At 38.1% G+C, this 121,688-nt stretch overlaps 9 protein-coding genes across 21 annotated transcripts in view; 4 read left to right on the top strand and 5 right to left on the bottom strand.

Moving 5' to 3' along the window:
- Positions 1 to 1,574: 1,574 nt before the first annotated feature.
- On the bottom strand, positions 1,575 to 5,437 carry tuba5 (tubulin alpha 5). 2 transcript variants are annotated; one of them, XM_027166437.2, is made up of 5 exons: positions 5,281 to 5,437; positions 3,413 to 3,635; positions 3,092 to 3,240; positions 2,312 to 2,992; positions 1,575 to 2,133 (listed from the first exon to the last, which is right to left on the bottom strand). In XM_027166437.2, the coding sequence occupies exons 1-5, from the start codon at positions 5,281 to 5,283 to the stop codon at positions 1,840 to 1,842; spliced, it is 1,350 nt and encodes a 449-aa protein (XP_027022238.1). In that variant the 5' UTR covers positions 5,284 to 5,437; the 3' UTR covers positions 1,575 to 1,839. The 2 variants fall into 2 exon arrangements, with proteins under 2 accessions (XP_027022238.1, XP_047678880.1); XM_047822924.1 differs by lacking the exon at positions 3,413 to 3,635 and adding an exon at positions 3,689 to 3,914 and having other exon boundaries at positions 5,281 to 5,408.
- Positions 5,438 to 10,795: 5,358 nt separating this feature from the next.
- Positions 10,796 to 21,588, bottom strand: LOC113655753 (kelch-like protein 12). 5 transcript variants are annotated; one of them, XR_007144781.1, is made up of 5 exons: positions 16,962 to 17,639; positions 16,281 to 16,343; positions 14,153 to 14,370; positions 12,602 to 12,809; positions 10,796 to 11,203 (listed from the first exon to the last, which is right to left on the bottom strand). XR_007144781.1 is itself a non-coding variant. In XM_047822888.1 (5 exons), the coding sequence occupies exons 1-5, from the start codon at positions 21,586 to 21,588 to the stop codon at positions 12,043 to 12,045; spliced, it is 630 nt and encodes a 209-aa protein (XP_047678844.1). In that variant the 3' UTR covers positions 11,964 to 12,042. The 5 variants fall into 5 exon arrangements, 1 of the variants encoding a protein (XP_047678844.1); XR_007144780.1 differs by lacking the exon at positions 16,962 to 17,639 and adding an exon at positions 16,578 to 16,868; XM_047822888.1 differs by lacking the exons at positions 10,796 to 11,203; positions 12,602 to 12,809; positions 16,281 to 16,343 and adding exons at positions 11,964 to 12,138; positions 21,406 to 21,588 and having other exon boundaries at positions 16,962 to 17,087; positions 17,273 to 17,279.
- Positions 21,589 to 36,289: 14,701 nt separating this feature from the next.
- On the bottom strand, positions 36,290 to 49,304 carry klhl12 (kelch-like family member 12). 3 transcript variants are annotated; one of them, XM_047823143.1, is made up of 12 exons: positions 49,002 to 49,304; positions 47,425 to 47,674; positions 44,735 to 44,888; positions 43,015 to 43,232; positions 42,020 to 42,169; positions 41,306 to 41,420; positions 40,758 to 40,864; positions 39,701 to 39,896; positions 39,459 to 39,617; positions 38,570 to 38,668; positions 38,297 to 38,483; positions 36,290 to 37,575 (listed from the first exon to the last, which is right to left on the bottom strand). In XM_047823143.1, the coding sequence occupies exons 2-12, from the start codon at positions 47,605 to 47,607 to the stop codon at positions 37,449 to 37,451; spliced, it is 1,695 nt and encodes a 564-aa protein (XP_047679099.1). In that variant the 5' UTR covers positions 47,608 to 47,674; positions 49,002 to 49,304; the 3' UTR covers positions 36,290 to 37,448. The 3 variants fall into 3 exon arrangements, with proteins under 3 accessions (XP_047679099.1, XP_047679100.1, XP_047679101.1); XM_047823144.1 differs by lacking the exon at positions 49,002 to 49,304 and adding an exon at positions 48,737 to 48,898; XM_047823145.1 differs by lacking the exon at positions 47,425 to 47,674.
- Positions 49,305 to 50,184: 880 nt separating this feature from the next.
- adipor1b (adiponectin receptor 1b) lies at positions 50,185 to 58,920 on the bottom strand. Of its 2 annotated transcripts, none has more exons than XM_027166569.2 (8): positions 58,781 to 58,920; positions 57,020 to 57,245; positions 56,767 to 56,889; positions 56,189 to 56,360; positions 55,797 to 55,983; positions 54,929 to 55,116; positions 52,084 to 52,277; positions 50,185 to 51,797 (listed from the first exon to the last, which is right to left on the bottom strand). In XM_027166569.2, the coding sequence occupies exons 2-8, from the start codon at positions 57,161 to 57,163 to the stop codon at positions 51,669 to 51,671; spliced, it is 1,137 nt and encodes a 378-aa protein (XP_027022370.1). In that variant the 5' UTR covers positions 57,164 to 57,245; positions 58,781 to 58,920; the 3' UTR covers positions 50,185 to 51,668. The 2 variants fall into 2 exon arrangements, with proteins under 2 accessions (XP_027022370.1, XP_027022369.1); XM_027166568.2 differs by lacking the exon at positions 58,781 to 58,920 and adding an exon at positions 58,475 to 58,774.
- A 908-nt stretch (positions 58,921 to 59,828) lies between these two features.
- Positions 59,829 to 72,779, top strand: ptpn1 (protein tyrosine phosphatase non-receptor type 1). 2 transcript variants are annotated; one of them, XM_027166481.2, is made up of 10 exons: positions 59,829 to 59,981; positions 60,080 to 60,204; positions 61,512 to 61,602; positions 62,842 to 62,942; positions 65,880 to 65,978; positions 67,268 to 67,405; positions 67,547 to 67,756; positions 68,066 to 68,227; positions 68,395 to 68,558; positions 69,652 to 72,779. In XM_027166481.2, the coding sequence occupies exons 1-10, from the start codon at positions 59,924 to 59,926 to the stop codon at positions 69,932 to 69,934; spliced, it is 1,431 nt and encodes a 476-aa protein (XP_027022282.1). In that variant the 5' UTR covers positions 59,829 to 59,923; the 3' UTR covers positions 69,935 to 72,779. The 2 variants fall into 2 exon arrangements, with proteins under 2 accessions (XP_027022282.1, XP_027022284.1); XM_027166483.2 differs by having other exon boundaries at positions 59,832 to 59,981; positions 60,098 to 60,204.
- An 18,472-nt stretch (positions 72,780 to 91,251) lies between these two features.
- cebpb (CCAAT enhancer binding protein beta) lies at positions 91,252 to 95,060 on the bottom strand. Its single transcript, XM_027166565.2, has 3 exons — positions 94,954 to 95,060; positions 94,722 to 94,760; positions 91,252 to 92,545 (listed from the first exon to the last, which is right to left on the bottom strand). Exons 2-3 carry the CDS (start codon positions 94,748 to 94,750, stop codon positions 91,753 to 91,755), a joined length of 822 nt encoding a protein of 273 aa, XP_027022366.1. The 5' UTR covers positions 94,751 to 94,760; positions 94,954 to 95,060; the 3' UTR covers positions 91,252 to 91,752.
- A 722-nt stretch (positions 95,061 to 95,782) lies between these two features.
- Positions 95,783 to 106,228, top strand: peds1 (plasmanylethanolamine desaturase 1). Its single transcript, XM_027166415.2, has 6 exons — positions 95,783 to 96,034; positions 100,667 to 100,786; positions 101,866 to 101,957; positions 102,450 to 102,594; positions 104,637 to 104,849; positions 105,097 to 106,228. Exons 1-6 carry the CDS (start codon positions 95,896 to 95,898, stop codon positions 105,216 to 105,218), a joined length of 831 nt encoding a protein of 276 aa, XP_027022216.1. The 5' UTR covers positions 95,783 to 95,895; the 3' UTR covers positions 105,219 to 106,228.
- Positions 106,229 to 109,657: 3,429 nt separating this feature from the next.
- On the top strand, positions 109,658 to 115,669 carry LOC113655712 (ubiquitin-conjugating enzyme E2 variant 1-like). The gene is made up of 4 exons (XM_027166416.2): positions 109,658 to 109,779; positions 111,643 to 111,791; positions 113,142 to 113,267; positions 115,005 to 115,669. Exons 1-4 carry the CDS (start codon positions 109,758 to 109,760, stop codon positions 115,149 to 115,151), a joined length of 444 nt encoding a protein of 147 aa, XP_027022217.1. The 5' UTR covers positions 109,658 to 109,757; the 3' UTR covers positions 115,152 to 115,669.
- Positions 115,670 to 116,872: 1,203 nt separating this feature from the next.
- The window catches only part of slc52a3 (solute carrier family 52 member 3), a 6,755-nt gene continuing 1,939 nt past the window's right edge, over positions 116,873 to 121,688 (top strand). Inside the window, exons 1-3 of one of the 4 annotated variants that reach the window (XM_027166413.2) lie at positions 116,873 to 117,086; positions 120,862 to 120,946; positions 121,050 to 121,688. The exon at positions 121,050 to 121,688 is cut by the window's right edge and continues 478 nt beyond it. In XM_027166413.2, the coding sequence (XP_027022214.1) occupies positions 121,151 to 121,688 (538 nt within the window). In that variant the 5' untranslated portion in view covers positions 116,873 to 117,086; positions 120,862 to 120,946; positions 121,050 to 121,150. Of the gene's footprint in view, positions 117,087 to 117,157; positions 117,647 to 120,861; positions 120,947 to 121,049 lie in introns of those variants that run through there. The other 3 variants (XM_027166412.2, XM_047800003.1, XM_027166409.2) reach the window with 3 other exon arrangements.

Here is a 121,688-nt window from a genome sequence, read left to right as displayed (position 1 = left end):
AAAATAAAATTACAGGCGTATAACGCTTTTAAGAGTCAGCTATATACACACTTAAATTGTGCATTTATCTCATTATTGTGACAAAATGAAACAATTCTTTTAGAAGTGATGCAATCCATGGAGTTGTATTCATTAATCCGAGCTAATTATCTCCACACACTATAATAGTTTTTACTCGCGCGGATGAATACGTCCAGGTGACAGCTCACGGTGACCGGGACTAGTTCTTTAAATATACCCTTCGAGGAAGCTGATTGGACGTTCTTACTATGAGTCTATGAGATGTACTGAACTGGGAGGGTCCTGTAGTTCAACAGCGAAAAAAGAGCAGATAGGAGTTTTAAAGTGACCTTACTAACGTCCACAGGAAACAAAAACGATTTAGTTAATCGTTTTCATTTTATGTAGCCCAATACCGGGTGAGCCAAGACATGACCGTTACCGTTCATTTCAGAAATTGTAATAAACACAAATAGTTTGATAGTGTTGTAGGATGTGAAGAACCGTTAATGTGATACATATACCGCAAACCCGGAAGTGGATGTCGTGAAACTCAGACCTTTTCAAGAAGCAAGTAATGATTTTTGTACGAAGCGTGAAAACAATGTAGACTGCACAGGATATAGACATTATGACCACTAATATGTACGTTTCGACTTACCTACTAAAAATTATAGGCCAAATTTTAGACCAAATATTGGTTAAAGTGAAAGTGTGTACTATTTTCCTGTTTTATTTTTTGTTGTCAATTAGAAATGACCCGGATGCTTAAAGGAATATTAATAGAAGCATTTTGTGAAATGATACACAACTCAGTGTGTCTTCCTCACCCTAAACAGAATAAACTGAATAAAATGACTTTACTTAAATCTGGTGTGACTCCTGGTACATTATAAAGCACATGGCAAATCATTTAGTTTTGGCCTATTTGCTTGCACAACTCATTCTTTATCACCAGATCCACCCATTAGTTGATACCTGCACCCTCCATTTTTAATATTAATTTGGCTTTTAGTAGATCACTACAGTGCTAAACGTTGAACTGCTTTAGGGGTTCACAACATTTGCTGTGAAATCACCTTACCTTGTGTATGCAAAGTGAACAGCTTAAATTTGAGATGACTGAACACACGTTCTGTATTGGAATAGAAAATGCATTTTTACACTGACTTGTTGAAATGCTTAATATGAATCAAGCTGAATTTCAATCTAGCTACCCTAACATCTTGATGGCAATGAATACCTTAGACATTGTGATACAGTCAAAGCTTTCACCCACTAGCTTAATATTTAGCTAATCTAACTTTCTAAAATTTCACAAGGGTATATCCATTCTTAATTTCAACATTAACTACCTTTAAATGAAAGGGTATGATTTGTTTGCACTTTTTGTAGCTACTTTCTGTATTTCCCTGTTATGATTTACATTTAAAAACATTTTGTACCATCCAGTGCTACATAAATGGTTGCCATGTCACTTGACATACTATAGCCAAAGACAGTATAGTAAAGCTAGATTTGCCCAATCGGGTCCTGAAGCTTCCAGATTCTTGGACAGAAGAGGAGAAAGGAAACTCATTCAAAGGGAATTTATTCATAAACATTAAACAGTTGGTAGAAACAATGTAGATCGGTAGCAGAGTTTAGGAAAATGCCAAATTAAACCAAAACATCTTTGCTGAATTACCAATTACTTGAACACCAGGAAAGAAATGTTGCAGACAGTAGGACAGAAAACAGGAACAAAACAAAAAGGAACAGACAGACATTAGTTCCCTTTCCCTACGGTTTTGGGACAAACTGTGGCAGTCTGTGCTTCTGCCACAAGCTTCCTGAAGATCAATACTCTTCTCCTTCCTCTTCATCTTCAACAGACTCTGTGCCAACCTCTTCATAATCTTTCTCGAGGGCAGCAAGATCCTCCCTGGCCTCGGAGAACTCACCTTCCTCCATACCCTCACCAACATACCAGTGCACAAACGCACGCTTGGCATACATAAGGTCAAACTTATGGTCCAGGCGTGCCCAGGCTTCAGCAATGGCTGTGGTGTTGCTCAACATGCAGACAGCTCTCTGCACCTTTGCCAGATCTCCTCCAGGAACCACTGTAGGTGGCTGGTAATTAATGCCAACCTGGTTGGTGAAATAAAAATTTGAACATCACATTTCAAAATCTTCCGATTAACCAGTTATTGGGCTTACAGTAAATGGTTGAACTAACAAAGTTAACTTCCATAAAAATAAACAGAAATAACTTTACCCAATAAAAATAAATAAATAGACCCTTAATACCATTTCATCATTCCCTCACCTTGAAACCAGTCGGGCACCAATCCACAAACTGGATAGAACGTTTGGTCTTGATGTTGGCAATGGCAGCATTTACATCTTTAGGCACCACATCTCCACGGTACAGCATACAGCAGGCCATGTATTTGCCATGGCGTGGGTCACATTTCACCATTTGATTGGAAGGCTCAAAACAGGCACTTGTGATCTCAGCAACAGAGAGCTGCTCATGGTAGGCCTTCTCTGCTGAGATGATTGGGGAATAGGTGACCAGGGGGAAGTGGATTCTAGGATATGGCACCAAGTTGGTCTGGAACTCAGTCAGGTCAACATTCAGAGCTCCATCAAAGCGCAGGGACGCTGTAATGGAGGACACAATCTGGCCGATGAGCCGGTTCAGGTTGGTGTATGTTGGCCTCTCGATGTCCAGATTGCGACGACAGATGTCATAGATTGCCTCATTGTCCACCATGAAGGCACAGTCTGAGTGCTCCAGTGTGGTGTGTGTAGTTAGAATGGAGTTGTATGGCTCTACAACAGCAGTGGAGACCTGAGGTGCTGGATATATGGCAAACTCCAGCTTGGACTTTTTGCCGTAGTCAACGGAGAGGCGCTCCATCAGCAAGGAGGTGAAACCGGAACCAGTGCCTCCACCAAAACTGTGGAAGATGAGGAATCCTTGAAGACCAGTACACTGGTCAGTCTATGAATAAAAATGGATAGAAAGAAGTCTTTACATCATTACAATAAGTGGAATCCAAGTAGTAACAAAATCCTAAAAACACAATTTCTTTAAACTTACCAGTTTACGGACACGCTCTAGAACCATGTCAATGATTTCCTTGCCAACAGTGTAGTGGCCACGGGCATAGTTATTAGCTGCATCTTCCTTACCAGAGATGAGCTGCTCTGGATGGAAAAGCTGCCTGTAGGTACCAGTCCTCACCTCATCTAAAACACAGATCACAAGTTTAGTCACAACTAATCACTCGGATTCATTTACTACAAGAAATTCTTAATTTTTAGGACAATACAGAAATATTTGACATTTAATCACTTAGTCATCATTTTTTAAAGAAAGAAGTTTATTCAATTTCCTGTGCCACTGCTCATACCAACTTACCAATGACAGCAGGCTCCAGATCCACAAACACAGCTCGTGGCACATGCTTTCCAGAGCCAGTCTCGCTGAAGAAAGTGTTAAAGGAGTCATCCCCGCCACCAACGGTCTTATCGCTTGGCATATTGCCATCAGGCTGGATACCATGCTCTAAGCAGTACAATTCCCAGCATGCATTGCCAATCTGCACACCAGCCTGGCCCACATGGATGGAGATGCACTCACGCTGCGCACACACAATGCAAGAGAAGATTAAAGAAGGTTAAAATGGCTGCTTACCCACTACAGTGGGTTCCAGGTCCACAAATATGGCCCTGGGTACATGGTGGCCTGAGCTGCCTGTATTGAAGAAGGTGTTGAAGGGGTCCTGACGGGAATGGGACATTGATGTGGCTTCCAGCAGCACACCATCAGGTCCCAGGCCATGCTCCAGGCAGAAGAGCTCCCAGCACGCATTACCTATCTGAATGCCAGCTTGGCCCACATGGATTGAGATGCACTCTCGCTGTAGGCCAATAACAGCAGCAATCACAAACTATACTGATATTCAAGCCTCCTCATTTGATGTCTAATTACTTTATTTAAGAACATTCACCCTACCCCATTTTTTTTTATTAAACAGATCCAGTTACACAACATAATGGCAAGGTTGGATTTTTTAAATTCCAAAGTCCTGACTCAAAAGGTATACTAGAAACAAAAATATCATGAGCCATAAAACCCTACATCGGTCTCATACATCAGCACTTAGTGAGATGATTTTCTGAGGATATTTGAGTACTTTTACAGCTCTGAACACTAAAGTATTTAAACAAATACCGCTGTCTACTCTGGCCTGAAATACAGGCTTGCTATTGAATCAAGTTTCTCAGTACTGGATTACTAAATCCACTAGTAATTTCCCACAGATGTACGTGATTTTCACTTTTTGGTTGAATGAACAGTTTTGACTAATTAACAAAAGACAAACTGTCTTATCTTCAGTGTAAACTAAATAGGGTCGACGTTTGCATCGTTTGTGTATACTTGAGATTTACAGGTTCAAATAAAAATTTGAATCACTGATGAGACAATAGAGACTGGAAGTCAATTTGGTGAACGGGACAGGAATGCGCAGTGCCCCTTGTAAAGAAAGCATGCGTGAGAGAGGCAGACAAAATGAAGGACGGAGGTGCGGAGCGCGTGGCGCACAACTCGTGCCTCAGAGCCTCACTTCCTGTTGGTGAAAAATAGGCGTTGTCAAACCATTACAACCTATAAATCTCTCTCTAATTCATGCATGTAGTTAAAAAGCTCTTCCTCGACGATGGATTGGCCTGGGGCAAAGTCTGTTTCGTTTCACAAGTAACTTCCTGAATAAGGAAGTTCAGTTTAAAATGGAGCAAAGGGAAGAGACAGCTGGCAAAAAAAAAACGGCACCATCCCAAACCTCTGTAACGCATGTAAAAGTTTAAATCTGCCTTCATCTTTTTCTTCCTCTTCCCATCCCCCACATCTCTTTACTGAAGGGCCTCAGACATTCCGCCAGTTCCTCCAGTTAACTTTTACAGCTCAGAGAAAGAACTGGTAAATAAATAAATAAAAACCCACCATCTTGTAGATACCCCAACATTTTACCCACCTGTGTGTGGATTGCGACCAGGTTTAAAACAACTCCTATAAATATGTAGAAGGTACTTAAACAACGTATGTCAAATGAAAGTCGCACAAAACCCGTAAGTTTTTATCACGTACTGAAACGTCACGTCCTTCGGACTTTTAGGCCTCGAGTAAAAAAAAAATCAGACAGTTTTGGCGCCTTTTTTTTTTACCTCAGGAAAACGACTACGAATTTCAACAAGAAATAATCATCAGAGAAATATCACACTTACCATTTTGGATCAGTTGTAAATAAGCGCTTTCGAATATGCAAAAAGAGCAAGTTTCCAACGCGAAAGGCGCGTAAAAAGACTTTGTGGCTCCGTCGACTACAGACGCGTTACGTGTCCCCGCCAACACAGCAGTATAAAGAGCAGCACGAGCGCGGTCAGCTTTTATGCTGTGCGCGTGGAGCGGCGCCTCCTGTGCAGCTTCGTCATTGGAGAATTACAACAGCGCCAGTCTGTCCGCCCTCCTATTGGCGCATTCAAATAATCATTTTTAAAAAGAAAGTTTTTGCAAATGTCCAATAAACATATTATGAAATACATTAATATACCGTATTAACCACGTCTAAGCAACTTTTTTAATGTTTATATTAGTGTTTTATTTAAATCGTTAGGCACGTTGTGCGGAAAAGGGGCGGTTCATATTGAATGTCAAATTTCCAGATAGGTGTTGGTTTTACCTGAGAGTTTTCAAACGAGCCTATCAGACGTTCCAACGGTGCAGGGGAAGAGTTGCATTTACAGACCCCTGACCTCAACCCCATGGAGCACCTTTTGGATGAACTGTAAACTTGACATCCGTGCCTTATTTCATTGATGCTCTTGTTGCATGAATAAGCACAAATCCCCACAGACGCCCAAAATGTAGTGGAAAGTCTTCCCTGAAAATTAGAGGTTATAAACAAGGATAGAAGGGACTACATCTGGAATGGTAGTTTTGGAGATATTATTTTTTAAATTATTCTTCCTGTACTTGTGTTTGTGCAATTAAAGGTTCTAGAGCATGTGTAGGTCCTGCCCAGAGGGGCAGATCTATAGTAGCAAATACATTTAAACTTTGTGTTTTTGGCTGGGCATCTTCACACATACTGTTTCATTATTCAACCATTCTATCCCATGGTTAAGAGAAAAATGATTGTTCATTCATTTAAATGTGGTTGGAACTCGTGCAGTCCGACAAAACAAACTTTTAACAAAATGGGGCTATTCAGTGCCAGGATGACTTGGTACCAGACAATACCATCTTTACAACAGGCTGGGTTCATCAGTAATACAGTAGTAAATAACATTTTATATATCAATCATTCAGGCTACCATTCAGGATACCGAGGCTAATCAACCTTTGCATAAATGCATACAGATTTAAAACAAACATTAAATTCATTTGGTAGTCAACAATTCTTTCACAGTAGAAAAATAACTCTTTAAACTTTTAGCTTTCTTCACTTTTAGTTAGTTTGCTTAGACAAGGACTTTAACACACAATCAATATAGAAACATACAAATTCATTGGGACTTTAATGAGACCAGTGATGTACTTATTTTATTACACTTGGTGGTAAACTATTCAACTTACAATTAGGTCAGTCCTGGCACCATACATATTGCAAAACATTACACAACAGCAAATGTCGTTGGCCACTCAAAAAAATGAGCATCTATGTTTATAATACAAATAATTAACAAATATTCAAGATCCGTTTAGCGAACATTTATGTAAATTCATACATTCATTCAGATTCACGTTTGAAAGCACTACTGAAAAAAGCTTAATAAACAGTACATACATGATCGTGATGTTCACGGTATCTCAATCCCAATGATGTACACCAAGTAACCCCCCCCCCAACATTTTCTTATTCATTGCTAGCATCTTAGCTAGCAACAAAGCTTGTTTAAAAAAAAAATCACACACCTAGTAGTGTTAATAATATTTCCTTCACATTTCTTTCTTTCTACTTACTGAACCTTTAAATGTGAGGCAAGGAGTGGGGTTATTACTTCTCTTTAAATAGGCTGGGAGAACAAATAAAGAAGGAAAGGACAGTGAAGACATTGGTGCCAACACAGAAACCTTGTACATTGTTCATTTCCAGACAGAAGCAGTGGTCTTCCTTTATATGTCCATTTTTTTTCAATCATACATCATATTCTTATGTAGAAGAGCCAGAAGACTTGTGGTGTGATGTGTTGAAATATTTGCCCACAAATAAGGGCATTAAGGTATAAAAGCAGCAGCCACTGAAGCACATGTTATTGTATTCCTCTGCATTTTTAGTCTTTAATCAGTAGTTTAAAATATTACACTTTCTTAAACTTCATCCATAACCTCAGACACCACAAAATCACAAGGTAATGGATGGATAGTACAGACATTTTGGCAGACAACAGTGTGCGCCCATCACAAACATGGCAACACAACCAAGGTTTGAAGTTAAAATTATGCAGTAATAACGAAACAGTTGTTAACGTTATCCGAGTTTCCAGTTTGCATCCTCTTCCATGCTAATTACACGTGGCACATAGTCATGGCAACTTATTAGACCAGTTATATGCATCAGCTGCCAATCGGTACTCCAAAAACCAATCCTATTGAGTCTTTGCCCATTTTGTTTCTGGCAGCCATATACTTATTTCTCTCTGAGCACACAAACACCTGCATCACAGCGTTGCGTAGCCATGGAGGTCACTTAAGAATGGGTGATATGGCTGAAAACTGTATCACGATATCAGTGTTTCATATATCAGTGTCGATATCGATAATTATTGATATTTTTTATGACCCATTTAAAATAAAGACCAAGAGAAAAATATATTACATTGAAACATTTCTATTTTAAACTTAACCTTCCTCTGATCATAAACCCCTCAGTTATTAAGACAGAAATGTCAATAACCATGGAAAAGTCAAATAATTAAAATGTAAACATAAGTCTAAAGTCACTATGAACACTTAACAATTATCTCTTAACATTTAAGGTGCAAAATGAAAGAAAATGTAAGAAATGCTTAATAAAGTGTAATAAAATAGTGCAAAGTGTTAAATATAAACATAGAGAAACCTGAGAATTTAGTGCAAGTTTAGAGCTAGGAAGCACTACTGTTCACCTTCTGGTGAATAAAGTGTTTTAAAATATGTGCAGTGTTTTGTAAACATAAATAAAAGTCAGGTAGACTGAGTCTGTAATATAAAAACAAACCTGATACAGTACAGTAACATTGTTTGAAATATACAACCTGCAGAAATATGAAAAAGTAACTTTTCAAGTTATTCTTACCCTAATTATACTTGAAGTTGAACTATTCAAGTATATATTCAGTCCGGTTTTTGTGCTAGGAACACCAGCTGGTTGACCTTCTCTATTGTCTAAAGCTGCCCTGGTACATGTAACAATAAAAATTCTTTCTGAGGGATGCTGGTGGCTAGGATGCACAAGTACTTTTTCACCAGCTGAGACAATCTAGGGAAGTTGTGTTCATGTAGCCTCCACCAGTCCAGAGGGTTAGACTCACTGTCTGCATCAGAGCACATCAGGTACCTTTCCAGCTCACTCTCCATTTTTTGTTTTTCAGTGAGAGGCAAAGCATCATCTTCTTGGCACTGTTTTTTTTAAAAAAGCTCCCCAATGAGTTGCGTTGCTTCTTCTGGCATAGGTGGTCCACTGACAGCTCCTCCTTCTGCACCTTGGTCTGCTGCTCCCTCAGAAGGCCCTGCCTGTGATTGGCCCTGGTTTTCATCCATGATCTCAGACACAGCTCTCATTTGAACGGCCCCTACCTTCTCTGGTCTGATGTATTGGCCTTTAAACCTAGGGTTCACGAAGGTAGCCATGTCAAGGAGATCATCTGTATCAGGGTCAGCATATTTCTCATCAAGATTATTTTTGTCTTCAGCTCTTTTGTGAGCTGAGTGTCCCCCTCATTAACTTTCAGCAAACTGGAGTGGAAAAGATGGAGCACGTACGAGACCATCACATATGACTCCCCAGAAAGGGAGTCTGTGAACTCCAGGAGAGGAGTTAAGGCTGCATGCATTAGGGCTTTTTACACCTGGTCACTTCATGCATTTTTTGTGATCGGATAGCGATCCGATCGTAAAAAGACCAGGTCTAAATGCCCTCCAAAACGTTATAAATCCGATCGTTCAAACCACTTCAGGAGGTGGTCTGGGACGCGTTTCAGATGAAGCTGGACAGGTGTAAATAAATGTGGTTGTTCAAGTCACATACATCAGCGCTATACTCCTCCCAAACAGAAGTACATCACTCACAAGTTATCTTTCACCCAGGTGTCTCATTGGGTCTTAAAATGCACTGCTGCCACCAGAGAAAACGCAACAAACAGTAAATACTGTTTTTTGTAGCATAACTGTCATAACAAGTTTGTTCGACTTCTTTTTGATTGCATCCTGAAAACCGCATACACCAAAGCGTGTTCCATTTCAATTACCCCGGAAATGAGGTAAAATATATTTGCATTTTGGGCGGGAGAAAAAAGATCTGATTCACCAAGACGCACTTATGTGGCCTAATGTAAATGGAACAGTTTTAACAAATCAGATAGCTATCGGAAAACACATGAAGTGACCAGGTGTAAAAAGGCCCATTGACTCAAGGACGTCAATATTATGCCACGTTGGGATCAGGTGCCTGTTGTTTTTGTCAGAAGACAGAACTTCAGTGATGGCCTTTTGTTGCTCTAGGACCCTTGCCCCTATCTTTTGTCTTGAGCCCCACCTGGTTAGTGATTCTGTGACCAGCTGGTGTGTGGGAAGATGGAGACGTTCCTGTGCTTTAGAGAGCGCACTCTTTGTCTTTCACGAGTAAGAAAAGGTAGATACCACTTTCTTGCACATACCTACAGCCCTCTCCACTCTTATCTTTTCCTGCAGCACCTGTAGAAAAACAACACCAGCTTTAATAACTGATTATCTGATAATAGATCACACACAAGAACATGCACACACACACACATAGTCATGTCAGTGTATAAAGCTGCTTCCATAGATCATAATATAATTATAACATATAATCTCAATTACTGGCTAATAAAATCACCATAGGAACCAACATTGATGACGAGCATTAAAATGACAAAGCTCCTCACCAATGGCAGAATGCAAACGATGGCCAAAACACTGCAGCCATGTACAGTTGTTCAGTGAAGTCGCCTTCACTGCATTTGCCCCGCTGTCTGTGGTGATGCACACCATTTTGTCTTCAATCAGACTCCAGGACAACAGTGCCTCCTTCAAGCCTTCTGCTATCACTTCTCCTGTGTGATCTTCGGGGAAATATGCAGTCTTAAGGCATCTGGTTTTCAAACCCCATTCATTGTTGATGAAGTGAATGGTCAAGCTAATGTATGGCTCAGAAGTACAGCTTGACCACAGGTCAGAGGTTGTTGCAAAGTACTTGGCTGATAATATTTCTTGCTACACAGATTCTTTGCACATTACATACAGCTTAGGAATGGCAGTCTTAGAAATGTACTTTTGGCCAGGAAAAACACAGCGCGGGTCAAGCACGTGTACAGTGCCTTGTGAAAGTATTCGGCCCCTTTGAACTTTGCGACCTTTTGCCACAGTTCAGGCTTCAAACATAATTTTTTGTGAAGAATCAACAACAAGTGGGACACAATCATGAAGTGGAACAAAATTTATTGGATATTTCAAACTTTTTTAACAAATCAAAAACTGAAAAATTGGGCGTGCAAAATTATTCGGCCCCCTTAAGTTAATACTTTGTAGCGCCACCTTTTGCTGCGATTACAGCTGTAAGTCGCTTGGGGTATGTCTCTATCAGTTTTGCACATGGAGAGACTGAAATTTTTGCCCATTCCTCCTTGCAGAACAGCTCGAGCTCAGTGAGGTTGGATGGAGAGCGTTTGTGATCAACAGTTTTCAGTTCTTTCCACAGATTCTCGATTGAATTTAGGTCTGGACTTTGACTTGGCCATTCTAACACCTGGATATGTTTATTTTTGAACCATTCCATTGTAGATTTTGCTTTATGTTTTGGATCATTGTCTTGTTGGAAGACCAATCTCCGTCCCAGTCTCAGGTCTTTTGCAGACTCCATCAGGTTTTCTTCCAGAATGGTCCTGTATTTGGCTCCATCCATCTTCCCATCAATTTTAACCATCTTCCCTGAAAGAAAATATAAAGAGATTATATAGAGCATGTCTATGTCAATTAGCTATGACTTATACAGATGATAACACTACAAAGAGTGCATTAATAAAAACCTGCAATTTAAACTGTAGTCAGCCTTATTGTTGGAGATGCATTACATGCTGTATTATTTGCAGTGTTTATCTACAAGAACGCTACTATGTATTAAATCCTACACATTCAGAAATTGAGCCTGGTGGGCATAAAGTTTAAATCTTATTGTCATTACACATGTACAAGTACAACATATGCAAGTATGCAGTTTAGGTCTAACCAGAGTGCAATAGCAGCAAGTGCAGGATATACATTGTTTACATGAGTTAAATAAATTAAATAAAATGGTAATATAGGAATAATTTACAGATATGTATGTACTATGAACATAAAACAGATGGCTATTACTATTAACTGAAATTTACAGAAGGATATGTGCTATAACAAAATATATGGCTAATACTATAAACAGTAATTTACAGATATGTGTGTATTATGAACATAATATACAGATGGCTATTACTACTGTATAAACAGAAATATACAGAAGAATATGTACAATGAACAATATATTGCTATTACTATAAACAGAAATCAGGTACACACACACACACACACACACACACACACACACATAAACACACACACACACACACACACACACACACACAGGTAAGTTAGGCAATGGTGAGCAGCAAAAAAGAGCAAGTGTGCAGTCCATTTGCACAATAACGAAGTGTGAGGTGGGTGGGTGGGGGTTAACAATGTAAAACAAACTATTCAACACAAAATACAAGTAATACAAAAATGAAAAACATTTTCTATAATGAAGCAAATAAAATGTCAGAACTAAAAGCTAAACTGAACGTTTGTTGGCCATGGGAGTCACACTGGTCCAGTGGCTCCTCAGAGTCCACCTAACACACACACACACACACACACATACACACACACACACACACACACACACACACACACACACACACACACACACACACACACACACACACAAAGTCTAATGTTTTCAGGATACCCAATATACATCATGTTAATGTTGATATGAAATAAAACATTTTTAGTAAGGTTAAAGACTATAAAGCTTATCTAATTATCATTTTATCAGAGAGGAGAACAGTATTTGAAGAAAGAAAGTATCAGTCAAATCTGAATACTAGACAAAGAAGAAAAACAGGTTGAGGAACACAGGGATGTACAAAGTATATTATTTACAACAGGTCCACACTTGAATTTCACGCCAGAATATATATATATATATATATAATTTTACACAGACAGATTCAAACTTGTGGACCACCTCACAGTGTTATACAGGCTACGTGTGTGTGTGTAAGTGTGGTTTGTAATGAAGCAAGAATTTACCAGCTCATATGATGTCTCAACCATCTTAAGTAACTGTTGTCAAATAGATGATGAACAACACCGACTACAGAAAAGAGCTTCTGGGAAAAAAAAGATCTGCTGCCTGCATCAGATCAACGCAGTTGTGTGTCTGCAAAATCTCGGATGCCCAGACAGTTGGATGGGTCTAGCTGACTGTTGAGAAAATCACAGCAAGCCCTCTTCTCACCTGAAGAAGGTGAAAGAAAAAATAATACGTTTTTTTAAAAAAGAACACAGAAGAAAAAAAAGAACAAGAAAAGCAAGGAAAGGTATACAAGTGTGTTTAAGTGTGGTTTGTAAAGAAGCAAAAATATACCAGCTCATATGATGAATCAACCATCTTAAGTAACTGTTGTCAAATAGATCATGAACATCACCGACTACAATGTAAATTTCATGCATCAAACACTTCATACATCAAACTATTTCTATAATTTGCCATCATCAGTCATGTCCAGACTTCTGATGTACAAACGATTCCACTATCCCCAAACACAGGTATTCACCATGATTCCATGACTGAAAGCTGAAGCCTCTTCTGCCTCTTTTCCACCGGAAAGAACCGGGTGCTGGTTCAGAGCTAGCGCAAGAACTGGTGCTGGTTCAAAGTTGGTTCCACTGGCGAACCTTCTAAGAACCGGTTTGCCTTTCCACCGGCTAGAGAGCCATCACAGCGCCGAGTGTGACGTCACTGTATATGTGTCACGTGTCCCAGCAACGTTAGCGCAGCAGCTGCAAACACAACAACAATGGCGGATGTTGCTTGCTGTTAATGCCCATGGCTTTGCGAACCTACATTGGCATCCAAACGCGGCGAATAAAACGTGTACGTGCAGCTCCATGTAATATGTATAAACGGAGTTTGTAATCGATAAAGTACATAACGTTATTTTATCATTAACACAGAAAAAAATTTAGCCTTAGCATGTAGCTACCTACACATTATCATGTGTGCTGATAATGTATCATATTGCGGTAAAGTAAAAGTGTATTAAACATTAGTATACTTAAGGTACGTTATCAAATGCGCTAACAGTAGCCCCGCCCACAGCTCCCGCCCCAAGCGGTTCTTAAGTCTAGATCAGCAACGTTTTGGTGCTACTTAAGAACCACTTTTCCTGGTTCGGAGCCGGTGCTTTGGCGGTCGAAACAGAAAGAGCTGGTTCTAAATTAGGCTCTGGCTCCGAACCAGCACTCGAACTGCCTTGGTGGAAAAGGGGCATTCTTGGATCTGCTGTACTGAAGTCTGTACTTGGATATGCATTTATATAAATTTAACAAAGGGCCAGTAAGCAGGAAGGGTTTTTATTTCCCCCAACAACACAAGCAACAACAAAGGTTTAACAAACGATGTGCTGTTTTTAAACAGTGCAGTGGTTGTATTCATGAGTTGGTAACGGATCAGCAATACGTGTCATTGGTAATCCAATGGTAAAGTCTTCTCATATATGATTAACATTACTACACCATTTGTACGTATGGACTGCAAAGCTTTTTGAAATATCCATGCTCACACTGTGTATGGTCTACCTGAATTTCATCACATTTGACGAGCTTTTCCACTTCACTCTGACTGAGGAGCATGAACTCTTCATTTTGCACCACCTCAGAAAAGAGCTTCTGGGAAAAAAGATCTGCTGCTTGTATCAGATCAACGCAGTTATGTGTGTCTGCAAAATCTCGGATGCCCAGACAGTTGCATGGGTCAAGCTGACTGTTGAGAAAATCACAGCAAGCCCTCTTCACACCTGGAGGAGAAAGAAAAAATAATATTTTTTTAAGACAAAGGAAAAAACAAAGGAGAAAACAAACAAACAAACAAAAAACAACAAGAAAAGGTGAACAAGAAAGAAAAAATATGCTTTATTCTTGGATAGACTTTTTTTTTTATACAAGGGTTTACTAATAGGCCCAAAAACCCTATTCTAGACATGGCAAGGAAACCCAAGGAAAATCAGAGCCCACATTATGTTCCCAGGCTGACAGTATAACAATTTAAACAAATGCATCATTCACTGTGTGCACAATTTACCCAAGTAAGCTGCCACATGCGCTTAAACTTACCAAATGCAAATAACTAATCGCTGATTCTTTGTGCTTGTAGCAACCATTAAATTTTACTATAAGAATATAAATATCTTTATTATATATAATATAATCCCTAAATAAAATGCCATATGCATTTCCTATGATGTTCAAAGTGAGACTGTGTACCACCTAACCTGCACTGAACTAACATAATTCCATGTGTACGGCAAACATTTCACAATTTCTACTTGCAAATGGAGAGCGGTTAAACAGTAACGATAGCTTGCAGTGGATCATTTCCTGTTGTTTGCTCAAAATTACAGACTTGTGCTCATCTCCATCATGCAGAGCCCACTGTGCTTCTGAACTAAGAGCTCTGTGAAAACAGATCACCTCCAGCTAGCAGCTGAGCACCATATGGCTGCCATTTTCCCCTTAAGATCCGAGTTTAGATTAATACACAATTTAGTCACTGCATATACAGTATTAAACATCAAATATAAGCTCACTGAGCTGTTTTTATTTCCCCAATCTTCAACTGTCCAGTTTCAATTAGCCTGTGCCAACTGTAGCCTGGCGGAAACCTGGATGTGGACTGATGCTTTTGTAGCTCATCTGCCGCAAGGTTTGGCATGTTGTGCATACAAGATGCTTTTCCTGGAAGAATGCTTTTTTCATGCAAGAAGTCTTGCTAAAATCTTCTGCTATGCATCTGTCTGAGTGTATGCACTGAGCTGAAGTGAAGTGACATATGGCTAAGTTAGGTGACCCATACTCAGAATTTGTTCTCTGCATTTAACCCATCCAAAGTGCAAACTTGCTCAAGGTCACCTCAGTCGTGGCCGGCCCGAGACTTGAACCAACAACCTTTGGGTTATGAGTCAGACTCTACCCATTAGGCCACGACTGCCCCAACTATTACTATGAATTTAGTGCATAAAGAATGGCTGTGAGATATACTTTGAGATTTATGGTGAGAATGGGAAAAAGAAACACACTTGAATAAAACAGAGAAAGGTTTCAAACAACCTTTACACAAGGTAGTAGTCCAGTATAGATTTGAATGTATATAACAACTGTCAGTTCTACTTTTAACCCATGCCCAGATACTAATAAAATAAATAAATAAATAAAAAGGCAGGGTGACAGTACAAACTACATGATGTTTCAGTCATGTGGGGGGGGGGGGATTAACCTATCTGTATGTGACCTTTTGTCTAACACACACTCAGAATGTGGATGATATTAGAATTTATTTTCTGCACACAGAGAATAGTGAGTCATTTTGAGTTAGAATACAGCTCCATCCACAGTAGTTCTCTCTAGCTCTGCTGCTCTCAATATAACAATAAACAATTTACTCACATTATGTTGTATTTAACAATACAGCAAACAAATTTAAAAAAAAAAATCCTGAACTGTAATTTATCCGGGAAATTATAGAAACTTTAGCAATACAACATGACTTTGCTTGAATTTAATATTTTGTGATCGTATAATAAGTTTAACATCAATTAAGAATGTGAATATCATCGAATAAAATTAATGGAAATCATTAAGTAAAACAGCATAATACAGATTGCGATAAACATTTGCAAAACATAGTAAATGCTATATGACAAACAATTACCTGCACACAGAGCAGTGGAAAGGAGAGAAAAGTGAGTCATTTTGAGTTAGAATACAGCTCCATCTATTTGAGAAAACATTTCACGTGATTAGAGATGGGAAATGGCGCACAATTAAAGATTATTGCATTTATGCAAACAGAAATAAGACTATCAAAATTCCCAGAAATATGAACAGAAAACACTCTAAAAATCAATTAGTATCCACTGTGTGCAATCCCTTACATGCATCGTCTAACATTCGACATGAAACCCATATGTTTAACTTTTAACACGGTGCTGCAACAGAAAGGACTCACCAACTGCAGTTCTCTCTAGCTCTGCTGCAGATTGTTCGAACTCAGCCCGCTATAGCGCCACTGGCACGGCCAATAGGAAGCGCGATCAAATTACAGCAGGATTTACTTAAAGAAGCCTCTATAATATTTATCCCGTTACATACAGTATATCTCATGCCTAATGTTGACATTTCCCTCACTCTTGTTTAGATAGCTATAAATGTTTTATATAATTCTACATATTTTAGGCTAGGATAAGCAATCATAGGTTCTGCCTAATGTGGTTTTTAGAGTTCTGAGACATCTTGTACTGACAGGTATAAGAACCAGCAGCATAACCAAAACTATGTGTGGTGGGTGATGTTCTGTCACATGACCTCAGGAAGCCATTTTGTGAGTGTTTACCTTTGAGTTGGAGCAGGCAGGCAGCGGGAAGCAGCTCCTGTACATTCCCTGTGTAAACAAAGTCCAACAGGATCTCCATGGTGGAGGCTGTGAGACCCTGAATATCCACAAAGGACTTCCCCTTCTCTGCCAGTTAGACAGAAAAAAAGACAGAGGACAATTGTTTAAATTCAGTACTTTAGATACTTATATAGCTGAGATGAACTTTCCAATCTATGTTGGAAAATGTGAACCATTTTTGTACAATGGCATATAACAATGGTTAAGATGTGGGACTGCTGCTCTGAAGGTGTGAGCTCAAATCCCAGGACCACCAAGCTGACACTCCTGGGGACTTGAGCAAGGTCCTTAACCCTCAACTAGTTACTTTTATAAATTAGAAAAATTAGTTATATCACTCTGGATAAGGACGTCTGTCAATGCCGTAAATGTTAAAATGATAGGCTGCGTTTTTCAAGAAAAAGAAAGTAAGACAGAGAAAGAGAGTCTAATGAGGAGATGACTGTTTATCATGGACATAACATGACAACAGGATATATATGGAGTGAGAACAGGAGCGAACTTAGGGTTGCCATCCGTCCCGTGAAATACGGAATCGTCCCGTATCAAATCAATACGGGACGCGATTTGTCCCGTATTTTACATAGGTCCACATTATACATGCAAATCACCCCAAACGCATTGTGTGGAGACGCGTCCTATTCTGCCCCTGATTGGGTAATATTCGTTGCCATCGTTGGTTTGATTCGTTTGATTTAGGGTTACGGCCGTGAATCACGGCCAATCAGAGTCAGAGGAGGGCGGGACGCCGCCTCGCCGGTTCTTTTGACAGAGTCAGAGTGACCGAAAATCCATATGAAACGATGGCATCTGATACACTGATATACATCCACTGATGTTATTATGTTCATGATGTTAATGGAAGATCTTTTGCAAGTTATAATTACTAAGTTATGGATCTGTTAACTTAATAATAAGTTAATAAAATATGGTTCACATCTCACAAGTTCCTCCAAAAGCTTATTTTTTGTGTTCTCAGTCACACTTTGTTGGCGTATATTTATTATTGTCATAGCTGTGTATGAAATATGACCATTAAGTTGTGATAGTGAGAAACTGAGTGCATCTGTTCACACTGATTTCAATAGCAGATATCTTATTATAATGTCCATTGGTATCAGTGGTGTACTCTAGTTTTTTGTAGTGAGTATACTGTGATTTTTTCCCACCTCCCAGCATCATACGCACCCATACTAGAGCGACAACCCATAGGCACCACCACACTCACTAATGCATAAAATATTCATCTACATGTAATTTAGAGCATTATTAAAGACTGTTTATGTGTTATCAACAATTCCAATTTATTGTAAGCAACAAAAGACAGTCAGCTGATAAAACCTGTGCTCCAGGTCCCATATTCATATAACATTTAAGGCTTAATGTAATCAGACAGTTGGCAGCACCCTTTGACTTTCACAGTAGGAAAAAATATAGACTATGAAAGTCAATGGGTGCTGCCAACTGTCTGATTACCAACATTTTTCAAAATATCATCTTTTGTGTTAAACAGAAGAAAGAAACTCATACAGTTTTGGAACAAATTGAGGGTGAGGAAATAACACAATTTTCATTTTTGGGTGATCTATACCTTTAAGAGCTACATTTAGCCTTAAATGTTATATGAATATGGGACCTGGAGCACAGGTTTTATCAGCTGTCAATTTTCAATGTACATTTAAGAGTGAACAATAAACACTTGTTCAGTTGTATCACCAACACTCTTTCATTGCAGAATATTATGAACTGAATGAACTGGTAACAAAGCTTTCCAAATACATTTGTACTTGGGTTGTGGGTGAAATGTCACCTGAAGCTGCAGTAGCTTTAGGCGCAGGCTTCCGAATACACAAAGAGTGTAGTTTGAGCCTGCTTTCGTTTCATATCTTCTTTTACATTAGTTAGTTAATTTCAAATTTGCGCCAAAAAACACCGCCAAGCAACTGATTTTCCTCCTTGGTAGGTGACGTCAGGTCAGATCAGGTCACAGGCCACGGAAGCCCCAATAATCCAAAAACGTTAGTGATTCGCAATCGCAACCACAGTTTGTGTTCGCAACACAGACGGGGTGAATTTATGAATGACAGTTCTGTCACAAAACGATATTGTTACGTATCCTCACGCTTTTTAAGTGGGTCTGTGGTCATCGTGGCCCCAAGGGGTGTGGCCCCCGCTGCGGCAGGCGTCCCTTTTTTTCTGTATTGAAGGTGGCAACCCTAAGCGAACTTGTATCTTGGCTCGTTTCACAACATAAAATCTAACAATAAACTGTTAAAATGTTGTTCATTAATACATTAAACATTATAATCATTAGCAAATCTCAGGGGAATAAGTGGAACGACAAACTCCAGACCAAGCTGTCACACTTAGATTACACTCACACACACACGCATGCAGACACACACACACACATGCAGACACACACACACACACACACACACACACACACACACACACACACACACACACACACACACACACACACACACACACACAAACGTCTGCATTACATTCACACAGCGTGTCATGCTATTCCAAACATGCATTTCAAAGCCGAGTACATCACTGCTCATGTCATGAAAATAAAACCTTTAATTTTTTTTTTAAATATTTGTGTCATCTATTACACTGAAAACAGGTTATAGTGGATAGTTTTTTGGGAAATAAATTTTAGATGAAAGGATTTTTCTAAGAAGGTCCACCTTTAAGGAAAGCCCTTCCCTACTACTAATACACATAAACCTCATGTACAACTCATAAACCCTGTCTGTATTGTTTTCAAATAAACAGCAAGTTACAGAAAAGTGGGTCAACTAAACAAAGTATGTAAGGTAGTTATGCACCATGACTGAGCTTTAACATCTTTTCTACAGGCTACATTAATTTATATTGCCCAGAACCACAAACATCTTTCTCTTGATCTTTAATGCCTTTCTTGCTGAGAAAAGTCCACACAATTTCCACCATGCACTTTGCATGTCATTTGTTAAACACTAAAAGCACATTTGTAGTTGCATTTTTGCCGTATTAGCAGCATGTTTCATGTACAGAATCGTATCCAAATTAAACAGAATTATACGATTTATAGGGTTATATATCATTTATATTCTGTATTCCCAATTTTACTGTATTTCTTGTGACTGTATTTAATGTTTAGGAAAATGTGGTCCTGCTGTAATCTTTGTCAACATGTTTACAACATTACTCAAATTACTTCAGCAATAAAGACTTACTGTGAGCAAATTAAGTCTGAAAATGTTCAAGTCAGGAGACATTTTAAAAAAAGGAACAAAATTTATAGAAAAAATATGTTAGTCCAGGCATAATTTGTGCAGTAGCAGGATATTTGTTTTTCCTATTGTTAATAGTGACATAAAATGCATATGTCTTATGTGTTTATGTTAAACCAGAGCAAACTGGTTTCCTATTCTTTGATAAGCACACTACTTAGTTATGCTAGTTAGGTTCTATCTTGGTTTATTTCTGCCTATCAGATGTTTCTTGGCATGTGCATTTACAGCTAGCAAGCTGTATCTTCTGTATTTACATTTACGGCATTTGACAGAAGCCCTTTTCCAGAGCGACGTACAAAAGTGCTTTTAAGTCTCTATAGATGAACACATTAACACTGGTTCACTAGGTTACAGATTTAGGATACCACCAACCTAAAACTCTGTTCAGGTTTTTTTAAACATAACAAACAAGGGAAAAGTGCTAGTTTTCAGGAAGAGGAAGGTCTTCACCCGTAGTTTGAAGATAGCCAGTGACTCAGCGGTTCAAACATCTAGGGGAAGTTTAGTCCACCACCTTGTTGCCAGAACAGAAAAGAGTCTTGCTGTATACTTACCTTTTATCCTGAGAGATGGTGGAACAAGTCAAGCAGTGCTGGTAGCTCTGAGGGTGCAAGGTGCGGTGCGAGGAGTGATTAAGCTAAGAGGGAGCTGGTCATTTTTTGGCTTTCTTGAAAAGCATCAGTGTTTTGAATCTTACAGCTTACTGTAGGTTTCCACAGGAACACCAGTAAATACTATAAAAAGGAGATGGGTGTGGTCTATGATTTTCTATGGATGACATATTATCTGACTATATTCAAAAGCTGCCAAGCAGACAACTCTTTAGTGTGTACATAAAGAGGTAAAAAGAAAAAAGATAGATGTTTGCAAATACAGTGTAAATACTATCTATCACTATGATTCAGCTCCAAGGTTTCAGCATGCAAGCCCATGAGTACAACTAGCATTCAGGTGATTCTCACCACCCCTAGTGGTTAGCAGAGGTGACACAGGTATGAAGATTTGTATTGCCTTAAATAGAAAACACTAGTCATTTCCGACCAGTTCTTAACTACAAAGTAGGGTCAGATTTTTCTATCCTTTGTGCTTACCTCACTAGTGAACATGGCATGGAAATAATCACTACAGGCTGCCAGTGCAATGTGGTGGGCAGGAAAGTCTGTGTTCTCCACTCTCAGGGTGATGTCACACAAATTGTTGCTCTTCCTCAAGGCGTTCATGGCATTCAGGATGGACTTGGCGTGTGAATTGGTCATGATGTCCTTGGGCGCCATGACAACAAGCGATGGACACTTCCACAGGCAGTGGAGGATGGTGAAGTATGTTTTGAATCTGTGACCATAAAATAAAAGAGTTCAGTGAAAAATGTCAATTCTTTCTCGCATGCATTCTGAATACAGCTCAATGTAAGATGGAATGGATTGGAATGGAAATGTGTCCAATTCAATCCGATCCAATCTGATACTGATCAAGAAACCCATCACGGAAATGCTGGGTACGAGGCAGGTATACACCTTGGATGTTTATGCATACACACATTCACACCCAGGCACAGTTTATCATAGCCAATTCACCTACTGCTCTGTTTCATGAGATGGGAGGAAATCGATAGTGACTTACACAAACTTCTGACACACATTAACCACAAGAAGTCCTGGAACTCAGCTGCCAGAATTATTATTAACACCCTCTAGAATTATAAACCCAGAAGTATAATCACATACACAGTGTCTGAAAGGTCTCATGAACAAATAATAAAGTACATTTCTGTTCATCCTTGAGTGGACCTCATCTTTCTGGTCCCTAATAGATAAATAAAAATAATAAAACAGGGCATCCCAGAAAATTACACCATTGATAGTATAATAATTACCAACACAGTCACTGATATAAATGCCTAAATGTAGTTTTCAATTTATATTAAACCTTTAATTACTTTCCTGACAAAATAGTTAAAACATAACAAATTAGCAATACATAAAATAAACAAAGACAAATAATAAGCTGTCTGTCTAGACTGAATGTTCACTAAGTCGTGTTCGAACTTAAATAGCTAGCTGGTTACTCAGAATACTTTATTTAACGGTATACTGTTTTATATCAAGCTCATGACATTAATATTAGGTGTTATTATACAGTACAGACCAAAGGTGTGGACACACCTACTCATTCAAATTTTTCTTTATTTTCATGACTATGAAAATTGTAGATTCACACTGAAGGCATCAAAACTATGAATTAACACGTGGAATTATATACGTACATAACAAAAAAGTGTGAAACAACTAAAAAGATGTCATATTCTAGGTTCTGTAGCGATTTTGGCTCGTGAAGCAAGGTAAATATTTATGAGTAATTATAACACGTTATAACCTAAGTTGAAATTAACGATAATGGAATTAACGTTACACTTATTTGGTCTGTTCGTCTGGCAAACAGTCCGTGTAACCTTTATTAATTCTATGAAGGTGGTATCTTCCCGGCCAAGAAAGATTCGCTTTCCTTTTACTGTATACCATAATTTAAATTAAATTAACTTAATAGAGCATATAGTTCAGACCAGATGCTGCAGGTACCTTAATTTGTGAGCGATACTCAGAGACAATCACTTATTTGGCACAAAAATATGGCATTTAATGAATGAGAAAAACACAACATAAAACTAACTACACAAACAAACAAAAGAAATAGGGAAAACGAAGATGAAAATAAAATAAAACAAAAGAAATTAAAATTGGGGAAAGGGAGGAAGAGACTGGAAAGAAGAAATTAGAGAAAGGAAGGAAAGGAATGGCAAGCTTAGACTTCAAAATTAATCACACCCTAACTGGGAAATAGTCACAGAAACTTAAATTCACCTTATGATTCAATGAAAGATTCCTACTTAAAAATACGCATCTAAATTGGTTGGTAAAGGAAACGGTTACTTGCATTGGCTTACTGCACGAGAGTCCGGATGCAACAGAGAAATCTCTGAAAGGTCAGTTAGGGTGGGGTCAGACGTTCTTCCAAGTTCTCCTGAAGATCAGAATAGTTGTCGTTCTTGGAAGTGAAGCTTGCTGGAACTTCTTTGAAGGAAGATGGAGTCGTCTCCAAGTTGTTCCGAAAGTCTGACCACGGATTGGTGGTGTTTGTGACAATTTAAAGGTCACGAACTCCACCCATCTTTGGGGAAATGGCCAATGCTATGGCCTTAGATTTTGGAGGGAAAAACTCCCTTTGTTTCAGGTGTCTGTGGGCATGGTTTAGCTATCAAACTTTTAGATGACTTTTTAATCCAAGGTGTATTAAGACGGTATTTGCGCCTTTCGTGCTCAATTAAAATACACCATTGTTTGAAAAATGAGTAACCAATAATTTTGTGGTCATTTGAATACTAAACATGAAGGGTAATGACGGTATAACGGCAGCGGTACATTACGTACACAGATCAGTAATCGAAGGGTAACTGATGTTAATACGATATTGTGTTCTGATAAAGGCAAAGAAACAAAACAAAGAAAATTGAAACACAAAACAAAATGCACTTTCATTAGGGAAGTTCATTTCTGACACATGAATAAAATACACCCTTGTCAGGAAAGTAAGGAGCAAATAATTTTAAGTCAGGCAAGCCTTCCTTAAAAGAAGAAACCATTACAAAAGGGTTATAAAAATGAGAACCTTAGAGTATCTTATCTTCGGGTTTTATTAGTAAAAGGAATGTCTCATTGTGTTGTGTGTGTGTGTTTGTGTGTGTGTGTGTGTTCTGGTTGAGGGCCCCTATGAGTTCAATCAGAGAAGCCGCATGGGGTTATCTGGTCTTTTTGTAGGCTCCAGTCATTCAGAAGCCAGTTGTGTGTGTGTGTAAAACTGGGTTGCTCATAGGTTGATTGAAGAGTAGATGTTGAAATTTAGGGTGCCTGGGACATGAAATCTAAAATGACCTGTACCAGACGCTACACCACCTTTTGCTTTGATTACTGCTTTGCACACTCTTGGCATTCTCTTGATGAGCTTCAAGAGGTAGTCACCTGAAATGGTCTTCCAACAGTCTTGAAGGAGTTCCCAGAGATGCTTAGCACCTGTTGGCCCTTTTGCCTTCACTCTGTGGTCCAGCTCACCCCAAACCATCTCGATTGGGTTCAGGTCCGGTGACTGTGGAGGCCAGGTCATCTGGTGCAGCACCCCATCACTCTCCTTCATGGTCAAATAGCCCTTACACAGCCTGGAGGTGTGTTTGGGGTCATTGTTCTGTTGAAAAAGTGGTGTGTCCAAACTTTTGGAAGGTGTGTCCAAACTTTTGGTCTGTACTGTATAAAGGCCTTGGGATTTCCATGGCGCAAATGACACAATTATCAGACGTTTACTAGTTACGATTTAGCAGTTAACCAGTGCAGACTGGATGTAGTCCGGTTAAGGACACAGCAGGTCCTGTATCTGCTGGACATCAGCTTAGCCTTAGCTAAAGCTATCTGAATTGTGATGTGATGTGTTGAAATATTTGCCCACAAATAAGGGCAATAAGGTATAAAAGCAGGAGCCACTGAAGCACACATTAATGTCTTTAACACATCAGTAGTTTAAAATATTGCACTTTTTAACTTCATCCATATGAACCTCACAACCTCAGACACCACAAAATCACAGGGTAATGGATGGAGAGTACAGACATTTTGGCAGACAACAGTGTGTGCCTATCACTAACATGGCAACACAAGTAGGTCTGAAGTTAAAATTATGCAGTAATAACGAAACAAGTGTTAACGTGATCTGAGTTTCCAGGTTGCATCCTCTTCCATGCTAATTACAATGGCAACTTGGCATTGCAAGTCATGGCAACTTATTAGACCAGTTATAGGCATCAGTTGCCAATCTATATTCCAAAAACCAATCCCATTGAGTCTTTGCCCATTTTGCTTCTGGCAGCCATATGCTTATTTCTCTTTGAGCACACAAACCCCTGCATCACAGCGTTGCATAGCCATGGAGGTCACTACCTCCCAACTGTCTAGTACAGGATCGTAACAATCGATACTTCTGAGAAGGGAACCATTTATTAAATAACCATTTAGTTAAATAACGCTTGCACAGTAACAAAGTTTCATAACATAATAGATTTAACTCTGAGAACCGCTTCGTAATGGATTAGATCAACTTCTCATCCGGTGGATTTACATCCATCTCTGAACGCATTGTGCAGTATGTGCAACCCATGAAACAATGTTAATTATGGACTTTCCCGCATCTTTCTGAACTTGTTTCTGGAGTACTTTTCCAGTTGACGTTCGGTCCGTCCATTGTGATCTGGACAAGATTCTTGATTCCGATCTCTGAGCGCAAGTTATTCATTTTTTCAGCGATGACTTGATGACTTGTAAATAGTGATTTCAGGCTTTCATCAAAGACCATAACATAGACGCTTTGCTTTTCATAAAATAAGGAGCCAGTTCAAAAGTGCATAAATATGAGCACTTGCGTTTGTCGCATGCAAAGCTGGCCGCTATCTTGCTGTCCGGGAACATGTGTCTTCAGAATAGTGCGAATTAGCCACCTTTAGCGCCCACAGTAACTCTGCAGTTAGGGTTTAGCTTCTGGATACAGCACTCAAAATGGTCCCTTGTTTTACAGTGGATGAGATGGAAGCACAGCAGCTGGGAGCGAGTGTCACGTCAGTCGCACGGGTGAAAAAGCCAGCGATGGGGTTGGGAGCTGTCAAGCACGCAGCTGCAGACTGGTGCTTTGCACCTTTAGCGTGGCTAGACAGCGCTGCCTCTCCCATGTTCGAAATGTGAAACGTTTTATGACACAGTGTACATTTAGCATGTCCCGGGTCCTGAGCTTTCTCCAGCCACCCCTCATACTTTTCATCATGAAGCCATACATTTTTAAATCTGCATTTCCCTGGCATTGCTACATAATACTAACGTTAGCTGAAACTGCGTTACCCCATGCAGAGAACGTCCTTAGGGGACGGTGGCTCCAACATAGCAGCGTGGATTAGTCATTGGGGCCACAGTAGTCCAATAGTATGTTTGGGTATTATAAACCTCTACAGAAGACCGATGATCAGTGCCATCAAACACTACGTAAATGTGGTCATTTAGCAGAGCCACCCCTGCCCCTGCAACACAAAACAAAAAAGTAATACAAAAATGAAAAACATTTTCTATAATGAAGCAAATAAAATGTCAGAACTAGAAGCTAACCTGAACATTTGCTGGCCATGGGAGTCACACTGGTCCAGTAGCCAGTGTGTGGATCATAGCGTTCCACAGAATTAAGGAATGGGGTGTACTGTAATCTGGTGAATAATTTGACACTGCAAGTCTGAGTGAGTCTTGTAAATGTGCATCAGTAAGGCGTGTTCTGTGTTTGTTCTTGATAAAGGTCATGGTACAAAAGGCTGATTCTCAGAGATAAGATGAACCAAAAAGGCAGGCAACTTTCATAGCTGCTGTGCATACTCCACAAGGCACCAAAAGTTTGAGGTCATTTTGCAACGTTTGGATTTCTATCTCTACCTGTCCAGCATCCATGTTGACTGTGTTTGCAACAATCATCATAGCTTCTTTAAAAACCTCCCCATCCGAAAAGGCTTTCTTGTTCTTTATCAAAAAATTTGCAGCTCTAAACGAAGCTTCAGTTGCTTTTTGTGATTTTTTTTTAGTGTCCTAGTCAAAAAACACTGTTGTTTGACCAAAGCTGCCTTCAACCCACGGGCTTTTTCTGTCCTTATTGCACTGCCGGGTGGGTAGTTAGCATTGAAACTTTCCTGATACGTACTGAAGTGTCTTGCCACATTGTGCTGCTTTGCCGTTGCAACAGTTGTCCCGCAAATGAGACACACACACACTTTTCTTTGACTGACGTAAAAAGAACTCTTCCTCCCAAACACTGAAAATGGTATGTTTTCTGTCGCTTTTCTCCCATGTTTTTGGGGGTAAATCACAACTCCTCATCGTTGCTGCACCGCTTCCTTGTGTCAGGAGCTGGATGTGACGTGCACGCAATATTGACATTTGACTTCAGAAAAGGCCAGAGTTCGTTATAAACAGAGCCGATCGGCCCATTATACTCACTACTCAAATTACGCAAGGACCCACCTCCCCCTGACTCATTTTACAGTGCGTGTTAATGTTTACTGTGTAGATGACAATATAAAGCAGAGCTATCCATCTGGCTATGAAAAGAGAAAAAAAGAAACAAAATGAGAGTGAAATGCGAGAACAGCATTCAGGTACAATCAATCAACTAAAAGCAATCAACTTGTTTTCTCTTCAAGTTTGATGTCAGCAAGAGCAAATAACAGTAAAGTTAAGTTGATGTGCTTCTGTCTCTAGTCTCTACCTGACTAGCTAAATTAGCTGTGCAGAGGATCTCTTGGCCTGTCTGTCACACAACAATTTTTAGCGTGAACATTCACGTGGATAAACACCCAAGGGCAACGGCGTTTATAAACAGCAGCTCGATAACCGCACCGCGCGTGAACATGCGTTCATATGCGTGTGCAATCGCATATGAAATGACGCGCACTTTTTCAGCAGCAACATCTGTGTGGGGACCAGTACAAAAGGTTAGGTGATAGCACATCTAAATGACAATGTTTATAGTCTCTCAATCAAGGTTACAACAACGTTAATGCAATATGAAAACCATTGAATTTACATTGGAATGGGCATAATGCCAGGTCAATATGAATGCACATCCCTCAGTAAATAATAACTATCAGGGATCAAGTATTGCTCTCATGCATACTATAAAACACAGTGATACGGTATGGCAAGCATTTTTAGCTTTTATACATTCACATGATATGGATTTTTGATATCAAGAATTCAGTTTTCAATATTTAAAATGTAAATATTAAGAGTGTGATTTCTAGTAGTAACCATATTTTTGATATCAGGAATTACATTTTACACTAGTAAAAACATTCTTATATCTGCTATTGTATATTCACTAGTTGAATATTGCAAGAGCCAAGTCATATAAATAGTATTTTATATTTGAAAATGGATAAAGAGGAATTTGAGGGTGGCAGTTTAAGTGGGGCCTAATGCAGCTTATAAAATGAATAATAGCAGTTATCTATAACTTACAGGTGCTATGCTCAAGTTTGTTAGTAGACAAGATGCTGTCAAGTGTGAATGTATGGCAAATGGTTTACATGGCTCATGGGTCAGGTAGGAGGCCCCTTAGCAGAATTTTGCTTAGGGCCCCAGGGAGGTCAGGATCGGCTCTGGTTATATACATAAAACATTTTTGTTTTAATTTTTTTTTAAACTAAATAAAATTAAATTAAATATCGTCAGTAGCGTTTTTTATTCAAAAACTAAAGCAAGAAAATTGTTTTTGGACGGAGCTTTATCTTGATCAGTGCTATTTTTAGAACATGCCTCGTGGGCACCATAAGTGCTCCTTGCGGGCGACCAGGTGCCTGCGTGCACCACATTGGTGACCCAGGTTCTAGAGAATGTGTATGTGCTGCCCAAAGGGGCAGATCTCAGTATAGTAGCAAACACAATTAATCTTTGTGTTATCTTCATACATACTGTTTCATTATTCAACCATTCAATCCTATGGTTAAGAGAAAAATGATTGTTCATTCATTTTAACGTGGTTGGAACTCGTGCAGTCCGCTAAAGCAAACTTTTAACAAAATGGGGCTATTCAGTGCCAGGATGACTTGGTACCTGACAATACCATCTTTATACAAGAGGCTTGCTTCATCAGTACTAGTAAATAACATTTTATATACACTCACCGGCCACTTTATTAGGTACACCTTACTAGTACCGGGGTGGACCCCCTTTTGCCTTCGGAACTGCCTTAATCCTTCGTATCATCGATTCAACAAGGTACTGGAAACATTCCTTCGAGATTTTGGTCCATATTGACATGATAGCATCACGCAGTTGCTGCAGATTTGTCGGCTGCACATCCATGATACGAATCTCCCGTTCCACCATATCCCAAAGGTGCTCTATTGGACTGAGATCTGGTAACTGTGGAGGCCATTTGAGTACAGTGAACTCATTGTCATGCTCAAGAAACCAGTCTGAGATGATTCACGCTTTAGGACATGGCGTGTTATCCTGCTGGAAGTAGCCATCAGAAGATGGGGTACACTGTGGTCATAAAGGGATGGACATGGTCAGCAACAATACTCAGGTAGGCTGTTTCGTTGGCACGATGCTCAATTGGTACTAATGGGCCCAAAGTGTGCCAAGAAAATATCCCCCACACAATTACACCACCACCTTCATGTTGTTGACGCCAAATTCTGACCCTATCATCCGAATGTCGCAGCAGAAATCGAGACTCATCAGACCAGGTAATATTTTTCCAATCTTCTATTGTCCAATTTTGGTGAGCATGTGCGAATAGTAGCCTCAGTTTCCTGATCGTAGCTGTCAGGAGTGGCACCCGGGGTGGTCTTCTGCTGCTGTAGCCCATCCGCCGCAAGGTTCGACGTGTTGTGCGTTCAGAGATGCTCTTCTGCATATCTCGGTTGTAACGAGTGGTTATTTGAGTTACTGTTGCCTTTCTATCAGCTCTATCACCAACAACCATGCCATGTTCAAAGTCACTAAAATCACCTTTCTTCCCCATTCTGACGCTCAGTTTGAACTGCAGCAGATCGTCTTGACCATGTCTACATGCATTGAGTTGCTGCCATGTGATTGGCTGATTAGAAATGTGCGTTAACGTGCAGTGCGACAGGTGTACCTAATAAAGTGGCCGGTGAGTGTATCATTCAGGCCATGGCCCTGGCTCTTCATCACCATCGACTCTGAGGCTAATCAACCTTTGCAAAATGCATACAGTTTTAAAACTCAATTCAATTCAACTCAAGTCTATTTGTATAGCGCTTTTTACAATAGACATTGTCTCAAAGCAGCTTTACAGAACATAAACATAGAGCAGAAGGTAAACATAATTAATGATAAAGGAAATAACGAATAATAAAATAAATAAAAAATTACAGAATAAAAATTCTAGATTATTATGTATTTATTCCCCTATGAGCAAGTCTGAGGTGACTCAGGCAGCAGTGGCATGGAAAAACTCCCTTAAATTGGTAAAGGAAGAAACCTTGAGAGGAACCGGACCCAAGGGGGAACCCATCCTCATATGGGTGACACTGGGGGTGTGATTGTAATATACAGTCATTTAAATGTTGTATTGGTGTAAGGATCATGGACTTCGGATCTCCTTAGTATCACAGAGTCTAACTGGAGATGTCTCAGGATTCTTAGTCGGCCTCGGCTCAGTGGATGTCCAAAGGCTTCGTCCCACCAAGGACGTTGGGAGCTGGTACAGTGTCTGGATGCCTCGGGATGGGTACAAAGAGAGACGCAGTGGAAAGGGATTAACATATCTGCTGTTCATAAAAATGTGCCGGTCTGATGTACTAGCGCATGATACTATAGGATGTATTATGTGTACGCCTGACTAAAGAAAAGTTTTTAATCTACATTTAAACTGGGAAAGTGTGTCTGAGCCCCGAACACTATCAGGAAGACAATTCCAAAGTTTGGGAGCTAAATACGAAAACGCTCTACCACCTTTAGTAGACTTAGATATTCTGGGAACTACCAAAAGTCCTGAGTTTTGTGATCTCAGAGAGCGTGAAGGATTGTAACGTGTTAGAAGACTAGTTAGATACATGGGAGCTAAACCATTAAGAGCCTTGTATGTAAGTAGCAGCAGTTTGTAGTCAATTCTAAACTTAACAGGTAGCCAGTGTAGAGATGATAAAATTAGGGTTATATGGTCATACTTTCTTGTCCTAGTGAGAACTCTGGCAGCTGCATTTTGGACTAACTGTAACCTATTTATTAAAGAAACAGGACAACCACCTAGTAATGCATTACAATAGTCCAGTCTAGAGGTCATGAATGCATGAACTAGCTTCTCAGCATCAGAGACAGACAGGATGTTTCTCAGCTTGGCAATATTTCTAAGGTGGAAGAAGGCTGTTTTGGTAGTATGGGCGATATGATTTTTAAAAGACAAGTTGCTGTCTAATATAACACCGAGGTCTTTCACTGTCGAGCTACTAGTAACAGTACATCCCTCTAAATGGGAGTTAATTTGTGAGAGTTTCTGTGCACTGGTTTTTGGACCTATAAGTAGTATTTCTGTCTTATCGGAGTTTAACAATAGAAAGTTGCAGCTCATCCAGTCTTTTATCTCTCTAAGGCATTGAGTTAATTTGGACACTGTGGCTATTTCATCTGGTTTTGATGAGATATATAACTGTGTGTCATCAGCATAACAATGGAAACTAATCCCATGTCTTCTAATGAAGTTCCCTAATGGAAGCATGTATATAGAGAAAAGCAGAGGTCCGAGAACTGATCCTTGAGGGACCCCATAATTAACTGGTAATAAACTGGAGGATTCACCATTTAATTCTACAAAATGGTATCGCTCTGACAGGTAGGATCTAAACCAGCTCAAAGCCTGTCCATGAATATCTGTGTAATTTTGTAAGCGATCTAGAAGAATGTTGTGGTCTATAGTGTCAAATGCAACACTAAGGTCAAGTAGAACTAATAGTGACATACAGTCTTGGTCTGAAGCTAAGAACAAGTCGTTTGTAACAAGTGCAGTTTCTGTGCTATGATGGGGCCTGAAACCTGACTGAAACTCTTCAAGGATGTTGCTCTCCTGTAAGAAGGAGCTCAGTTGAACAGACACAACCTTTTCAAGTATTTTAGACATAAAAGGAAGGTGTGTGATAGGTCTGTAATTTGATAGTTCATTAGGATCTAAGTTAGGTTTTTTGATGAGTGGCCTAATAACTGCCAACTTAAAAGTCTTTGGGACGTAACCTAAAGATAATGAGGAGTTAATGATATTAAGAAGAGGCTCACCAGCTTTATGTAACACTTCTTTCAGTAGTTTAGTTGGGATGGGGTCTAGTGAACATGTTGTTGATTTAGCTGTAGTAATAAGTTTATCTAACTCTTCCTGTCCTGTACTTGTAAAGCTGTGTAAAGCCTTAGGTGAGATTGTGTCACTAGTTGCTCTCGTATGTTGAGCATCACCTATTTTATTTCTGATATTTTCGAAAACAAACTTTAAATTAATTTGGTAAAGTCAACAATTCTTTCACAGTAGAAAAAACTCTTTAAACTTTTAGCTTTCTTCACTTTTAATTTTAATCAGCTTTTTATTCAGCAAACAAAGATCTGGCAGCAAGGACACAAACCCCTGCACCACAGCGTTGTGTAGCCATGGAGGTCACTAAATCCCAACTGTCTAGTACAGCAGACACCCCAAGTGTCCCGGAAGTTAGAATTAGTTAAATTAGTTCAATTAGTTAAAATCTACCGGAATCTAGAGCGAGCAAGCAAGAGCACGCATGCGAGACAGAGACTGTGCTCCAAACCTTGCAGCGCGCACACGGCAGAGAGGGAGGGGGAGCGAGAGACCTTGCGTGTGTGTGCAAGTGTGCGAGCGTGCCTTATTAAGCGCACGTAAAACAGAGAGCATCCTGATTGGCCTGTTTCGGTAAGTCAACCAATCAATTGTCAGTGTGGACGGGCTTTTATCTCTTCTCCCGAATTAATCAGTGTATCTAGAAACAGGAGTGCCATCATGGCCCATGGCAGAGGGAGAGAGCCCCAAAAAACCACAGTATAAGACAAATTTTACACCAGACTACATGAAAGTGTACCCCTGTCTTACAAGCGTTAAACATAATGACAATCTTGCATGCTGTACAGTTTGCAACAGTGATTTCAGCATTGTCCATGGCGGGTTAAATTATTGTAAAAGACATGTTAACGTGACTTCAACACGTATTTTTTTAGGCCGGCTAGTTGCCAAGGCTAACATCAAAAACTCCGAAAACATCGAAAAACATCGAAAACATCAAACTCCTTAGACCTGTTTAAAGTTGCAATGGAATATAAATAAAAGCGGTTTACATAAATAGTATAAGCAGCTTATATAAATAGTAAAAGTGATTTACATATTTTAACATAATTAACAAATAATTGGGTAACACTTTACAATAAGGTTCATTAGTTAACACCGGTTTACTATTATTAGCAATAATTTGGTATACAAGTAAAGTCATGTTCTTTGGTGAAATATCATATCCTTGTCCTCAGTGGTGTAGTCTACTTGATACGCAGGTATACGCCGTATACCCACTAGGAAAGGCCAAGGATTTCCGTATACCCACTTAAAAAGCGTGATGATACGTAACTATATCGTTTTGTGACAGAATTTCCATTCATAAATTCACCCCGTGTTGCGAACACAGACTGTGGTTCACTAATCACTAACGTTTTTGGACCATTGGGACTTCCGTGGCCTGTGATCTGATCTCTCACCTACCAAGGAGGAAAATTAGTTGCTTGCCGGTGTTTTTTGGAGCAAATTTGAAATTAACTAACTAATGTAAAAGATATGAAATGAAAGCAGACTCAAACTACACTCTTTGCGTTTTCGGAAGCCTGCGGCTAAAGCTACAGCAGCTTCGGGTGACATTTCACCCACAACCCGAGTACAAATGTATTTGGAAAGCTTTGTAAACTACCAGTTCATTCAGTTCATAATATTCTGCAGTGAAAGAGTGTTGGTGATAGAACTGAACAAATGTTTGTTGTTCACTCTTAAATGTACATTGAAAATTGACAGCTTATAAAACCTGTGCTCCGGTCCCATATTCATATAACATTTAAGGCGAAATGTAGCTCTTAAAAAGGTATAGTTCACCCAAAAATTAAAATTTTCATTTTTCAAAATATGTTTTGTGTTAAACAGAAGAAAGAAACTCACAGTTTTGGAACAAATTGAGGGTGAGGAAATAATTTTCATTTTTGGGTGAACTACACCTTTAAGAGCTACATTAAGCCTTAAATGTTATATGAATATGGGACCTGGAGCACAGGTTTTATCAGCTGACTGTCTTTTGTTGCTTATAATAAATTTGAATGTTTTTAACACATAAGCAGTCTTTAATAATGCTCTAAATTACACGTAGATGCATATTTTATGCATTAGTGAGTGTGGTGGTGCCTAGGTGTCGCTCTAGGATGGATGCGTATGGGGGGGGGGGCACAGTATACTCACTACAAAAAACTAGACTACACCACTGCTTCTCCTCCTTTCTGTTATTTGGGTTGAGGCTTCGGAATACCTCCCTGAAAATACTTTCTGCAGGTTGGGATGTCTGACTACAGGATCGTAACACTCAATACTGCTGAGCAGGGAGTTGCCATCATATCTGTCAATGGGTTTAATTCATAGTAGCATTCTTGTAAAACTAAAATGGACCAAAAATGATTGATTTGTGTTTTATTAATATCTTATTAGGTAGAGGAAATGTCTTGGAAACTAAAAGTAGCCAATTAACAAAACATGTAACGTTAATGGAGTCTGAAAATGCAGGTTATGACTTAGTAAATGAAATTGGAGCAGGTGAAGGTAACAAGTTTTAAATGATCTGACACCACCCCTCTTTTATGATCGCTCCAATTCACTAATTTGGATAATGTGTGTGTGGGGAAATTGGAAATTGGGAAACTTGTTCGCAGACCATACCTGTAGTAACCATACACACTACAGAAACTAGTCAATAGAGATCAGGTTGAAAACTGCTGGAGTATTGTTTGGTTGTAAGATTTGCTTAATATGCCTTCAAGTATTATAACAATAAAACATTGATGATTGTATAAACCTTTTAATAGATTATATCTATAACAGTTTCTTTAACAGTTTAACAGATTATAACAGTTTTTTATCAGTGAGTGCAGGGTAGGCAGTGAAGTACAATAGCTCTATCCAAACTGATCCGAAAATGTTCAAAATGCTCATGACTTCTGTGCTGAAGTCATGAGTGCAAAGCAAGTGGAGAGACGGATGGAGCTGTTTAGAGGAGGGAGTCATCCGTATAGCCTCCTAACAGGCCGTAACGGAACTCCTGCAGGTTGGATATGCAGTAAAAGTGAATAAAGGCTGCTTTAAAGACAGGGTCTCCGATTTTTGAAAGCCAATGTTGACATTTGAAATCATCAAAACAAACACACCAGTAACCCAAATGGGTCCCACCCCGTATTGATAGCTCCGCCCACACATACATACGTAACCCAGGCAACTAATGGAAAGAAATGTGTCTATCATAGCTGAAGGGAAGAACAATACGATTGCAGATAAACAATCAAAAATGACACACAAGCATAATCATGCAAAGGACGGCATATATTAGTTCTGTGTAACTAAGCAAAACCAACGTTGCTCACCTATCGAGAAGGAAAAAAGTGCCTCGGCGTCTTAAGTAAATTTGGCCACGTATTCACAGATTGGAGTTTTCCGAGTCAATAACTCCTGAGCTTAACGCTGTTACTAGCAAAACGCAGTATCTGTATCTGTACATTACTACGATAGAAAAGAGGTGTTATTTGTGTAGTAACAGCGTTTAGCTCAGGACTTATTGACTCGGGAAACTCCAATCTGTGAATATGCGGCCAACGTCCTGCTCCTTCAGTTCTCTCCAGCGCTGGAAAGCTGATCCTATATTAACACGGGTCCTATTTCTTGCCTTATCGTAAGCCTTTCTTCACTTGTTTGTTTTTATCCTCCTTTTCAATGTGAAAACCGCTTTCTGCTAATGTCACACATGCGCACTGAACACTCTCTCCGCCGCATATTGGCAAACCCCGCCCCCTTTTGCTCATTGGCTACACGTTTTGATTTTTATTTTGATTTTTGTTTATTATTCGGCCCGACTCAGTTTTCTGAAGCATTTCTCAAAAATCGGCGACCCTGGCTTTAAGCTCACATGTAATTGTCTCAAGAAGCTGTTAAACAATTAATAAACTTTATGTAAACATTTTTTAAAAATTCATTTGGTAAAGTCTACAATTCTTTCAGAGTAGAAAAAAAACTCTTTAAACCTTTAGTTTTCTTCACTTTTAGTTTGCTTAGTCAAAGACTTTAACACACAATCAACATAGGAAATACAACAAAATCTGATCATGGCTCTCGTGCAAATCCATTGGGACTTTAATGAGACCAGTGATGTACATATTTTATTACACTTGGTGGTAAACTATTCAACTTACAATTAGGTCAGTCCTGGCACCATACATATTGCAAAACATTACACAACAGCAAATGTCGTTGGCCACTCAAAAAAAATGAGCATATATGTTTATAATACAAATAATTAACAAATATTCAAGATCGTTTAACGAACATTTATGTAAATTCATACATTCATTCAGATTCACGTTTGAAAGCACTTAAACAGAAAAAGCTTAATACACAGTACATACATGATCGTGATGTTCACGGTATCTCAATCCCAATGATGTACACCAAGTAACACCCCCCCCCCCCCAAAAAAAAGAAAAAGAAAAAAAAAAGATTTCTTATTCACTGCTAGCATCTTAGCTAGCAACAAAGCTGGTAACGTAACTGTGGCTAAGGCTGGAAACTTCCTCGTTTGAAAAAAAAGATCACACCTTTTCCTTTACATTTCTTTCTTTCTACTTACTGTACCTTTAAATGTGAGGCAAGGAGTGGGGTTATTACTTCTCTTTATATAGGCTGGGAGAACAAATAAAGAAGGAAAGGACAGTGAAGACATATTAGTGCCAACACAGAAACCTTGTACATTGTTCATTTCCAGCCAGAAGCAGTGGTCTTCCTTTATATGTCCATTTTTTCAATGTTACATCATATTCTTATGTAGGAAAGCCAGAAGACTTGTGGTGTGATGTGTTGAAATATTTGCCCACAAATAAGGGCAATAAGGTATAAAAACAGCAGCCACTGAAGCACACATTGTGTTCTTCTGCATTTTTAGTCTTTAACACATCAGTAGTTTAAAATATTGCACTTTTTTAAACTTCATCCATATGAACCTCAAATAACCTCAGACACCACAAAATCACAGGGTAATGGATGGAGAGTACAGACATTTTGGCAGACAACAGTGTGCGCCCATCACAAACATGGCAACACAACCAAGGTCTGAAGTTAAAATTATGCAGTAATAACGAAACAGGCGTTAACGTTATCTGAGTTTCCAGGTTGCATCCTCTTCCATGCTAATTACACGTGGCACATAGTCATGGCAACTTATTAGGCCAGTTATAGGCATCAGCTGTTTCTGGCAGCCATATGCTTATTTCTCTCTGAGCACACAAACCCCTGCATCACAGCGTTGCGTAGCCATGGAAGTCACTACCTCCCAACTGTCTAGTACAGGATCGTAACACTCGATACTGCTGAGCAGGGAGTTGCCATCATATCTGTCAATGGGTTACAAAAAAAAGAGAAAGCAAGACGTTTAGTTAGTCTGCACTTGTACTATAAGAAAAGCATGAAGTGAAAGAATATACAGTCAAACCCCGAAATTATTCATACCCCTGGCAAATTCTGACTTAGTTACTTTTATTCAACCAGCAAGTTTTTTCTAGATTAGAAAAGACACAGGCGTCTCATAGAAGATAAAAAGACAAATGTACAAGAAGCATCATTGTGGAAAAAAATTATTACTCATCTTTTATTTACATTTGAACAAAAAGTGGCATGTCCAAAATTATTCATACCCTTTGCAAACTGTCACAGTCAATGGGAAAATCCAAATATCTATACTATTCCAAACAGTCCAAGCTGTTTTAAAGCATCCTAATTACCCTGATTCATTGGGAACAGCTGTTTATTCAACTCAAAAGGTGAAAAACAGAAGCTCTCTGCTGTTGGTTTGTGGAGAGTCATGGCTAAGACAAAGGAGCTCACTGAGGGGTATGAATAATTTCGGGCTTGACTGTACATAAAGAGATTATATAGAGCATGTGCCAATTAGCTATGACTTATACAGATGATAACATTACAAAGAGTGCATTAATAAAACCCTGCAATTTAAACTGTAGTAGCCTCAGTGTTTGTCTACAAGAACGCTACTATGTATTAAATCCTACACATTCAGAAATTGAGCCTGGTGGGCATAAAACAAACTAATCAACAAACCCTGCAATGGCATACAGTCGTCCCCTAAGGACAGTGGCTCCAACATAGCAGCGTGGAGTAGTCATGGGGGCCACAGTAGTCCAATAGTCTGTCCGGATATTATAAACCTCTACAGAAGACAGATGAGCTGTGCCATCAAACCCTCCAACTACATAAATGTGGTCATTTAGCAGAGCCACCCCTGCCCCTGCAACACAAAATACAAGCAATACAAAAATGAAAAACATTTTCTATAATGAAGCAAATAAAATGAACTAAGAACTAAAAGCTAACCTGAACGTTTGTTGGCCATGGGAGTCACACTGGTCCAGTGGCCAGTGTGTGGGTCATAGCGTTCCACAGAATTAAGGATGTTCAATCCATCATAACCACCTGTTGTCAAATAAAAAAAAATAATTTATTTTTTAATAATTTTTTTAAAATAAAATTAATTTATTAATTAATTTGTTTTATTTTTGTGCTGCCCTCTGGTGTCTTCTCTTGTACTTGACATTTGTTTTCAGGATGGCGGTTCCCGGAGTTAATATGATGAAGGCTCGATAAAGGACTGCCTGGATCCATGATTGAGGCCTTTTGCCTTTTCAAGCCATCGTGATTACTTTGTTTGCGTTGTGCTTTAACATTGCTCATTCGTTTGCTATATCCTCTAAATGTTAATTTATTTCATTTATTGTTGATTGTCACGTCAGAGAGAGAAAGATTGTAAGTTTGTGTTCAGAGTGCGTTGAGCCTGCGAGTTTTGTTTTGTTTATTCTTTTAATTGATAGATTTGTTTGTGCTTGACCCATGCCTGATATTGACTACGCTTACGGACAGTTATTTTGAATACCTTTATTATATTGTTTTTTTGAGAGGGAGTTAGGTAATTAAAATTGTATTTTATTTTCTTTCATTTTGGTTTAGTAAGGAGAGAGGTATTTTGTTCTGTTTATTAATTTTGCCTTGTCCTCCCCTGAAGCTTAAAACCATTGCCAACTAGTGAATAAAAGATTGTGAGTTGTAATATCTCTGAATTAAGACTTTCATTTGCCCTTTCTGTTGTGACTGACCCCTAGACGGTCGTAACAATAAACACATACCACTTTTGTATTTTGTGTCTATGCCCAATAATCAAAAATATTCTTACTAGATTGAACTTCTCCACTGTGAACACTCAACATACCCAAGCAGTAGATGAGTCCACTGGCCACTACAAGCCCAGCTCCTTCTCTGGCTGTCTGCATATCCCCCAGCATACTCCACTGATCAATGTTCGGGTCGTATCTCTCCATGCTGGTGTGCCGCCGACTGCCATCAAACCCCCCAGCCACATAAATCATATCTGTAAAGGAAACATGGACTCTGAAGTTATGCAACTTATTAGCTAAAAAAAGTTTTTTTTAAACAGATAAAAGACTACTGCACCTCCTAGTGTAGTTGCTCCTGCCAGGCCTCGTCGAACGTTCATTGTGGCAACGGTGTACCAAACTCCATCTTCATCTGCTGTGTAGTCCAAACACTCAACTGAACTGAGACGTGATCGACCATCATAGCCTCCAATCACATACACACGGTCATTGAGGGCAACAGTCGCAACATAACGGCGTTTTCGTGCAATGTTCTGGAATATTTAGGGAAGATATTTAGAATCACAAACAATCATGCAAGGATATACTGATTGATACTTTGGAAGTTCCATAGCATAAGATAAATAAAGCATGGCTTAAGAATGATTTCTTAATAACTCCTGAACATTTTGTTATTAGAGAAACAAACATCCAACATAAGAACACATTTTCCTTTGCTACATAGAAACCTTCAGAAAGATTGGGGTCTAATGTTTTAAAAATTGGATTATGAGTATAGCACAATAGTCTTTTTGATCCTGTGTACTTGAGATAAAAATGAACTGTAGTCAAAGAGGTACTCTTTATTCATTGGACTGTCACTTTTCCAATAATACAAAAGCTATAAAATATGTTTCCAATCTTGAGTGCAGCCCATTTCATATCATTTAATGTTTATTTTGATCTAAACTTTCCACAATGTCGAAAAATAATGTAGAAGGATTCTTTGATTTTTTTCCTCCTTTTTTTAACCTCCTCCTTCCAAAGACCTTTAACTTCCAGAAACACAGGAAATACAGCACACAGAGCAATGTAAAGATAATAGAGGATGGAATGACGACAGCTCCACCCTCTGGCATGCAATTCACATGTGAGACACAAAGTATGGAATGTTTTAAAACCAGCCTATGGTTTTATGACACCTGTAATGCTTTAGCTACACATTTAAATATCTTGGCATGTTTTGAATATCCACTGCATCAAAAACCCTGGAACCAAATGGGCTCTGGTTGTGACAGGCTACAATTATTAACATAAACAAACAAACAAACAAACATATAAATGAATGAATGAATATTAATTAATGAAACACTGTGTCCTGCAACGGATATAAACAGTTCTAACTAATCACTCACAGGAAGAAAACTCCACTCTTGGGTTTTGGGATCATATTTCTCCACAACGTCAATGGGTGACTGCTGACTGCCAAACCCACCAATCACCAACAGCACTTCTTTGGCACCTGAAACCAATTAATTTCACTTAGTTTCAGGAAAAGATTTGTCATTGCTTATGCTTCTTTTTCTATTAATTTTTTCTTGCACAAAGGAAAAAAATACACTGTATGGCCAAGAGTAGGTAGACACCTAACCATCATACCCACATGTGCCATCACTGTATGGGCTCACGGCTCTGTGCATTTCATTCAAGATGTTCTACACCAAAGTTTGAAAACCATGTCTTTACGGACCTTGTTTTGTGCACGGTGCACTGGAATGCAGAAGCATGCTTGAGCCAGGCCCAGCAGCTCTAGTAAAGGTAAATGTTTCAGCATACCTAAACATTCTATATAATTTTGTTGCAGCAGTTTGGTGAAGGTCCACATACGTTTTTGGCCAAACAGTTCATATACAAGTTTACCTCTGCTTTAATGAGTAATGCAGAACTGTGTGTAGATACAGACCTAGTCTGGGTTGCGTTCGAGGCCCCTGCATTTCACTGCGTAACTCAGGCCTCAGGTGAAATTTCTTGGCTTCATCCACAAGGTCTCGACAGGATAGGCTACAACGAATAAGAGGCTAGAGAGAGAGAGAGAGAGAGAGAGAGAGAGAGAGAGAGAGAGAGAGAGAGAGAGAGAGAGAGAGAGAGACACACACACACACTCTCATTGCAGGATATGCTAGAATCCTCAAGGTATATTGGTTTGCTATTTGCAAAGCTAGTGGAATATAACAGTAATTTTGCTAACTAATATGCAGTTTTTAATAAAACATTCTTGTGAATGTGTTGCTAAAAAAAACAAAACATTTTAATTGGTGACAGCATGTGCTATTCTTTAGCATTTCTGTACATACCAGCTAAACATTGACCTTACTAAAGCCTTATTCACAAAATGTCATTTTCTATTTAAACTTGATTAAATTATTTATTTAAAAAATTAGAAATTTGTCAGAACTTACAGTCATCAGGTCACTGGGAGGTGAGATCAAACTTTTCCAACCACTAACCACTGTACACCTAGCCTTTAAGAATTTTTACTATTGATATTCACTTAAGAATGTATATTATTTAAGGTCTCTCCCCAGGGACCACTGGCTAAGAGGTTCACTACGTGTGAGGAATAATAAAAGATAGCAAGAACTAGTCAAGATGATTAAAACATGGCAGTGAAGCTGACCTCAGAGTCAATAACGTCAGTGATGTAGCGTGGTGTGAGCAGAGGCAAGCGCACGTATTCTAGCATGTCCGCCAGGTATGGCTCTCGTTCTTTCCTGTTGTGTTTTACCCAATTTAACACTGCTTCAAACACTGGCTCCTCAGAGTCCACCTAAGACACATACACACACACAAACATGTTTGAGTAAGGATAAAGACTATAAATCTTATCTAATTATCCTTTTATCAGATAGGAGGAGAACAGTATTTGAAGGAAGAAAGTATCAGTCAAATGTGAATACTAGATAAAGAAGAAAAACAGGTTGAGGAACACAAGGATGTACGAAGTATATTTACAAAAATTCACACTTGAATTTCACGCCCAAATTTTTTTTTTTACACAGACAGATTCAAACTTGTGAACCACCTCAGACTGTTATACTGGCTACATGTGTGTGTGAGTGTGGTTTGTAAAGAAGCAAGAATATACCAGCTCATATGATGAATCAACCATCTTAAGTAACTGTTGTCAAATAGATGATGAACATCATCGACTACAATGTAAATTTCATGCATCAAACACTTCATACATCAAACTATTTCTATAATTTGCCATCATCAGTCATGTCCAGACTTCTGATGTACAAACGATTCCACTATCCCCAAACACAGGTATTCACCATGATTACTTGACTGAAAGCTGAAGCCTCTTCTTGGATCTGTTGTACTGAAGTCTACTTGGATATGCATTTATATAAATTTAACAAAGGGCCAGTAAGCAGGAAGGGTTTTTATTTCCCCCAACAACACAAGCAACAACAAAGGTTTAACAAATGATGTCCTGTTTTTAAACAGTGCAGTGGTTGTATTCATGAGTTTGTAACGGCTCAGCAATAACTTGTCATTGGTAATCCAATGGTAAAGTCTTCTCATATATGAATAACATTACTACACCATTTGTACGTATGGACTGCAAAGCTTTTTGAAATATCCATGCTCACACTGTGTATGGTCTACCTGAATTTCATCACATTTGACGAGCTTTTCCACTTCACTCTGACTGAGGAGCATGAACTCTTCATGTTGCACCACCTCAGAAAAGTGCTTCTGGGAAAAAAGATCTGCTGCCTGCATCAGATCAACGCAGTTATGTGTGTCTGCAAAATCTCGGATGCCCAGACAGTTGGATGGGTCTAGCTGACTGTTGAGAAAATCACAGCAAGCCCTCTTCACACCTGGAGGAGAAAGAAAAAAAATAATAAGGTTTTTTAAAAAAAAAGAACACAGATGAAGAAAAGAAAGGAACAAAAAAAAACAAAAAAAGAAAAAAAAACAAAAAACAACAAAACAAGAAAATCAAGAAAATGTAAACAAGAAAGAAAGATATGCTTCATTCTTGGATAGACTTTCATTATACAAGGGTTTACTAATTCATCCATAGTATTCAATTTCTGCTAGGCATAAGTACTTACCTACAAATAACCCATGAGTATGCCCGAAAGCCCTATTCTAGACATGGCAAGGAAACCCAAGGAAAATCAGAGCCCACATTATGTACCCAGGCTGACAGTATAACAATTTAAACAAATGCATTATTCACTGTGTGCACAATTTACCCAAGTAAGCTGCCACATGCGCTTAAACTTACCAAATGCAAATAACTAATCGCTGATTCTTTGTGCTTGTAGCAACCATTAAATTTTATACCTGTGATGTTCAAAGTGAGACTGTGTACCACCTAACCTGCACTGAACTAACATAATTCCATGTGCAAGGCAAACATTTCACAATTTCTACTTGTAGAAATGGAGAGCGGTTAAACAGTAACGATAGCTTGCAGTGGATCATTTCCTGTTGTTTGCTCAAAATTACAGACTTGTGCTCATCTCCATCATGCAGAGCCCACTGTGCTTCTGAACAAAGAATTCTGTACAAACAGATCACCTCCAGCTAGCAGCTGAGCACCATGTGGCTGCCATTTTCCCCTTAAGATCCCAGTTTAGATTAATACACAATTTAGTCACTGCATATACAGTCATAAACATCAAATATAAGCTCACTGAGCTGTTTTTTCCAATCTTCAACTGTCCAGTTTCAATTAGCCTGTGCCCACTGTAGCCTCGGGTTGTTCCTGGCGGAAACCTGGATGTGGACTGATGCTTTTGTAGCTCATCTGCCTCAAGGTTTGGCATGTTGTGCATGCAAGATGTTTTTCTTGGAAGAATGCTTTTTTGTGTAAGAAGTCTTGCTAAAATCTTTTGCTATGCATCTGTCTGAGTGTATGCACTGAGCTGATGCCACATGATGACTGAGTAAAGAATTACATCAATGAATAAGAGCCTTATTAAAGTATGAGTTTAGTGCATAAAGAATGGCTGCGAGATATACTTTGAGATTTATGGTGAGAATGGGAAAAAGAAACACACTTGAATAAAACACAGAGAAAAGGTTTCAGGTTTCAAACAACCTTTACACAAGGTAGTAGCCCAGTATAGATTTGAATGTATATAACGGCTATTTCTACTTTTAACTTTTTTTCACCTATGCCCAGATACTTAAAAAAAAAAAATAAAAAAAAAAAAACAGACAGGGTGACAGTACAAACTACATGATGCTGCAGAGTCATGTGGGGGGAAATTAACCTGTCTATATCATGTCTAATGTTGACAATTCCCTCACAGCTTGTTTAGATAGCTATAAAATAATGACCTCAGGAAGCCATTTTGTGAGTGTTTACCTTTGAGTTGGAGCAGGCAGGCAGCGGGAAGCAGCTCCTGTACATTCTCTACAGTAACCAACACTGTCTCTGTGTAAACAAAGTCCAAAAGGATCTCCATGGTGGAGGCTGTGAGACCCTGAATATCCACAAAGGACTTCCCCTTCTCTGCCAGCTAGATGTAAAAAAGAATAGAGGACAATTGTTCAAATTCAGTACTTTAGATACTTATATAGCCGAGATGAACTCCCCAATCTGATATGTTGGAAAATGTGAACCATTTTTGTACAATGGCATATAACAATGGTTAAGATGTGGGACTGCTGCTCTGAAGGTTGTGAGTTCAAATCCCAGGACCACTAAGCTGACACTACTGGGGACTTGAGCAAGGCCCTTAAACACTCACCTAGTTACTTTTATAAATGAGATAAATTAGTTATATCACTCTGGATAAAGACGTCTGTCAATGCCGTAAAATGATAGGCTGCGTTTTTCAAGGAAAAGAAAGTAAGACAGTGAAAGAGAGACTAATGAGGAGATGACTGTTTATCATGGATATAACATGACAACAGGATATATATGGAGTGAGAACAGGAGCGCACTTGTATTTTGGCTCGTTTCACAACATAAAATCTAACAATAAACTGTTAAAATGTTACAATAACAATAAACTGTTAAAATTAAACATTATAATCATTAGCAAATCTCAGGGGAATAAGTGGAACGACAAACTCCAAACCAAGCTGATACACTTAGATTACACTCATGCACACACGCATGCACACACACACAAACATCTGCATTTCAAAGCCGAGTACATCACTGCTCATGTTATGAAAATAAAACATTAATTTTTTTTAAACATTTGTGTCGCCTATTACACTGATAAACAGGTTATAGTGGATAGTTTTTTGGGAAATATATTTTAAATAAATAAATTTTTCTTTGAGAAGGTCCACCTTTAAGAAAAATATAAGCAGATTTTAAAGCCCTGCCCTACTGTGCTGCTACTAATAATACACATTTTCCTCAATTACTTCATATTACTCAAATTACTTCAGCAACAAAGAGACTTACTTTGAGCAAATAAATAAGTCTGAAAAAGTAAGATATTAAAAAAAAAAAAAGGAAAAAATTTATTGAAAAATGTTAGTCCAGGCATTAGCAGGTTATTTGTCTATCCTATCGTTAATAGTCACATAAAACGCATGTTTTACATGTTTATGTTAAACCAGAGCAAACTGGTTTCCTATTCTTTGATAAGCACACTACGTAATTATGCAACTGTGGTTCTATCTTGGTTTATTTCTGACGACTAGATGTTTCTTGGCATGTGCATTTACAGCTAGCAAACTGTATCTTCTGTATTTCCATTTACGGCATTTGACAGAAGCTCTTTTCCAGAGCGACTAAAAAAAGTGCTTTTAAGTCTCTATAGAGAACACATTAACACTGGTTCACTAGGTTACAGATTTAGGATACCACCAACCTTAAACTCTGTTCAGGTTTTTTTTAAACATAACACAATCAAGGGAAAAAGTGCTAGTTCAAGTATTTCAGGAAGAGGTAGGTCTTCACCAGTAGTTTGTAGATAGCCAGTGACTCAGCTGTTCGGACATCTAGGGGAAGTTTTTTCCACCACCTCGGTGCCAGAACAGAAAAGAGTCTTGCTGTATACTTACCTCTTACCCTGAGAGATAGTGGGACCAGTCGAGCAGTTCTGGTAGCTCTGAGGGTGCGAGGTGCAGTGCAAGGAGCGATAAGAGCTTTGAGGTAAGAGCGCTGATCCATTTTTGGCTTTTTAGGAAAGCATCAGTGTTTTGAATCTGATGCGTGTAGCTACCGGAAGCCAGTGGAGGGAGCGCAGCAGTGGGGTGTTGTGTGTGAATTCAGGCAGGTTGAAAACAAGTCATGCAGCTGCATTTTGCATCATGAAATAGCGTTCACAGGTAGACCTGCCAGCAGTGAGCTGCAGTTGTCCAGTATTGAAATGGTAAGAGACCGAACAAGTACCTGGGCAGCCTGTGTGGACAAAAATGGCCAAATCCTTAGAGAAGAAACACATTAGCAACATGCGAGGAAAAGGACAGTTGCTCATCCATGGTGACCCCAAAATTGCCAGCTGTGACCGGAGGGAAGATCAGATTGTTGTGCAGGGATATTGCAAGACATGGGGATGAATCACCTGTGATGATCATCTATACCCTTTGACTTTAACTGTCGTGCATGCAACAAGACAATGCAGCTATGAACAATGTCTGTGCAAATACAGTTAAAGCCTGTCTGTGGGTTCTCAGGGGTGCCCCAGCTTACTGTAGGTTTCCACAGGGAACACGAGTAAATACCATAAATTGGAGATGGGTGTGGTCTATGATTTTTGTCAGATAATGACATATTATCTGACTATATTCAAAAGCTGTCAAGCAGACAACTCTTTATTGTGTACATAAAGAGGTAAAAAGAAAAAAGATAGATGTTTGCAAATACAGTGTAAATACTATCCATCACTATGATTCAGCTCCAAGGTTTCAGCATGCAAGCCCATGAGTACAACTAGCATTCAGGTGATTCTCACCACCCCTAGTGGTTAGCAGAGGTGAAACAGGTATGAGTCTGGAAGATTTGTATTGCCTTAAATAGAAAACACTAGTCATTTCAGACCAGTTCTTTACTACAAAGTAGGGTCAGATTTTTCTATCCTTTGTGCTTACCTCACTAGTGAACATGGCACAGAAATAATCACTACAGGCTGCCAGTACAATGCGGTGGGCAGGAAAGTCTGTGTTCTCCACTCTCAGGGTGATGTCACACAGAGTGTTGCTCTTCCTCAAGGCGTTCATGGCATTCAGGATGGACTTGGCGTGTGAATTGGTCATGATGTCCTTGGGCGCCATGACAACAGGCGATGGAGGGGAGCGACACTTCCACAGGCAGTGCAGGATGGTGAAGTATGTTTTGAATCTGTGTCCATAAAATAAAAGGGTTCAGTGAAAAATGTCAATTCTTTCTCACATGCATTCTGAGTACAGCTCAGTGTAAGATGCCCTAATTTCACTATGTCTACTTTCAATATAATAGCAATATCAGAGACCTGAGATTAGAGCTGTGATGAAACAGGTTTTAAGACAAGTAATTTTCCATTTTCATACAAGATGTACGTTGTTTTGTATATTTTGACGTCATTAAATAAGTCATTGGAATGGAAATGTGTCCAATTCAATCCGATCCAATCTGATACTGATCAAGTAACCCATCATGGAAATGCTGGGTATGAGGCAGGAATACACCTTGGATGGGTCACCAGTTGATCACAGGGCACCATACACACATCCACACACATTCACACCCAGGGACAGTTTATCATAGCCAATTCATATACTGCTCTGTTTCGCGAGATGGGAGGAAATCGATAGAGACTTGTACAAACTTCTGACACACAATAACCCCAAGAAGTCCCGGAAATCAGCTGCCATACAGAACCTCTAGAAGTATAAACCAAGAAGCATAATCACATACACAGTGTTTGAAAGGTCTCATGAACAAATAATAAAGTACATAAGGGGCTTTGTTGCATATGGCCTGATTTTTGTCTGAACATTTCTGTTCATCCTTGAGTGGACCTCATCTTTCTGGTCCCTAATAGGTAAATAAAAATAATAAAGCAGGGCATCCCAGAAAATTACACCACTGATAGTATAATAATTACCAACACAGTCACTGATATAAATGCCTAAATGTAGTTTTCAAAACTATATTAAACCTTAAATTATTTTTAATTATACAAAATAGTTAAAACATAACAAATTAGCAATACATAAAATAAACAAAGACAAACAATAAGCTGTCTGTCTAGACTGAACGTTCACCAAGTCGTGTCCGAACTTAAATAGCTAGCTGGTTACTCAGAATACTTTATTTAACGGTATACTGTTATATATCAAGCTCATGACATTAATATCAGTGTTATTATATAAAGGCCTTGGGGTTTCCATGGCGCAAATGACACAATTATAGGACGTTTACCAGTTACGAGTTAGCAGATAACCAGTGCAGACTGGATGTAGTCCGGTTAAGGACACAGCAGGTCCTGTATCTGCTGGACATCAGCTTAGCCTTAGCTAAAGCTATCTACCGATAACCTACATGCCGCTACACACTAGCCTGTTGCTAGCCACCACGGAAGTGCCTAATGTAACCATGGCTACAACACGAATAAATAGTATATCTTTATTAGCTACTGTGGTCACGTTACATGAATAAACAGCACACATAAATCAGTTATACATACCAGCAAGGGCAGAGAGAGACACACTCCGTATCAAGTGTAAATGTAGCTAAGCGTTAGCGCTATACCATCCGCCCATAGAGCTTCATATTCCAGCACGACTCATCCTCTGTCCAAAGAGCCAGCTAGATAAAACAACACCTTTAAGCAAAGTAATTAAGTGTGTATTATTCCTTCAATTCTTTAAACATTTTGAACTGAAAATTCCAAGTAAAAGGGGTAAAAGTTGGTGCAAGTGGTAGTGAACCGAGCTGCAACTTCTCCTCAGCCAAAACACTGCACGTCACTACGTAACGAGATGAACGACGTGAGAACGGCGCCGCCCTATTCGACAGGTCAATTTTTTTTACCGCCATCTTTGAGAGGTTAAGGTTTCACCGCCATCTTTGTGAGGGCAAGTTTCCACTGTCATCTTTGTGAGGGCAACATGCCTCCTCTTTTTTTTTTTTTGCGCTATACAGCCTTTTCGTTGTAATAGCGCCATCTTCAGGGCAGTTTGATACAACGTATAATTGGCTTATAATTGGCTTCTCACGTTTTATGTGTATGGAATATGGAGCACATCTTGCACATGAAAAAATTAAATTCATCGAATATTCCAGTTATAACAATTGTTACAATATTTACAATTTTGAGCTCTTTACTTTACACTTTTGTATGACTTTGCTTTTTTATTTGTTACATGCAAATAAAGCACCATTAACTAATTGGAGAAGTGGTCACAGGTTACTGTATTGGGCTAAACAAGCGACACTCTTTTGAAGCAATGATTAAATATTGTGATTGTGTTTTTTTAATAGACTTCATTTTTTTATTTCAGTATTTATTTATTTATTCCTTTATAAACCTTGTTTTCACTGATTGGTATTTCCCTGTTCATTTTGAATATTAAAAAAAAACAAAAAAACCCTAGAATTTATATTTCTATGAATATTTATATAATAAATTCACTATGCAAATAAATATCGAATTTTAGTGAAATAAATGGTTAATTAGTTATGTTCTTCTATGTTAAGAGAACCTTCCCCAATATTTGCAATTTAATGTAAGGTTCTTAAGAGTTTCAAATTATTTAAAGGTTATCAGAATGTCAGGTGAATATTTTCCAAATCATACTACACAACAATACACAAATGATACAATTTCATAATGAAAACTGTCCTGGAAAACTAAAATGGACCAAAAATGATTGAGCTGTCTTTTATTAATAGCTTATTAGGTAGAGGAAATGTCTTAGAAACTAAAAGTAGCCAGAAGTAGCTAGGTTAACAAAGGCAGGTTATTACAGTAAATGAAATAGTAGCAGGTGAAGGTAACAAGTTGGAAATAATCTGACACCACCCTCTTTTATGATCACTCCAATTCACTAAATTGGATATTGTGTGTGCATGTATTTTTTTGTAAAGAATATCAAAACCAGACACTGACCAAGGGAACATTTAAAAATTTATCTAGGAAAATTCTGTTCTCTCACAAACTACAGATTATTACATGAAATCATTTACAGCAGATGAAAGACGTTAATATTTTATACCTGCTTTTATAGTTCTAGACACCTGCACCACCCAAAAGCTGTAGCTACTGCTCTCAGACACGGAGCAGGTTTATCCAACAGTGTACAGACTGAACAAGACAGGAAGAGGTAGCACTGCTCACACAACTCTCAGTGGTCTGTGACTAAATGCCTCTCAAGATATACACCCCCCACCCAAACCCCGGCAGTGTGACAGTGCCTTGAAAACTGAACCGTGAACAAAAGCCTAAACAAATAGTCTGTTTTTTTTTAAATTATCATCTACTGTGTATGTAGTGTTTGTGTAATAACCATGAACAATAATTTACAGTTCCTTGTATTGAGAAAAAAAAAAAAAATTTTTTTTTTTTTTGCATTAAGCTCACATGTAATTGTCTCAAGCAGCCGTTAAACAGTTAATAAACGTTATGTAAAAAAACATGTTTCTGCAGGAGAAAGGGGGACATTTGTGGTATCATTTTACCAACACAGAGAGAAACACTTAAGTACCTTCAGTTCCCTGTTGGCAGATACCACAAAACCATGAAAAAGAAACTGTGAAAGTGTAAGCAAGTTGATGAGTCTTTCTCCAATGTTGGTCTTATCCTAAGACCTTTATTATAAAGGATGCATCAGCTTTTGAATTTCTTATGTATATATATATATATATGTTGTGAAATGTGAACATTTATTATTGTTGTATTTTACGACTGCTCTAAATGCATTCCATTTATATAATGCCTTTCTAACTCTCAAGGTCACTGTAAGGTTTTGACAAGTTTGTATTAACATGTTTTTCTTCACTACAGGGAAACTTGTTCGCAGACCTTGCCTGTGGTAATCACACACACTATAGAAACTAGTCAATAGAGATCAGGTTGAAATCTGCTGGAGTATTGTTTCTAGCAGAGTTGTAAGTTTTGCTTAATATGCCTTCAAGTATTACAACAATAAAACACATTGATGATTGTATAAACCTTTTAAAATATAGATAATCCCTTAAAGTCAATAACAATAACAGTTTTTGATCAGTGAGCGCAGGGTAGGCAGTGGAGTACAATAGCTCTATCCAAACTGATCCGAAAATGTTCAAAATGCTCATCACTTCAGTGCTGAAGTCATGAGTGGAAAGCAAGCGGAGAGACGGATGGAGCTGTTTAGAGGAGGGAGTCATCCGTACAGCCTCCTCCCAGGCCGTAACGGAACTCCTGCAGGTTGGAAATGCCGTAAAAGTGAATAAAGGCTGCAGCCACCACCAACACATGGAATATTTGATGAGACTGAAACTGAGAGAGAACAAGAGAGACAAATCATAAGCATTTAAAACTCAAATATCGCAAATCAAGCCACAGCTAAGAGATCTTCAAATCACGCCCTTAGATTTGCTTATAAAATAAGAAAAAATGGTGTCATGGCTTGATGCAAAGTGAATGCAAAACTAATTCAGAAATAAGGGGTACATTGCTAAACATACTATGATGGTTTAACACATTTACTAAATCTTAAAAATAGATAAACTGAAGAAAAAAAAAACCCAATTAGTGTAATCCATCCTTCAGAAGAATGCCTTACCCAGATATCACATTTCCCAGGAAAGTAGCGTTCAGGGATGCGTGCTGCATACAAACCGGCTCCAGTGATATACATGGCGCCCATTAGGATAAACCAGCCCATCTGCCCCACTGTTGTTGCCTTTACAAAGCCCTCAGCGATGGTGAAGTGCATTGTTGGAATAATGCCACTTAATCCCAGGCCAAGGAACACACCTGAGCACATTCACAAGAAAAGTAGAACTCACAGCATGAACACACAGAGAGGTGGGTATTACACCTACGATTACAGTTACTGGTTACACATACAGCTCCTTGCAAAAGTATTCATACCCACTGAACTTTTCCACATTTTGACATGCTACAACCACGATGAAAAATTTATTTTATTGGAATTTTATGAAAGAACGAAAGAAAGCGGCACATAATTGTGAAGTGGAATAGAAATTATAAATGGTCCCCAAATTTTTTTTACAAATAAATATCTGAAACTTGTGGTGTGCATTTGTATTCAGCCCCGTTTACTCTGATACCCCTAACTAAAATCCAGTGAAACCAACTGCCTTCAGAAGTCACCTAATTAGTAAATAGAGTGCACCTGTGTGTAATTTAATCTCAGTATAAATACAGCTGTTCTGTGAAGCCCTCAGAAGTGTGTTAGAGAACATTAGTGAACAAACAGCATCATGAAGACCAAAGAACACACCAGACAGGTCAGGGATAAAGTTGTGGAGAAGTTTAAAGCAGGGTTAGGTTATAAATTAATATCCCAAGTCTTAAACATCTCAGGGAGCACTGTACAATCCATCATCTGGAAATGGAAAGAGTATGGCACAACTGCAAGCCTACCAAGACATGGCCATACACCTAAACTGCAAGACGAGCATCAATCAGAGAAGCAGCCAAGAGGCTCATGGTAACTCTGGAGGAGCTGCAAAGATCCACAGCTCAGGTGGGAGAATCTGTCCACAGGACAACTATTAGTCACGCACTCCACAAATCTGGTCTTTATGGAAGAGTGGCAAGAAAAAAGCCATTGTTGAAAGAAAGCCATAAGAAATCCCGTTTGCAGTTTCATCATGTGGAAGAAGGTGCTCTGGTCAGATGAAACCAAAATTGAACTTTTTGGCCAAAATTCTAAACGTTATGTGTGGCGGAAACCTAACACTGCACATCACCCTGAAACATGGTGGTGGCAGCATCATGTTGTGGGGATGCTTTTCTTCAGCAGGGACAGCGAAGCTGGTCAGAGTTGATGGGAAGATGGATGGAGCCAAATACAGAGCAACCTTAGATGAAAACCTGTCAGAGTCTGCAAAGACTTGAGGGCTTGAGACTGGGGCGGAGGTTCACCTTCCAGCAAGGTAATGGCTAAACATACAGCCCGACCTACAATGAAGTGGTTTAGATCAAAGCATATTCATGTGTTAGAATGGCCCAGTCAAAGTCCAGACCTAAATCCAAGTGAAAATCTGTGGCAAGACCTGAAAATCGCTGTTCACAGACACCCACCTTCCAATCTGACTGAGCTTGAGCTATTTTGCAAAGAGAATGGGCAAAAATTTCTCGCTCTAGATGTGCAAAGCTGGTAGACACATACCCCAAAAGACTTGCAGCTGTAATTGCAGCCAAAAGGTGGTCTACAAAGTATTGACTCAGTGGGGCTGAATACAAATGCACACCAAATTTTTCAGATAATTATTTGTAAAAGAAATTTGGACACCATTTATCATTTTCCTTCCACTCCACAATTATGTGCCACTTTGTGTTGGTCTATCACATATTTCTAATAAAATACATTTTTGTTTATGGTTGTAACGTGTCAAAATGTGAAAAAGTTCAGTGGGTATGAATACTTTTGCAAGGCCATTTCCATTACATTTCCAGCATTTGGCAGACACATTTTCCCAGAGCGACTTTTATTATCTCATTTTTATACAACTGAGCAATTGAAGGTTAAGGGCCTTGCTCAGGGGCCCAACAGTGGCAGGTTGGTGGATGTGGGATTGAGCTCACAACCTTCCGATTGATTTCACAGTCTAATAGCTTACACTTCTCACGTTATGTAGCTTATTATAATATCATCTCAATTTTTTTTATATTATTACATTCATGAGCGACATACATCCATGATATAAAAGGTTCAAGTACACAAGACAGTTAAAGTTTTCCCTGATCCAAAATCCACCAGCATTTTGACCTCTAATGCTTAAAGACAATGTGAAACCTGAACACAATTTCCTTGCACAATGTGATATTTCAGTGATTAAGACTTTGGTTTTATCCATATGAATTTGACCGATGTATGAAAAGTGGTCAGTATTAATCTACAGGCCAGTCTGTAGTAAGTCGACAAAGAACACATGCTTCCCAAACCATCATTAAAGGCTAATTCATTAAAGATGGTGGATAAAAATCCTACTAGTGCAATAGGGTGTGTACGGTCTTGTTATAATTTACATATTGCCTGAAAATGACCATCAGTCTTCAGAACTTCAGGCCAGAAAGAACAAATAAGAACTGCATGATCTAGTACAGTTTGATCATCTCTTGTTCCAACACACACCTAATAAACAGCGTAATTATCTGCATCTAAATTGTGTTTGACCAGGAAAACCACAAAACTGTCCTGGACCCTCTGCACTGAGCTGCAGACGTTAATTATGATTCTCGGTCAATAAATTTTCACCGATATTTGGAACTGAATTTTTATATTTAAAACAAAAACCCTGATTATGTACAATATAACTCAGAGATCTGTACCAAAAAGAACATTTCAACCTTTTTTGTAATTTCTTTTGAGTTTCTGTTACGTGTGCAGACTCTGTTATGTATATAATTTAGTGTGTATTGGGTCAGTGAATTACCTGCACGTGTAGGTCTGTGGCGTGGAGTGGCGAAGCGATCCCACTGTGCCACGATGATGGCGGAGATGCCCAGAACACACACCACAGAGAGGTATATGAGGCGTGGCTGAGGAGAGCAATAAAACGAGTAGTAGAGCCACGGCACGAATGAGCCCATTATCAGCAAAGCTATACCCGAGTAATCCAACCTAAACACACAAACACACACACACAAAAAAATAAAAGTTACTCGTAAATTCAGTCTGGTATTTAAAGTGTACAGTGCAGTACTCGTTCACTCAAAAGTGTGATCTGGAGGCGTGCACGGGGGCTGGTTTCCCACAGGACCAAACAAAATAAAGTTGCAGGTGTGGGTAGGCAGGCAACAAACCGTCAGATGGGGAGTTTTCAGGGCAAATGAAGGCCAAGTTCATGAACATTAGTATGCTGGGTGCCTGTGTAGTACTTACCATGGTCCTTCAATTTCAGTAACTGCTTTAAGCTGCTTTTTTTTTTTTTTTTTACTAATTTCTTTATATTTTGAGGAATAGAAGCAAAATATTTAAGACAGACTCAAAGAAAAATAACATAACACATGATAAGCTTTTCTTTGATGCCTGATTCTAATTACACAAATTGGTGTTATATAAACTGTATTGGATTTCATTAGTGACATAGAAGAATGGTTTCCATCCTGAAAACAAAAAAATTACTGAAAAACATTGTTTTATAGTTATTACAGTTTTATAGCTTTTATATTATTATAATAGATAGTAGATACATGGAATAGTAGATACATTCATGAGTTTTAACAGCTTGAGATCACACAGACACCAGCTATTAAATAAATGTATGATATTTTTCATCTAAGATAGAGACTGAGACTCACTTAGAGAATGTTCTGGACACTTTCTCTGAGTGACAGTAGACTGTGTGGAAAAGCCACGAGAAGCAGAGGCACAGCACAGCGCCTAGGAAAAACATCCCGAACACCACTTTCTCTTGTAGAGGAGCCATGAACGAAACATTTGGCCTCAGCATTGTCAGAGTGCCCAGACAGATGAACAGGATCAGACCTGGGGGAGGGACATCAGATGTTACACATCTTTAATCCTGAAACGTCCTAAGACATGCTGTCAGTTCTCCAACTTTCATTATTATTAAACCAATAATAATGGTAAAGTCACAGGTTCAAACAGAGTCTCAAGGAGATAAAAGGCATATTTTACATTGGCTGTGCAATGATAACTGATATAAAAACACACAGTCATAGGAACAGACCCAGTAAATGTGTCCAGATGTTCCCGGTTTCTGTGTGGATCCTGAAGATGCTTCCAAAGCAGGCTCGGAAAGATGGCATGGGTGGTCGGTGACCATGAAGTAGGTAGTCGTTGTCCTTTAGCCAATCAGGAAGCAAGTGGAAAGGAATCACTCGCCAGCGTCCTTCCCATACCTAGTAACATCATCAATTACAGGACAAGCACTAAATGCTGTTCATATGGATCAGACACACATTTGGAACTGATAAACTTCACCCATACACATAATCAGATATAACATGGAAATCAAGCAATGCCCAGCTTCATACATCAAACCAAATATAACATTAGTGGACTATGCAAAGTTGCCAAACCTAAAAAATATAAGAAGTAGCATAGTTCTAAAAAGTCTACTAACACTAACTATTACTCTGAGTGAGTGAGAGAGACGGACTTCTTCTCTCCACAGGCAAAGAGCAGAATTAGGTAAATCGTTTAATTTTATGTAGGTTTCAGATGAAGCAACATCTTCTGATTGGAAGGAAGACAGAAATGGCATCCAGGCTTATGGGTAATGATTGTGTACTTGTATTTGTTTACCTTGTGTACAAACTCTTCCATTTTCTCCATGGCATGGTGAGCCTGCAAAGGCAATGTGACCACCTGATCATTGTCATCCTCCTCCTCCTCCTCCTCCTCCTCACTCGGGTAAGCTGCTGCACCCTGTAAATGTAAATTGAAGTTAAATTTAGAAAGACATCTGTAAAAGTTGATGGGGCATTAACATAACTATAACTGTGACCATTGTCAGTCTTTCAGTCCATAACTTTTGTTTAGCAGGTAAATCACTCACCCTGGGTTTGATAGAGGCTTTTGGACTCATTAGCAGCGGTCCAAGCTCAGTGAGTTCCACATCCTCCGTGTTCCTCTCGTCCTCCGAGACCCGGCACTCGGCATCGCTGCTGGAGCCGTTGCTGCCATGGTGTCGCGTTGTCATGGGAAGACAAACCTGAAGCTCCCCAGAGACCCCACGTTACCCCACAGCCTATGTTCAATGTCCTGTGATCCTACGCACAGGGCTGTTAATAGAGAAAAGCCGTATCAGTGAAGCAATCGTTCTGAATAAGACAAAAATAAACGTAGTAGAATTTTATTTTTTTAAATATAAATACATAAAGGAGTCAGACAAAAATGCTGACCTACTTATAATGTAGAACAGAGCTGCACACAAGTATGACAAATATATTGTGTGTATAAGGCGCACTGTTCTTAGAAAATCACAACTACCATCAGTGTGTTTACATAACGATTACATTATATTAGAATATATACAATACATTAGAATTGTACTCCAAGCTTTCGTTAATGTCACATAAATACTTAAGCGATGTCATACAGATTTTCAATGTTTTTTTTTTTTTGGACCTGATGGTGTGCGACATCACTGAGCTCTGACTTCATCAAGCATGATATTACTCAAAGCTTGGGAGTAGAATCTCCAGGTCATCAGCGTGTAATTATGTTCTGCCAAACTGAAGGTTTTCTCCACATCTCACACAGGTTTTGGGTGATGTCACACAATGTCAAATGAACATTTACTCTGCTTAATGAGATTACAGAATTTCAATTCATATGTCCACACAAATTTATCAGTGATTATTTATGCTTGTTATCGTCCCACATGATTGTATATTTTAAATGATTCATAACTGCTAATCCGTTATCTACAATAAATGCTTGTTAATAGACATTTGTAAATTATAATGAAGACCCGATGCCTTAGATCTTATTAAATGACCCTGTTTTCTGGTGTTCACAATGCAGTGATGATCAGTGTTGTGTAGCATTAAGACAATAAACACTGAGATTATAAACATACATGTTTTCCAGTAATGCAAATATATTATTATGCAGCCATCAATTCTATTCCACAACAGGACACTTAAGAATCACTAAACAAAAACACAGACTATTTTGCTGTGTAGTTTTTCATCCTTGACGTGTTTACGTGGCAAAACTTGCCCTTCCAGTTGTTTAAATAAGTGACGTGCAAAATTATCCAGGCACAAACAAGCAGGTTGTATTTGTTTACATGCTGTCGATGTCAAAATGAACAACGAAAACGTGTAAAATGGAGCTATTATTGATTTGTTTATTTATTTGCTTCCTAACCGAGTAATCAAACGAACATGTGTGTACGTAGCCGGTTTATGGCGAATACTGCAAAGCGATCCGTTTTCAGGTTATACAGAATAATCAAACACATAACACAGGAGAAGGTGTTGTTGTTCATGGACACTTTCCATACCTGTTCTGGGTTCCTGACAACTGCGACAGAACTTATTTAAGCTCTAACCCGATTAGTGTCAGCAAAAAATAGACAAGATGGCCAGTTAGCTAGCTACACTGCTAGCTACACGAAAAGCTACACTAGCAAACATTTACCAAACCAGATAATGTGTGCTCCGATTAAACTGTACGACGAGATCAATTCTAGATAACTACAACATTAATATCTTCTTTAATCTGCATGTGATGCTTAACCGGGTCTGGTGCAGGTTATATAAAGTCTGACAATAAAGCAGTAATGATTAACTGGCCTAGCCTGGCCTACCGAGAGACGTTCTTCCGGGAATAGGCAGTCTGCAGGGTTGCCAGGTCCGCTCGAAGAACTCCACCTAATGTGTACGCAGTATTAAATGCACACTTTCCATAAGCAAAGTCCTATATCCTGTAAAACCTCAGGTGGTAAAAAGATTTTTAAAAAATTTACACACCTTTTTATACCTATACTTATGTATGTTATATTACATACTTTACACTATGCATTTTTACTATTGCTATTACGTTTAGATTTTTTTTATTTTTTATTTTGCAGTGACCTCTATGTAATATCCACTGTGAAGGAATTGTTATTATAGAAGCAATAATGTATTAGAGCAACTTTAATCTAAACGTGTGATTTCCTTGTTCCGCCGTACTGAAAGATAAGCAGATTCCAACCAAATATATTTCAGAACACGACGGATGTAGACACTTTTAGAAATATAGAATTTTTAAAAATTAGTAAACATATATAGAAATATATTTCACCCCAATTCAGCTTTACAAGAAAACCACGGACTTGGCAACAGGAGAGAAATCTCCAGCCTGTCAACCAGTCAAGTGCAATGAAGCAGCTAATATTAAACAGGCGAGAAGAAGAGACCAGAGAAAATACAATATTCATAGTTTATTCTTTGAATCAATTTCAATGGTCACAGCTTAATTCTGAGAATAATAACTCTAGGCTAATGATTTCAATGAGAGGTTACAAGGAAGGCCTGGTAACTAAGTTCATAATTATATGTCTGTGTTTCTTATCTCGTCTTGTCAGCAATATGGTTATGAAACTTCACCTATCATTCATTCATCATTACCCTGCAGTCTCTGCGTCTGTTAACATTAAAGCCCATCTTCTTTGATTTGATTGGCCATCTCAAGCATTTTGACATTAACGAGAGCGCGCGCGATCGCGTGTGTGTGAGTGTGTATTAGCGTTTGCGCTCGCGCGCGCCCTTGTTGGGGCCCGGTGATCTCCCCCGCCCAGCAATGTGGCTGCCTCCCAAACTGCATACTACCGTACTAGATAGTACGTGAAAGCTGCACGCCACCTTTTCAGTAGGGTAGTACGCGTGCGTCTGAGCTGATTGGCTTCTGAATGGGGATTTCGGGCGCGCGCACTCTCTGATTGGTTACCGTTCTGCACACGGGGGCGATGCGCAGAGTCAGCGCTGTAGTGCAGCGGTGCGGGAGGAGCGTGCGGCGTGTTTCCGGTAAGAAAAGGCCAAGAGTTAAAATAACGTTAAAATAATATCGGAAACGGCTTTAAAGTATTTACGGTTTGTGTGATTGGTTGCTGATTTCTTAACAGATCCTGTGTATTCCACAGGGAGCGACGGATCGGCAGTAGGGGAGCGGGCGGTTAAAAAAAACACGGCGATGGAAGCCGAGTTTCGGGAAATTGATGAATTCGGGAACTGGAACGCCATTTACCAGGTAATAGCATAGTTCATAAACTATTAAATACTGTGTTAAGTGAGGAAATAAGCTCACAAACGCTGCCTGTCGTGTGAAGCGGTGCCATGGTGTGTAAACTTCGTGTTTTATGGGTGATGACACTTAGCTAGCTCGTGCGCTAACGTAACGTACCGTAACACTGATAGTGTGAACTGCTAGACGCTGCTAACAAGTAGATGCTCTGCTAGCAAACTCAGCTTTGTGATGGCTATTCGTGCTAAACCACGGTTTCCAGCAACCACCAAAAAACAGCCGTTGTTCGGTTTTTGGATTAAAAACGGTTACTATTGCTGTTATTTCCTGTTATTTAGTGCTTAGCTAGTGTGCTGAGTGACTGACCCCGACTAGGTTTCTCACGATAATATCATTTGACACCGAAAACTTGTTCCACTGTATCCAAAAAACAGACTAAATACCGGTAAGAAAATAAAATGAGAGAAATTTCTATTTCAGTTTAAAATAACCAAGAGCCCAGTAAACTATTTAGCATCACAATTAGACATGATTATTAGCAATGTCAACATGATGTTTAACTAAGATGTGAAAATCGAATTTTTAAAAAAAAAAAAGATTGTTATAATAATTATTATTAATGTATTTTATTTGCATCTCCCTCACATGCTGTGGCTAAAGAGGCCAGAAAGTTGAAGGCTATCCGTTATTTTTCATTGAATGGTAGATTATCCATGATAGGATTTGTCTTGTTTTCATGTAAAAACAGGCCACTGTCTGTACAATCATCACTAGTGGTGTCTGGCTGTTTAAAAAGATCTTCTTATTACTTTGTTGTTGTTGTTGCTGCTGATACAAATTTCAGAAAAAATTCAGACTCCATTTGTAAAGTTTTCCTCTTTTCAAACTGCATTTCTGTTTTTTTTTTTTGTTTGTTTGTTTTTTTTTTAATCTTTCTCTACTTTATCATTAAAAGTGTGTAAACAGAGTGGGCAGTTTTTTGTGAGGACTCAAACCAGTTAAATTCGAGTGAAGCCCAGAACATGTCATTTCAGCTGACACATTTCATGTAGATTCATGTAGTGTGTCACTGAAAATGCTTATGGCGTCACTTCCTTTCTTAACTGACCTACTAATAAGGCCTCTTATTGCGTGATGGTGAAGAAGTGAAAAAACAATGCTTCTGTATGAATGCAGGTGAACACCGTTATTCTCTACCACAATAGGAAGTGACCATATACAAAATAAATATAAGTAGGCTTGTGAAAGGTATTAAGCATTTTCCCTGATATTATGGAAGAGATGTAACAGAAATTTGTTTCTCCTTTCTCCAGGAAATCAGACAACAGTCAAGTGAACTGCCCTGCAAGATTGCCAAACTTCCAGAGAACAGAAGCCGCAATCGCTACAGAGATGTCAGCCCATGTATGTTGAACATTTTTAGAGATTGATATAGGTTTTGTCTGATTGCACTAGATGGTAAGTAAGAAATTAGTCAAATTAAAATACTCTGTGACAAGACTGTGTGGTGTGATGCAGTATGACTCCAAGCGGAGTGACTGTTGCCACCCTGAAGTGGTTTATTGTGCTGAAGAAAATTAATTAAAGATTATCTTTAATGTTGTGGAATGCCCACAAGACAAGTTCCTCTTATCACTTGCATTATTGAAACTATGAACAAGTTGTTTCTTTCACAGCCGCCGATTTTCTTTCGGTCTTGAACTTTACATCCGAAGTCTGTCCTGTGGAGGAAAACACTTACTGACCGTTACCAAAGCCCTAACACTTAAGGCTTACATAATTATTTACAAAAAATGTTAAATAAATGTCCTGGCAGAAATCTTTACTATATCAACAATAGATCCTATCCTCCTGTGAGGCCCCGTGAATAACTGACTGCAACAGATACGTATTAGAGCAATTGCATTAATAAAATTAACACCTTCTGACCAATCAGGTTCGATAGTTTAGCAGCACTATGGTACAGACGGTTTGTGCCTTGTGGAGGTAAAGGTTAAAGTTCAACACAGATGGTTCAGAATAAAACTGCTTGAAATGTGACCACATAATGAATATATAAATATGGAGAAAGACCTGATAAAAGATCAGTAATAATAAATTTCTCTTTTAGGACAACAGTAGTACAGTACAGGAGAAGTTTTATTATATAACAAGACAAATCAAATAGAATTGTTTCTTCGGCCAGAATTGGCAGAAGCATTGATTACAATCAACTGTGAAAAAAAATGTAGCAGTACTGATGCCATATTACCTCCACCCCCTTTTTTTTTCTTCTCTTCTGTCTAAGTGTCTTTAGAGAGTAGTGCTGCTGTGGTTTCCTCTTGTTTTCTCTTGTGTTTTTTCAGTCGGGCCTAAAAACAGCTTCAAGTTTTTCATGCAAAAATCTATAGATAACCCATGTATTATGCAAGTTTTTTTTAAAAAGTTTTTCTAAACTTATATTTGGAGGATGCTTGCTTTAATTTGGTGGAACTGAGAATAGGACCCGAAAGAGGTCTGTGGTGTTTGTGCCACCACAAAGGCCTTTGGGAATTCCTCTCTAGCTGCACCTGTGTGAACACATCAGTGTATGGCACTGTCATGTGATTTATAGTAAGGATACAAAACGCTTACTGTATATGTTTGTGTTTCTCCCTTCACCAGTCGACCACAGTCGAATTCATCTACAGCTCGGCAGCAGTGACTACATCAATGCCAGCATGATCTCCATGGAGGAGGCACAGAGAAGCTACATTCTCACTCAGGTTAGAAGACAAGGGAGAGCCAGCGGCCTCCAGCCGTTCCCCTAGACGTCTCCTTATTGCATTTGACACTGTTTTTTCTCTGTGTAGGAAGGTTTCAAATTAACTCGTCATGATATGGAAATGACTTGATGCATTCTAAATTTCACATTGTCCTTTTTGATTGTTAGTTAAAAACAGCATAATAAAGACTTCTGTATGTTCCCAAGAAGCTGTGGAGAACTGAAACCCATGGGAACATAACGTCACACATGGCTGCTTCGTTTTATTCCAGTTCCGGGGTTTGGTTTTGCAATGTTCTGTGGATTGGAACGAGCCCATTGTGTGACTTTGCACCTCAGTAGCTCTATAAAGCATTGTAAAACGTCTATAGCCAGTTTGACGCTCAGCTGTGCTCTCAGTATATAAAGAGGTTATAAACGTACAGATTAATTGATTTCCTCTATGAATAGGCTACATGGTGTAATATAACTGCTTCCAGAGAGAGAACGGCCAGTTTTGGTGGCTCTCTTGGCTGTGAATAGGTGACAAATATAAAGCCACTCGGATTCATCCATGTTTGTGCTCATTTAGTTTTTGAAAGTCAGTTTTGTGTCATTGTACGATCAAGAGGGAGGTCGTATAATTACTTTTATTGCTGTAGAATGTCCACAAAGAAAGCTCATTCTTTTTACCTCTTACTATATAACAGCTGCGAACAAACATTCCCTGACCCCCCCCCCCACTCAAAGTTATAGAAAAAAATGCAGCTTAAAACATTACCTGAAAATCCCCAAAGCACAAAGAAAGTCCAGAAAAGACTTTCTCATGTCTTAAGGGAACATTAAAGTTATAGCTGTACTGCTAACTGTTCTGAAGTTCTTATGTGGGAGATAACTAAGCCTCTCCTCACCAAAAAAAAAAATCATCACATTTTGACCAATCAGAATCGAGAATCCGTTGTAATATTGTAATTCATTGTCTGAGTTGAACACTGTGCCATGAATCATGTGCATAGACTTTCTTTGGAATAAAGCGGGGTCTCATAAATCAGCATAAATTAATAACAAATGTTTTTTCAAATTCTTTTTAGATTCAGTGGCAGCATTATGTCACTTAATAACCATTTCCAAACGCATAGACGCTTGACTTATAAACATCACTCTACTGGTAACATATTCTGGTCATGTCTTTGCATTTATTTATGTTTAATTCGCACAGATCTTCTGTTGACTACCTAAGCAGTATAAATGAAAGTAATTCTGACTACAAGCATTTTACCCATGTAAGGTTGTACCATGCACATCTGTATAGCAAAAAATGCAGGAGGCAACACCACTCAGTGTTACGCAAGCATGAACATGCTCAGATCCGTCTCCCAGCTTCAGCTTATTCTTATTATTAATGCTCTCCATCTACTGGAGCATAGTTTTAAGTTTTTTGTTTTTTTTAATGTGGCAAAAGTTTTAAAAAAAAAAGATAAAGACATGAAGTCCACACACTGAGTAGGAAACAGTGGATGTTCTGAGCGACTGAAAATAGACTTTCATGTAACATTTTAGAAACAAGTTTGTAATGTTTCCATACAATGAAAATGACAGCAGGACATGATAACAGAATCTTAATCTTTTTAGTTTGATACCCACATCATAGTTCTCTTTATGAAAAAATCCCAGCGCTTTTCTTATATTTAGTTCTTAAGGGACTGATAATGTTAAGATAACATTCTGTTCGAGGTTAGCAACTGATTCACGGAAAACGCAGGAAATGTCAGCTGTGTATTTCATGCTGCTAACGTTTCCTGGCCCATTTGGAATATGTTGTGAAATACCAGAGAATGCGTCAGAATTAAGAGGTGACGCGCCTGAACGTGCTATTCCCTTCTGTTCCGTACAAAGATGTAACCCTTGAATTCCTACTTTGTAGTGTGAAGCAGATCCTTCAGACGACTCACCATGTGATTAACCAGTCAGGTCGAGATGGATCTGCTTAGACTCAGCTGGTTCTGGAGTAGAGTTTAAGTGTGTGACAACTGAATGTCTTAATGGATTAGAACTAGAAAGGATGATGGTCAGATTTCTTTTTCCTTTCTGATAATTTGTCCTGGTACAGTGAGTCTAACTGGCTGTAGACAGCCTGAGCACATCCTCTGATTTTGGGAACAAACACACCATTTGTCATAATCCATACTCCAGAGGGATAAAAAGTGGGCTTGTGATGTGAGGAATGCCATCGAACAAAGCTTTATGTTAAATAACCACTTTAGAGCAAACATTTCCAAACTTTTTTTCTTTTCTTCCCAGAACAGTCGGGTTGCATTGGGTTGTGGAAATAATAACAGATGTGTAAATATACACACACAAAATGTAATCAAACCCCCACCCTCCCTGTTCCCACCCATCTCACAGTCTGTGTGTGTGTTATATATGAGAGAGAGAAAGAAAAACACAATGCATGGATGGAAGAGAGAGAAAAAAAATGCTTACTTATGACAAAACAATGCAACTTTCTCACACTAAAATTACTCATGAATCGTTCAGTTATAATTTCTGTGTTACTTCTTTAAAATATGATGCCACTTCATTTGCAGTGAAAATAGGACCTTACATAAAATAAGGCAGAGCGGCTTCCCATATTTGACGCTAAAACTAGTCATGCAATGCCAGTCATGTCCTTAGAATTAGATACTTCCTATAGTTCCACTTTTTTTTTGTCTTAAAATGTACCTAAATATAAGTCCAAATCATCATCTATAAATAACACGATAAAACGTTTTGTAAAATCTATTTTGGTTCTTTTTCTATATCTATACACAGTATACCAATATATTTTTTTTTTGTAAGATACATCAGCAAATTTGAGTGACATTTTGCATGATGATTACAAGAGATTCATAGGTTCCTTAAATATCACAGAAACATATGCAATACTTAATCTCTTTCTCCCTCTCTTTTTTTCAAGGGTCCTTTGCCTAACACATGTGGGCATTTCTGGGAGATGGTGTGGGAGCAGAGGAGTCGTGGAGTTGTCATGCTGAACCGTGTCATAGAGAAGGGATCGGTGAGAGTCGCCCTTTTTAACCACATGTTTATTATTAGCAATAGATGATCTTTATAAAGTATTAAATATTCCTCATGTGCTGCAGATGCTTTCTTGTAATTATGTTCATACTCTGTAATAAATGCTTTGTTAGAAGCATCTGTGACACTGTAAACATAAATAAGAACAAAACATGACGGGGCATGTTGTCACGGGGAAGTGGCGCACTACCAAAATTCTGAGTTTTTTCCTAGAATAGTACACCCCAAGTTTCATTTCTCTTCTACTAAATCTATTTGCAAACAAATACAGATACTTAAATAATGTACTTTTAAGTGTGCCCCATTATACCTTTTATCAGTTTATAGTTACATGAAATGTTGTGGAATGTCCATGAGAGAAGTTGGGTCCTGTTGTTACTCACTCATAATTTTAACAGCTGTAAACAGTCATTCCCTGACCAGGCGCTATCTCTTTTTTTTCTCTCTCTTGTAGCTACTGAGACGAAAAAAAATGCAGCTTATAACATTTCTGAGAAACCAAAAGGCACAAAGAAAGTCCTGAAGACTTTCCCATTTGTTACAGGAAACATTTAGTTTTGAAAGTCAGTGTTGTACATCTCGTATCCGAACTTCTATCAGTTAGAAGTTGCAGATGTACCAAGAGTCTAGAATAAAACATCTTCCACAAAATTGTAGTTTCACCAGATCAGCAATTATGTTCTTTTTTTTAAACTCTTTCACAGCCCCTGTGTAAGTCGTCTGCTTAGAAACGATAAGACATTAAAACAAGTGATTTGCTTTGCAGCTGAAAGTATTGGTAATTAGTCATTTTAATCAAGTCTCGATGACTTGATGAATTGTAACGGTGGCGTTTGCAGCAAATAAAATATTAACAAATTTGTATTAAGATGTTAAAAAAAAGCATGTGGACTTCTAAGTGGTGCAACAATAAAAAGTGATTACTTTGTCGTCATATGCCACAGCCATCCATGACCGGGAATGAAGAGAACAGCATTGGCCGTGCTGTCTGGGTGTCAACATTACTGTAGGCGTGTGTGAGCTCGTGTATGTGGAAGCGGGAAGCTGCCACTTTCCTCAGAGAGTGGTACACTGTCCTGTGATGCTACATGAGCAGCAGTTTGAAAAGATTTGTTGTCTGACTTCATAGCCCTTGCAGGCTCATAGCTATCATGTTATATGGGAGACCTGGCTAGTGGTGGAAACTGGCAATTAAGGAATAGAAAGGGGGTTTGGGGGAGATGGGGAATAATAGGACTGACCACCTTACTGTGCGTTTTGCTGGATCAGGTGAAATGTGCACAGTACTGGCCACAGAGGGAGGAGCGGGAAGCCATTTTCGAGGACACAAACTTCAAGCTGACTCTTGTTTCAGAGGACGTGAAATCATACTACACAGTCCGGCAGCTAGAGCTGGAGAATCTTTCAGTAAGAAACTTTACTGTATTTTTTTTTAATGAAATTTATTAAAACCAGAGCATTGATGGGGGTTTATTATCCAGGTCAATTACTCTTTATGCTAACACATCCAAATAAATCTCTAAACTGTGTGTGTTTTCTTGTTTAAAGACTCAGGAAACCAGGGAGATTCTTCATTTTCACTATACCACCTGGCCTGACTTTGGTGTGCCCGAGTCTCCTGCCTCTTTCCTCAACTTCCTGTTCAAGGTGCGAGAGTCAGGCTGTCTAAACTCAGATCAAGGGCCTGTAGTGGTCCACTGCAGCGCTGGCATCGGTCGCTCTGGAACCTTCTGCCTTGTAGATACCTGCCTCCGGTTGGTGAGAGAAGCATTTATTTTATTTCATTTAATAATGGTATCAGATTTTGAATTTCTTCTGTGCTACATTTCACTCCCTAAATAAATTTGAGGGAATGTACTTATCAGTAAAGTAGATTGTCATATATTGTCTCATTCTGGAGGAATAAAATTCAAGAGAGACTTGTGTTGTGGACTTCAAAGGAGCAATATGAATTATGCCTATGATATAAAATAAAATGATGCAATTACAATGCATCAATGCATTGATTCAAAATCTGTTTTGACGACCTCTAAGAAACTAAAACAGATTTCTGCTCTGTATGTGTAGATGTCTTTGCGGAAAGACCCGTCCTCAGTCCAGATCAAGGATGTTCTCCTGGAGATGAGGCGGTACAGAATGGGTCTGATCCAAACAGCAGACCAGCTCCGATTCTCCTACCTCGCCGTTATAGAGGGTGCTAAGTGCATCATGGGAGACGCCTCTATCCAGGTGAGAGTACACACCTGTACTGTTTACCAAAGTATCATATACGCACATATGTGGCTTTAGAGGACCACAGTATTCTTTTGCACCTTTTTGACATGGTTTCATTCCTGGCATGTTAGAAATAATCTGCTAACAAATGCAGTGATCAGTCATTGTGTTTGTGCTTTCAGGAGTCATGGAAGGAGTTGTCAAATGAGGAAGATCCTCCTCCAGAGTTCACTCCCCCTCCTAGGCCACGTCCACCAAAGCCCCCCTACAATGGTCCCCAGTCCACACCCCAGTTTTTTCCTGAGCACGAAGTTGTACAGGCCAACAATGTCATCTACACAAACAGGTAAAATTGGGTCTCAACACTCTGTATATGTGCCCAAAGTGTTTTCATATACTTTTGCCCAACATACTATCCATTTTCAGAATTAATGCTATTTCTGCACCATTCAGGAATATCATGAGAAACTACAGGACTCTAGTCCGAGTGGTGGAGTCCCTGAAAACTACATTAAATGCCTATAAAATAGTGTGGATGCTAACCTTGTGTAGAATACCTTGTATAAAAACCTATTTCATCAGAAAATATTCTGATATAGAGGATCTGAAACAATCCTCCATTTAGCAACATTTCACACTATATTATTAGATTCACACATGTGGACGTAACTGTTCATTATGGTTAAGGTTTGAGATCACTGGCCATTGTCGTTGCAAAACACTGATTTTGTGTTCTCTCAGCCATTTTTGTGTTTATGTAGAATAAAGTATCCTGACTGTGACATTACGTGAGTGTGTTTTCACCCCGCTCGGATACGTCCCACCTGAACCTCTTCAGCCAAAGCCTCAGCATAAGTTTTCCGGAATAAAACAAATGACACAAAGAGCCCTCACAGGCAGCTTGTAAATTAACTCCACAGCAATGACCGATCATAGCAGCCTTTCTCCTTCAACAAGACCTTATGTTATAGATAGATTTACTGGCTAGTACGCTACTGTCACCTCTGCATTGTGCAGTAATCTTCCAGAGGGAATGCAATCCATAGAAAACATTCTTTAGACATTCAGAAACAAAGTGCTGGGGGAATCACAATAATAAACAAAACAGCCAAGGTTAGTGACCCAACCAGATATGAACTGTTGTTAACTGAGTGGTTTTACTGCTGCAAAAGCATTCAGTAGTTATGACCTCCTGTAATATATAATATAGTAATAGTAATATAATATAATATAATAGTAATATATTCTACACCGATACATTAGCTTATGCAGTCTTCCATTATAATGTTTTTCTTGTTGGTTTAGTGCATGGCAATGCAGGGTCTGTAAAACCACATTATTTTATAGATAAAATTTTATAGATGGAATTGTAGTTTCTACAATTGTTTGAAAAAATGTAATTATTTGATTAACAGTTCATCTCCTTGCTTATTTCCCAGTGCTTCAGAGTCGGAGATACGAAGACGGACGGTGGTGCCGGTGGCGGCTTCAGCATCAGCAGCGCTTGAGACGCCGACATTGCCTGCCGATGAGCCTGATGATGCCAACTCTTCAAAGCCAAGCGAACCAGTCACCATGACGACAGAACCTCCACCTAAACCATCACGGTCACCACCAGAGAAGAGGCCTGAGGGACAGAGAAGCTCCCTGCTCACTAGCATGTGTGTGTTCACCATGCTCGCTCTGGGAACATACATCTGTTACCGCTCCTACTTTCACTGATTCTCTCTTTCTTTCACTGTCTCTCACTCTCTCTCTCTCTGTCTGTCTGTCTTCCTGCCTCTTTCTCTCTCTCTCTCCCCCCTTTTTTCTGTGGTTAGTGTGAGAGTGGGCAAATAGGTTCTACTGGCCAGCCAGCTCTCTCTACATTCTTTAAAAAAATGTTAGAGAATAAAAAACAGGAGAGAGAAAGAGAGAGAGAGATTTGTGAGGGCCAGACACCTGCCATCAAGCGCTGTCACTGTTTGTTTCAAAAAAAATATCCCCACTTTTCCGTACACAGTTTGGGGAAGGATGTAGAGAAAAGACTTTCTTAGGCAAACTGCTGTTGTTTTTAACCTTATTACATGACACAAACACACAACACCACACAAGCAATCTGTCTGTTTAATAGCTCAGGGCCTCACATTTCAGGTGTCCCCCAAATGACATCCAGGTTTTACTTATCCAAATAAACCCTTTTATTATTGCTGCAATAAGCAAGGGAATGTCTGTGTCTCTACTGTGTGTGTGTATAGAGAATGTTTGTTTTTGTGTCAGAGTAATGGGTTGTGTGAATACATGTTTGTGTCACAGTTAAAGTCAGCGTTTTGGGGAATCAGTGCAGTTTGAGTACACCTTAACTGCCACATGTGGACTCCAGTGGATTTGGCAATCTGTTTAACCTTCCCAAATATCCAGTGTTGTTTTTTTTTCCCCCCTTCCTCACCTTGCTAAGCTTTAATGATGCCCTTTGCAGAGCTACAAAAGTTGTGTGTTTGTGTGTGTATACAAGTGGGGAGTGGAGGGAGTGGTATCGAGTCCACTCTGAAAGCAATCTTGCCGTTTATGAAATAAAGGATTGTTCTTCCTGCCCAACTGCAAGGGCTAACAATTTGCACTTAGCCTGTTTTTAAAAAAGAAAAAGAAATGTCATAATTGAATTATCTTGATCAAAGATAAGACACCAGCGTGTCCATTCTACTCATGTGCATGGATTTGCTTTAGCGCTTACAGAAACTTGTGGAATGTGTTTTGGTTCCGTTGGTTTTGCTTCCATTTTTACAACTTGTTTATTTTCCATCTGTCTTGTAAGCGTTTGATCAACATATTCAGGGACTTTGACCTTGTTTGTATGCTGTAGTCTAACTCCCTGAAAGCTTTTCTGGCTTAGACCCATGTAATGTATTGGGAAGGGAGACAGAAAGGATGTTCTGAACGTTACTTCAATGTTGTTTCAAGGTTATGACTCTCTAACCTTTGCAGGCCGCGTTTACGCACAACACCACCAGGTCCTCCTGTGAGGATGCGTCCTGGCTTGAACCCATTTCCAGTTCAGTGGTTGAATTCATAGCATGCTGGAGGTAGCATAAAAATCATTTAGCCACCAGGAGGCAACACTGCATTAGGCTCATCAGAAAAAGCATCTTTTTAAGGGTTTGGTCATCATTTCCTTATTTTCTTGCTCCTTCCCTAGCAATATGTAAATCCATCTTGAATGTTCGTGTCTTTAGAAATGGCTGTTTTTGGGATGCAGCTTGTAGTTTGTAATGGCAGCTGTGACGTCTGGTTCCTTCACCAAACGCCAACATGGATAATTGATTTTTATTTTTTCTCCTGCTTGAGATCCCGATTTCTAATTCCGTGTTTTGTTCTTTGTGACAACTTTTGGATTTTATGAAAGCCATTTAGTAATTTGTGTCATTTGTAAACTCCAAAAAACTTAAAATGAACGAATGAATGAATAAAATAAATATGACAAAACATTCTTGTTCTGAGAGTAACATGCTTTGGTCATTCCTGACGTTTTGTGCTCAGCTGTTTGGCTAAGATAGATCATTTCTGCTCATAGATGGTTAAAAAGGAACAGTGGTTTCAGAGAGTTAAGGGTGGGGTTTGTTTCTTGTCGGCATCTTCATCCAGGACTATAATAACAACCTTAATTTCTCATGTAGGTTCTTAATAAACTAGTGGTTAGATAATAATGGATTTTAGGTTTATCAGGATGCTTTAGGTTTTTTTTTTTAAATCTGGTAAAGATACATGTGATCAGGTGTAGGGATTAATGGCTTTGTTGCTATCTTAGATTTTTCTAATAAAGATTAATGAGTTAAATTTATTTTCCTTCACAGTGGAGCATAACCACGGAACAGACACCAAAATTCAAATGTATGCATATACCTCTTTATATGTTTTCTATGTTGAAACCTTGGAATAGACCTTAAATGACTGAATGAAAGTTTGCATGGGTTAAAACAGGAGTCTAATTGGTTTAGACTTAAATATTTTTTCTATTTTCTTAGCCTTTTGTAATTCTACTGCCTCGTTATAATCAATATAATTAGACTTTTGATTGTATTTCACCTTCCTGCTGGGGGAAAAACATCAGTTTTGCTCATCCAATGCAATTCTACTTTGGCTTTTGTGGTTTGAGTCTTAAGGTCCAGTTAATTCTAGTCAGGTTACACAATTCTCAGTTTTTTTTGTTCTGTCTAGAACATCTAAAATGTAATAACCTCTTTATGGACATCCTCATTTCACTACCTGTTAATATAAGTTGCTTGGTGCCAGATACATCAATTGTGTGTTTTTGTGTGTATGCCAATGTGTGATGTATTTTTCGACTGGCAGAATCTTAAAAAAAAAAAAAAAAAAAAAAAATCTTACCCTTCATATGGAAGGCCTCACTGTTTTTGTTTTCCATTTCCTTCTCACCTCCTTTTTGGCATCTATTTTATATCATAATCCATCTTTTTTGTAATGAAAAAGGACTACTGCTTTGTTGTGGATGGATCTGATTTGCATTGGATATTTGTTTTTATTTTCAGACTGATAGACAAACACTGTGGTAATAAAATCATAAGTCTTACAGCTGTGTCCTTTTGGTTTTGTTTTTAGCAAACTGGTAATTCCAATGTCACAGAAGAAAACCTAGTACTGAAAGTGTACAGTAAAACACCCTTTGTAAGTGTCCATGCACATCTGGACCTGTAGTGAATCTCGAAAAACAGTTCACGTATGCATTGTGTTTTGTTCTGCTTGAAATTTGAACATATCCAAAGTGCTGTATGTATAATATGTTGCCGTGACTCTGAAGACCAGTGGTATATTTCACAAGGCTGGGTTGTCCATACTATAAGAACTTTCATTTTTATAATCATTAGAAGGGGAAGTGGAAGTGTGTTATTATTCCGGGTTTGTTTATCTGTATCTACTGTACAGTAGCCTTCTGTACAGTTCAAGTATTCAGTCTAATTCACACACTAATTCATATGTGCTAAGTAAACCTGTGGTTTATTAAATACCTACGCTTTTATTGTAATCTGCATCAGTGCTGATTATATTGCTGCCACAAGGGGGAACTTCAGTATAAGAAAGTTTTCACTATAGAAATTGATGTTTGTTTCTAGTTCTGAGCAATACTGAAAATAACTCTAGATAACAAACACAGTTACATCAGAAGAAAGGAATGAAATCTGTTTAATTTTCAAAAAGAAAAAAAATAATGGAAAAAGATCACAAGTGATCATTACTTATATCAGTATGAAAATATTTAACATTGGGCTAAAATCAGTTTATTGTTTCTTTCAAAAAAAGACATGTTTTTACAACACATGTATGTAAAGTTCAAGCCAATAACTTTAATCTGATGAGCTGAGTTGCTCAGTATTAGGCATTTGGTGATGCCTAATCATGTTAGGGTTAGGGTTAGGCCAATTCCTAATAAAGGATTGCTTCATTGAATCTACATAAAACATTTAAGAGAACAAATTTTTTGACCAAAAAACATTTTGACCAATTAGAGTTGAGCATTTCGCAGTGTTGTGAAAATATTAATTAATAAAAAACGCTGAGACTGTGGATTTCAGTGGTTTTATTAGCTTGTCTTTAATGTAACTAAATTAGTTAACTTTAGAAATCTAAATCTTCACAAGAAACCTAAACTCTATAGCCAAAACTATATAGATGAATGACTATCACACCACACACCAATTCCAAAAGTGCTCGATTAACATCGAACTAGTCCCCCTGCCACTCTTTTGGGAAGGCTTTCCACATGCATTTAGAGCGTAGCTGTGTGGAGATTCATGATCATTCAGCCACAAGAGCAATACTGAGGTCAAGCGAAAAGACATAGGGTATAGTCAGCATAACAACTCATCCTAAAGGTGTTCAGAGGAGCTGAGCTCGAGATTCAGGCCACTCAAATTCTTCCACATCAACCTTGGCAAACCATGACTTTATTGACCTAACATTGTCCAAAGAAGTACTTTAAAGAAGAAAAAGATTTAGGCTCCAGTTCCATTGAAGGGAAATCTTAATGATTAATGCTTTTTATATTTGTATATTTACCTATTGTCTATATTCACTTATTTCATGTAAATTTATGGAGCACTTTCCCTAACCTGTTTTTACATCTGCTATGAACCCTGAGATTAGATTTGTTATGTAGTACATATTTAGGTTCCTCAAGGATTCTTTGGCTTCCTAAATGGGTTTTACCTGAAACCTTCACTGATAAGGAAAGAATCCCCAAGGTACAAGCAGAAAATCACTATATTTCTAAATGGTGTAAATTTAATACTTGTGTATTTTTGTATACTTATTTGTAGTTGAGCTAATAAGTGATACTGGTCCACATGAAATATTTTGTTTGTTTTATTTGGGGCAGTTTTTAGGGGAGGAATTCGAGCTTGGAGAGCAGTCTGTGCACCTCTGGCACTCCTCCACTCCATTTACTGTAGCATTACTCAGCCCTTTTTTCTGGAAATGTTCTCATTTTTCTGATAAAAAATGACCAAACAAAAAGAGCATATGGTGGGTTTAAAATCGTTGTTATTGTGTTTTTTTCCTGAAATGGTCCATAATAAGGGCTGACTGAAGCTTCTGAATGATTTAACTTGTCATTCAGGAGAAAAGGAAGACACGCTGTTCTCAGATGTGTGTTCATTCTGTCTGCCTTGTTGCCCCTGTCTCAGTCATAACTGGTTTGTCCTGTCTAGTTTGTAAAGCTCCAACTCATTGTAGCTGGGATTGCAGCCAGTCTAATGAAGTATTTTAAGTTTCTCAGTTACAGTTATTCCTTTTTTTGTGAATCTTCTGCTATATTCTTTCTAAGATGAGAGAAAATTACAAGCACGGCGCTATAGTACTAATAGCATATTATGAACTATATACTATTAGTATATTATGTACTCGTACTTCATCATATTAAGTTGTTGTATTTTTAAGTTGTTGAATCAAACGTAATCAGGCATTCAGATTAACTATTATCCCAGATTAAGGTAATTTTAAAAATAGGTTGACTCAACAGGAAGCGGAATGTGGTGGTGTACTGTAAATGGTCAAAAAGAACTTCTCTTCCAGTGTACAGCTCAAATCTATGCTGCCTTAGGTTGGACAGCATAGATTTGAGCTGTACACTTGAATGCATGCTTGGGGCAGTAGTGAGACACAGTAGTAAGTTAGTAGTACGTAAGAAACAGTAGTAAGGGTCAGAATATCACCACAAGTTCAAACCTGGCAGCTAATCCTGTCGTGGAAGAACATTCGGTCTTAACCAAGTAAAAAAAAAACCATTAATACAGAACATTAATTAGCTACATTAATAATTATGTCAATTAAAGATCCTTTCCAATACTAATGTGTATGTGTGTGAACATATACAGTATATGTTTGTGTGTATTTTAGATCAAGATACAGGACAGAGTATTAACCGTGTGTATGAGTAATAAGCTCAGTAAGACGTACATGGTGTTTAGGAATGTCAGTTTGTGTGTGTGTGTGTGTGTGTGTGTGTGTGTGTGTGTGTGTGTGTGTGTGTGTGTGTGTGTGTGTGTGTGTGTATGAGTGTGTGTGTGTGTGTGTATGTGTGAGTCAGGGCACTCCCTGTACCACGCGGTAATGACGTGAGCAGGACAGGTCTGAACAGATGAAGAAAAATACTGAAGGGTTGGGACCCGGCACCGGAACTCTTAAATAAGGAGTGTATGCATTTATCTGATTGGAGCTTCATTTTAGAGTTGTGTGAATGTGGCTTGTGCACAACTTAATGGAAAAATCCACAAGTTTTAATTTCTGGTGCTATTCTGGTACTATTCAATACAATTTCAAATATTTCAATAATAAAAAAGTGATTTTGCCCACTTGACATCTTTTGACATTTACATTAGTGCTTTGTTTTGCACTAATGTAAACTTGGCGCATAAAAAAAACTGTGAGATGAAAACAAGTTAGTATGACAGATGGCAATTTGTATTTCCTGTACTATTACTCATCACTTTTAATGTCATCTGCCATGCTCTGTCTTGTGCTATATACACACACCCCCCTATCTCTTCTAAGTCACACAAATGAACAGTCCAACATCAATAACGTCAATCTGCTTTGTTGACAAAAGTTTGCTCATGTGCTTTGATTTATCCAGTGAGGATAACAGGTAACAAAGTACCTATATATATATATATATATATATATATATATATATATATATATATATATATATATATATATATATAGTACCTACAAAGTACCTATATATAGTACCTATAAGAACATTCTTCGAATTTTTCATATTATGATTGATTTCAGATAATAAATAATACTCTGTGTACTGGTGAAATGTAAAGCAATTATTTGTGTTACACAAATTTCTTTCACTCAAATATAGTTCAGAAAATATTAGCATAAGTTGTCAAGATAAAATCACTAATCACTGTTGATTGAGCAAAACTGTTTTCTGTTATACCTATGGGTCAAACTACTAACTGAAAACTACTGATATGGAAACCTGATGATTTCTATACTACTGTTTATTTATTTATTTGTTTGTTTGTTTATTTTGTTGCTGCCTAAGATATAATTGTCTTGGGCAAAATATGAAATTTTCATTTGCAAAAGTGGCAGAATTAAGAAATAAAAAATACTTGTCCATGAAAACCTAAGGGTGAAATTGATAGACGCTGTTGCAGGGCAAAGTGTGTTAGCTTTTACTTTGGTCAGATAGGGCTAATAGATATGTGTGTGTACTTGTGTGTGTGAGTGTGTGTCACTTTGGTTTGTCACACAGCCGCAGATCATATGTGTAGCCAAGTCAGTCCTCTCCACCAGTGCCTTAAGTTATTCATTAATCTGGAATTTCCAAACTTTTAAGAGGACACCATAGACTGAATGTATTTTTTTTTTACATTCTCTCTCTCTCTCTCTCTCTCTCTCTCTCTCTCTCTCTCTCTCTCTCTCTCTCTCTCTCTCTCTCTCTCTCTCTCTCTCTCACTCTCTCTCTCTCTTTCCAAAGCCACACCCCCATCTCTCGGCAGGGTCTTGTTACCCATTCTGCTTTCATTATTGCTCTTCTTTTCCACACTTCACCCTCCTTCATCTGGAAGACTTCCTGGGAATGAATGATTGTGGAAACTCCTGGAAAACGAAACCAGTTGAAATATCGAAAGCATTGCTGTCTCAGCTTGTATACATACACAAACACATACACATTGTGTTCCTCTGAGACAAGAGGCATTTGCAGTCACACAGCTCTACTTGTTCAGCAACAGGACATATTTTTACAGTACAGCACAATGGAAACTCCCAGAGGACTTTCAAAGTGTTCATTAAACTTTTATAAGTCAGTGTCTCCTAACTTGAATATTGTGATGGGGCATATAGGCTACTATTATATATATATTGTGTCTTTCTATAGGTTGGATATTTGGAGCATTTGATCAACTGAATCACTGGATCCAGAGGGTATCTCAACATTGAGTTGAGGAATCAGGGTATCTCAGCTGCAAGCTGGGAATCAGTCCTAGGTGGGGCTTTAGTCCATTATTGGGCACCACAACACATTCACACCTAGGGACAATTCACCCACTGGCATGTTTCTTGGAGTTATAAGAAAACCAGAAAACCTGAAGAAACCCCTCATGGACACAAGGAGAACATGCAAAACTCAACAAAAACAGTATCTTAAGCTCAGGATCAAACCATGGAGGCTGAAGATGTTAGGTGATAGTGCAACCCACTTCTCATGTGTACTGCCCTGTTTGGATTATTGCCTACACATCTGTCAGCTCAAATCAAGTTAAAGGCCAAATATAGAGAGTGAAACCTAAAAGCACCAGATTTTAACAGATATTACTCAAGAAACAATGTAAAAAACAAACAATAGAAATGTTCAACAATTGGAAAACAGTCCCACTGCATGTACACTTCTAATGGCCCACTATGGTTTAAAAGTCCAACCACAATTTGACACATTTTTTAAGGACATAAACAGATGGAACAAGCATGAGGTAAGTTCATGTTGTTTTGAGGGTGCCCTCTAACCACATCTCAATATATTTGAGACGTGCTTCCATAGCGACAGGTTTTGTCCTCCGTCACACGCTCACAAGTAGCCTATTTGGCTTTCGTCACTGAAATGCAATTGGTTACTTGCTGAGAAAGGTGCTTCCCCTTCAGCCGACATAACACTTCCTTCCTTTTATCACTGACGTATTTTGTACAAGCACATGCATATGTGTGACTGTGTTTGTACTGGCTTAGGATTGTAAACAAAAAAATGCTACGGTAGTTTGCTGACACAAGAGACCACCACAATCATTATAATGACCTCAACCAGATCTAACCAGTTTGAGTGTTCACTAGATAGTCAATCCTGTTTCCTATTGACAGTTTGAACCCTTGTCCTTATGTATGTAGTTGCATGTTATTCTAACACTGCTTAAATATTTCAGAGTTAGCATGCATTTTACCATTGCTTAAAAATGCAGAGGTGTGAACATTAATGAGGCTACAAAACATTTTCATTTTTATACAGACACTCAAACACACTTAAGAGTCACAGTCAGAGAAATATGATAATATGGTCTAATAGGGTAACAGTTATGTGCATTCATGTGTACATATGTTTGTGTGTGTGTGTGTGTGTGTGTGTGTGTGTGTGTGTGTGTGTGTGTGTGTGCACAGTGTCTCTTACTGAGTCCAAAAATGTCTTTCTAAAAGTTCTTAATGCTTTAAAAAAAAGTGCTGTCATTTGCAGTACAAAAATATGCTATTTTGGAGCAAGCATTACAAAGTTTTATAAAAATGACTATCACAGACGAATCTAATTACCTTTAGTAACCTCAAAATTCTGTGTAGCTTTAATGATTGCAGAGGCGAAGTTATACAAACACAAATCTATGTGCTTGGCTTTTCCTGTCTGTTGCTGACACATCAAGTCCATCTGCATTTCACATGAACTGCTTACATTTGAATATTATAATTACTAATACTATCTGCTATGCACAGACACATCAGATGTCCCAGCCGGGTAGGTTTTATGAAATGATTACATTTGAGAAAGAGATAAAATAAAAACTCTTACAGGTATATGTGCATTTCCTGATATTTTAAATACACTAGGATTCTTTAGTATGAGCCCAGCTTCCTAAAGACCTCATAAATAGAGATTCAGACATGTGGACACCTATGCCTGAATAGCACTTATCATATTTGCTGAAAGTTATAGGTATATTTCTAAGGTGTATGTATGTATGTATGTATGTATGTATGTATGTAGGTATGTAGGTATGTAGGTATGTAGGTATGTATTTATCCATCTATCTAATCCCAGAGAAGTTGAGCTAACATTTAAGCATGCAAAACTCACAACTGTTATTGTTAAGCTTATGTGTTTTGGATCTTGGGGTTTTGCCCATGGATGGAATTAATTAAATGTGCAAAACTACATTACTATGGTGAGTATTTAACTCGCACCTTCTTAGAAACCGTATGTGGGAGAAACCGCAATAAATCTCAGGTAAGCTATGAAAAGAGGCACAGTGCACATGGGCAGGTGAAAAATGTCGGAAGGTGTGGGTGTGTAACATGTCCTTTCAAAGCGTCACTCCCACACATACACACAACTTCCTGTTGGTTCTACCATAGCATACCCACTGTGTGTTTGTGTGTGCATGAAGTCACGTACTGTAATATGTGTGTGTCTATGGCTCTAAGTGTCATGGCTACAAACATGCAATGAGTCACATACTGAAGCTCGGTTATCCGCACAACCCTTTAACATTACTGCTATACTGGACTGGTAATAGGCTCTTTAACTTTGAAAGTGGAATTGTAAATTGTATTTTGTCTTTCTGTATTCTGATTTGTTCATTACCCATTTATCTTTATGATCTGACAGAGGTTGACCTATGCCTTAATTCTCAGATGAGCATGACTCAGTTGATATACTTCCTTAGGTGTGGCAAATAGAAATATGCCAGAAAAGGCTGAGCAGTCCAAGAAAAAGACTTCTTCCTCCTTTTCTGATGTGGACTTGAATTACGGGAGATCTTTCTCAGATTGCATCAGTCTGTCTGAAATTAACCATAGGGGGTGCAGGCAACACAACTGAATGAGACATATCACAAATCCCTCATTGAGACTTCTAACTGTGGTATGGAAAGAGGGTTTTTAAAAGTGAGCTAGACCTTTGACCTTTTTATTAGTTAGAACTGATATTTACTTTTGATTTCTGGTATAGAAAAAAGTGAAAAAACAAACAACATTATAAATCTGGGGATGCAAAGGGAGAAAGGCAAAGTTAGGGCAGCTGTAATTACAACACTTTAAAGAGATGATATAAGACTGAGATTATATTCATTTTTGTTTACTATTTATGTCATGCATTCATTCATTCATTCAACTTCAAAATCCATTATATTGGTCAGTTTTTTTTGGTAGTCCTTGGTTTATTCTGGTCAGAAACACACGCTGGATGGGATGCCAATCCATTGTTAGCATAGCCAATCAATCCATCTAGCAGTCAGAACATGCTAAGCTCAGAATCATAATGTGGGATCCTGGACCTGTGAATTGGTACCCTACCCACTGCCCTTTTGTTATGATATGATATGTTATGTTATTTGTGAATAATTCTATGTATGTGTATCATGTGAAAACAACGCAAAAGGGTGGTTAAGGTTGCGTTTTAATGGACATGAGTCACAGGCCTTATTGAGCTGTTTTGGAATAAAATATTTGTTAAAAGAGAAGTGTGTCTGTTCCATGGGATGAAGAACTAAAATGCTCCAGCAGCACTTCCAGTGTGAAGTGGCTTTAACGTCTACAGTATGTAACCTGGTACCCATGAGAAACCATAACAAAATGATTTAGCAAATATTATATTATAAAAGTCAGGAGTAATAGACCAGGATGTTAAACCTTAAATGTAAAGATTTAAAACATTTCAGCTGAGGAGACAATGTGATATGAATTTAAAATGCAAATCTACTAAAAACAGTTAAATATTTACATTTTAAAATGTGGCTTATATGATGTGAAAGAAGAAATACTATTTGTATTGGAGTTCACTTCCTTAGCAGACTCAGCACCCAAAAGGAAGCTAAACCAAAAGGCTGAACTCTGGTAATCATGGAATTTTTTTAAATAGTAATGCAGAATGTACAGATGAGCAGGTTTTGGTTTCCTAAAGGGAATTAATACTGAAAGTATTTTAACCAAACACTAAGTTTAACTCCTAAATTCCAATTTGTGTATAATTCCCCTTTGGGTCTAGATACCTTTGCTTGCCAATGTAACATACACTATATGGCACAATGTTTGTGCACCTCTGACCATTACAGTACAACCCTAAGCGGGTCTTCCCCAATCTGGTGCCACAAAGTTGGAAATATAATTCTCTAGGATTTCACTGTCTGCTATAGAATTGCAATTTCCCCTCAGTGACACTAAGGGACCCAAACACATCTAAACATAACAATGCCTTTGTGTACAAAGCAAAGCCCATGGAGACTGGTCAAGTGGCTTGCAAATAGCCTTGACCTAAATTCAACGGAACACCTTTGGGATAAACTGGAATACCAGTTGCACATCGGTAATATATAAATTATCTTATTACTCCCACTTGTTGCGTATTTGTACTTGCATAAACCTGCATTTTTGCATGTTAAAAAACCTATCCATAGTCAATGCTGATGCATTAAATGACTAGGTGTAAATTACTTCAGAAAAAGTGCAAACAAACAAACAAAAATGCTAATTTAAGTTAGCAGTGGTAATAAGGACAACCACCTCAATCCTTGATAAAAATTTTCATTCATATGAGTCGTGCTGCTGATGCTGACTCTGAGCTGATATGAGGGGAGGAGAGTGCAAAAAACACATAGAGTTTACTGAGACCAACAGGGATTTGGTCCAGAAGAAAGTTGTAGTAGACTGTGTGTGCCAAGGAATTTTATCCTGAAATGCCTAGAATGTAAGTAAAAGTAAACTCACCCCGTCAAAAAAAAAAAAAAAAAGAAGAGATTACGAGAGTCAGCTTTTAAGGACAGTATAACTGTAGCTCTATAGTCACAGGCTGTTAATAGTAGATCATCTATTATATAAACCACACAAAGAACCACAAGGAATTGCTGTATGAAAGAATATTTATTAAAAAAATACTGCATCTTGACTTTTGTGTTTTTGTTGGAAGATCATGACATACATATACTTGTATGCAATAAGATATCCTGATAATTCTTACTTATTAGTTCTGGCTGTTTGGGGGCTGTTGGGGGGCCGTCAAATAGAATCTTAGACCAAAAATGTGTAGAGTGGTTTCTTGTAAACTGCTCATGATTTGTATGCCAGTTTACCTATAGGTTTACTTTCTTTTTGAAGAAGAAGTAACAACAGACGTAAAGCGAAAACAATCAAACCTAACTTGTCAGCATCCCGTTTTAAAATATACCCCAGACAGAAAAATTGTGTCTTTTCCTTAAATAATTCCAAATACAAATTCCATTGTATTTCTGTGATTTCAAGTCCAATTTTAATAAGCCAAACCATTGTACCTGTTGAAGAGGGGACCTATCAAAATAGTTATGACTCACTTGATCAGGTTTGTGTTGCAATGCAAAGCCCTTTCTTTTTCTTTATTTCTTCCTCCCATTTGCATTATCTACACAGGAAGGAAGAGATCCAATATCACATTGTGGGCAGACGGTTGAGATTCCACCACGTGAGTTTTTGAGACGTGTTTTTTTCGTACCCACATGCATTCTTACACACAAAAGCCGACATCAGCCTGATCTGATTGTGAAAGTGGCCTATTTTGAGCGACCTGCACTGTTTTCCTCTCTCATAGTGCGAGGGACGATGACATCAGACACAAACCTCTCTATACCTTTACGTTAGTGCTGTGGCAAGAGCAGCGTAGCTCTGAACCAGAAACACAGATCAGTGCTGCAAATGCATGTGTGCCCCTATCTAATGGAACACTTTGAGGTGCCTCAGCTAACAGTTGAGACGTCTGTCTCAAGTGTAAAACTTTAAGTTGATTTGAATTTTTAACAATAGTTAACAATTATTCCTTGGTTGCTTTCTGTCTAAGTCAGTTTCTGAAACTATGAAAAAATACAGGTGTAGGTGCTCATTGTTCGAGACAACTGTCTTACAAATGATTAATAGTCATTGCCTCAAGGCTTGTGTGATTTTTTCACATATGGTTCATGATGGATTATTCTGAAATATGAATCACTTAATCTCCTGTCACAGTTGTCAATTACATCCTCCTGTCTGAGCTACAGCTTAACAATGTGCGTCACTTACCCAATTTGGCCTAATACCTATTTCAAAATGACATTAACACTCACTATTGTGGGTTCATTTGAGCTACTGATACATGCTGCATGTCAAAATTGGACTTGGACAACTTCATCTGTCAATCTCAGAGCAAATACATGAACTCCATACTTTGTGAACGCAGTTGTATGTACATGGGGCATATTCACACATGATGTATCATTTACAGCTGCTGTCTTCAATCTTGTCCACCGAGTGCTGGTGTGGCTTCAGGCTTTCATTTCAACCAGTCAGACGTCAGACCTGTTTCTGTTTGTTTAATCAGTTCTTTCCGGTTCCAATCAACTATAAATTCTGGAATGAATTCTTGCACCCACAGAGGCCATTTTTGGATGAGATATGAAGATGCCTAATCTAAGGACATGACACACTCTTTCAGTGCTCCTTGGGGTTGCATCTCTGCTCCCCAGTGTTGTAAGAACAGGAAGGCATGCTATTGCTCAACCTTGGGCCTTATGATGCGAACCTTGAGGCCTCACGACACGTCAAGAGGACGCTGGTGCTACATGGCCACTATGGCCAGAATAAGAGAAGTAAATTGTGTGTTGAAATCTGGGCCTGTATAAGGGAGGGTCAGAGCTCCTCCTCTTACGGACAGTGTAGATGCCTGAGTTCCCGACAATGGCACCGCCAAAAACCGGACTTCCGCCTGCCGTGGACACGCTGCGGTTTTTCTTAAAGTCATATGAATGAGCTCGCTCGAAGATCACTTAATTCTGCTTGGTAACACTAAACAGACCAAATGTTAGAAAGAAACAGGGAAGAATATTGCTAGAACTCACTTTCAAGGCAAAGGTTCCCTGATGAATTGCACAGTCAAATTATGACTTCTAACCAAATTGAACTTTGACATATAAACCATAAGGGTTACGAGGTAATATATAATGTAGCACTAGCTACACATTTGTATAATATTGCAGTAACAGGTGAAATGTTGTAGATTTTCCACCAAGTCAGTGACAGAAAGCACAAAATTTTCCCATGCATATCAGATGAATCTCTGCTGTAAGGTGTTGTGATAAATTGCAGAAATCTTCTTTATTTTGTTGTATTGAGGGCACTATGAACCTTGAACAAGACTCTTGTTGTGTCTTTGAGAATGTCAAGATTTTGTCCAATTGGCTTTCAAAATACTCTGTCCATGCTCAGATACTTTCTTATCTGTGTATGTGTTATCATTGCTAAAAAAACAATAATCGATACTACAGAGCATAGAAACACTGTCACTTTACTCCTTCTATTCTCTTACAGTGCTTCACTTTCAATTTAGGAGTCAGTTGGTGAAATATCTGTATAATGATCTACATTTTGCATGGCATGACTGCTGGCTATTTGGCAACACAATATTTATCTTTTTTATGCATGACTAAGGCTTTTGAGCACATTAAACCTTTTAAAACCATGCAATGTTATTGTTATACAAGTGCAAGACACATAGTGTTTGTACTGTTTTAAATATTTCACCCATTCTAAAAATGTAATTTGGTATTTTGGCAAAAGACATTTTAATGTTACAATCCCCCGACCTCCAATACTACACACCAAAAAAAAATTAAAAATAATGCTATGGTTGAACAGGGAGGCCCACATCAGGGGCCAGTAGTTCTCCTTCTTTTATAATTTTCACTTTAAAACATACTTTGTTTGTTTGGCTGTAAACATTCTCATATTGAAATATACTAAAATTTAACATAAAAAGATGATCTAGCTGTTTTAATGGATTTTTCATGTAATTTAATGCATTCATGCAAAATTACAATATATATATACATAATATATACAATAATTTTTTGCTCATTCTCTTGAAGGGTGCTACATATTTTGATTTGACTGTTGACTGTCTATAATAACTTGCTACCTATATTCCTGGCCTTTAACAACCTTTTTGGCAGAAATGTATTTTTTTCTGTATTTCGATTTATTTCAATGTATTTCAATTTATTTAATCATTTTTATTGTTGCAGTTTTGACTTTTGTATCAAAAGAAATTGATGATTGTGTGGCAAATATGAATCACAGCTGGAGACCTCATGAGACATGATGCAGAAAGCTGACTTGGCCTGTCATGAGTTCTGTAATGATTTAAAATTCTTATTTGGACAAGTTTGACTGCATAAGATAGTGAACACCCTCTATTTATCTCATTTGAAACATGTTCTCTGTTCCCACAATTTGATTGTGTGTGCATTTAGACAGGATGTTTACATATGTTTTATGTCTTTTTACCACTAGTATGTATGTATATTTCCACAAAAGGAAGACACATTTGGTTATTTAGAATTCATTATCCACAGATATTTTGTCTTATACATATTTTAGTGCTCATGTCAGTTTATTAATGTAGACATGCTCAGAATTATTTGAAGACCTCACTGCCAGGACTTCTTTGGAAGTTTTTCCCTCCAGTTAAGTGATGACAGAATGTAGATCAGTATGTGGAAAAATACTTGCATGCCGATACTATTCAATCAGCTGTGATGACTGGTTAACAACTGACCTCAGATCAGCAGTGGTGTGCAATGCAAATATTACAGGCTAGTAACTGACATAGCTTTGATATAAATCTGGGAGTACACAAAAAAACATATGACATGACATACTATGTGAGTGATTATGAAGGCACTTGGTGTTCAATTAGAATGCTTATACATTTACAGCTCCTAATAATGCTGAACAACTTGCGAAATGTAGTAACTTATCAAATCAAGTTAGACTAAGCTTCTTATTTTTAAATAAATGTATAATTAATGTTAGTTTATTAATTTTCACTAATAACAGTTCTAAGGTTTTATTAATAACATGATTTATTATCACTACTTTATTGAAAACAGAGTATAATGTGGGATGTTGTAGCCTAGAGTTTAAGATGTTGGACTATTGATGGAAAGGTCATGAGTTTGAATCCTAGGTCCACCAAGCTGCCACTGCTGGACCCCTGATCAAGGTCCTTAACCCTCAAGTGCTCAGTTGTATAAATTGAAATAAATTGTGTCACTCTGGATAAGGGGGTCTGCTAAATTATGTAAATAATGAATGTAAATCTGAAACTTGATTTACTTGTCTTGTACAGTAAACATTTACCTTGATAACATGAAATGATTTGTGGCTAATTTGATATTTTATTTGGCAAATTGATTTTTTTTTATTTATTGTCTGTGATACATTTCTGCAATTTGGGCCAAAGTAATGTTGATCCTGGTTACAGTGTGTGATTTTGGTACACTATATAACAAGAAATCCTAGTTTGTGTCTGGACATAGTTTACTAAATCACAAATTTAGGTTATGTTATTCAGTTTGAACTAGTTTGAAATAGCTAAGTTTGTGTGAATTTCCCATTGGGATGAATAAAACCTCTATCTATCTTTTCAGTATGTGTGTGTGTGGGGGGGGGGGGACGTGGCTTTGAATGGTGAAAGAACATAAAAATGTCTTAAAATAGAGAAGTCTGTCTAACCACTTACTAAAAGTCTGTTAAAGCTGAAGCTTTGGGGGGGAAACTGAACTACAGTGTTCTCTTAAAACGTTTATTTCGCCAAGATTAATCAGTCCTAACTCAACCACGACCTTCCTAGAGAGATGACTTCCTGGAATAGCAGTCAGGAGCCTGGAGATGGAATGTATTTCCTCTTAAAAAAAAAAGCATTGGAGTGTTAGAGTGTTGGAGCTCGTCTCAGCGTGTGGGCTGCAGGAGATATTGGTTTGTTTTGCATGAGGAAAGATTTACGCAACAACCGTTTACGACCACGAGTACCGACACTGCCGGTAAACTCCAGTCGGGAACAAAAGTAGGCGTGGCTTTCTGTCCAGGAGGAGACGCTCGTGTAGGAATGATCATGTGGGAAAACCCAGAGTGCGCGCGCTTAAGACACGGACACAAGCATGACTCCAGGGGGCAGGGCTTAATAAACCGCTTCCGGTGATTGACCCATCGTGTGCCAGAGGGTTGGAAAGTCCAAGATGTCGTGTGCTTCGTGTACCCATAGGTTCACAGGATGCAGTGGTCTTAATAAGGCTTGAAGTGTACATATCAGCATTTTTACACGGTGGAAGAAAAGTTAGAAACGTAATTAAAGATGGAAAAATACATTATGCTCAGTTCTGCCTCTGTGAGAATGACTCGCTGATTCAGAAAACAAGTTTCCCAGCTTCCTATTTTTTAAGTGAAAATGGAGTTAACTATAGGGCAACTACAGGAGAGATGATTACTTTCGATGGGTTTTTTTTTAAACTAGCTTTAATAAGATTAGCTCTTGACATCAAAGACAAACTCAGCCTACAAGTATTTCTTAAAGAAAGACACTGATTACGAACACACTGTTCATTCAATAAAAATGGCTTCTATAAAGTCTACACAAAAGTTAAAAAAGAGCATGATTTAATGTGCATCACTCACTCTCTCATTTTCTACCGCTTATCCCAACTTCTCGGGTCACGGGAGCCTGTACCTATCTCAGGCGTCATCGGGCATCGAGGCAGGATACACCCTGGACGGAGTGCCAACCCATCGCAGGGCACACACACTCTCATTCACTCACACACTCACACATTTAATGTGCATCAGGTTACCTATTCTCTTTTACTGCTCGAAAGAGCTCTGAAATTTATGGATCTGCAGCCTGTGCGAATAAAGAGGTGGGAATTGATTTTCTAGGATATTATTATTATTTTATCACACCACATCATTGCTGCTTTGGATCACTGGGTCATATGTTCTTGCGATGCCTTTGATAACACAAAATATGTAAATGAATCAAATTCTACCTAAAAAAGTATAAATGTCTATAGGAAACTAATATACAAGAATATAGTCATTCCTGCTAAAGTTGAATTAAAACCAACATAACCAAATATATTGTACATTCTACTAATTCTTGTAGCTTAGACTAGCTCTAGAACTTTTTTTTTGTAGTTGAGGAATATTGCTTCTGCCACTTCATTGTTTAGACATGAAAATGAAAATTAGGGCACTAACGTTTAATTGAAGGTTTACTATCACTGTGTGGCTTAAATAATTCTGTAAGTTTGTTAGTTTTTTTAAATACCATTATCATTTTACATGCATGATTCAATATCATGGCAAATGCTTATTCAAATTCTATATGATTTGGTAAAATGTGCTTGGTAACATATCCGTGTTATTGTTCTTTTGGTCTAAGTCTAATTTTTGCATCAGTGTAGTAGCTGTTTTTGAGTGGTGCTTGTGATGGTTGGGAAACAGAAAAAGGCTACTTTGAAGGAGAAGGAAGTGGCATTGAGCAACACACAGCTACTCTGCTTTTCTACTCCAGAATGGGAAGTGTTGTGAAATGCACCTTATGCAAAAACAATGACAGGTCACCAGGCCTGTTAGTTTATTCCACCAATTTTTTGTCAAACAAAAATCAATACCCTTTTAACATTTTTCTTATGGTATGACACTCTCTAAATAAAATAAAAATGTAAAGATTGTTTTAATTTTTATTATTTAAAGCTAAATAAACATAGCCAAACCTAGGCCTAGCTGGTACAGAAGTGTAATGCTGAAATTAATCTAATCTTTTGCAACCACAGTATTACCTTGGTGGATCTCAAGCCAAACCATAGAGCATGATACAGAAATATGTCCTGGATTGGATGTCAGCTCATCAGCGCTCCATGCACACAAATAATCACACCTAAGTGCAATTCGAAGTTGTTAATCCACCTACTAGTTTTGGGAGTTGGTAGGAAACCAGATGAAACACATTGAAACAGGGAGAACAGGTGAAACTTCACACAGATTGCTCAGGATCAAACCAGGAACTTTGGAGCTGTGAGGCAGCAATAGTATCACTGCCCTCACTCCTGAAGATTAAGTTTAAGAAAAAATATTAAAGAATTAAACTTAAAGAATTTTAGAATTTTTTAGGTATTTTAAACCTTTTAAGTCACCAAGGCCTGCTTCTGTGTGTCCAAATGTAATACAGTGATAAATGATCCATTATAAATTAACTTCAATGACTTTGTTTTATTAATATTCTGTATAATGTTAACTAGGTTTAAGAAATGCCAATGATTTTCCTCTCTTGCTTTGTGAAGAATGTTTAGACAAAAAAGATGGTAGTTTAGTTTTATAATATTTACATTACATATAACTTTACATACAATATGCTATTTTTAACAAATGTTATATTATATATTAATAATATCTTAAAGTGTCACAGATATGGATGACCCCATCCCCCCTCCACCCCCTCCCCTCTCTCACTATCCCACCCTTGATTGTCATGGTGATGACCTGAAGGGCTAAAGTTGGGTGTGTGAGGTGTTTTCTTCTCTTCTTCTCTTTTTCATGTGCATGTGCCACTGAGCACCTGTCCATCTGGTTCCTCTGCCCTCACTCTCACACAGCAGCTCTGAGAGTATTTTACCTACAGGGTCAGATATGCGCACACCGCTGGCAACCCCAGTAAAATAAACAGGTTCAACTACCTTGCTATCCAAAAAACTTTAATCGACAATATTATCTCAATGCCAAGTTTCTCATTTAAGCGATCTTTTGTGCTGTGATGCAACACCTTTTAAGATTTGATCATGCAGTTTTAATATCAGTGCTTCTGAAAACCTCTGTGCATGTTTGTTTATTTGATAACGTGGATGGAAATATGTGGCCATCATTACACTTTAAGCAAGAAATTGCCAGAAAATGGGTTTTATTGGCTCATAATGGAGAAGTTTATTAAGGCCCAGAGCACTGGCTCATGTGTGGTTAATTACAACCTAGGCCTTCTTTTTTTTTTACTTTTGCATATTACAACTGTTTTTATGTTAGTAATATGATGAAAGCATTAATTAAGATGATTAAATCTTAATCTTAAATCTTATGTTTATTTCTGGACTGTTGAGATATTTTGAAATGCCCAAACATAGACATCTTAAATCTTTTGACACCAAGTAAAAATTTTATTTACCAATAAGACATTTGCATTTACAGCATTTAACAGATGCCCTTATCCAGAGTGACTTACATTTTATCTCATTTTTATACAACTGAGTATTTTTATACAACTTGAGGGTTAAGGACCAAAAAAGACCTTTTTGTATCTTGTGGGTCAGAATCTTTATACTAGAACACAAGCTCAGTTTTCTGTCCTTTTTTTCATGTGATTTCTAAAACTAAGCTACTTTGGACTTTTAGGTTTGCCATAATATTAACATTAACAAGTGTGTGTTTAGAGAAGCAGCAGCTACAGCTTGGTCGTTTTGGGGCGTTGCTAGTCTAGCCTTGACCCCAACTCTGAGAGAGCACTGAACCCAGTACACTATTGACAATGCCTGTGTGCTTTAGATAATTCTGCTTTACTGCTGCACGAAATGGACAAAGGACAAACCTGTAAAAAAAAACAGCTTTCTTCCAACTCCTCTGAATCTAAGGCATCTTATGAAAATGTTACATTTAACAGATACTACTGTTTTATTAACAAATATTTGCAATATATATGGCTCCAAAAGCTTTTACATCATAAAAGTGTAACTGATATTCTAATGCTTAATGATTAATCTTAAAATGATCACCAAATAAAATGGATTCAAACTACAATCCAGTAACTCATTAACTGAATGATTAGATTTTATATACGGAATGGTATTTTTTTCATTGTCTATCTGAAGTGTCAAAATATGTCTTTACACACAGAAAATATAAGTGTGTCTTGAGTCACCGCCATTAGACAAAAAATAGTCAGACAACCAAGCTCAAAAAGAAATAAAAATCATTTAATTCAATAAAATATTATATAACATTACAAGATTTCTACCATTATTCTGTTTTAGCACACTACTTCATTGCATGGCCAAATACTGTTACAATGCGTTGCATCATACCTCTGCAGTACAACTCTTCCCTCGACAGCCACTGCCCCAGATTATGGGGGGAAAAGGTATTTAAATAACAGAGTATCATTAAAACAGTAGACATTTCACCCGTACAAAAATACTGTACAGACCAATGAATATGAGCGGGCTTCCACAACACCACCAGAGTGACACAGTCATCGGGCATGAGAGAAAGTGTTGCGCAATCCAGGCGCCAGTTCCCTTTACACTCTTTCGCTCTTGTAAACATTTTTAAAAGAACTGTTCGTCATTTTCAGGCAAAATTGACTCATTTGTTAAAAAAAACAAACAAACAAAAAAAATGGAACTCTTTGGAACCGATGTTTTTAGTCTTATGCAGAAAGGTTGTTGAAGCAAGCGTTAGCACTGGCCGGTGGCGGAGAGCAGGTTGCGCAGCGTGGCCAGCTCTCGGGACAGTTGCTCTACACGTTTCTGCAGACGCTCGTTTTCAGCCGCCAGCTCCAGCACCTTGTGTTGCGTCTCCAGATTGCGCATTTTCGCTTTGTCCCTGCTCTTACGCACGGCCAGGTTGTTGCGCTCACGCCGCATCCTGTACTCATCGCTGTCCTTGTCCAGCTTCTTCTTGCCTTTACCTGTAGATGGAATTTTACCGCCCGATTGAGGCGATCTGGCATTGCTGTTTGGAGCGGGCGTTCCAGGCGGGCTAGAACACGACGAAGAAGCGTTGGAGATGTTTCCCAGGCTTCCACTGGGCGCCGACTGGTACTGTAGGTAGGCGCGCATGTCGAAGCCCCCCGATCCGTCCATCCGAGGGTCTTCGTTCACGTCGCCTCGCCACTGACTTTTGCCGAAGGCGCCCAAGAAATCCGGGCTGAAAACGGTGTCGAGGCGCGTTTCCTGAATCTCTGGGTAGCCCAACTGGCTCCGGGTGGCGTCGCGTTCAGTCAGTGACGTGTAGCTCTTGTAAGCGGGCGCCTCCGCAGCAGATCGCTTGCTCTTGGCGTCCTCGCTGATTGAGAAGTCCGCGTTGAAGATCTCCTCGCCGTTAACTGCCGGCTGGTGGTAGTGTAGAGCGGAGTCCAAGTAGATGCTGAAGTCGATCGCCTTCTCCTGCTCTGAGATGCCGAGTTTCGTCATCGAGTCAGTGGAGGGTTTGTACACGCCGCCGTGGACGGGACTCAGACTGTGGCCGCTGTGGAATGCAAGGCAGTCCCTTTCGTAAATACCAACCACTTCCATGGATCTTAACACCCGCCGGATTGCGGCAGGACGCTAAAGCAAGGGCTGATTGCCCTGACAAAAGTTTACACCCACGAACTCGCAAAAACAAAAAGCAACAAGCACTATTAACGTTTCAGTATGAATATTCCTGAAACCCTAGTTCTTAAAGTTGCCAAATCAGTCTGATCTGATAATCTTGATATACGCCGCGTGCTCGTATAAGAACGCGCTGTCAAGTCCCATGTTTTGGAAGTGTATTTATACGCGCTACAGAAGTGGGCGGGTCGTAAGAAGAAGAAGAAAAACTGCTCCTAGTGCAAACCGGCCTAAACCTGCCATTCTGTGCTAACAGAGGTGGGATGTCATTTTCCCCTTACTACAAAGTACACCAAACAAACATATCAAATATACATCAACTTGATCCGATCCTCTTGTGCCTAAAATAGCCCACTGTGTAACGAAGGACTGGAAAGTTTAAGCTATTCTGAAACAAACACAATATGGTTCTAATCAGAAAATTTGATCAGCCCCTTTGGCAGATATTAGGTCTACACAATTTAGACTGTTAAACAAAACAGAATGATACAATAACATAACATCAAGCACACAGACAATGTGATATTTCCATATCTGGATTGTAAAACTGCCTTCCTACATGTATCTGTCCTTCACAGCACACAAAAAGCAGATTTGCTGGAACATAGTAGTTAAAAAAAACACCTGTCAATCACAGATAGGTGGGTTATAGTTATAAAATAAATAAATAAATTAGCCTGAACCATTAAAATAATTCGATACTGTTTCTAAAAAGTGGAGAGCCATTATTATATAATTTATCATTAGAATGTGTTTAGAAGTATAAATAAAGTAAGTATGGTCCAAAGACAGAAACAATCATCTTAAGCCCTCTGTACATTGTTCGATAACAGCAAGCTTATCATATCACACTGTATGAGATGCTGGCAATAAAATCTTGGCCAAATTCTGTCTCAGACTGCAATATCATACATACAAGATTATACAATAAAGATTGTCTGAAGATAAGACAACGAGAGAAGAAAATGCTTTTAAGCACATTTAGTGTTTTTTAAATGATCATTTATGTTTGGGTTGTATCTGCATGGACCCTGCTTTAGGACGCCAATTTTAACAATCCAGTTCATCAATGTTTTAATAGAAAATGTTTTACATGAAACAAAATGTAACTTTATAAGCACATTTCAGAATGCACTCTAAATCAAAGGAGCGACACACAATGGCATTTTATTATTGCAAATTCATAGTCCTGTGGATTAATTTATCAATCATACATCAGGCTAGGAATAGAAATCCTGAACCTCTTGAGTAAAGCTGACATTGCTCTTGCCATCATTCATGACTTCCCATACCTACTGTGTGCCTAGTCCAAGCTTAACTTCATGTAAAAGGTCAGCTATGCTGACAGACCCAAATGACAGCCCTTATTTTTGGTAGCTGGTTAGACTAAGCTGTATTTTTCAGCATGAAAGACTCTGTTTTAGTTAGCTACTTAATATTAATAATGCTAAGTGCCAGTGAATGTAGAATATATAGATATATGGTTGATGTTAAATTTGCATTATAAACTGAATAGATTTGATACACTACAGATGAGTCTGCAGATGGACACAAATAACTATTAGAAGAGTTGATTCAACACTGTAAAAACATAAAAGGTCATTCAATACCTTTTTACATAGGGGGCTTTACATAATCTACATAGTTTACATAATCAGTGAATTGAAAGTGTGCGTAAAATCCAAAGAGCTGAAGTTGGGCGTCAGAGCCTAAAAGACAATTACTACAATGACACCTAGCGGTGACTTTGCGTTACTGTTGGAAAATACGTCTTTAAATTCTCTGCATAAATATCTAGCGTCAAGTCGCAAATTATATTCAATTTATATGCAAATGTAACTTCTACGTGCTTTTGTTTGTTGTGATATATCATGTATACTTATTTACTCTATTGTGTGTGACAGTCATATAAACAGCATTCATTTTAAAGGGCATATTTTGTATATTGTTCATTTGCTACTAAACAAAACATGTCGCAATGCAGTCAGTATCTAACACGAAGTATGTTAACACTTTTTCAAAATTACATCTTACACACTTTGTTGACTTACTCAGGCAAGATGTTCAAATATTCTTCCATGCTGAAAAATCTGGGGAAACACACACACACACACACACACACACACACACACACACACACACACACACACACACACACACACACACACACACACACACACACACACACAACTGTCACATGTCTCATTTACAACGTAAATAAGCTGTTTAAAAAAAAAATTAATAACAAAACAGGCAGGCAATTAGAACATTTCCTACACTTACAGATCTGATCTTTCTTTCTCAGACAATGGCTGGCCTTTAAGAAACCTGGACTGACAGCTGGTTACTGCTACAGCATACTGCCTAATACTCTGTACAGTGTATAGTTTATGGTATATCAGAATCAGAGTCAGAATCAGAAGGATCTGATACACTATATACTACACACTACAGAGTACACTATAATCTACAAGTGAGCAAAACACAATGTGCAGAAATGTTCACTAAACTATTTGGGAGACTGTCCAAGGCTCCCATAAAGGACTGTATTAAATTAGTGTAAACAGATAAAGTACAGAATAACCATAATACACTTGTGTATCATTCACTTACGTGAATGATAGAATAGAAAGTGGGGCAGTATTTTGGACACAAACGGATATGTCTCTCTCTCTCTCTCTCTCTCTCTCTCTCTCTCTCTCTCTATATATATATATATATATATATATATATATATATATATATATATATATATATATATATATATATATGTGTGTGTGTGTGTGTGTGTGTGTGTGTGTGTGTGTATGCTCACAAAACATTGAAAAACCTAAAAATTCTTGACATTTTATGTTTGTATGCAAATATAAGTGACGTGTCAATAATGTTAATATGACCTGAATAATAAATAGAATAACTTGGAGCTGTGCTTCACGCGCCCCATTTACACGCTAATGACCGACAGTTCTAATGAGCTAAACACACTACATGGTAAATAGGGTGTGGTTTTGGTTTTTCTTGTGTTTTTTAATTCTGCGTTGTGATTCGTGGCATAAGAGTGGGGTCATGAAATACGTCGAGAATGCCTTGGGGCATTGCATCGTTTGATGATTGGAGGACGCTACACGTGACCGACAGGGCTAGGGCGTGGCTTGTAGTTCGAGGAACTGATCCGACTGGGTTGACTTCCTCACCGGGGAAGAGTGAACTAAACCCGGAGCCAACATGAGCAGCAACCGAAGTGAGAACGGGGCTGCGGAGGCAAAAAGTGAGGAAGGCGAGCTGAGCTCTACGTCCCGTGCTTCGGCCAGATGGGGACCTCAACACGCAGGCGCTCGTGAGCTCGCAAATTTATATTCCCCAGGTGAGAGCGCAGGTTTTGTTTAGCTTGGTAGCTTAGCATGTGACAGTTTTTTTTTTCTGATATCCGGTGATTAGTGATATAAAATGAGGGCGAATCACGGGTTTCACCTGCTTTGAAATGTGCTGAACTTTCTGTTTTATATTCAGATTTAATCCGTGTGTAAATATGTGATGTGTAAGTTAGTAGCTTCTTGATAAATGATTAGCAGATGTGAAGTGATGGCGAGATGTAAAGTGACCTCTTGAATTGCTTAAGTTAATGATATTCTGAGATCCTTTTGTGTTTGTAATTCATTTTATACCGTGTCATCTCTAACAGTAACACAGTTTACAGCTACACTCCATGTCACTTCCATCTGATCCTGCTGGGAGGGGCTCGTGTGTGTGTGTGTGTGTGTGTGTGTGTGTGTGTGTGTGCGCGCGCGTGTTTGTTTGCTCAACATCTCCATTACTCAGGCCACGGAGAGAAGTTGTGTCATTTCCAGATTTATTTATTTATTTATTTGTGTGTGTGTGTGTGTGTGTGTGTGTGTGTGTGTGTGTTGGTTTGATCTCCAGGGTAAATGCAGCTTTACAAAAGTGTTAAAAATAAACATTTACAAATAAACATATATAAATGTATAAATGAGAACGATGTAAAAAAAAAATCTTAATCTATATAAAAAAACCCCCCAAATTGTTCAAAACACATAGGGTGCCAGTTTCTGTACATAGAATTCTGCAGTTTCAAATACTTATGCAAACATTGAGATGTGCACAGACTAGTGCACAAGTCTAGGTGTCTAGGTGGCAGATAAAATGTGCCATGAGATAGTTTCACTACTACTACTACTACTACTACTACTACTACTACTAATTATAATGCAAGTAGTATCCAGTTATGCCTTTTTTCCTTTTTCATTGAGATGTAGGTAATTATTTACTTAAACATGTTTAATAATTTATTCTATATAAACACTTTTATTACTTATAGACCAGATCACAGTTTAATGCAAAAGTGCATAATCATAGAAATAGAAATAAAGAACACAATTGTTTTACAGATTTCATAGTATTTACGTATTATTTAGTATTACTTAATTTTCAATAAATGCATGGCAGGCACGGTACTAAGGAATGCAAGGTTCTTATAATTTGCGCATTCTAATTAGCATTTCTAAAAAACAAAACAAAAAAAAAACACTAGGGTTTTTTTCACAAGTGCTAAAAAATGAACTCGAGTTTTTCTCGAGAAAAGCGTGTCAAGTTAAAGTTGAAGCTGTAACGTTTTGTTTTCCTACACAGGAAAGTCTTCAGGATGGAGAGCTTTGTGGTTTCTCACTAGCATGACAAGTTGTGGTTTTTGTATTATTCATTTCAAGAGAGAGAAAGAGAGTAATGGTATGGAATGGTAATGGAATGCCTGTTTAGAACTAATAAATATTATTGTCTTGGATATTCCACTGCATTAAATGGATAAAACTATGATGTGTTCCTAAATTAAAAAAGTAAATTAATAGAATTTATGGCTGTGGGTCTCCTAACTTCTTTTGCCTTCTCTCAGTTGTTTTCAGAACTCAAAATCCTATGAATGTTCTTCTTCAGATTAGCTTTTGAGCGTGGGCAGGTCAAAACAAAACGTCTTGTGAAAACAGACTGGATTTTTGTCTTGTTGCAGAATACCCCATTGTTTGAGTTTTTTATTTATTTATTTTTTTTGTTGGGAGATTCTAACAGAGACCTGAATTTTCCTTTTCTTTCATTCAAAATGGTTTTTGTCATTAACTGTTCAGGGGCAGTTTTGTTTTAAACAGAGTCACATGCACACAGCAGTTCTGTTGAGATCATAGAAAGCATTCTGGTAGCATATTATTGAAATTAAGAGTTGAGAGCGAGAGAGGCGAGGTGTCAAAACCAGAACATGGTCTTTATTGAGAATAGTTAAGTTGTATGAAGTGTGTGTGTGTGTGTGTGTGTGTGTTCTGCAAACATTTTCACTCTTAAACACAACATGCAGAATAAACTATAGCCCAGTGAGAAGTATATTAAAATTCAGGCATTCAGGCGTGATGGTGTGGAACTAAAAACTTGTTTGACCAGTGTGTGTTCTCACTGCGTTCTCTTGCTGGCACGCCTCTTAGGTCCTGTACTCCTGCAGCCATATTTGCATGTAATGGAGAAAGTGATTAAGTCCAAATGTGCCAATGATGCACATAGAGGAGTCTGTCCTAGCTATGTGACAAATAGACATGGGCAACAGTGCGTAGGGAAATAAAGTCTGTTTTTTTTTTCTTTCTTCAACTGGAATGATTCTGATTCTGAGAACCTTTTAAGAAGTTTCTGAAGACAGTAAATGTTGAGAAATGTTGATTTTTCAGAATTGTAGGTCGTTGCAGATTTTTCCTTCAGTAGTTTAGAGAGGAAAGTGTCTTTTGCTGTTTTTTGTTTGTTTGTTTGTTTCTTTGATTGGTGCTCAATGACTGTAAATATGAGAGTTCAATAAGTGTTCAGAAAGACACTCACTAGAGCGGGGGTCTTCAGTCTTCAGTCATGTCCACAAAGGACCAGTGTGGCTTCAGGCTTTCAGTCCAGCCATACAGGAGGCAAACTTGCTATTCACAACCCACGCACACACATAAACGCACACACACGCACCTGCGCACACGCACGCACACACATACACACGCACACACACGCACACACACACACGCACACATGCACACATACACACATGCACACACACGGAGCTAATGGACTACTAGCTGAATGTACATGTCAGGTTACAATGGTCCAGTCCCCCAGCAATTATGTCCAAACATTTACCCCTACAACAATATACCCCCACTACTTGTTTTTTCTTTTTTGTTTTTTTTTCTCTTTTGTGTTTATTGGAAATGATGTGATGGTTTTTAGAGTGCAGTTACTAAATGATAATCCATGCTTTAAATGATGACCAAGATGGCGCCGAGCATGGCAGCCGTGTTGCGAGCTCCGAGGACCACAGGACATTTCTGTATCTGTACAGTCTGTTGCACTTTACATGATACATATATATTACATGTATATAATACTTATATATATTATTTATATTCATACTTATACATACATATATGTGGGTATATATATGTCAGGTAGTACACTGTGTGTACTGACTATACATGAGCACATTGCATCCTTTCCACATTTTCCGCATTTGCACATTTCAAATGGTACTGAGCAATTTGCAAATTTTTTTTAACCTGTTTGTAAATTGTTCTATTTATGTTTCTTACTACTGTATGTGAATGGTTCTGCAATTTCTGGAGCTCGCTCCCAAGAATTTCACTCACCATGGCACATGTGCGTGGTGATGTGACAATAAAGGTGACTTGACTTGACTTAAATGAAAATTGTAACTCTTGTAACACATGAGCATGTACAGTATTATTCAACCCCCAGCTTCAGTACCTTGTGGAGTGTCCTTTATTTTTTATAACTTCTAACAAACGGTTTCGATGAGTGCTGACAAGCTTCTTACACCTCTCGATTGGAATCTTTGCCCATTCTTCATATGCAAAAGTCTGTAACTCTTATCAGTCTGTAATTATTATATCAAGAGAGTATTTTTTCTTTCAGAACAACCCACCCATGGAACCAGTTTTTCTAAATCATTAGATTTTAGTTGATATTCTTTATATCCAAAATAACTTGGAAAATGATGGGTTATTTGCCAAAAAAAAGAAAACAATCACCATAGACCTGCTGGGTATGTAACATGAACCTCATGTTGAGAACCATGGCTATATAGGGGTATTTGGGATTTCTTCTAAATTGATTTTATTAAATGGGAAGAAATGTAAACTAAACAAAAATGATTGTGGCCAAATAAAAATAAGTGAAACCGTTAAAAACGTCTGAATTGCTCTTAAATATGGCAGAAATGTAGCCAATACTGATGATTTGTGTGTTGAAAGAAACTGACTTCTGCTAGTAAGATTTTGTCTTTTAAAGAGATCGATGAGCTGAACTAATTCTAGCCATGTATTTGCTTATGTCTTTGTATACAGCACATGACAATGCGGGATCATGTGTAATTAGCCTAGCTCAGTCGTACCAAACCTGTCTCATACTCTTGTGCAGAACATGAAATTTCTTTTGTGGACCTTTAACCTACTGCGAAGGAAAAAGATGGTTCGCTAACTTGTGGAAACCTCTGATGGATTAGATCTTTGTTTTGTGGTTGTGCAGCAGGTTGGTGGGTGTCCTAATCCTGAAGAGCTGAGTTGCATGCAGGAGTGTAGAACTGAGATGAGCATGGAGCAGTACACATTGAAAATGTGTAATGAGCAAAAGATTATTCAACATTCGACAAATTATTCGACAGATTTGACCCAAACAAATGCACATGTAGAAGATTCACAGAAGCTTTGTAATGTTTTTGTTTCATGGGTATGAATGGCTCTCAGTGATGTGAGTGAAAGGAAAGGGTAGAGGTTTTAACTCCGCTCACATACACACTCGCACACCCATACAGCTGCTTATAGAATTACTGGGTGTGTTTCTGTGTAACTGTGTTAGAGAAACATGCTGACACGATAAAATACAGGACATTTGAGCTATTTTGTGTGTGAGTCATTCTCTCTCTCTCTCTCTCTCTCTCTCTCTCTCTAATTAGGTAAGAGGTGTCAGGAATGGATCAGTGTTATTCTCTGTTTCACGCTCATGGCCTTTAATTTCTTTTACCTCCTCACCCACTTCCACCTGGGCCATGCCTGGTACATCCTTCTGGGAATTGGTGAGTTTCACACGCACTCACTCATGCATACAAGATCACACGCAAACATACCTGTGCTGTACTAATCACCTAGTATGACTCAGCACACACAATTGTGTCCATGTAAGCAGCTAGGCTGAAACTCTAAACTTGAATTGTGTAGGCATGTATATTTAGAACATTGTCACAGTCTCCAGTGTCCTCATACTGTGACAGATTTTTGCAGGAGGAGACAGGTTGTATTTTTTGACATAATTTCAAAATGTAGTTTCCATGATGCAACCTGTATCACAGTTACGTGAAGTGTAAAACGTAATGTGTGCTCTAGGGTTGCACATTACTTGCTAAAATAATGATTGTTATTTATAGTTATTTATCGGAAATATTCAGCTAATTTAAGAACACAATATTTGTATTTAGAATTTCATCATTTAGAATGAAAATAAAATAGCGTTTTCTTTTATGATGTACATTATAAATCTGGAAAAGCCTTTCTTAAATTGTACAAATTTATAACTCCCAATTTATAAAAGTATAATAAAGTTAGAATCCATATTACACCGTCAAACAGCCAGTTAAAATCATTTGAACTGGGACCTCATTAAGCAAAAAATATTTTCAGCTACAGCTTCAGTACAATTAAAATTTATCTGATTCCCTTTGTGGACTGTCAGGACATGTCACTTTTCAAAATATAAGCTGTTGTCCAAAAAGTCTCTGAATAACTGCATGACCACAGTTTTATACATAATCGAGGCAGATTTCTAGTCACAGAACAATCTATTATGAATATAGTTGATCATGTTTATGTCCAATTAAATCAACCATAATCAACATTAAGCTGCATTTTATTGTGTAGCCAATGTTCAACATTATTTGTGCAAAGTCACAACAGCAATAAAATCACTAAATACATGATGAGTAATAACTTGAACTGTAAAAGGATTTATCTTGTACTATTTCTAGTTATTTTAATTACAGAGAAAAATATCTGTCTTAAGGATTAGGGCCGGTTTTCATGAAGCTAGCATATTAGAGACTCTTATTATATAGTGCTTATTATACTGCTTTATTATATTTGTGTGTATGTGTGTACACAGTGGCAGGAATCGTTACTGCAGACTTTGCCTCTGGACTGGTACACTGGGGTGCTGACACGTGGGGGTCTGTGGATTTGCCCATCGTTGGAAAGGTATGGCAGGAGACAGACAGGGCTTCACTTTTCTACTCTACTATAAATGGTTTTAAAAATAAATGTACATAAACATGCACAGAGACGTGCCAAGAACTGTGAAGTGGCAATGTGTAAGGAACTCTGTTCTTATTAATATGCTTAATGTTCTGTGTAGCTGCAGAAACAATAGCAAGATGTGCTCTGTTTCTCTTTCTTTTAAATCATTCAGTTGTTAAGGGGACATTAAAATTTGAACACTGTCAGAAAGATACAGTCAAGCTTTGATGGTGCTCTGTTTTCAAAGCTCAGGAGAGAGCAGAATGAGAATCTTGTGTTTTTGCAAAGTGTAGTGTGTTCAGTCTCAGTGGAGCAGGTTACCAGGATTCACAGCTCTCTCTCTCTCTCTCTCTCTCTCTCTCTCTCTCTCTCTCTCTCTCTCTCTCTCTCTCTCTCTCTCTCTCTCTCTCTCTCTCTCTCTCTCTCTCTCTCTCTCTTCCTTTTCTCCCGCAGGCATTTATTCGTCCATTTCGGGAACATCATATCGATCCCACAGCCATCACACGGCATGATTTCATAGAGACGAATGGTGATAACTGTATGCTGACAATCATTCCCCTGGCTAACATGGCCTACAACTTCCACACTCTAACACCAGGTAAACCAGATAACTGTTTTTTTCCCCATTACTACACAGACCCCAGATGCAAGTTGAGAACAGTATTACTTCTTTTGCTCATAGCAAACCTCTTGAAATGCAAATAAAAGCCAAAACATGACACGGGTGTATTTATAATCTTGTGGTCCTCATGGTGGCAATAAATATAGTATTTTTTATATATACAGTGATACCTTGAGATACGAGTGCTTTGACATACGATTTTTTTTGAGATACGAGCTGTGATTTGACCAAATTTTTGCCTTGAGATACGAGCATCTGAGCCGCCTCCACCGAAACAAAGATCCCCAACAACCTCGTGCGCTCTGTTTCCCCTGCCTCAGCTTCCCGCGTCTCACTCGGTTAAAGCTGCCTTTCCAGACGGCCAATAAACTGGAAGTCATTAATTTCCTATGGAGAGTCACAAAGGGTCTGCGTGAGGTGCCGACCATCTGCAGATCCGTGATTTTTGGATCCGTTAAAAAAATTGAACTTGTGCGACTACGCCGCATCCGATATGCCGACCGGACAGGTTTTTATTAAAATGATAGGCAGATGTTAGTGAGGAAAGAGTGACAAAAAAGGCAAAAACAAGTGAAGAGAAAAGCGATGGAGAAAATTAAGCAAAATTAATGTAAAGAAAACAGAAATTGTAGCAATTAAGTTAAGAGAATTTCAGTTAAGTTCGTTAATTTTAGCGACGTTTAGTTAAGTTTCATTTAAGTGTAAAGTAGCATTAAGAGTACAGTAGCGAGTAAGTGAACGAAAGTGAAAGTGTAATTCCTCCTAACTCCTCTGCCTGTTTACTCCTCTCTCAACCTCTGTGCGCATCTTCCGTAAAATAAAACCAGTTTATTTTTTTAACATTCTCTTTTATTACTGTGTGTTTTTATACAATATTTGTCATTTATAAATACAGGTACTGTACATTTTTCATATTCAAAACACATAAACAAAACAACTGGAGTGGAATTTTGCAAGCTGGAACGGATTAATGGGATTTCAGTTAATTTAAATGGGGAAAATTGCTTTGAGATACGAGCAAGGTCACAGAACGAATTAAACTCGTATCTTGAGGTATTACTATATATGAATTTTTTATATACAGCTGCAGCTCAATAAATTTTGAGATGTATTATATAAATTCTGTACACAAACTGAAGTAGTTTAAGTCTTTGGTACTTTTAACTGTGAAAAGTTTGACTCGCATCTCAAAAATTTAGAATATGGTGCCATGCCAATCAGCTAATCAACTCTAATCACCTGCAAAGGCTTCTTGAGCCATCAAAATGGTCTCTCAGTTTGGTTCACTAGGCTTCACAATCATGGGGAAGACGGCTGATACTGCTGTGTGTACTGAATTTATTTAATACACGAGTTTCACTATTTGAGTTGAATTACTGAAATAAATGAACATTTCCTCAACATTCTAATTAATTGAGCTGCACCTGTATGTATTTTATATACATAAGAAATCTCCTTATTCATCAAAAATCATAAGTTGCTATGACCAATAAAAAACCCTCAAAGTGCAACTCTCTCTATTAAAGACTTTCCCACTGAGGTAAACTTAAAGGGACAACATGGACTGATTGGACTGTTCCAAAGCACTGACATAGGAGACTCCTTACAAGAATTCTAAGTCTACTTGTAGAAAACTATTTTACTTGGTTAAATAACAACACTTTTGTAACTAATTATTAGAATTAGTGTATATGGCACATATACCATACAAGTCCAAGAGACCAAGCATAATTTTGGAACAAATTGGGTTAGAAAATACCACTGTACTGGCAGATTTAGAAAGTCACGCTCCATATTGCATGTCACTACCCATGTTAGTACTTTCAAAAATAGCAGCTGGGCAAGGGGGGGAATGGCTCTGGCCCAAAAACCTGCAAAATGTCAGCCTTATACCATAAATTTACAGGTGCACCAGGATAAAAATAACCCCACAGACTCCATGATAATCCTATACAAGCACCACAGCTATAATGCCTTATCTTAATTTTTTTCTTTTTTCTTTTTTTTTTTTTTAACAGCGGAGATTTATCATATCTTCCCCTGGTACTGCTATTTATATTCTTTGGCCATCTTTGTTACACTGACCAATCAGATCCATAAGTGGTCTCACACTTATTTTGGGCTGCCATTCTGGGTCACCTTCCTGCAGGACTGCCACATCATCCTCCCTCGCAAACACCACAGAGTTCATCATGTATCACCTCACGAAACCTATTTTTGCATCACTACAGGTACACACAACACTTTATCTCTAAAATTTAAGATACAATTTCTTTGGAAAAAAGAAAAGAACTTTATTGCTTTAAACAGTAAATATATTATATAATTCTGGTTATTTCCTGTGAAATATTTTTTTGCAAATGGCATGTGATTGTTGCATGACTCCTATAATGTTTGAACACTATAACTTATTGAGTTGTTTGTGTGTGTCTCTGTGCGCGTTTGTCTCTGTGTGCGTGTCTGTGTGTGTATATACAGGCTGGTTGAACTACCCCCTGGAGAAGGTTGGCTTCTGGAGGACTGTGGAGGACATCATCCAGAGCCTGACAGGAGAGAAGCCCAGATCAGATGACTTGAAATGGGCCCAAAGAACACAGTAATGTTACTCTGGTGTGTGTCCCTCTCCTACCTCATACCTCTGTACAGAGGTCCAGCCTCCATCTCTCCTCCTCATTCAGCTCCCAAGCATTGACCCAGCCAGTGGGGATGATAAAAACTGAATGATGCTGATAATGCAAAATCTTCCAGCCCTCAAAGAGAAGAAAAGAGGAGAGAAGTGGAGAGTGTGTTTGCAAGCAATACTTTTCCGTACTTCTCATCCAGCAACAGCTCTCAAATCTTTTTTTATACTCATCAATATTCTCCCTATTTCCTGCACAAAGAAGCCATTTTACCTCCGCTATAGGGGTATTAAGCATCCAAAAATGCCATGCTGACAAACTTGAAACCCTGAAGCAAAATGAAAAATCCACATGTTTAAATACTTGAACAGTGAGCTGCAGTTCAAACAGATGCCTTTAAAAAAAAAAACACATACAAAACAAAATAAAAAAAGATTTCTGCAGACTGACAAGTATGGTTAACTGTAGGAATGCTACTCTTAACATTTTGGTCTGCAGTAAGGAAACCATGTCTTTCTTGACCCATCCTTTTTATTGACATCATGGCTCGTAATAATGGAGGGCTGGAATCGGTGTCTTGACTTTTTGGTTGACGTCTGAACAGACAAAGCTGATGAATATGCAGTCTTTTCTCAGTCCGCCTTACTTCTGCAGTACATGCAGCAGAGTCAGTTCACTCTGGTCTCTCTTTCTCTCTCTCTCTCTCTCTCTCTCTCTCTCTCTCTCTCTCTCTCTCTCTCTCTCTCTCTTGCTATCACACACACACACACACACACTCCACAATGTACACATTTCACTCCTCACTTAAGCACTTACTCCATACTATAAACTTTTGACTTGTGAATCATACACACTTTTGATACATTATGTTTTCCATATTGTTACACATCCATTAATGAAGATGTGCTATTTCTTTCCTTTTTTTCACAAGCACATTCTCGCTTCTTAATGTTCTGGCTCTGTTCTGGTGCTCTAAAGACAAAGATATATATATATATATAAAAAAAGATTTATTTCTAAAGATCACTTGTGCTAGAAATTGACTGTTCAGTGGAGGTTTTAAGAACTTAACAGATCCTTAAACTAATTACAATTTAGATGCATTGAAAAGACTTGTAGACTCATTTAATTCTTGTTTTTCCTGTCTTAAATGATCAAGTAATCATTGTTAAGCATGGTTGCGTGACTAGTTGGACGTTACTGTAATTTACATTGCTCATGCGAGAGACAGAAGGTCTCCTTTGTCCAACACTTTATAACTGCATACAGCTAATGATAATGGGTTTCTAACTGCAGAACAAAAAGAATATTTATTATCATCATATTCCAGTTTTTAGATAACATCAATATTAAGCACCACTTAGCACTAAGCTACTAAATTAGTCACTCACCTTATTCCACTGGTTTCATCTCAATATGTATTGGGACTGTGAACTATGTGTATATTCTCAGCAAAAAATTATGTTTTCTAATAGTGTACTAATTGCCATAGTTAGAAGGTCAGAATTCCTCCATACAACTACGTTCTTCAAAATTATTACTTGAAAATCTATGAATCTATAATGATACATCTGATGTGTCTATACAGAATAGTTTTTTTTTGTATAAACAAGGTATTATATAAATATATAAAAAAAAACTACAATCAATGGCTTTTTTGTCCAAAGGTGTTTAATTTGAGGCATTTTTAATTTTCCGTCTCGTTCAACTGTTGAGTTTGTCCTGTTGTACCGAAATATTGCGTTTAATCCTCAGTTTAGACATTTTCCAATCTCTGTCTCTTTGAGAGTTAAATATTAAACCTTGTTTGATCAAATGAAAACCGACAAAGTTATATATAATGTGGTAATAGGTTGCTTACTATGTAGAAAATGTTCAATCATATGACAGTATGCCAAATTTTTAAAGCTCTAGCCTTTGAAGAAGCTTTATATTTTTTATATAGGACAATATAGAGAAGTATTTAAATAACACTGTTGGATATGTAAAGGGTCAACATTTTTAAAGGTCATTAATTATAACTGTGTCAAATTACATGGAGCATATGAACAATTGCCAGGATTTTTTTTCCATAAAATTATTTGTGAAATGTGCACATTTTCAAACATTTTTACATTAAGTTGTAGTTTTTTTTCCCCCAAGTATGGGTTTGTAAATTAAAGTTCAAGTGTTGTTTTTTTTATTGATTATTTAGATGAATGAACTTGATCGGCATGTTGCAGTGTGATTAGACTGGTGTTAATTTCAGTTATGGACAATTAAATGGTGGTAAATGGAAGAAAAGAGGTTTTTCTCACAAAAGTGCTTCTACAGTAGTTATGGCTGCACATAGGAATTTTCGGACAGGTATTCTGTGAATTGGAGTGCTGTTATGTGAATAATGAAATCATACATTCATTATGGTTCCCATGTGAAAATCCACACTAATTTGATCTCATTGGTACCTCTAATTTATTGTCAAGATTTATGGAAGATTTAATGTATCCACTTATTTCTGCTTGTGCGGATTGTTAAGATTTTTAGGAGCACCAGTTATGTTTAAAACTTTAGGTCATAATCTGCCAATAGGTCAACATTTTAAATATGGAGAATTTAGACTATTTAAATTTATTGGTTGGATCCTTCAGTAATGGTGTTTACTAGATGTGACTTTGAGATTCCTCTTTATGACTAAAGCTGTTTGAATTGGATTTGTAACCTGCAGGAATTTTACTAACTTGGCCATAAAACATCATACAATTTGCCTACATGTCTGAAGTTATTAGGATGTTATTATTATTGTGGTGTAATGAATGCGGCTTTACAGTAGGTGTGTTGGACGATCTTATGATGGCGCTCTGTCTATTGGACTTTTGAAATGGTGACAGGACAGAAACAATAATGTCAGTGTCCATTGATTCATATTCATAAGCATAAAGGGTAAAAAAATAATTGGATATCATTTTTTTTTGATTGTACATGTTTTGTCTTGATGTATTTGACTTGATTATGTTACAGAAAGAAGAAGGCAGAGACCTGGTACCTAGTATGTCTGTAGCACTTTCATATTTGATGTCAAACATGATCTCAAGGTCTCAGATTAGTTAACATGACTCAAGTTTTATTCTACTTGGACAGTTTTCATGTGGAGGTGGTTGAAGTGGGTTTTGTGGCTGTCAAATTAAATATCAAATATAATGCCTTGATGCCTTTATGTTGTCTCCCAATATGAAGACTTTAATTACATGTATATATTATATTTATAATGAAATTAATAAAGTATCAAATATAATAAAAATGTGTTTTTGTGTGGATTCTTTTGAAATTGGTGATTGGTACTGCATGCAAAATAATTAGCTGACTAAATCTATGTAAGTTAAAGGCAAAGCAAACAGTGGGTCATTTTACAGTTAAGGCATGTGGTGGCAAAATGTGATGGTGATTTTGTGAAGTATCCTTGTGTACAATGAACAATCACATAATGCCACTGATGTACTGCCTCCATATAGTTCCTCAGGAGCTCAAAACACTGAAGGAATTTTCCTATAATTCTTACAACACAATCTTACAACACAATGATAATTTGCATCCCTATGAGCTGCAAAAGTGATTCCTCAGAGTTCTGTGGTTAGTTTAGGGCAGCGGTATCCAATCTTATCCGGAAAGGGCCGGTGTGGGTGCAGGTTTTTATTCCAATCAAGCAGAAGCCACAACAGAGTCTACTAAAAGCCAAGAACAACTGATTAAACAGGTGGAATCAGGTGTTACTTCTGCTTGGCTGGAATGAAAACCTGCACCCACATCGGCCCTTTCCAGATAAGATTGGACACCGCTGTCCTAGAGAGTTTCTATGTCTCTGAAAGGAGGGCATCCCTTCCTCTTAGAAGTTGTATACATATTCTACAGAGAAACACATACATTTAAAAAAAAACAACAACAACAACAACTTTTCTTTCCCCTAATAGTGTTCAGTAAGCACTGTTCCTTGGAATGCTGTCTACTGCAAGACACCATGCATATTCACACAGTTGCACTTGTTTAAAGTAGCTAATCCACATACATGCATTTAGTAAGTTAGGAAACTCTCAGGAACAAAGGAAAAACATGTGAAACCCCCCAATAAGCCTCTGCAATGCCACCCAGAGAATAACACTGCACAATGGAATAGGTATATAGAAATGTACTTCAAGGTCATGCAACATTTACTTATACACAAGGAGCCTCTTTGGATATAAGGGTTCCTATATTTCTAATGAGGTTTTACTTTGAACCCTATCTGAAAGGGAAACTTTATTTTGTAGGGTACTGTAAATATATCCTCCAGAGGGAACAAAACAAATTGCCCTTAAGGTTCATTTTAGACCTATTAGACATATATAATATAATATAATATAATATAATATAATATAATATATTCAGATATGTAAAATGAGTCTTGCATTTACTGAAAATATCTATTTTTGATCGTGCACGCGCATTTTGCACGTTTTGAGCGCGTCCACGCTTGCGTGCGCGCACTTGTTAACTGTTTATTTCAAAATGGCGGTCGCCGCCGGATCAGGTAAATCATTTCCCTCATTTTTCAGGTCTACTTTAACACATTGAATGAGACGGATAATGCGTTAGCGAGAACCAGGAGATTAAAGCTGTGTGTTCGTTTTTGTCATGTTTACGATAAGAACATTCACAAAAGTGTAAATGAGCGTCAGTTCCGTTGAGCTGCAGCGCACTTTGCTACTATTAGCATGGCTACCGGCTAATAGCGGATAAATGAATGTTAGCCTTCTGATTTCTGTCTCTACAAGAAGCCACCTCAGATTTCGAATAATGTCCAAATCTCACCTCAACGTTAAGCTGCTTGACAATTAACAGGAGGAAATGATTTCTAAATGAATCGTCAGCTAATTGTCATGTATATGTTGTGCTAGGTTTATTTAGTCATCTACCAGCTGCTTTGTCCCTTAAGCTTTGTTGATTGCCAAATTACAATGTTGTCCAGTTTATCCAGTGAATAATACTGGGCGTTGGATCTGTAACTTTCATCATTGGCGTTTATTCTTGAGATTGTAAGCCTTTATTTAAAAGGAAATGCAACAGAACAGATTAATTGCAACATCACTGAGGCACCATTCTTACAATGCGAATGATGTAAGACATACTGAAATGACGGGTTTTCACCTATTCAGCTTCATTTTTCATTTTTCCCAGAAGCATGCATTACAAGCATTTTTTTTTCTTTAAGCAGAATACACAGTGAAAGGAGTTTGGCAGAATTCACACAGCTGCTTCACATGAGTGCAGTTTACTGCAAAGGCACTGCCCATCTGCAAGCATCTGATATCTTAAATTTAATTATGGGTTTCATTGTGTAACACTACTCCAAAGAATTCATCATGATATGCTCCTTTAACAAAAAAGTTAGTATGATTCAGCAATATCTTACAGGCCCCTGCGTCTTACTCAGCATTTATGGCCGGTTCCTTTCATTTTTTATTTATTTTTTTCTTGTCTTGTCTGTCTGGGTTTTAGATATCTTTGATGAATGCTATATTGCTGCTTGAAATATTATAGATTTCAACACTGAAATAAAAATCAATATGGAAGAGAAGTCGAAGTCAGCAGCTGCATGTGTCATTGAAATTTGTGGAGTCCCTCTGTGAAAAAGTTCTTGCCAGCCTAGGTGTGAACTAAATTACACAAGAGACTTCACATTAAAAGCTTTTAAAAAATAAATAAAATAAATAAAAACCTGTTTGCAAAAAAAAAAAAAAAAGCACCGAGGTGCATTGAAGCGTGTATAAATGAAATGCACATACCCTCATGGTGTAGCTTTGTGTTGTGGATCTATACATTGCTGGCTTTACAAAATCGGGGGACTGCAGTGGAATTGTTTGTGAGTTTGTGAAAGACGGATGAGGTAATGCAAATGGCATCCAAGCTTTCTGGGTGATGCTTGTGCAAACTTGCGGTGGGGAGGACGAGATGAATGAAGTGCACCATGGCAAATGCATCTGGCTAATGTTTAAATGAGAATTTCACAGGTTTCTACCTCCTGGGATAGATGCCCTTGAAAGAAATAGTGAAGGTCCTTCATGCCTGCAACAACAAAGAGCTAATAATGAAAACAGTGCCGCTGAGCTGTGTCTGCTACACCATAACCTTGCGTGGCTTTCAGCTAGAACATGATCAGCAGCAGTATCTGGCTGATGAACATGTGAACCATGTTCATTGTCGGAGCAATTGGGTTTTTAGAGCTTTTTATGGATATTGACTGAATTTATACACTGACTTAGACAATACAGTTCCTAAAAAAGCATACAAGATGCTTAAAGTAACAAATTTGTTGTTAGATTGCTGTGCCATTTCTATCTACTCTTTTAAGCCTGCAGTTCCACAATGTTGTGATGTGTGTTTCCATGGTTAGGCGTGAAGGTGCCACGCAACTTCCGTCTGCTGGAGGAGCTGGAGGAAGGCCAGAAAGGAGTGGGGGACGGAACTGTGAGCTGGGGGCTGGAGGATGATGATGACATGACCCTCACACGCTGGAGAGGCATGATCATCGGACCACCACGGGTAACACTCGGGTGTCATAATCACTCCTATGGTTTATACACTTATAAAAACATACACAGTTTTGCTGGGTAAAGCACAAACACTATGTCAGTATTAGCTCACATTAAATATGAAAATGATCAGACCCCTGTAGGCAACTTACAAGTCAGGCATCTTCTACCATTTCTCTTTTTTCCTGCATTATTGTAAATAGTAGTTTGACTACTACATTACATTACTACATTAATATAAAACATGCTAATTCATATAAGTGCAACAACACTTATATGAATTAGCATGTTTTATATTAATGTTTTCTTTAGTAGAACCCATTATATTCCACTTACTCCCAACAGGACTGTGTATGATAAATACATCTTACTGTTATACAGGTGGCATATCACTTGTCTGATAAGGTTGAGTTGAGAGCTATAGGATTTTATTTGACCTTGCCCAGCACATTTACAGTATGAGTTCTTTTTCTCCTTCACTAGCCTTGGTCTGATTACTTTCATACTGTATCACTTAGAAAGTGTCAAATGGGGTACTCTGTGTGCTTATAAAGCAGCAGGAAGTGAAATTTCAAGAATGTGAACATACTGTTCGTATGGAAACTTTCTACTAAAGAAGAAGTTCACTACACAAAAATGGCAATCAGTGTTTCTGTTTAAAAAGACTCGCTTAACATGTATGAATAAACTAAGGAACCCACACTTTTTTTTTCACTTACTACCAAGGAAATACGTATATCTGCATTAAGATCATTGTACCTAAAGGTGTTATTGATAGTGAGTGTTTCAGTACCAGCAACATCTTAACCTATCATTTCAGCATTTGTTGGAGTCAGTTTGGTTTCTTTCTATATCTAACCACAAAGAAAAGCAGCTTCAGAAATTATAAGAGGCATATAGTCTGTCTCATTTTGCTAATACACAGACAAAGTACTCCACCAGCACACTTTTTCCAGGGTGACTTTGTCTTTACTTGTATTTCCGAGATCTTCCCACTGCTCTAGGAATACATTAGACCTCCCCTTGCACTCTCAGACCCTGAACTTGTCATACTGATCTGCCAGTCATGTGGAACACTTGTCGCCTACTTTATAAAGAATGATGAGTCACATCCTCTCTGTCAGTCTGACATTTTTGCTATGTACCAAGACCAAGAAGTTGTGTGAAACAGTGGTTAGACAAACTGAGCATATATGATTTTAAATTTTGGCATAAAATCGATTTTTATTTGTTGATTGCGACTGTTCCTATTTGTATACAATAAAAAAAATGGCTTGGTGTAAAATATCAATGTAGCCTTCTCTTGCATGACTTTAAAGCATTAAAGCACTAAAATCTTTTCACCTACTTTTCCTCTTAGACTATCTATGAGAACAGGATGTACAGTCTGAGAGTGGAGTGTGGACCCAGATACCCAGAAACACCTCCATTTGTGAGATTTGTGACAAAGATCAATTTAAACGGAGTACACAACTCCAGTGGTGTGGTGAGTTTTGTTTTTTTACTTTCCTTAGGAACATGCCGTAATTATTTGTGAGTTTCGATGGAGCCAAATTTTGTTTCACTGCTTACTGACGGAGCCGTTAAAACTTACACAGAAAAAAAAAAGTTTCTTAAACATTTATAAAGTATCCATCAAATTGCTTCAGAGCTGTTTGTGTGGTTTCCATTGTGTCATTACATAGCTCTATATATCAAACAAATAAATACAGTTGTTGTAGATATTAGCAATTTTACTTGTAAAATGAAAAGAAATTTTAAAAATATAGATGACTTGGTTTATTCTACTTCTGCAGGAATCTACTTCTAATAGATACATCTTTTGACCTAAAAATATGAATAAAAACAAAATGAATATGTTTAAAAAAAGAAATTGATAAGAAGCAAAGTACTTGGGCACCACAAATTACAGAATGTACTACGTTCATACAGTTACAACTTTGAGAGATCTATAGAAAGAATTTAATAAGCTTTGTGCAGCAGTTTGCTGTAATTCTGGCTGATTCCTTTTAGCAAATCATCTGCCATTAGGTTATGATGGTCCCTCTAATGAACTTTCAGATTCCAACTCGCAATAGAGCTTCAGTGGGACTTAAAGTCAGGAGACTGGCAAGGCCATGCATGATATTCCTGAGTTATTCAAGTTGTGTTTTTGGTCATTGGTCATCCACAATCTAGCACTTATTGTTCTCTATGCAACAGTTTTTCCTGGAGCTTTCAGGTCATCCTGCTACACTAGTCGAGAAACTGTTGGCTTCTCTCTTACTGTCCTTATCTTTAATCACAGAACACATTGTGAAATCTTAAGTGTCGTACTTATCTGGGGATGATTATTTGTGGTAACTTTCCACCTGCGTACTATCGAATCAGTTATGCTGAGAGGGATGTTTTTAAGGTCTTGGTAGGTTTGTGCTGTAGGTAAGTCCTGTAGCATTTTTCATTCAGTTGTTATAATGCTGTCGCTGAAAACTTCAGGAACCAACCAATAGCAATAGAATTTATATTTTGAATGTCATTTATTATTTTGATGATACATCACTTGTGAGCTTTTACTCTTTTGGTGATAGACATTTTAACATTTCACACTTTATTGCACATTTTAACGTCTATTGTAGATTTTAGAATTTCACATGATTTAAGAATTTCTTCCTCTACTGCATTTTTTTAAATTTTAGCCTTTGTTTCTGATTTTAGAATGTTGCCTTGCAATGCAGGATTTAGAATTTCATTTTACCCACTAATGCAGATTCTTGAATTTTAAACATTCTAATTCTTCACCATCTCTGGGTTTAGAATTTTGCCTTATCTTTTGTTACTTATTGAATAAGATTGAATGGAATGTGGCTTGTGCTCTAGTACACGCACTAATCTTACAGCTGCAAGTACTGTACATGAGTTTAGATAGAATTTAAGGCCATGTCCCAAACCACACTGTGCCCACTAAGTGAACCAATGGTGTAGCGACATGCTACACTACTGTGTTATGAGGAAAAAATGACTGTTATTTTGATTAGAACCTCCTAACAAGAGCTTGTCTTTTACCAACAACCTAGTTGTTGTAATTCAGATTCAGACATCTTGCCACACTGCAACAAATAAAGCTCAGCATTTTTTAATGGTCCTACAGTAAATTCTGTAAATGCAGTGTGTGTGTTTGTGTGTGTTTTATGATTAGTAGTACGTAATGAAATGGTGCTGTTTTGGCGTTTCTCTGTGGGTTTAGGTGGAGCCGAGGGCAGTGTCATCTCTGGCTAAGTGGCAGGACTCCTACAGTATCCGAGTGGTGCTGCAGGAGCTTAGACGACTCATGATGTGCAAAGAGAACATGAAGCTCCCACAACCGCCTGAGGGACAGATTTACACCAACTGAGACTGTACTATACCACAAATACACACACAAACACGGTCTGCCTTTAGCATTTTGTTTTCTTCTCATTTGTATTCATTTTCATTTCTCTCTCTCTGATCAGTCATCCTTAAATTCATAATTGTGCAAACTCTTTCTTGCTCTTTACGTCTCTTCGTCTTATTATCTCTCTCACACACATATCCAAACTCCATCTGGAAAGAATCCATGCCTCAACTCGCACACATCCCATTATGTTCCCCTACTTTTCTCATTTTTCTGTATGAAAGATGAGAGATCAGTTCTTTGGTTGTCTTGGGACAAATCATTTGAATACTGTGCATCTTACTAATCTTTTTTGTTATTGTTTGTTATAAATTCAGATTGTATAATATCATAAATAATCTTATTGAGTGTGACTTGTGGTTGTATTTTTTGTCATTTTCATATCAAAAATCTTTTTGCTTGAGTGCAATTCAGCTCAGCTTTATGCATTGTAATGTTGTTGTAGATGTTCGGTAGTAAAGTCTTGGTATTTGCAATCTGCAGTTGTCAAATGATATTTAAAACTGGGTAAACATACAATATTTTCTCTCTGAACCACAGAAATCCATACACATTTCAGCTAATTGCAAATGTACTTTATTGCATATTGCAGGCAGAAGAAATGTGCTAAAATTAAATAAAAAGAGAAACATTTATTAAAAAGTGCCCAAGAAAGAAAAAATGATTGTGAAAACCATTGAAATACATATTTTTTTACATAGTAGGCCTGCTTGCACTCATGATTCAAATAGAATTGCTGTATGGGATTGACATCATGACAGCTGTGTCTGCACAGATTTTCTTCATGTTCTCTGGTTTCTTTCAACTTCTCAAAAACATGCTGGTTTGTGAACGGGCAAGAGTACACTGCCACCAGTGTGTGTGCGTGTGTGTGTGTGTGCGCCCTGTGAAACTCTAATACAGGGTTTATTCCTCTCATGCCGAGTGTTCCTTGGTTAAGCTCTGACCGCATTGTAACCCTGTTCAGCATAAAGGGTTTACTAAAGTTGAATTAATAAATCAAGAATAAATCAAATATTTAAAACAATTTACTCCTAGCATGATTTGTACACAGACCAAGTGCAGTGCTCAAATATGCCATATTAACTCATTATTTGTAGTAGGCTGTGTTTCTAGGATTTTGTTCACTGAGCTATAACTGTCAGCTTTACTTAATAATTAGTGAGATATGTTCAGCTAAAACAAAATTTTATCCCAGTCAAAAACGAAAAACGTTAAAAAAAAAAAAGTTTGTGCTTGTAATTAATCAGTTGAAGAGTAAAATCACAACAATTTCAAAAATGTCCACTGGGAGAGTGATGTACTGAGGCAATGTTCTAGTTCACTCCTCATCTCAAGGTTTGGTGTAACTGAAATCCTGGAACACTGTTAGAATTACGATACAAATGATAAAGTTCAGAACCAGAAGGAAATCCTCTATGGTAGTTTTCTTCACTGCACAGTTATACATAAGCACATGTCCACCTTCAATCAAATGCAAATTCCAAAACAAAAAACTGCTTTTGGCATTTCTACTGTAGACAAAACTAACCATCACTTGTCTAATATCTAATCTATAAGCTTGCCATAAAAAAGAAAGTGCAGATTCATAAAGTATAATATAGTCAATCTTATGCGGTGCAAGACTGCTGTAAATCGTAGTCATAAAACAAGGTTAATATTGAATGGAATGCTACACTAGTAATACAGAAACAGTGTAACAGTGTCAGTTACACTCCTCCTGCAATGCCCCAGAATCCTAACATGTGAGGGCAAAATAAGGCTGTTACTTTGTTGTTGTCTTGAAGAGGTGGTGGAGAATTTCTTTACTATTGCTGCTGTTAAAACTGAATAGTGAATCAGTGTGACTTCACAAAGGACCTCTGGACCTGGTTCCTTCAAGTAGCTCAAACTGTGAGTAAAGAAATTTATGGATTGAACTTGGAGAAGGGAAAAGGTTGAGGGAAAATAGGAATTTTATAAAGTATAGCTAAATATGTTTATGTATCTATACATTCAGGTATTAGTATTATGTATCTATACATTCGCATGGTAAAACAACGGGAAAAACAGGGTGAATTTGTCTGATCCAAGCCAAACACTTAACTTTTCATGCGCCTTGGCTCATCCAAGATGCACTGACTTTACTGCCTTAGCATTGGATCAGGTTTCACAACACAAGATTCTGATTCGAAAATTAGAGGCTCAAACTTACATCGAGATGTCGAACTATCGCTCTTCAAAGCTCGTAAAATTTAAATCCCCATGGCATCTTAATGCACCAACTCAACTTTCCAAAGGATTTTTTTTTTGCTTTATTTTGGCTTTTTAAACTCGCTAAATCGATCCGAACCGAAAACAGGTGCATTTAAACACAAAAGAGGTGTGTTTTCAAATCCAGAAAGTCATGCTTAAAGTTTTTCCCCTCAAGATAAACTGAACCGATTACACGGTTACCTTCGGACAGCTATAAGGTATGAAAGGACGGGATTGTTGTGGATTATTTGAGTCTATTTGGTCATTTTAGAGCTGTTTTGTAACCAGGAGGCGATAGCTTTTATCTCTATAAAGGGGAAGCGGAAAGCTGGTATTGAGGAAAATTGGGTTGTAGCTGCGTTGTAACTGCATCTTTACATTACTACGACAAAAAAGAGGTATTATTAGTGTAATAAGAGAGTTTAGCTCAGGAGTTATTGAATCGGGAAACTTGAATCTGTGAATATGCAGCCAACTTTACTTAAGTGGCAGTCAGTCATGCACGCTGTGTACTGTAGTTAGAGGTGGGGAGGCTCCAAAACAAACTGAAAACTGTTGGATTGGGATGCAATGAACACCTATAGTGACATATAAGTCAATTATATGAAGTTTTATAGTTCGGTAGCTGAGAAAACTCATATACAGTGATGTGCCAACATGCACTCACTTGGCACAGGAGTGTGTACCACTTTTTAAACCTCTCTCTAATATCTGATACACTAAGGATAAAATAAATCGTGAACCAGTCAATTGTGAGATGTTAAAAAATAGATTTATGGAGTTTTTAATATATATTTAATAACTATTTTTATATACTGTCTAAAAATTTGCTGTGTTCCATCCTCTCTTACTCTGATCTGGTTTATATATATATATATATATATATATATATATATATATATATATATATATATATATATATATATATATATATATATTAACACTTCTGCAGCAATCCAACACGTGTTACTTTTATTTTGGCACCAGAAGTATTGGAATACACCCTGAGAAACCTCAGAAATTGCAGAGTGATGCCAACATGTGCCATCATGAAAACAGAAAGACATTCTTCTACAAAAACCTCTCTTTAATATCCCTGATACACAATGGATAAATCTGGCTTTAAACAGTTAATGGTAAGGAGTTATAAAATTAATTTCTGGAGAATGTAGGCTTAAATATGAAGGCTTAGATGGAACTATTCTCCTTTGAATTGAAAATTCTGTCAGACGGAATTTGTTTTGATTTTTTTGTCTGTGTTCCAGCTTCTCTTACACTGATCTAGTAATAGATATACTGATTTTAGTATAGCAGAGTAATTTCACAAGTGTTAAATTTATTTCAATACCAAAATTATTCAAATGTACTTTGTAGTTTTTGAGATATACTCATTTAAATAGAGAATGTTATTTTTGAAAAACAGCCAGGAAAATAGGCTTAGGCCTAAAGGGGTTAATATCCAAAGGCATAGGCACAGGTCAAATATATTGCTTTTGTTACACAGTTTATACAAATGAACCTTAGGAGACCAGGTTACTAGGAAATGAATTTCCATCAAGCGGAAGGTACTTTATTTTACTTTGAAGGTAAGATGATGTTGGAGGTAATGCAAGTGAAATAGCTCCTGTTTAAATTAGCATAGATCACGTTTATAGCCTGCAGTATGTTCATCTAGTTGTTTTAAACATTCTTGTCTCCTGAATGACGAATCTAGCCAACACAGTTTTTGTATAGTTTAACACTGACTTTTGCTCTGCTGCTCATAGCTGTTACACAAAGAAACAGATTGTGACAAAAGCAATTTCTTCCAAAGATATTTCCACAAATGGTCTTTCAATAAACACTTGTAGAGAGCTCTGTGTTTCCCACTAGTTTTCTGTTTGGTTGAGAAGGACATCACTTTCATCTTCATCAGACTACACCACTCCCATCAAGATAGAAAAACTTTATTGTAGGGTAAAGGTGATTATTCAGAAGAACAATAAACAAAACCATGGCAGAAAATGCAGCAGCATTTTTTCCCTTTAATTTGTCACTTGAGTGCTAAATAAATAGTGTAGAGTGGTGCAATGGGTAGAATTGTTGCCTCACAGCTCCAGGGGCCTGGTTTTAATCCTAAACTTAGGTTACTCTCTAAATATAACATGCATATTTAGAGAATAGTTGTTTCTCAGTCATCTCATTTTAGGTTACTCGCAACCCATTACTGCAGAATGTGGTTACTTAGTAATGAGATGTTAATGTCAGTGAAATTGCTCAACCCTATCTTCATATTTACTGGGATTTATTAGTTCCAATGAAGACGGGAGAAAAAGCATGGCACGTCACACACAAGCCCTTATTCCAAAATGAAGTTAATAATTAATGAGGAGACAGGAGACATAGAAAGGAGACTTTAACTCCACTAGCATCTGTAAGAATGATAAACACTGCTTATGCCCTTTCACCTACTTTTGGGGCAGTAATTCAGAGGCTAAATTCAGTTTCTATAGGCACTCATGTCAGTAATGTTCACATCCAGTGTCAGAATGGTGGAAAACGTGACCTCTGAGATTTTTACTGAGGCATGGTTGTTGAAACAGAAACTGCTGATCTCCTCATGCACACCAGTCTAGTTTACAATGAATGGTATGGAAAGCTAAACTCCAGAAAGTTAAATCAAATAACCACTCTTTGCAACTATGGTGAACAGAATACCATCTCAGAATGCACAACATCTAGAACCTTCAGGTGGATGAGCTAGAAAATCACATTGCATTCCACATCCTTCAGCCAACAACAGGAATTTGAGGCTTCAGTGTGCACAGACTCACTGAAACTGGACAGCTGAAGCTTAAAATAAAACAAGTGATGTTTTTCTGGAGGCTGTGCTGTGTGCAAATACCAGAAATCATCAGTTACTAATATACTTAAACCAGCCCATCTGGCACCAACAACCATGCCATGTGAACTTTAACTGAAGGTCTTGTCCTGTATCTGCATGATTTGATGCATTGAGCTGATGCCACATGATTGGCTGAGTAGATGATTTGAGCAGTGAGACAGGGAAAATAAAAGGCTAAAAGTGTATGCCTCATTGCCTTATTTTTTTTGCATTCAGAATTTATTTTTATTTAACCATTTTGTGCTACTTTGTTTGACTGTAATAGTCATCTGAACTGAGAGTTCAGCATTCCCTCCCTCAGAAACCTATATCACCTATATTCTGATAGATACCCTAATCCTCTGAATATGGATGGGGTTTTATGTAGGTTTCTGGAATTTATTTTCAACAATTGTAAAGGATTGAGCTAACCGATTTTCCTTCCGAACAGTAAAATGGTTTATTTTTAAAATGTTATAGAGTAGGTTATAGAGAACTTTTTGTGAAGCTACAGAAAGTAAAATTTAGTCTACAATATTTACAAAGAAAATTGTGTTTTTCTTCTTATAGAGTTTGAAACCATACACCAGCTAAACCCCAGCCTCCTGGTTATTTATGACCATTTTGTACTAGTTGGCACTCCTTGAACAGCAGTGTAAGCATCTATGTGAAGTCCTCTGGGATCCCCCTCCCCTTCTCTCTTCTTAGAAAAATTCTCAAAGGTTGCCGTAATATTTATGTTTCTGCTCTTCTCACAGGAGTGGTGGACCAGTGTATTCAGGAAGCAAAAAGACAGATATCTACCATACAAAAAAACTTCAAAATCATTCCTAAAAATTTCAGACTAAGACATCCCATAATGTCTCTTTATGTCCATGTGTTGGCCTGTGCCTTTGGCCTGGGTTCGTGGGTGGCCGTTAATGGAATGTGGGTGGAGCTGCCACTAATTGTCAATGTTCTACCAGAAAGATGGGAATTACCATCATACCTTACAGTCATCATCCAGCTGGCCAATATCGGCCCTATCCTAGTTACCCTTGTGCATAAGCTGTATCCTGGTCGAGTACGTGAGAATCTGGTGGTCTATGCAATGCTGACGGTTGGTATATTAGCATGCATTCTCCTTACAGTGTTCTGGAAGAAGACAACCATGATTTTGGGCCAACCTAGAAGCACAGCTTTCTTTATAATCATATTTTTTCTGTCTTTGGTGGATTGCACATCCTCTGTCACCTTCCTGCCTTTCATGATGCAGCTCCCGGCCAGATACATCACCACCTACTTCATTGGTGAAGGATTAAGTGGGTTTTTGCCTGGGTTGGTAGCTCTGGCACAAGGAGTTGGCATGGCCAAATGTGTTAATGTCTCCCAAACATCAGGGAACCTTTCAAACCTGG

This window comes from Tachysurus fulvidraco, chromosome 14, assembly GCF_022655615.1.
Source record: "Tachysurus fulvidraco isolate hzauxx_2018 chromosome 14, HZAU_PFXX_2.0, whole genome shotgun sequence".
Classification (NCBI taxonomy): domain Eukaryota; kingdom Metazoa; phylum Chordata; class Actinopteri; order Siluriformes; family Bagridae; genus Tachysurus; species Tachysurus fulvidraco.
Note: the sequence above shows the minus strand (reverse complement) of the source record. Positions and strands in the feature narration are given on the sequence as shown.

Coding starts and splice junctions, on each gene's coding strand:
- ptpn1 (XM_027166481.2), top strand. CDS start 59,924: ATGCGCAGAGTCAGCGCTGTAGTGCAGCGGTGCGGGAGGAGCGTGCGG. Junction 59,982..60,079: donor GAGCGTGCGGCGTGTTTCCG/GTAAGAAAAGGC, acceptor ATTTCTTAACAG/ATCCTGTGTATTCCACAGGG. Junction 65,979..67,267: donor GTGTCATAGAGAAGGGATCG/GTGAGAGTCGCC, acceptor TTGCTGGATCAG/GTGAAATGTGCACAGTACTG.
- adipor1b (XM_027166569.2), bottom strand. CDS start 57,163: ATGACAACGCGACACCATGGCAGCAACGGCTCCAGCAGCGATGCCGAG. Junction 56,890..57,019: donor AAGCCTCTATCAAACCCAGG/GTGAGTGATTTA, acceptor TTACATTTACAG/GGTGCAGCAGCTTACCCGAG. Junction 55,984..56,188: donor CATCTGGACACATTTACTGG/GTCTGTTCCTAT, acceptor TCCCTCCCCCAG/GTCTGATCCTGTTCATCTGT.
- cebpb (XM_027166565.2), bottom strand. CDS start 94,750: ATGGAAGAATATTTGAACATCTTGCCTGA. Junction 92,546..94,721: donor TATTTGAACATCTTGCCTGA/GTAAGTCAACAA, acceptor TGCATTCCACAG/CGGCCACAGTCTGAGTCCCG.
- LOC113655712 (XM_027166416.2), top strand. CDS start 109,758: ATGGCGGTCGCCGCCGGATCAG. Junction 111,792..113,141: donor TGATCATCGGACCACCACGG/GTAACACTCGGG, acceptor TTTTCCTCTTAG/ACTATCTATGAGAACAGGAT. Junction 113,268..115,004: donor TACACAACTCCAGTGGTGTG/GTGAGTTTTGTT, acceptor CTGTGGGTTTAG/GTGGAGCCGAGGGCAGTGTC.
- peds1 (XM_027166415.2), top strand. CDS start 95,896: ATGAGCAGCAACCGAAGTGAGAACGGGGCTGCGGAGGCAAAAAGTGAG. Junction 96,035..100,666: donor CGCAAATTTATATTCCCCAG/GTGAGAGCGCAG, acceptor CTCTCTAATTAG/GTAAGAGGTGTCAGGAATGG. Junction 101,958..102,449: donor ATTTGCCCATCGTTGGAAAG/GTATGGCAGGAG, acceptor TTTCTCCCGCAG/GCATTTATTCGTCCATTTCG.
- klhl12 (XM_047823143.1), bottom strand. CDS start 47,607: ATGGCGCCCAAGGACATCATGACCAATTCACACGCCAAGTCCATCCTG. Junction 44,889..47,424: donor GTGCCATGTTCACTAGTGAG/GTAAGCACAAAG, acceptor TTTTACATCTAG/CTGGCAGAGAAGGGGAAGTC. Junction 43,233..44,734: donor CTGCCTGCTCCAACTCAAAG/GTAAACACTCAC, acceptor TTTCTCCTCCAG/GTGTGAAGAGGGCTTGCTGT.
- LOC113655753 (XM_047822888.1), bottom strand. CDS start 21,588: ATGGCGCCCAAGGACATCATGACCAATTCACACGCCAAGTCCATCCTG. Junction 14,371..16,961: donor CTGCCTGCTCCAACTCAAAG/GTAAACACTCAC, acceptor TTTCTCCTCCAG/GTGTGAAGAGGGCTTGCTGT. Junction 12,139..14,152: donor TCAAATGTGATGAAATTCAG/GTAGACCATACA, acceptor TGTGTGTGTTAG/GTGGACTCTGAGGAGCCACT.
- tuba5 (XM_047822924.1), bottom strand. Junction 3,241..3,688: donor CCTGGAACCCACTGTAGTGG/GTAAGCAGCCAT, acceptor TCTGTGTTTTAG/ATGAGGTGAGGACTGGTACC. Junction 2,993..3,091: donor TAGAGCGTGTCCGTAAACTG/GTAAGTTTAAAG, acceptor TTTTATTCATAG/ACTGACCAGTGTACTGGTCT.